The sequence below is a fragment of the Petromyzon marinus genome, chromosome 52, assembly GCF_048934315.1.
Source record: "Petromyzon marinus isolate PM22_M1 ecotype Great Lakes invasive population chromosome 52, UKy_Petmar_22M1.pri1.0, whole genome shotgun sequence".
Taxonomy (NCBI): Eukaryota; Metazoa; Chordata; class Hyperoartia; order Petromyzontiformes; family Petromyzontidae; genus Petromyzon; species Petromyzon marinus.
Window position 1 is genome coordinate 13,085,880 of NC_133718.1, and position 127,533 is coordinate 13,213,412.

At 45.6% G+C, this 127,533-nt stretch overlaps 1 protein-coding gene across 1 annotated transcript; it reads right to left on the bottom strand.

The window, feature by feature from the left end:
- Positions 1-9,717: 9,717 nt before the first annotated feature.
- On the bottom strand, positions 9,718-120,006 carry LOC103091702 (atrial natriuretic peptide receptor 1). Its single transcript, XM_032973985.2, has 22 exons — positions 118,626-120,006; positions 76,214-76,410; positions 72,392-72,505; positions 71,756-71,891; positions 68,995-69,089; positions 62,522-62,630; positions 60,897-60,978; positions 59,033-59,153; positions 57,372-57,446; positions 54,835-54,912; positions 50,988-51,092; positions 49,523-49,594; positions 47,809-47,968; positions 23,456-23,611; positions 20,034-20,202; positions 16,797-16,943; positions 15,825-15,948; positions 15,081-15,149; positions 13,977-14,151; positions 13,649-13,747; positions 12,913-13,004; positions 9,718-11,195 (listed from the first exon to the last, which is right to left on the bottom strand). The coding sequence occupies exons 1-22, from the start codon at positions 119,350-119,352 to the stop codon at positions 11,127-11,129; spliced, it is 3,171 nt and encodes a 1,056-aa protein (XP_032829876.2). The 5' UTR covers positions 119,353-120,006; the 3' UTR covers positions 9,718-11,126.
- Positions 120,007-127,533: the final 7,527 nt, after the last annotated feature.

Consider the following 127,533-nt stretch of genomic DNA (forward strand, 5'->3'; position numbering starts at 1 on the left):
TATTATGCTGTATGCGCATGTTTGTATGTATGTCACGGTTAGCACGCTGCGCTATGAACCCGGCGAACCGGATTCGATTCCCGTTCACAACCAACACCAGTGACGATTTTCTGAACCGGTCCTGGGCCTCCCCTAGGTCGTCTCAGCCTCAAATGAGCACCGGGTGCGATGTGTAAACATCGCCACGAGGGAGACAAAGGCGGCCGGGCGTGGTTGCTGGCCACCCACCCACCCCTCGTGTGCCGTGCTGGACTTCATAGGTGCTCGCTAACAGCACGTGCCCCTACAGTCTGTAAATGCTATATGGGGGATGTTTGTCTTGTATTGTGGGGGGAGTGGCAGTGCAGTGGTGAGCACACCGCTCGACAAACCATGCAACCTGAGTTCGATTCCTTTTGAGGGCCAACGTTGGTAATGTTTGAACTGTTCCTCGGACCTTCCCTACCTCGACTCAGCCTTAAACGTGAGCACTGAGGAGACACGGTTGGCCGAGTGTGGTGTTTGTCCTGGGTCTCCCCCATGGGTCAACTCAGCATGACATGGTGCCGTATGGTTAACAACAGCACGAGGCATGCATGCTTTGGCCACATAACCCCCTACCGTACCACTCTGGCCTCAAATAGATATTGGCTCACAGCACTTGGTCCAATGGTGACAATAAAATACGTGATGAAAGTCAGGAACTCTTTGCGAGCATCACAAGCAACAGAGACACTTCGAAATGACGTTTTACATAGTTTGCTATCCGGCACAGGGGCATCGATTCCATTGTCCTGCTGCTTCTGCATGTGCAACCTCTTCCTTTTGATTCCCCCCCCCCGCCATAGGAATATGGAATTTCCACCACTGGCTCTGTGGGACCGTAAATTCGCACCTCCAGTTAGCACAGTTGGCTACATATGGTGCGAAAGAAGTTCATACATAAATAGGACATGAGCATCGCCTCTAAGCTAACTCAAGCTGGAAATCTCTTAGACGAACTTGCTTAAACAACGCAACCCTATCTCACAATGTCGTGTTGCGAGATAGAGCCTGAATACACACTCGAATCTACATTACAAGTGGTATTTTCGTTTTTACTAAACAAAACAAAAATTACATTAACGATTTTGCACTCGAACCAAGAATGAAAGCCTGCGTCCTTTCAAAGCAGTGGCCCCAATGGGATTAGGCCTTGACGAGACGCAGCCTCAGTCGTGTGTCCCTGCTATAGCCAGCAGAGGCTTTGCCAAAATTATCTGGCCGGCTTGGCTTCACCGCCAAGAGATAATTTGATTGTGTGACCAGTCGAGGGGTTTGGGGGGAGGCGGAGACAGCACGAACCGCGGTGGGGGGCATCCCAACTCTCCGAGGCTATTGCAGCAAACGCCCACCCGCTACCGCCCCCCCCTCCACCGCCCATCTCACTTTTGGAGCCACGTCTGGCGCTGCTTGCGTGGATTTTATCGTCTTCCGGAGGTTCTGGAGGAGGGTGGGGGGGTTGGTGGATTGAATTACAGAGTTTCTGCAGAGAGGGCCTTGCTTGTGTGCTGGTGGCTGCAACTGCTGCGGCTGCTATTGCAGTGAAAGTTGGGAGCGGCGGCATCGTTTGGGTTATTTTACTTGGGTCGCAGGGCCATAAACGCTCGCCGTTTTTATACAAGATTTGTAAGACAGGGTATCTTTTTTAACCATCGTATGTACTATATGGGATGCTGCAATTGTATTATTAATTGATAGTACGCTGGAATTGTATGTAATCTAGGGGTTGCCGGTTTGGTTCAATCATCACCACCCTCTCATCCGAGACATCTTGGTCTGGTTACGATGGCCTCTTAATACGTCTTGGGGATTTCCGACCCGGCGTCACTTCCCTTTCCCGCCCCTTTCTCATTTCCCATTCATTACATCCTTGACTCTACTTCCATTCCCATGGTGTACCACGGGTACAATATTTTATCAATTCTTAAATAGAGGACTTTCATTTCGGCTTTCCACCTGTCATGGTTATACCGGGCTCGTTCTCTTTTAGAGGTACCTCGAAATAAGTATAAAAAAACAGGATTCATTTGTTTGAAGTGTTTTGCTCAAATGTTTTAACAGTTATTTTTAATAATTGAGACTGTACATCGTGTTTATCCGTTGTATTATCTTTTACACTATAATACAATATCTCACTTTTCTGCTGTGCAATTGCTTTTTTTACTTTTGTCTTCGTCTCTTGTAACAAATTTCTCTCTTGAAAATGAGACTTCAAATCTAAACTGGATTTTCACCCGGTTGTTAAGTAAATAAATGAACAAATAAATCGCAAATAACGGTGTCAAAATATCCATCCACACACCACTGCGGAGGCTTTTCGCAGTTGCCCTGTACACATCTCTCCGATGTGTTTCGGGTCATACCGCATGTTGTTCGGCGTGGTGTCTGACGTTTCGCTCAATGTGCTAGAAGCTTCTTCAGGACCGGAACTTAATTCCCACACAGCACGTGGAGTGGACCGTGACACAGCGTGCCGAACAATAATCGGTACAACTCGAAAAGCCTCGAAGCGGCTATTCATCCCAGAATTTGGACAGTGTGGGTGCATCGTGCTGTCTGTCACATATTCAAGCTTTTGTACAGGACAACCTCTGTTGACGCCACCAAGCAATCTTGGCTGTGTCTGCTGGTTGAGAGATCCCCTCACGTCTCGCCCGCAGCCCGCCACCGCCGATGTTTGTTTGTGATTACTGTGCCAGCCTGGTTAATAACGCCATTGGCCTGTGTAAACGTACGAGGAATTTATTTTCAAAAACAAATTACGATCGTTATGTTTCACACAGCCGATTTATCACAGCCATCAAGATAACTATCACTTTGAAAGATTGCGGCGTCATTTTTCCTCGCCCCCACCCCATGATAAACACAGAACTCGTTGAGTCCACGTTAAAAGGTCACTGAGCTTGTGAGATGTGAAATCTACATATCGGGTCGTGGGTCTGGAATCTAATGTATGTATGTATGTTGAACTTTCTCAACCTTACGTAGCCAACCATGCTAATCCGAGGTGCGGGGGAAGGACAACAAACTAAACATAAAACACAGTTCTAAAGTAATATCGGAACACCGTTCCAGACGACCGCAAAAACGCATATGAAAGTACACGATGTTGTGACCGTCTGTTCGATGGCTAGAACCGTAGGGCGTTTGCAACTTCTTTGACACCTTTGCTCAATGTGCCCATCCAAAGTTAACTTTTATTTACAAACTCCAGATCTTCTTCAGTTTGGGTACATTACCTCAACTGATATTTGCAGTTGAATTATCATTAGAACAAGGCCCTGGCTGCTTGGATCCTGTCCTGATGATGCTTGACGTAGTTTCAAGGGAAATGTCGCATATCTGAGCTAAATCCGCTCATGGGGATCGTTTCTTCTTCGACAGTGCTGATGCGTAAGCGTGTACACCACTTGACCATTCAATTGGTTAATTACCTCGCCTGGTATACAGAAAGTGACGGGTTCCATCGCGATCCTGACGCCCTGTATGTTTGCTTGTCTTTCTCTCCCCATGGTGGTGTGGATTTTTTTCAGGGTCCTTCGGTTTTTCCCTCGACATTTAGAAACACGCGTTTAGAGTATTTGGCTGCTATACATTTCCACGTGATAAGCCACTTTATTGAGTTATAATTTGTGACCAGGTCACTTCTGAAAAAGAGCTATATCGCTCAGTGGGTCTTACCTGGTAATAGTTTAGTTTTGCTGTTGGGTAGCAGAGGGTCTCGACAGCACAGATTTGGTTAATGTATTCACGAGCATGGCGGCTAACGAGATTGCCACAGTCACCCATTTACTTAACGTTTACGATTTACATTTCACGTCCAGACGTTTCTCGTCGTGAACCAAGAAAACCCGTGCACCGATAAATGTGTCTCCGTGCTCACTGACTCACACATATTGCGGGTGGGATTTATAGGCTTCGTCGAATAAAAATAATAAACACGACCATCGATCGCAGTGTCTCACCAACTCTGAAACACAGACGACATGTTTGTTTTCTTTGCCTTGTACTCGTAACGACAGTCTTGCAATGGCGTTCCTTGTTGTGGTTTTTTTCATGCCGTCTCAATGATTCGGCAATGAAGGAAACCAACACAACTTCAACCCTACATGCCACATGGGCTCAATGTTTACATTCATGTCAGACTGACCACGGATGTTGCTGCACCGAGTTACAGAGTTTTCTGCAGAGGGGGCTTTGTGTGGTGGTGCCGCTGTTGCTGTGAATCAGAATCTTTATTTAGACTGCAGGAAGAGGAATCCGATGAGCTACGAAGCTCTTTTTCACAGATGTCAAGTAGGAGCAGGTGGTCGGCAAGTTACAACAACAAACAATACAAAAACATTGTAAGAGTGCAAAATAGAGAAAAAGGTAATGAAGTCACTAAATATAAGTAAATATAAATAAAGTATTTAAAACAAAAATTTCAACACTAAATGCAAGCTTGGGCAAGGCAGCAAAACAACAGTCTCAGACTACACCAAGACAACACACAATCCCTCAATAAAATGGCACATTAAAATGTAACTATCAATACACGAGTAAGCATGAACGTTAAAAATCACATTTGGAAACGTGATTGTACGGTATGTTGCTGCTGCTATTGCTGCTACGAAAGCTGTATGTTTGACTTATTTTGCACCATACGTAGCCAACCGTGCTAATCGGAGGTGCTATTGCTGCAAATGCTGCTACTAATACTTGCTGTTGTCTTAAATGTTGCTGATACTCATGCTGGTGCTACTGCTGTTGCTGCTGCTTATTCTGTTGTTGCTGTTGCAAATGCTACTTCTGCTGTTGCCTGCTGCCGTTGATGCTGCCTGTGCAGTGAAAGTTGTTAGCCGTGTCGTGTTTTTCCCCTTAATTGTTGGGCCTTAAACAGTTACTTTTGGAGGTCTTGAAAAATATTGTGGAAAATGTACAGACATACAAGTCGTGTACTGCTATGTGGGATTCTGCCATGATGGTCAGCACATTTGACTAGCAATCTAAAGGTCGCTGGTTCTATCTACCAGGACGGAAGTTGAAATGAAGTTGCTGAAATCTCTCCGTCTCTGTCCTCCCAGCAATATAAATGGGAACACCGCGGTTCTATTATTGGTAGGTCAGAGTGGCAGGAGGGAAACGCGTGGGTGGTTCACCCTGGTGAGATGTTACCCCCTGGTGAGATGTTACCCCCTGGTGAGATGTTACCCCCCTGGCCTGGTATTCGGGAGGTCGTGGGTTCGATCCCCACCCTGACGCGTGGATTTTTCTCCCGGCCCTCCACATTTAGAATCAACATCACACGTTTAGAGTATTTGTCAGCTCTAAATTTGCACACGATAAGCCACTTAGTTGAGCTATCATTTGCGGCCAGGTTGCTTCTGAAAAAGAGCTGCATAGCTCATTGGTCCTTACATGGTAAATTAATAAAATAGTTATTCTCTGGCCAGCGTGGAAGAGTAGGCATAATATCCTTCAGAGGGGGCTCCCTAGAGCTTCCTCTCATGGGAGGCCCTTCCACCAGCAGTGGCATGAGCGAGCAATTGCAGGGCCGCAACTTTATTAAAGCAGCTAAGAATCAGAATATTTATACTGGAGGATCCGATTAGCTATGAAGCTCCTTTTACAGATGTCCATTAATGAATGAATACACCTTGTTAATCCGTCCACTAGACACTATCACACGAGAAATACGTGGGACACGTGGCCACGTGGATCACGAAACCCTCGCCCTCATCCATCCCTCCACTCCCCGCCACTCCCTCGTGTCCCGCGCCTACTCAGCCACGCCCTACGAACCTCCTCGTCAATGTGGCTGGGACCAAACCCGTGGGCAGACACACGTCGCTCACAAACGCGCGGCTGTTTTGCCCCAACGAACTATTTATTTGGTTAGCTTGTAACTGACAGGCGCTCAAACACCCAGCAGGGAAAGCTAACACACGCACGTGCTACATTACACGAGCGTGCATGTTTGCGCTCCATGTAACGTGGTTTAAAAAAAAACGGACATTACAAATGTGTTTCACTTGCAAGACACCTTGTTTTGTTAATCCAAGTGGTAGATCCTGGGGGCTGAGGGAAGGGGGGGGGGGGGTGTTGATTGGCGGGCAATTGCAACAGCAACAACAACTGCAGTTCACCACGAAGTGGCGGTGACGTCAACACGGCGCTTGTACCATGCTAGGTGCACTTTGAGGTCAAGTGAAGTGTCAAAAGCCCACTGGCAGGAGGTCACGGAACAGACCCAGGTGCCATGGGTTGACTGACCGAGATGGCTGGCAGATGCACCAACTGTGTCCCCTACTGTGCCAACTCTCTGCGCTTTAGCCACCCGGTGCTCCGCTCATTTTTGTGAGCGGCGCTCCTCTGCTCTCCGTTGTTGCTGGAGGGCGACTGCTTCCAAATCCCCAGCAGTGTCCTTCATGAACCTCTACAGGCAACTGCCATCACCCTTTCACACCCCTCTGCCCTCATGGAAACCCTGACAATGGCTATTTTGAGAGTTACCATAGAAAAATACTTGGAATGGTTTCGTATTTTAACGTAGGTCCCTATTTAATTAGATGGACATTTATGGTGTTCCCCGCCTTGAACCCAAGGAAGTTTTTAGATCTGGCTCTACTCAGTCAACTCGTGGTGGTGAGATGTTATCTTCCTTGCCTGGTATGCAGGAGGTCGTGGGTTCGATCCCGACCCTGACGCCTGCTGCTGTACAGTATATTTGGAGTTTGTGTTCTTCCTGTGGGCGCGTGAATTTTTCTCCGGGTACTCTGGTTTTTCCCTCGACATTTCGAATCAACATCACGCGTTTAGTGTATTTGGCTGCTGTACATTTCCACATAAGCCACTTCATTGAGCTATCATTTGTGGCCAGGTAGTTTTTGAAAAACAGCGATATTGCTCAGTTGGCCTTACCTCGTAAAATAAATATAGTTTAGTTGAACGTTTTTAGTTTAACTCTTGCACATTTCACCGAGGATTCTGCAGATGTTTATCAAAACACGGCCCTCTCGCTGTGCGTCAGTCGCAGCTTGGAGCTGCCGGCGTCTCGTTCGGCCTGCAGAGCCCAGGAATAAAATGCAAGGCATGTACTGTACGCTGAACTTCTTTCTCACCGTACGTACATCGAACTTTTCTCTCTCACTGTATGTACGTTGAACGTCTTTCTCACTGTACGTACGTTGAACTTCTCTCTCACCGTATGTAGCCGACCGCGCTAATCACGTAGGCGCGACTAAACCGGCGAGAGTTTTCGCAATTCTTTTAAACCAGGCCGCAATGATTCAAGGCCTTTGCATAAATCCACATCTGTGTAGCTACACAGGCGGTTGAGATGCACAAATAAACTCTAAAGCGAAGCCGGTGAGGTGCTGACATGAGTCCACCGCTTGTTGCACCTTGTTGTTTCTTTGGACATGTGTGGGTGGGAGTTGTCATACGCAACCTCTAGTCCCCCTGCTGTGATCTGTATTTCGCAGTGGCAGATGTAAAATTTATGATCACTTGGTTCCAAAATGTTCTTGCTGTGGCAATCTAACATTCCAGATGCGGGTGACTTGGTAAACATTGAGCACTGGCCCAAAGCTTGGGCAAACGTTGGTCAAACGGTTCCATAAACGGTTCCATCCACATGCCAACGTTGGACTAATGTTGGCATATTTACTCGGGAAGTGCAGGTATTATCGCTTGTGTGCATATTCGCTCCATGATCTTACCATATTTATGTCGTTTGGCACCTCTGAGCGCAATTCTTCTGTTTATTGATTCATCGTACTTTTTTGGGTTAGGCCACATGATTTGACCACTGTGGTGCCACCGAAGCGGAGCAGCTCGGCCGGCGCTACCCGCTCCTCGCACCCCCCCCTCCCCCCACGAACGCACGCACGCCCCACTAAACACTCGCATGCACCCCCGTAGGGTCTCGAGGAGGGATCACCTGGTACGATGGGTTTTCACCCGAGGATCTCACTAGCAGGGACGTTCCACGGTTTCCCCGGACCAGGAAATTGGCTGAGCCCCCCAGACCGGATCACATGGCGGCCCCCCCCAAAAAGGGGGCATAGAGCTTTACAGGCCAGCCGCGATGAAGCATACACAACACGGGGGGGGGGGGGGGACACACCTTCAGCCAGTATCCAGCGGCAGGGTAAACAGTGGGGTGGGAGGGAAAAGCTCCTAGGCCGGTAAGAGTTGACTTAAGTAGGAGGGGGCGAGGGGATTATCGATGAGTCAACGGCGAGGAACGCAGACAGAGACAATGGGAAGGGGGGGATGATGCGACCCCCCCCCCCCCCCAACGGCCAGAGCGCTCAAAACATCTAGAAAAGAGGATTCGATTGGATGAGCAGGGTGACGTTATATGACCCGGGGGTTAAGGGGTTTTGGGGACATAAGGGGAGGGAGGAGGAAAATTTGGATCAGAGTCTTTCTGGAGGGGGAGAGAACACCAGCCGCCCTCAGCGTCCGTGGGAAGCCTGCAGGGTGGAGCTGAAAACGATCGGTCATCAAAAGTCACCAAGGCGAGCATCTTCCCCAGCCCCATCGGGCAACTGAAGAGGTGAGTAGGTACGGGAAGGGCAATTCAGTCAGCTCGAGCTTGGGGGGTAGACGCACTCTGCGACGGCCAGCTGATAGGAGGTTAGGCGCTGTCCGAAAGGTGCTGGCTGGAGGGGGCCATAAACAGGGGTTCAACTATTCGCTCCGGGAATACAATCTTAGCACAGACTGACGTTGTGACGCGTGGTGCATGTGTGCGTGTGAAGAGCGGTGTGTGGATGACTATAAATCAGTGTGGGTGTGACGCGCGCATATGAATATACCAACGCTTGACCGCGCCGCGAGCGTTACGCACCGAGATTAATTAATTGATTCCGAGCGCCGTTGGCTTGCTGACACAACGGCTTCGTAGAAATAAATAATTAACTCTGAACAGCCGCGAGTGGGGGTTGAGGGGGCAGTCGTCGCACCCCGCCAGCTCGCGGGGAGTGGGGAGGGGTAGATCAGCCCCCACGTAATGGGGAGTGGGGAGGGGGGCATTAGCCCCCACACCACTCCTGTCATAAAACCGTCCATCACCCAACATAGCCAAACAAATTAAATTGTCACGTGCAACTTACTATTGTTTTAGTTTGGATTCTGGCAGAAGATGCTTTATGCAGTTTCAAGTGAAACATTATCTAATTACCAAATTTGTTAGAATCGCTCAACTCGCCAAAGAGACTCAAGACACAGGTCAGCAACAGTATCAAACACATATATAACAGGTGCCGTTTCTGTCAATGGCCCTTTATCATAGCACATAGAGGCCAGAGAGAGAGTGGATAATTAGTTGGAGATTCCAATTAATACCATGGGGCCTGATGAGAATTAATAAAAAAAATAGCTTAGCGGTGGGTGAGCTATAACATTAATAGTCGGCACGTTGCTGAACACTTTGTACACCACGTGAGTGTGACATTTGAGTTGGTTATCTCAGGTGGTGGGGGGGTTTCACAACAACAAAACATTTGGCCAAATCATTCCGTATGTGGCCTAACCAAATACAAATATAATTATGAATCCAAATATTGGCTGGGAAAACCGGCTGAGCGTTCAGCTTCTGTTGTTTTTGGTGAGTTTGGCAGCTGATTTAACATCACCTCTGAATGTGTTGCTTTGCACCATTCCAGTCTGAAAATGTCACAAATTTGAAAGAAACATTAACTCTGACAGAGTCGAAAAAGCATTTTAATAAATAAATGCAATCATAATCATAGAAACGCTGCATTATATTGTCAACAATAGCAAATACGGCAATTCTAATAACTAAACTTGGGAATATTCGTGAAGCTTGTAATATATACCGTATATTTGAAAATAATTATAGATTAGCTTCTATGTACATTATCTACAATAATATACCAACAAAATCACACGAGGCAGTCTTTACACTAAGTATTTAAAATTACAGTAGAAACCTCTTGAGAAGTACAAAAGGAAACAATATCGGCTTACGTCTCTTAAAGATAACAAGTCATAGCAGCTAGATGCCAATGTTGTACAAAAAGGTGCTGACTGAAAAAAACCGATGAAAACAAAAACACACAAAATGAAATAAACATCACATGACGTAATACCTCTTCTCCACCGGCATACCCGGGCCGCGCCAGCACAACATGGGTGGATTTTCCACTGGATACTTGCAATGCCAAGCCGTAGCAAAATCGTGATATGCTGGCCAAATAGGAAGGTATTCTTTGGGTCTTTCGGTAAAGTCAGTAGATGGTTCAAAGAAAATAACAAAAACCTACGACGTTTCGATTACAACACAAGCAATCATCAATATTTAATAGGAATATGTTTGAGTCTAGGTTGGGGCCAAGCAGGGCCAGAGGCGGAGCTAATGAAGCATTCATTTCATGTGACATCAGTCAGTGCGCTGTGAGGATGCGCAGTCACTGCGTCACCGACAGGAAACTCAACTACTGTAACTATTTTTTATTTTACCAGGTGTAAGGCCCACTGAGCTATATAGCACTGTTTCAGAAGCGACCTGGCCACAAATGATAGCTCAATTAAGTCACTTATCGTGTGACAATGTATTACAGCCAAACACTCGAAAGCGCACGTTGATTCTAAATATGGAGGGAATAACTAGAGAACCCAGAGAAAAATCCACGCGACAACAGGGAGAGAGCGACACGCAAACTCCAAATATACAGCAGGCATCAAGGTCGGGATTGAACCGACGACCTCCTGTATACCAGGTAAGGAAGTTAACGTTTCGCCATCTCGCATCCCAAATCATCCATTCCATGTGATGTCATTTGCACGGCTCGGCTTATGTAGTGGAAAAACAATGCTGGCGCCGCCTTGAACCGCGTAAGGCATGGCCCCGGCGCGATGCGGGTTGTGCCAGTGGTACATGGCATCAGTGTATAAATCTACTGGGTTGTTTTGCTCACACACATATATAGTTTTTTTTATGTTTCTTTACGTCACTACGAAATAATTGGATATGCGCTCGGAGGGTGGGGGGGGAGAGAAAACAGAACACGCGTTGTACGGGAGGACTGCACGGCAGCATCCCCTGGGGGCTCGGCTGGAGGAGCGGTAAACAGTTCGGACTCGAGCACTCGCTAGCAGAGCTCGTTCAACGTTTCCGGGTCCTCTCCAAGAAGCCAGTAGGTGGTCATCTTCCCCTTCCCCTGCAGACAAATCGAGACGCGAGGGTAGGCAATTTTCACGGCGTTTATAGCACGCGCCTAAAACGCGTCCATAGATGGCAATTGGGCGTGCTTATTTCATTAGGGAGAAATAGGCAGGCAGTTATCGGAAAACGAGTAAAATCTGGAGACTGGACTTACAACTGGAGCCTGGACTTACAGAGAGAGAGAGAGACCCAGAGACTCGCATACATGTACGTGATCGACACATAGACTTACACAAAGACTTGCATCTTATAGACGGAGAGACCGGTATCCTGCTTTTAAGCCAGTAGTCCCATCATTACATCTGGTTGACTGTTCCGATTTTTTTCTCCACGTACTTCTATTTATAAGTGCCGGATCTCTGGTCAAATAAATAAAAAACTAAACTATTTTTATTTTACCAGGTAAGGCCCACTGAGCTATATAGCTCTTTTTCAGAAGCGACCTGGCCACAAATGATCGCTCAACGAAGTGGCTTATACTGTGGACATTTATAGCAGCCAAATACTCTAAACCCGTGTTGAGGGAAAAAACAGAGGACCCGGAGAATAATCCATGTGACCACAGGGAGAATATGAAAATTCAAAATATACAGGCGTCAGGCTCGGGATCGAACCTACGACCTCCTGCATACCAGGTGAGGGAGTTAACATCTCACTACCGTGGCGCCCCCTGTCCCTCATCCGCGTATCTCGTTCTCGCCTCGTGTATAACTCAATCCTCCGATAGCTACCCTGCCACAGCGTGAAGTTGTAAAACGAGCGGCACGTGATAAGAAATGTTTGGAGCCCTTATCTAAGTGAGTGTGCACTCACGCCGTGCGCCATGGAATTGAAAGAAACATTTATTTTTTAAATCGCTCTGATTGCGCACGCGGACAGCAGGATTACTATCACGGGCGGCATCACGGACATGCTCGAGCGATTGCATCGCGAGTAATTTGACGACGCACTGCTAATGGCCCTGCTAATGCGGGTTACGGGATTATTTAACGTTAACCTCCTGCCACCTCATTCTGAAGCGTTGCTTCACAGCAGAATGAGATGCTATCAAATGTCAGCTGTTCCACTCGAGCGATGAAATCAATACCTACTGGGTAGTTTTCCACGAGAAGCCTGTTTGCTGTATGTGCCACAAGCTCGCTACGACTTTACCGGACTCAGCTACATTTCCTGCACTTTATTCAGGCTCAGATGTCTAGCGCCTCCGAGCTGGACAAACTGAGAAGCCAGGTAGCACTCCGTTAACGATTGAGGCCGTGCTTAAATCGGGTTTCGCAAGCTCAGCATGGTGAAGTATGGCCAAGTTTCAGACAAATGTAAAGTTGATTTTGTTTACCGAGCTGAGAACTCAGCAGCCAAGGATAGGAATCTCATTTGCACCATGACCCGAGTCACCATAACGACAAAAGCTTGAACATAACATAAAAGGACGGCAATGGCGTTAACAGGACACAGTTAAAATACTACACGGACATAAAGATATAGGAAGTAAACTAAATGTATCGAAAGGAAACTTGTCTCCAAAACAAAAATAACTTGAGTAAATAAATAAACAATTGCCCCACCACTGCACCCCCCCCTCCATTCCCCTCCCCCGGGCCCTGCACAGTGAGAGGACGTGCTTACCCAGCAGTCAGCAGTGAAGTGACAAAAGCAGTTTAGATCTGAACATCATGGGGCCATGTTGGTGACACGGTGATGGTTGACCTCACCTTCATTTCCACGTCGCCTCGTAATTCCAGCTGGAAGGACCCCAACTCATCGAGCACCTCTTTTGTTGCCAGTGACACGTGGATTTTCAGGGCTGAAATGGAAATCGAACAAAAAAACATAACAAATGGGCAAAGCAAGGCATGTGGTTACAATTGGTGGGTCCGGTCAGACACTGAAAAATCGTGTTTTATTGATAATTACCAGGAAAATATACACTGAGTGTTTCTTGTAAGAATAATGACACTGTGACTCCCCTCTTCCCATTCCTTCCCCTCCCCTGCAAATACATTACTTCCGATCGTCATCCCTACGATGGTAGGCTGTGAGCCCAAGTGCCTCCAGCAGGTCCCCTCTTTGAGGGCATGGGGTGAAGGTCATGGGGACGGGTGAGTAAGGGTCATGGGGACGGGTGAGTGAAGGTCATGGGGATGGGTGGGTAAAGGTTATGGGGATGGGTGGGTGAAGGTCATGGGCATGGCTGGGTGAAGTTCATGGGGACAGGTGGGTGAAGGTTATGGGCATGGGTGGGTGAAGGTCATGGGGATGGGTGGGTGAAGGTTATATATTTGGAAATTCTCCCTCACGTCCGGCACGGTGATGTTGACGGTGCGGACCCAGTGGGCGGGTGAGCAAGCGGGCGAGTGTGCGAGAGAGCGAGTGAGTGAGCAAGCGAGCATGCGAGCGAGCAGGCGAGCGTGAAAATGGATGGGTGAGGGAGGGCCTCGTCCTTCTCACCTTGGCTGTTGGACTCCATGCGTGAGGCCGTGTTGACGGTGTCGCCAAAGAGGCAGTACCTCGGCATCTTGAGGCCCACGACCCCAGCGCACACCGGCCCTGGAGCCACACGTGACGCAACACAGACGTCACGTGCTCGATAATGATGATGACTATACATTTTTATTACTAATAATTTTGTTCACCCTGGAAAACCTCACCGAGTCTCAAGACACTTTTTCAAGAGGTCCTGCCAAGTTTCCCGATTACGTATGTACGTATATTGAACTTCTTTCGCATCGTACGTAACCAACCGTGCTAATCGGAGGTGTGGATGTTGGCGTGGTACCCGTGTGGATGCCGATGCGGAGCTTGAGCTGGTCATCGGGGCAGTGGCGAATCCGGAACGAGCGCACGGCGTCGAGCAGCGTGAGCGACATGCGAGCGATCTCGCGCGCGTGCTGCTTGCCGTTCCGCACGGGCAGCCCTGACACCACCATGTACGCGTCGCCAATCGTCTCCACCTGCCACCACCATCAAAACACCACCGCGATCGTCACAACCACCATCACCACCGCCACCACTACCATCACATTAAAGCCACCACTACTATCACCGTAAACCACCACTACTATCACCGTCACCACGATCACCACCACCGTCACCACCACCACCATCACATCACAGCCACCACTACTATCACTGTCACCACCGCCACCATCACCTTCACCGCCACCACTACCATCAATCATGTGCTACCACTCTGTGCCTCGCACATTGGTTAATGATCTAATAGCGAGGCAGGTGATAGTGGGGTTTGAGTGCTGTTGAAAAACCCTGAACTTATAAAAAGGAAAGTAACGTACTGATGTGCAACCCTTAGTCTTCCCCCCTCCCCCTTCCTCTCTCACTCCCCCCCACCGCTCCCCCACTTTCACCGACCGATATCAAAGTGATGACTCGAAGGGGAGGGAGAAAGAAGATTGCGATGCTTTAATGATGGCCACAAAAAACTCTGAGCTTAACGGTGCAAAGGAACACGATGGTGCCGTAATAATTAAACCGACTGAACCACATCAGCAGGCAGTGGCATGAGAGTGCGATTCAAAACATGTTTACTGCCGTCGAAATCATCAGTGGCTGCATTGTAAAATGAAAAATACGTCTCCGTAGGAATCACACTGTATGGAGGTGGAGTGGTATTGCGGTGGTTGGCGCATTATGCTGCGAACCCAGTGACCTGAACTTGATTCCCGGCCACAGGTAATAAAAGCCTCCTGATGCCCCCCCACCCCACCCCCCACCTTCATCAGCTCACACTGACCATCGTGGTTAAGTATGGTTAAACCAACCCCAAGACCAACATGGCATGGGGGGAGGTATTCATCCAGCAGTGGATTGACAAATGACAGCAAATTCGAATATATTGTTAAAATTCAAAGGTATTCCTCACCTTATAGACGTCGAAATTGTCGATGATAGCGTCGAAGCAGGTGTATAGGTCGTTGAGTAATGTCACCACCTGCGGTCGCACACACCGGGGTGGATTGTTCACGCGATTAACACCGCCGCCCGGTGAGGGTTTGGAATTAAACTCCTTAGCGGGTGCCCGCTGTCGGTAACTCGCTATCGCCAGCCATCCATGCTGTCGACTTCCTGCTTCGGGTTCCCACCTCAGAGGTACGAAAGAAACCGCACTCGAGTGGCCGTTACTACATCAAAGTGGGATAGAGGGAGCAAAACAAAAAAAATGGAGGGAGGGAGGGGAGCTGCCAGCTCACTACCATGTGTCCCGGTTGAGCCTCCCAGGAATTTGGTATATTTAGGCAGCAAGTTCAACATCAGGTTCTATAATTACAGGTGGCACGAGCATGTGTTGAATTAAAATGCAGTCAGGGAGCGGAGGCGATGCTTAATGTACCGGTGAGTGTTGCTGGGCTGTCGCCAGACCTGTCCTCCAAGGGGGTTATACGTGGATTTCTGTTGGCGGTAAAATCTGAAGCGGTGCTCCCTGCCTGCCTGACTATGGGCCAACTACAATGTTCCTGGTGAAAGCAGCTGGAGGGTGGAGGCAGCAGGAGGGTGGAGGCAGCAGGAGGGTGGAGGCAGCAGGAGGGTGGAGGCAGGTGGAGGGTGGAGGCAGTTGGAGGGTGGAGGCAGCTGGAGGGTGGAGGCAGCAGGAGGGTGGAGGTCTCGCCTGCATGGGTGTGCTAGCGGCCGAGATGGCTGTGAAGCCCACGATGTCGCTGAAGTAGATGGTGACGCTGTCGAAGGCCTCGGCCGCAACCATCTCCCCGCGCTTCAGCTGCTCGGCGACAGGACTGGAAAAATGGAGATGAGAAATAAACCGGGTAGGCCCAGAACCCGTTAAAATATTTCGCCACTGATGTTAGCCATGGCTGGGAATTGAACTCAAGTCGCCAGGTTCGTAGCAGGGTACGATAAACTGTTGCACCATCTCTTTCCACATACAAATCGAAAGCAATATATTCCTACATGCAAGATTTCACGCAGTCTTCAATTTAAGTATGGGACAGACATGGTCAAGGCGTGAGTCAAAGCCTGAAAAATCTTTAGATTGAGGCCAGTGTCAAGGCCGAATCCTCTAGGCCATATGGTCTGCAAACCACCGGTGGTCTGCAAGGCTGTAGGAAGCAGTCTATGGAAACATTGCAGAAATTTAGTAGTTTTCATTTTGAGAAATTTGCTTTTTGGTGGATGGCAATTTCATGAAAACCATGTTGGTGGTTGACAGTGGTGTAGGGGTCCAGAAAGGTTAGAAACCACTGCTCAAGACTGAGGCCAGTGTCAAGTCCAGTCAAGGCCAGATCCTCTTGCCTGAGGCCACTGTGAAGACCAGTCAAGGCCAGATCCTCTGAGGTCAGTATAAATTCTGGTCAAGGTCAAATTCTCTACATTGAGGTCAGTGTGAAGACCAGTCAAGGCCAGATCCTATTCACTGAGGCGAGTGTGAAGACTAGTGCCTCTAAGACTAGTCATTGCATTGAGGTCACATACCTGAGGCCAAGGTCAAGAACGAGAGTCAGGAAAATGTCCCCGAGCTGGCCTCGAGGACTGGTCTCGAGAACCTGAGGTGGACTGGATGCCCTGTCGTGAGCGTAACGGTGGCTTAGACTGATTTTAATTGATGCATTGGAAGCACGCTCACTGGGGCAGGATCTGGTAGAGCAGTGCTTCGGCCTTGCGTTTTTCCTCCAGATAGGCCTGTGTGCGTTCCTCCACAAGCCCTTCCAAGTTGTTGGCGTACTGCTCCATCCTGGACAGCAGGTTGTCCAATATGTTGCTGCTGCGCTCTCTGTGGGCAAAGCACAACAGTTATATGTAGAAAAAATAATTGCCGTAATCTCTGGATTAGAAGACGCTCAGTACACTGTAAAACACACCCCAAAACTTGTGCCCGGGTAACATTAAAGTAAAACAAATCTGGTATCACACACATAGCTACCAGATTATAAGACGCACCCCAAAAATAGCTTTGAAATACAGAGAATACGGTAAAAGCAACGCAATTAAACAAGGAAAATATTTTATATTCATGCCTTTCTCATAGTGCAGGGCGGTCTCCACGAAAGAAGGCGTCGTGTTTCAGACATAGGCTGCTGCTGAGGTAGAGTCACGGTAAGGAGCGATGTCGCTGTGTGTGACCCCAAATTGAATAATAAGCAGTGTCTCTATTTTTAATCTGGCAAGTTGGGACCTTGACAATTTTCTATTTGCTTCGAATGACGTTGGAGGATCCCAGAGGATCTCTGATGGCCGCTTTGAATCAGATGGCATGTATTTTATGGTTGACACACACAGAGTAATAACCCCATGTTTGTTCATGTTATTCCTCGATCAGAGATCTGGCTGTGGCAAGATAGACTGTCCTATGCCAGGGGGCTCTTTCCTCGGTAGATCTTGAGAATTGTTCCACACTCAGGCCTGTCCAAGTAACAACAGTGTCGTCAATCGAGGTTCTGGCCTCACAACCTACAATTAGCGTTTATGGATAATCTAAAAGCAACCACATCTCAAGACACTATACAAATGAGAGGGAATATCTGCGACTGTTGAACTTTTTTTTCAACTAAACTAGTTTTATTTTACCAGTTAAGGCCCACTGAGCTATATAGCTCATTTTCAGAAGCGAACTGGTCACAAATGATAACTCAACGAAGTGGCTTATCATGTGGAAATTTAATGCAGCCAAATACTCAAAAGCATGTTTTTAAATGTGGAGGGAAAAACTGCAGAACCCGGAGAAAAAATCCACGTGACCACAGGAAAGCATGCAAACTCCAAATATACAGGCGTCAGGGTCAGGATCGAACCCATGACTTCCTGCATACCCCGGCGAGGTCGTTAACATCTCACCACCTTGGCAAGATGTTACAGGTAACAGAGGCCGGTGCAGTAACATCCATGTTTGTACTGTACTTGTGCTCCCAAACGTATGCTCTCCTTGAACTTCACCAACTTGGCACTGACCAGAGTGGTGAAGTACAGTCAAGCTAGATCACGAACACATTTGTTGGGAGGCTCTCATCCAGCAATGGATTGATTAAAAGCGCTGCACGTGTATGTCTAGAGAGTTTGAAGAAATATTTAATACCAGGGAATTATGGGTAGAATTCTACAGGCCCGAGAAGGAACTGAGGCAACACTCGTAGAAGGAGGCCTGTCGAGTCTCATTTGCCCTCCTCCACGGTACATTGATGTGGACACCCAAATCAATGTCCATCTTCCCTATCGCCATATTTAGCGTGTGTAAATTAGTATTGCTATTCACGATCCCTCATGTCAATTTGCTCTTTGTTCGTATCTGGCTTGTGTTCATCGGTTACATAAATGCATTTTTGTATAAATTTCAGGCAAAATTGATCCTCCTTAGCCCAGTGTCAGGGCCACTCAAGGCCAGATTTACACTCGGGGCCACATGGCGTTACTTACACCGACACTAGCTATATTTACTCTCCAGTTGATCGTGAAATTAAATAAAACATCTTACAATTGGTGCAGTTATACCAGTGGCGGGTGGATGCAAGGTGGGAGAGGGGGCGCTGGAGGGGATATAACCCCCCCTCCGCCACACCCCATCCCCTTTTATGAGATGCAAAAAAGTGCTGGTTTTATATTGATATTTACAAAACAAAATGCATTATTTTTTCCATTATAATTAGTTCTGCTACTCTCGACCGTTCCCCCCGACTGTTGTAGGGCAGTGAGCCCAAGTGCCTCCCAGATGCCGCCCCCCCCCCCCCCCCCCCCCCCACATTTAAGGGTGTATCGTTCTGGGTTTGTAACATGTTTGTGCTTTGTAGCTTCCTCTGTGATGTTTGGGTTCTTGAAAAAATATATATAATGAATCCAGGGCCCTATTTAAAAAGCTTCAAATTTCGGGATCCCCCCACCCCGCCGCTTCCCACTTTCTTTGGGAAGGTTCTAGATCTGCCGCTTGTGTGTGGTTGTACCTACTGTGCCCAGCCCCTTCCCTTCCCATCTTCTGAGTAAGAGGAGCACGTAGGGAGGAGACACTTGATGGATATACCGCTTATCTTGGGAACGCAGACCAAGCTGCTATGAGAGGTCCGAGGGACGTCCTCCCACCAACTGCTCAAGTCGCGCGCGGGCCTTGCACTTTTATTTTTTGTCTCTCTTACGGCCGAGCGAGACACTGCAGCTCTGAGCGGCAACTGTCGCTGAGGGATGGCGTTTTTTGTTTACAATTTTTATTTTACTTTATTATATTTAATGACTAACAATCGAAATATATTAAGAACATCATAGTTATTCTTGGTTCTTTCAGTAAAGTCACGTAGAAGGGAAACAATAATATAATAAAAATATTAAACAATAAAATTATCACGACGTTTCGACTGCAACACAAGCAGTCATCATCAGGTGTGAAAACCACAGCAAACTTAACTCCCTCGTCTGGTATGCAGCAGATCGTAGGTTCAATCCCGACCCTGACATTTGGAGTTTGCATGTTCTCCCCATGGTTCCGTGGATTTTTCTCTTGGTCCTCCGGTTTTCCCTCCCTATTTTAGAATCAATGTGCATTTAGATTTGGCTGCTATAAATATCCATGTGATAACTCCCACCTGATTAAGGATGCTTGCGTTGTGCCCGAAACGTCGTGATTTATTTTATTTTATACCTACGTGACTTTACTGAAAGAACCAAAGAGTATGGATTCCTGCAGTCACGAAAGCTTCAAATCAAGATAGTTGAGTTATTATTATAGACTCAACTCTGCACCAAAGACTAAGGACTGCCATAGATTCAGAACTGCCCATAGACTCAACACTGCCCATAGACTCAACACTGCTCATAGACTCAACACTACCCATAGACTCAACACTGCCCATAGAGTGTGGCGACGCTGAACTCGGGTACGCACTTGTTAAACTTCCTCAGCAGGATCTTGACGTAGCCAAAATCTGGCCTCTCGGAGGGCTCCTCGGCCCAGCAGCGCCGCATGAGCGTGCCCAGCTCCTCCACGTGGCGGCTCGTGTCCGTGCTCGGCCGGAAGAGGGGCCGCTGCCCGTTCTTCACCTTCTGAACGATCTCTGTGGTGGGTGCACGAGTGAGAGTGCATGAAGGGAGGCAGGGGAGCGGGCAGAATGTGTCTGGGGTCAGGGCTCATGGCACGCAGAAGAGGTTTATTCCGTTTAACACGTCGGCTTTCACGACCAATATCATCCATAATAATGGTTTTTGGGTTAGATCGTGTAAAAATATACAGTGAGGGAAAAAAGTATTTGATCCCCTGCTGATTTTGTACGTTTGCCCACTGACAAAGAAATGATCAGTCTATAATTTTAATGGTAGGTTATTTGAACAGTGAGAGACAGAATAACAACAACAAAATCCAGAAAAACGCATGTCAAAAATGTTATGAATTGATTTGCATTTTAATGAGGGAAATAAGTATTTGACCCCTCTGCAAAACATGACTTAGTACTTGGTGGCAAAACCCTTGTTGGCAATCACAGAGGTCAGACGTTTCTTGTAGTTGGCCACCAGGTTTGCACACATCTCAGGAGGGATTTTGTCCCAGTCCTCTTTGCAGATCTTCTCCAAGTCATTAAGGTTTCGAGGCTGACGCTTGGCAACTCGAACCTTCAGCTCCCTCCACAGATTTTCTATGGAATTAAGGTCTGGAGACTGGCTAGGCCACTCCAGGACCTTAATGTGCTTCTTCTTGAGCCACTCCTTTGTTGCCTTGGCCGTGTGTTTTGGGTCATTGTCATTCTGGAATACCCATCCATGACCCATTTTCAATGCCCTGGCTGATGGAAGGTTCTCACCCAACATTTGACGGTACATGGCCCCGTGCATCGTCCCTTTGATGCGGTGAAGTTGTCCTGTCCCCTTAGCAGAAAAACACCCCCAAAGCATAATGTTTCCACCTCCATGTTTGACGGTGGGGATGGTGTTCTTGGGGTCATAGGCAGCATTCCTCCTCCTCGAAACACGGCGAGTTGAGTTGATGCAAAAAGAGCTCCATTTTGGTCTCATCTGATCACAACACTTTCACCCAGATGTCCTCTGAATCATTCAGATGTTCATTGGCAAACTTCAGACGGGCATGTATATGTGCTTTCTTGAGCAGGGGGACCTTGCGGGCGCTGCAGGATTTCAGTCTTTCACGGCGTAGTGTGTTACCAATTGTTTTATTGGTGACTATGGTCCCAGCTGCCTTGAGATCATTGACAAGATCCTCCCATGTAGTTCTGGGCTGATTCCTCACCGTTCTCATGATCATTGCAACTCCACGAGGTGAGATCTTGTATGGAGCCTCAGGCCGAGGGAGATTGACAGTTCTTTTGTGTTTCTTCCATTTGCGAATAATCGCACCAACTGTTGTCACCTTCTCACCAAGCTGCTTGGCAATGGTCTTGTAGCCCATTCCAGCCTTGTGTACTTCTACAATCTTGTCCCTGACATCCTTGGAGAGCTCTTTGGACTTGGCAATGGTGGAGAGTTTGGAATCTGATTGATTGATTGCTTCTGTGGACAGGTGTCTTTTATACAGGTAACAAGCTGAGATTAGGAGCACTCCCTTTAAGAGTGTGCTCCTAATCTCAGCTCGTTATCTGTATAAAAGACACCTGGGAGCCAGAAATCTGATTGAGAGGGGGTCAAATACTTATTTCCCTCATTAAAATGCAAATCAATTTATAACATTTTTGACATGCATTTTTCTGGATTTTGTGGTTGTTATTCTGTCTCTCACTGTTCAAATAAACATACCATTAAAATTATAGACTGAACATTTCTTTGTCAGTGGGCAAACGTACAAAATCAGCAGGGGATCAAATACTTTTTTCCCTCACTGTAAATGTGTCGTTAAAACCCGCCACCACCCGACACAGCCAACTAGTAAGAAATCAAAATAACTTTAACCGTTCGGATAGCTACCGCCTTAGTGCTGCGTGGAAGCGAATCATCAAATAATACGTTATTTAAATGCATGCCTACAAAGGGAAGCGTACTTCAATAGTGATATCGGTTGGTAGGGTTATTTTAATAAACACAATAGACAGGAAGGATAAGTGCAAAGGGGTCACATAATGCACATGCATAATGTACGTTGCCTCAGTAATTCCCCCCCTACCACATTGTGCAAGAGCGCAGAAGCGTGGTCAACACATCTACGCCTCTATATAAGGAACGAAAGAGGTGGACTTCTCCACAAATCTGTCTGTCGCCTGATGAAGCTAGTTGTCATTACTGGCGAAACGTCGTACTCAGATTGTAAATGTTTTGGCTTGGCTCTCCAACACACCGGTGTGCTATACGAGTGACGAATTGGCATGTTCTGTTTACGTGACAAACCTTACTAGTTGGCTGTGTCGGGTGGTGGCGGGTTTTAATGACACATTTATATATTTATGCGATCTAACCCGAAAACCTCTATTATGGAGGTTTATTCCGTCTGTTGCCAACGTTGTATGTATGCTCAATTTTTGCAACCCTATGATTAGCACCGTTGGCTAAGTACGGTGCGAAAGAAGTTCAACATACGTACACATGTACAACGTTGACCGTGAGCATTGCACTCCGGCGGGTGGGCTGACACTATAATAATCGGTACGTTAAAGGGAAATTTGTGAATATGTGTCTGTTCGAAATGTTTAGCATACTTCCTGACATGCAACAAACTTGAAATTTGGCGTGTGGTAGCTTCCAGACTGTACACAATGCAAAAAGTATAAAAATAGACTTTTGTATTTTGGGGGCGGGGTGCAATAATGCATATAATATTTTTCACGCAAGTGAGCGGTGACGTCACATCCGTGATTTAACCCGCATGCGGCAGCATGATGCAGTGTGCCTGCTGACGTCATGCATCCCTCCCCCACCCTCCGCGTAGGCCGTGTATTAATCCAAGACAAGAATCCAAGTCCCGGGCAAATCCGGGTAGTTTATTGTTGTTGAATTATGCATAACCTTGACATTTTAGCCTAATCGAATGTTTAGGGGTCGCTATTGGAGAGAAGAACCTTCTAACATCTCAGACATGGTTCTGTGATATCTGCTTCCTCTGCTGGCTGCTCTAAACCAATTATAAGCGGCCACTTCAACACACGTGAAATAAGATCACGATAAATCGATTAAAGACATCCTCATATCTGGACGCTGGGTCGGCGATGTGCAAAATGTTTCCGCATGCCCAGAACACCACATCCATCATACCTCTTGCTGTGACTGTAGCGACGACAAGTCACGTCCCATCTACGCTGGCCTACCAGCATTGACCCTGAAGAGACTGAGTGGGGAGACGATTGAGTGCCCGGCGCAAGGTGCAAGCGGTGCCTTTAGGACTTAGGTCCATGTTTTCGATGTAGAAGGGGCCGCAGCGGAACGCGACCTCCTGCAGGATGATCCCGAAGCTGTAGACGTCACCCTTCTGGGAGCCCTGAGGAGGGACCACTTCCATCCTTAGTAGCTCAGGGGCAGTCCACAGGACCTCTGCAGCAACAACAAACAACAGCTGTCACGGATTCACTCCGGTCACTCGCACACTGTCCGTCATCAGTTGCCCGCTTATCGTGGTGATTTCTTTTCACTCAAGATGAGCCCAGTACAAACATTAACTGCAACTATGCACAGAGGGGACACAAAAACTCCGTGGACAAAAATCCCAGGGCTCGTTGCTCCTGGGTTTAAGGAAGGGGCGAGAAATTGGGGGAGGGAAGGATCAGGGGGTAGGATAACAAAAGCAACACAAGCAATCGTCTTCAGGTGAAAAAATACAGCAGGCGAACTGCTGAGGCAGGAAGAATTATAGCGGGGTACTCCGTTTGTCTGACTGCCTCTCACAAACGGAGAGGCAGTCAGACACATGCGTGAGCATTATGTGGACTGTGGAGCCGACGAGCGACATGGCTCCCTATTGGCTGAAAGAGCGCACCTACGAATAAGCTCACTTGCCGTTGGTGGAGTAAGATGAATGACATCAGACGTACCTTCTGACTCGGAAGGTGAGAGGTCAGAAGGTGCATGCAGTAAATGGGAGATGAAAAGAGGTATGACGAGGGACTGGAGAAGATAACTGATTGGATGGAGATAAACGGGAGAGAGTGGGAAAGAGAGAGGAGAAGAGAATTGGGGAAGGCTCGGGGCGCTTCTGATGGTGGAAGTTGACATGAACGCATGCTGCAGAAGATAATCAAATCTTCTCGCACCTTTTCTACAACCAACGTGTTGAAGTCATTACAGTGGTGGCAGTAGTGGAATCGACTACAAGATGTCTCACGTTGGTCGCAAAAGGAACCCCACTGAGACTCCAGGAGAAGAAGAGGATGGGGCAGCGACCACCCCAAGCGCCCCGGGCCCAAATGGCCCGGAAGGCCGACCATTAAGAAGCCCGTTAGTGGCCACATTCCACGAAGGGGCAGAGCTGAGGCAGCAAGCTGAAGAGAGAGATGCTGGATACAAAGGGCCACAGATGACCAGGGGATGGAGAGGGATGGAAGAGCGAATGGATCGCCTCAGATGCCGTCTTCCTGCTACTACAGCAAATTTCGGACAGACAGGAGATGCCACAACAAGAACCACCTCCAGCATTGTCAGAAAAACCACATCATCGGGCAGTCCTTGCAACAGTGATGGTGTCCACCATCACAGGCCCAGCCACAGAGGCTACCGCGCTACCCAGGGAGAATCCTCGATAGGAGGGAGAACTGGGAAATTGCTCTCTCTTCCTCAGGGAGAGTGAGTCACAACAGGTGAATATACCTGTGGAAGAAGAGAGAAAGTCACCACGACAGTCACAGAGGACAGGCAGACAAGAACGAAGAGAGGCAAGTAGGAGACAGCCATCTCCAAGTGAAGAACGTGGAGACTGTGGAAGGAGGGCCTGGAACCATAAGCTGGGTCCTGTGAAGGAGTTGATGGTGGTGAGAGGTGAATGGGGCGCTTTTGTATGGCGATTTTAAGTGTCCTACAAGAACCTGGACTGGTCAGAGGAGGAGGCGCTGAAAGCCCTACCCACAGTCCTCGATGGTGACGCCTTGACCATCGTCTTAACAATTTCAGAGGCAAGAAGGACCGAGGTCGTGGGGGTGGATACCCAGGGAGAGAGCAAAAACAACCTTCAACCAACCTGGGGTGCTCTCTGTGCAGGCTCTGGTCAGAGAGTCTGTCACTATTCTGCCGGCAGCACAGATGCTGGTCCCTCTTCGACATTGAAATCCCATTGTTATAACATGGCCAGGTTCCCCTATTTTGGTTACCCTGGTGGTCGGGGTGGCAAGTTGCCATTCATTGGCATTATACAGGTCCGAAACACGGCCGACGCACCAGTTGTCCTTCACAAAGGGATGGTGTTGGCGCATGTCACACAAATGCAAACGTTGGTACAACAAAAGGGCGCCAAACTGGTTTCTGGTGTGACAGACACGGGCGGACTACTAAATGACTCATGGGTGGAAGCCATCTCCATGCAGAACCTGGAATTATCCAAGATGTAGAAAGAAAAACTAACTTCCAGGACGTAATCAGTAAAGGACAATGTCCTTAGGCCATACAAACCTAAAGGAATATTACATTGATATGGGTGACGCATGGCCAATTCGCTTGAATTCTTATAGAATAGGGCCAGCGGAAAGAGCACATGTTAAGCAGGCAGTGGAAGAGATGTTGCAGGCAGACATATCTCCATTCGATCGGCCCCTGGGGAGCACCTATTGTGTTGGTTAAGAAACCAGACGGCTCATTACATTTTTGCGTTGACTTCCACCGCCTGAATAAGATGACGCTGGCCGATGCATATCACTTGCCGCGCATTGATGACTCTATGGATGCATTAGCATGGGCAAGATTCTTCTCAACATAGGATTTGTCATCAGGGTTTTGGCAAATGCCCTTGGATGATAGATAAATTAAAGACAGCGTTCAGAACACCCCAGGGATTTTACCAATTTAACAGATTACCCATGGAGTTACTTACAGCACCGGTGATGTTTCAAAGACTCATGGAATTGGTGCTTGCAGGACTACAATGGGAAAAATTTCTTATATATTTGGATGATGTCATTGTTTTTGGCTCCTCCTTCGAGGAGCACTTAGATAGACTGAGACAAGTGACCTAGTGCGTGCTGCCCAGCTTAAACTCAAACCATCCAGATGTCATTTAGTGCAGTCGTCCTTTTGTTATTTGGGACATGTCGTTAGGGCCATAGGAGTTGCCACACACCCAGAGAAAACACTTTGTGTCAGGGAATGGCCTACACCAACTTCATTTTCCGAGGCAAGGCTGAATTATGGACCGAGCCAGTGGGGCCAGTGCCCCGGGCCCTCGGACTTCCAGGGGGCCTCCAAGCCTCAAGCCATGCGCGGTGCGTGGCCCAAGACTTCCGAAGGAAGTTGAACGCCAGTGCCCTCAGTGTGCACAGCGCAAGCTGACCACGAGGCCCCTGGGTGTTTAAAACGTGAGCTAACCACTAGGGCCCCCCAGACCCCTCAGTGTTTACAATGTGAGGGCCCCTGGGCCCCTTGGTGTTTAAAATGTGAGCTCACCACTAGCGACCCCCAGACCCCTCTGCACTTACACTGTGAGGACTGCCAGACCCCTTGGTGTTTAAAACGTAAGCTGACCACTAGGGCCCCTGGGTCCCTTAGCACCTAGAGTGTGAGGGTCCCTGGGCCCCTCCGTGCTTAAAGCATGAGCTGACCACTACCCCGCCGCGCTTACAATGTGAGGCCCCTCGGTGCTTAAAGCGTGAGCTGACCACTACCCCGCAGCGCTACAATGTGAGGCCCCTCGGTGCTTAAAGCGTGAGCTGACCACTACCCCGCCACGCTTACAATGTGAGGCCCCTCGGTGTTTAAAGTGTGAGCTAATCACTAGGGCCCCCGGGCCCCTGGGTGCTTATAGTGTGAGTTGACCACTAGGGCCCCCAGGCCCCTTGGTGCATACATCGAGCGTAACACCTGGGCCCCTTGGTACATACAGTGTATGCTTAAAACGAGAGCTTCTCGGAGAGTGCAGTGCTTCTGTACAACTGAGCCACTGGTTGGCACGCTACAATATGCTGTGACATGATACAATATTCACCAACAAGTCGGTTCATTCTGCATAACAGGACAGTTTGAAGGGCGTAATATTATGGCAAGCCGTTCGTTATTTGTCTTACCGTAACTCGCTATCCCTTTATTTTAGCTATCTGCCCATTTTCCCTGGCTAGCTGCCCATATGATTCAGCTTGTTAGCAGAAATTTGTTAGCTAGCTGCTATTTTTACCAGCTAGCTGACCTTACAACTAAATTAGCTGCACTAAAAAGCCAGCTAGTGAGACCAAGGGTTCGTCATTTGTTGAGAGCTTAGTTAGCCATTGACAAATACATTTTAAAACTACACCGAGGTTTTATGAAACCTTAAAAAAAGATGCCAAAAGCTATATTTTTTCATACACTAACGCATACCGTATATGAGACCCAATCCGTACTAAAAGATTAAGGAAAACCCCATAAATTTTTCCAATAGACCATCTGTTTTTAGATCCACAGAAGTAGATAATGCTAATGTTGACAAGCAAATTGTCGACAGCTCTTACTTGCAATACCCTGGAGTCTACAAACTAAGTTGCATCTGTAGTGATTGTTACATTGGGGAAACTAAACGTCATGTCTCTGACCGGATCCGCGAGCATAAGTCAGATCTGAAACAGCCGTTGCTGATCATTGCTATAACGCTGTGGGCTCCCATGATATTGTTTTCTCCGAGACCAAGGTGCTCTGCAAGCCGTCTGGCTACCTTCAAAGATTTGTTCATGAAGCCATCCAGATATATAAACATAGACATAACTTCAACCGAGAGGACGGATATAAATTGAGCAATCATTGGAAAGATCTTCTTGGTTCTTTCGGTAAAGTCACGTAGAATGAGAATAAAACAATAAAACAAAATAAGACAATAAAATTCTCACGACGTTTCGGCCACAACACAAGTAGCCTTCTTCAGGTGAAGGAACAGAACTGTCGGGACGACAGCGCTTCAATGAACGCTGCTAAGATTCACAGCATCTTTTAAGCTAGGTGGGAGAAGTAAAGCGCCTTGACAAAGGAGTTTACATATTAAACAGGAGAATTTAGCATTGAAATAGCTGTGGTAAAGTGTTGGATCAGCAGGGTGTTAAAGTCAGAAATTAGCATGTAACTTGGAGATTAGCATAATAAAGGTTTTTGGGTTAGATCGCGTTTATTTATAGATGTGTCGTAACCCTCCACCACGGCCAATCAGCAAAAAAAAGTGTCACGTTGACAAAAGACAAATATTATGAGACCTCCTTTGCCAGAAACAAGATATAGGAATAGGTTTTACCCTTTTAACTGGCACAAAAACTGACACCTTTATTCAAAGCATCATGTTTGCAAAAACCACAACACAAGCAGTCAGAATGCAAACAAAAAAGACAACTCTGATAATATGCACTGTCCTTGAATTTGATTGGTCCACACCCGAGACAGCTTTTCTTAGAGCCTAGTCTCCATTGGTGTTGGACCAGAAGACGCCAAAAGGCGTACAACTCAAAAACAGCGCACCATCAGAGTATTGAGGGCTCGGGGTGAGCATTTACATTATGAGACCTCCTTTGCCAGAAACAAGATATAGGAATAGGTTTTACCCTTTTAACTGGCACAAAAACTGACACCTTTATTCAAGGCATCATGTTTGCAAAAAACACAACACAAGCAGTCAGAATGCAAACAAAAAAGACAACTCTGATAATATGCACTATCCTTGAATTTGATTGGTACACACCCGAGACAGCTTTTCTTAGAGCCTAGTCTCCATTGGTGTTGGACCAGAAGATGCCAAAAGGCGTACAACTCAAAAACAGCGCACCATCAGAGTATTGAGGGCTCGGGGTGAGCATTTACATTATGAGACCTCCTTTGCCAGAAACAAGATATAGGAATAGGTTTTACCCTTTTAACTGGCACAAAAACTGACACCTTTATTCAAGGCATCATGTTTGCAAAAAACACAACACAAGCAGTCAGAATGCAAACAAAAAAGACAACCCTAATAATATGCACTATCCTTGAATTTGATTGGTCCACACCCGAGACAGCTTTTCTTAGAGCCTAGTCTCCATTGGTGTTGGACCAGAAGATGCCAAAAGGCGCATTCTGACTGCTTGTGTTGTGGTTTTTGCAAACATGATACTTTAGCCCACCGGTGTGTTGAAGAGTGAATCCACATTTACAGTTTGAGTACGACGTTTCGCTGGTAAATACATCCAGCATCATCGGGCAATTCTCCAGAATGGTAAAGCCCTCGCTTGCTCCCGGTTTTATATAGAGCAGCAGGGTGACGTCATCACTTAACTCATATCAGGTGTAGTGATTAGAGGCGGAGGGGGGGTATTGTAATTATATAATCGATTAGTAATCAGTCATTGGTTATGATTAGTAATGAGTTGTAGATTAGTAATTCTTTAAATCAAAATGTAATGTGTATTATTTAATAATACGCTTCCAGGCCGCACTAAGCCGGTAGCTGTCAGAGCGATTAAAGTTATTCTTGTTCCTCTCAATTTCAATGGATTCTCTCATTAGTCTTTGCCAGTAATAATTAGTTTTACACACCACTGCAACATTGTCAAAATCAATTGAGTGTCCTTGTTGACAAGCATGTTCTGCCACTGCCGACAGTTGTGTTTGAGATAATTTAATATTTCTCTGATGTTCTTTTAGTCTTACGCTGATGTTACGTCCCGTCTGCCCAATGTAGCAGCTGCCACATGAACAATTAATCCGATATACACTTTCTGTTGATAGTTTAGGTAATGCATCTTTAGTGCAAGATACTAGTTTTTGAATTTTGTGTACTGCACCAAATCTTACTGTAATGTTTTGCTTTTGCAAAACACGGGCTAATTTGTCAGTTACTCCTGAGATATATGGAATTTTTATTGTTTTAACAATCTGGTCGCTTTCAGCAGTATTGCATTGCGATCGTGATTTCGCATTCAGTGCTCTGTTAATTTGAGCATTATTGTAGCCATTCTGTCGTAGTGCGTCTTTAACGTGTTTAATCTCTCTCACTAGACTCTCACCATCTGACACTGTTTTAGCCCGATGTATGAGCGTCTTGATAAGAAAGGATTTCTGAGCTGGATGATGATGTGATTCTGCATTCATATAGGCATCAGTGTGCGTTTGCTTTCTGTAAACGCTGTGTGTGGACGCCATTTCTCATTCAAAATGCAAAAAATGTACACGCAACGCTGAGGTAAATTCATCAAAGTGTCACGTCCTCTTCTCTCCCGCTCCACCCCAATGTGTGCACTTACTATTATAGTGTCAGTAGATACTAAAATGATAGCGATTAAATAGGATTATTGTAGCGCGGGGGGGGGGGGGTAGCGGCCCAGCCCCCACCCTCGGCCGGCCGGGCAATGTAGGCGAGGCCGGAGGCTCTGCACGGGACTAGGCCTCATCAAGGCACTCTGTCAGGTGAGTACTTTGTGCTATAGAGTCGATATATAATGCTACTAGCGGGAAAGTATATATTTTAAAACGTCTGAAAACTTAAAAACATAACATACAAATTAAAAAATAACTCATTCTTTTAAACCAGTGGTTCTTAACCTGGGTTCGATCGAACCCCAGGGGTTCGGTGAGTCGATCTCAGGGGTTCGGCAGAGCCCCCGCCACGGAGGTCCGGACACACTTGAATTATTGTGTAAATTTGTGATGACACACACGGCCCGCTTGGCCATCACTGGCTGCAGATGATCATGCTACACTGCTTGGCCAATCAGCGCTGCGGGGAATTTAGTGCGTACTCAGTAGTCAACGTGTGACTGTTGTTGTCGTACGTCGTGTGATTTCTTTAATATTTTATCCATACTAACTATGTCGGGCAAAAGAAGAAAGTGGTCAGACGAATATGTACAACATGGATTCCCATGTATCACGGAACGTGATGGGAGTGAGCGTCCTATCTGCATGATTTGCAACGCCAAGTTGAGCAACTCTAGTCTTGCACCGGCAAAACTAAAGGAACACTTCTTGAAGCTGCATGGAGACGGGGAATACAAGAACACAACACTTGCTGAATTCAGGGTGAAGAGAGCCAGATTCGATGAAAGGGCCACTCTGCCTGCTCTTGGATTTGTACCTGTTAACAAACCGATCCTGACAGCATCGTACGAAGTTGCTTACCTGATCGCAAAGCAGGGCAAGCCACACACCATTGGTGAAACACTTGTGAAACCAGCTGCATTAAAGATGGCGAATCTGATACTCAGAACAGCGGCCGAAGGTAAATTATCCCAAATTCCCCTTTCAAATGACACCGTCAGTGACAGAATAGAAGACATGAGTAAAGACATCTTGGCTCAAGTAGTCGCGGATCTGATTTCAAGCCCGGCAAAATTCAGCCTTCAACTCGACGAAACCACAGACGTTTCTGATCTAAGCCAGCTTGCTGTTTTTGTACGCTATGTGAAAGACGACATGATAAAAGAAGAGTTTTTATTTTGTAAGCCTCTTACAACAACAACGAAGGCAGCCAATGTGAAGAAGCTTGTGGATGACTTCTTCAGAGACAACAATCTTTCATGGGATATGGTTTCTGCAGTTTGTACGGACGGAGCTCCAGTCATGCTGGGAAGAAAGTCTGGTTTTGGTGCGCTAGTAAAGGCCGATGCACCACACATCATTGTGACGCATTGTATTCTGCACAGGCATGCGTTGGCAACAAAAACCTTACCTCCAAAAATGGCAGAAGTATTAAAAACTGTGGTGGAATGTGTGAACTATGTGCGAAAAAGTGCTCTGAGGCACCACATCTTCAGTGAGCTGTGTAAAGAAATGGGCTCTGAATTTGAGGTACTTCTGCTCCATTCTAATATTCGGTGGTTATCCCGGGGACAGGTGCTGAATCGTGTTTTTGCCATGCGTGTGGAATTAGCCCTGTTTTTGCAAGAGCACCAACACTGCCATGCAGATTGCTTCAAAAATCCTGAGTTCATTCTCATTTTAGCGTACATGGCTGATATATTCGCAGCTCTCAATCATCTCAATCAGCAGATGCAGGGTGGTGGAGTCAATATCATGGAAGCGGAAGAACACCTGAAGGCTTTTCAAAAAAAGCTACCGTTATGGAAACGACGAACAGAGAACAATAACTTCGCAAACTTCCCGCTTCTGGACGACTGTGCAAGTAAGATCGAAGATGTGTCTGGAATCGGAGATATTTCTGTATCCACGGAACTGAAGCAAACAATTGCCACGCACTTAGATGAGCTTGCAAAGTCTCTCGACGGATATTTCCCTACAAGAGAGTCATATCCAGCATGGGTGAGACAGCCGTTCACGTTTGCTGTTGAAACAGCAGATGTCAATGATGAATTCCTCGACGAAATCATTGAAATTCAGCAGAGCCAGGTTCAACAGCAACTCTTCAGAACAACAACGCTCTCAACGTTTTGGTGTCGACAAATGAACAAGTATCCAGTTATTGCTAAGAAAGCCCTGGATTTTTTTATACCATTTGTTACAACATATCTTTGTGAGCAATCCTTTTCGAGGATGCTGGACATAAAAACGAAGAAAAGGAACAGACTTTGCTGTGAAAATGACATGAGAGTGGCACTTGCCAAGGTGAAGCCACGCATATCTGAACTGATCTCTCAAAGGCAACAGCAGAAGTCACATTGATTTCCAGGTATGTAATTTATTGTGAGTTTATGCATTGTGTTGGTTTTATTCTTTGAACAAGGTAATGTTCATGCACGGCTCATTTTGTGTACCAGTAAAAAACATATCTACGTCTTGAATTTGAAAAAAATCACATTTTATTTTTCACTAAAGAGGGGTTCGGTGAATGCGCATATGAAACTGGTGGGGTTCGGTACCTCCAACAAGGTTAAGAACCACTGTTTTAAACTATAATAAAACCCGAGCGCGCCAAGAATCGATTCTTTAAATCGTGCAAAGGAATCAAAGGTTGTAGATTACTTTAGAATCGTCTTGAAGCGACGACGCGCAACAGAAATATCCAAGATAAACCAGCTAATCTTTAAAAAAACGTATTACAACGCTGTGTGCTCAAATCCCAGTGTGATGCAAGTCAAACAATACCAACCATAAGATAGATTAACCATATGTTTTCTAAATCACCAAAAAAAAGCTTCAAAAACAATGTAACAACAGTAATCATAGAAACTGTGATTCTCATTTAACAATAAACGATATAAATAACATGTACGACCAAACTTGCAGTCATAGCAGGCACCACGACACTCCCAGTGTATGATGTGTGAGTGAGTCAGTGGTAGTGTGAGTGAGTGTATGTGTGAATTAGTGTATGATGAGGGAATGGGTCAGGATGTACTACTGTAGTGAAAGCTGTAATAGCAGAAACCACCATAGTCGGTGTGCACTGCTGTAGTCATAGCAGGATACCACCATAGTCAGCATGCAATGCTGTAATCAAGTAGGTACCACAGTCATTATGCACTGCTGTCATTATAGCAGGTACCACCATGGTCAGTATGCACTGCTGTAGTGAAAGCAGGTGCCACCACAGTCAGTATGCACTGTTGTAATCATAGCAGGTACCACCGCAGTCAGTATCCACTGCTGTAATCATAGCAGGTACCACCACAGCAGTATGCACTGCTGTAATAGCAGGTACCACCACAGCAGTATGCACTGCTGTAATGATAGCAGGTACCACCACAGTATGCACTGCTGTAATCATAGCACGTACCACCACAGCATTTTCCACTGCTGTAATCATAGGTACCACCACAGTCAGCATGCAATGCTGTAGTGAGAGCTGGATACCATCACGGTCAGCATGCAATGCTGTAGACATAGCAAGATACCACCATTGTCAGCATGCAATGCTGTAGTGATAGCAGGATACCATCACGGTCAGCATGCACTGCTGTAGTGATAGCAAGATACCATCATGGTCAGCATGCACTGCTGTAGTGATAGCAGGATACCATCACGGTCAGCATGTACTGCTGTAGTGATAGCAAGATACCATCATGGTCAGCATGCACTGCTGTAGTGATAGCAGGATACCATCACGGTCAGCATGCACTGCTGTAGTCATAGCAGGATACCACCACGGTCAGCATGCACTGCTGTAGGCACAGCAGGATACCACCACAGTCAGTAGACTGCTGCTGTAATCATAGCAGGATACCACCACGGTCAGTATGCAATGCTGTAGGCATAGCAGGATACCACCACAGTCAGTAGGCACTGCTGTAGTCATAGCAGGATACCACCACAGTCAGTATGCACTGCTGTAGTCATAGCAGGATACCACTACAGACAGGATGCAATGCTGTAGTCATAGCAGGATACCACCACAGTCAGCATGCAATACTGTAGTGAAAGCAGGATACCACCATAGTCAGCATGTATTGCTGCTGTTAAAGCAGGTATCACCAAAGTATGTACTGCTGCAATCATAGCAGGTACCACCACACTCAGTATGGATTGCTGTTGTTAAAGCAGGTATCACCAAAGTATGTACTGCTGTAATCATAGTAGGTACCACCACAGTCATGATGCACTGCTGTCATCATAGCAGGTACCACCACAGTATGCACTGCTGTAGTCATAGCAGGTAGCAACATAGTCGGTATGCACTGCTGTCGTGAAAGCAGGTACCACCACAGTGGGTATGCGCTGCTGTAGTTAAAGCAAGTACCACCACAGTCGGTATGCACTGCTGTGGTGATAGCAGGAACCACCAGTCGGTATGCACTGCTATAGTGATAACAGGTACAACCACAGTATGCGCTGCTGTAATCATAGCAGGTACCACCACAGTATGCACTGCTGTTATCATAGCAGGTACCACCACAGTCAGTATGCACTGGTCGAGGGAAAGCAGGTCCCACCAAAAGTAGGCATGCGCTGCTGTAGTCATAGCAAGTACCTCCACAATATGCACTGCTGTAATCATAGCAGGTACCACCACAGCAGTATGCACTGCTGTAATAGCAGGTACTACCACAGCAGTATGTTCTGCTGTAATCATAGCAGGTACCACCACAGTCAGTATGCACTGCTGTAATCATAGCAGTTACCACCACAATATGCACTGCTGTAATCATAGCAGGTACCACCACGGCAGTATGCACTGCTGTAATAGCAGGTACCACCACAGTCAGTATGCACTGCTGTAGTGAAAGCAGGAACCACCACAGTATGCACTGCTGTAATAGCAGGTCCCACCGCAGTCAGCATGCACTGCTGTTATCATAGCAGGTTCCACCACAGTCACTATGCACTGCTGTAATCATAGGTACCACCACAGTCGGTATGCATTGCTGTAATCATAGCAAGTACCACCACAGTCAGTATGCACTGCTGTAATCATAGGTACCACCACAGTCGGTATGCACTGCTGTAATCATAGCAGGTACCACCACAGTCAGTATGCACTGCTGTAGTGATAGCAGGTACCACCACAATCAGTATGCACTGGTCTAGGGAAAGCAGGTCCCACCAAAAGTAGGTATGCACTGCTGTAGTCATAGCAGGTAACCACAGTCAGTATGCACTGCTGTAGTGAAAGCAGGAACCACCACAGTATGCATTGCTGTAATCATAGCAGGTCCCACCGCAGTCAGCATGCACTGCTGTTATCATAGCAGGTACCACCACAGCCAGCATGCACTGCTGCAATCATAGCAGGTCCCACCACAGTCAGTATGCACTCCTGTAATCATAGCAGGTACCAGCACAATATGTACTGCTGTAATCATAGCAGGTCCCACCACAGTCAGTATGCACTGCTGTAGTCATAGTAGATACTGCTATCCAGTTGGTAGATCATGCTATATAGAGTTATTAGATACTAACACAGTCAGTATATACCACTATGGTTAGTAAATACTGCTATAGAGTCAGTAGATACTACTATACAGTCAGTACATACTACTACGGTGAGTATCTACTGCTATAGAGTCAGTAGATACTATACTCTTTGGTTATATTCGGTATAGTCACGTAGGTAGAAAAATAAAACAACAAAAATCACGACGTTTCGGCCACAACACAAGCGGCCTTCATCAGGTGAAGGGGACCAGGCTGTCTCGACTGTCTTCATCAGGTGAAGGGGACCAGGTGAAGGGGACCAGGCTGTCTCGAGACAGTCGAGACAGCCTGGTCCCCTTCACCTGATGAAGGCCGCTTGTGTTGTGGCCGAAACATCGTGATTTTTTATTTTACCTACGTGACTTTACCGAATAGAATCAAAGAGTATGGATCCTTGCAGTCACGAAAGCTTCAAATCTAGAATCAGTAGATACTACTATATAGTGAGTAGATACTGCTATAGAGTTAGTAGTTACTACTATAGTCAGTGGATACTAGCATAGAGTCAGCATATATTACTATAGAGTTAGTTGTTACTACAATAGAGTCGGTACATACTACTGTAGGGTCAGTAGATACTACGGTCAGTCGTTACTACAGTCAGTAAATACTACTAAACAGTCAGTAGCTACTACTGGCTCAGTAGATACTACTGTACAGTCAGTAGATACAACTACAGAGGCAAGAGATACGACTTACTCTGTTGTATGGAGGGTGTGTAGGTATATATACCTACGCGGGGATAAAGATATCTTTGAGGGGGGGGTCGACAATTTTCGGAAACCTTTTACATCAACTATTTACCCCCCACTTTCTATAACTTTTTGGACTTGTGCAAGCCTCTTATAATTTTGTTGGTGGAGAAATGGACAAACGGCCTACCGGGCTTTCACAATACCTTAGTATCTGTGTATGTATATGTAAGGTTTTTAAGAGTAGTTATAAAATATTTTTTTGACCCGGGCAATGCCGGGTACTTACCGCTAGTTAGTTAATAAACGTGTTGCCTCCAAGATCAAGTGTACACCTCAATTGAACCCACTACATATATGCTGGGAGACTGATTAGGAGAGAGTTACAGTAGTCTAACCGAGGGAAGATGAGTGAGTGTATTAGTAGTTTGACAGTGGATTGAGTGATGAGACGGCATATTTTGTGAATGCTGACAAGGTGGAAACGACAGGTGCGGGTGATGGCGGAGATGTGAGAGGTGAGGGAAAGGGAGGAGTCAAAGAGGATATCAAGGTTGTGGGCAGAGAGGAAAGGGGTGAGTGAGAAGGGTGTGAAGGTGATGGTGTGGGTGGGTGGAGGAAAAAGAGCAGCGGGGAAAAATATAACCTGAGTTTTAGAGGGGCTGATGGCAAGGAAGTGAAGCGACATCCAATACTGAAGGGCAGTTGGCAGGCTGAAAAGCGAGAAGAGAGGTCCGGAGTTAAAGTGGAGAAAGAGAAGAACGTTTGGATGTCGTTGGTGAAGAAGTGGTGGGAGAAGTTAAAGGAGGAGATAAGTGTTTTGAGAGGGGAGATGTAGAGAGAGAATAGAAGGGAGCCCATGTTAGAGCCTTGGGGGACACCTGCTGTGATGGGTGAAGCAGCGGTGCAGACGTCAATGAAGGAGACCGAGGATGAGCGTGAAAAGCCAGGATAAAGCAGTGCCGGAATGCCCAGATTAGAGAGAGTAGAGTTGGATGATTGACAGTGTCAAAAGCTGAGAAGGAGGACTGAGGAGAGATGTGCGTGGGCCGAGCTGGTCAGGTGGTTCTGGATGGTAATGAGTGCAATTTCTGTGGAGTGGAGCGTGCGAAAACCAGACTGATGGAGTGGGTAGAGTGGGTAAAGATGAAGTTGTTGAGGTGGAAGTGGACAAGACGTTTGAGAACTTTGGAGAGGAAGGGAAGCAGGGAAATGGGATGGTACTTTAAGATGAAGTTGGCATTGAGGGAGGGTTTCTTAATGAGAGGTGTAATGATGACTGACTTTAAATTAGCAGGGAAAAGCACCGGAGGATAGAGAATAATTTAAAAGGGAGAGTAAGTAGGGAAGGATAGAGGGAAGAAGGGAAGTAGGGATAGGGTCAAGGGGTGAGGTAGTGAGATGGACTTTGGAGATGGTAACGGAGAGGTCCTCTAGAGTCACGGGGGGGAAATTGGTGAAGGCAGGTGGAGTCAGGTGTTGGTGCGCAGCTAAGGATGGAAGGGTCTGGATGGGATATGAGGAAGCTTAGAAAGAGGAGCGAATGGCATTCGTTTTGGAAGAGAAGAAAAGGGCAAAGTCAGTAGCAGAGATTCCAGTGGGAAGGCCGGGGAGGAGTTGGGGAGGTGAGTGGAAAGGTTATTAAGGGTAGAGAAGAGTAGGCGGACATGAGAGGAAAGAGAGGAAATTAGAGTGCGGATGTAACTGTTTGGCTACTTCCAGCGATGGTACAAAATGGCTGGAATAGGGAGAGGTAAGTGGAGAGAGAAGATGGGAACGGATGAGCTGTTCACGTACACTCAGATTTGCACAGAGAGCGATGGCTCGATTGGATGGCGAGGGTTAGCCAGGGCTGGGGGGGCTTCGGATGGTGGGAACGGAGGCACAGGGGAGCAAGGAGGTTGAGTAATGTGTTGATGGTGGAGTGTAAGATGGCAGAGGCAGCATCTGGGTGGAGGGAGGAAAAAGCGGGAAAGGAAGGGAGATAGGAGATCCGAGAGATTAGGGATGCGGAGTCTCTAGTGAGCGGAGATTGTGGGAAAAAAAGTAGTGGAGTAGGATGGGGCTGAGAAGGGGTGGACTGGGTAAGGTGATGGTGAGAGAGAGGAGGAAGTAGTCCGATGAAGGGTGGGGGTCAGTTACAATGGGGGAGCCTTACCATCTTAAATAAAGATGAGATCGAGGGTGCTGCCAGAGGAGTGAGTAGGGTGGCGAGGGAAGGAGATAGAGGTCGAAGGAGTTAGTGAGGGGAAGGGGGGTCGGGGCAATGGAGAGAAGACTAAGATCCAGATTTAAATCACCCAGAAGAATAAAAGGGTGCGGGAGAGGGAGGACAGTGGAAAGAAGACAGTCCAGGTGGTCGAGGATAGAGGGACCGGGGGGACATGATAAAAGGAGGGAAGGACAGGATAGAAGGGAGTGTAGGCGCAGGGATTCAGGATGGAGGATTGAGCAAGGATACGCCTCCACCTTTGCCCACCCAACAAGGGGTATGGGAAAAGGAGGAGGCAGAGGATGAAAGGGCGGCGGGGGTGGCGGTGTTTAATGGGGCGATCCAGGTTTCTATGATAGCGAACGCGGTGAATTTAAGGGAGAGAAAAGCATTCAAAGTGGAGGCAGATTAATTGCACACTGAATGAGAGTTCCAGAGGCCTAATTTGAGGGAAAAATCAGCAGATGGCGGGGTCGGAGGGAGTGCAGGTGTACAGTGAGGGAAAAAAATATTTGATCCCCTGCTGATTTTGTACGTTTGCCCACTGACAACGAAATGATCAGTCTATAATTTTAATGGTAGGTTTATTTGAACAGTGAGAGACAGAATAACAACAACAAAATCCAGAAAAACGCATGTCAAAAATGTTATAAATTGATTTGCATTTTAATTAGGGAAATAAGTATTTGACACCCTCTCAATCAGAACGATTTCTGGCTCCCAGGTGACTTTTATACAGGTAACGAGCTGAGCTTAGGAGCACACTCTTAAGGGGAGTGCTCCTAATCTCAGCTTGTTACCTGTATAAAAGGCACCTGTCTACAGAAGCAATCAATCAATCAATCAGATTCCAAACTCTCCACCATGGCCAAGACCAAAGAGCTCTCCAAGGATGTCAGGGACAAGATTGTAGACCTACACAAGGCTGAAATGGGCTACAAGACCATTGCCAAGCAGCTTGGTGAGAAGATGACAACAGTTGGTGCGATTATTCGCAAATGGAAGAAACACAAAAGAACTGTCAATCTCCCTCGGCCTGAGGCTCCATGCAAGATCTCACCTCGTGGAGTTGCAATGATCATGAGAACGGTGAGAAATCAGCCCAGAACTACATGGGAGGATCTTGTCAATGATCTCAAGGCAGCTGGGACCATAGTCACCAAGAAAAGGTAACACACTACGCCGTGAATGACTGAAATCCTGCAGCGCCCGCAAGGTCCCCCTGCTCAAGAAAGCACATAAACATGCCCGTCTGAAGTTTGCCAATGAACATATGAATGATTCAGAGGACATCTGGGTGAAAGTGTTGTGGTCAGATGAGACCAAAATGGAGCTCTTTTTGCATCAACTCAACTCGCCGTGTTTGGAGGAGGAGGAATGCTGTCTATGACCCCAAGAACACCATCCGCACCGTCAAACATGGAGGTGAAACATTATGCTTTGGGGGTGTTTTTCTGCTAAGGGGACAGGACAACTTCACCGCATCAAAGGGACGATGCACGGGGCCACGTACCGTCATATATTGGGTGAGAACCTCCTTCCCTCAGCCAGGGCATTGAAAATGGGTTGTGGATGGGTATTCCGCATGACAATGACCCAAAAGACACGGCCAAGGCAACAAAGGAGTGGCTCAAGAAGAAGCATATTAAGGTCCTGGAGTGGCCTAGCCAGTCTCCAGACCTTAATCCCATAAAAAATCTGTGGAAGGAGCTGAAGGTTCGAGTTGCCAAACGTCAGCAACCTTAATGAGTTGGAGAAGATCTGCAAAGAGGAGTGGGACAAATTCCCTCCTGAGATGTATGCAAACCTGGTGGCCAACTACAAGAAACGTCTGACATCTGTGATTGTCAACAACGGTTTTGCCACCAAGTAATAAGTCATGTTTTGCAGAGGGGTCAAATACTTATTTCCCTCATTAAAATGCAAGTCAATTTATAACATTTTTGACATGCGTTTTTCTGGATTTTGTTGTTATTCTGTCTCTCACTGTTCAAATAAACCTACCATTAAAATTATAGACTGATTATTTATTTGTCAGTGGGCAAACGTACTAAATCAAGCAGGGGATCAAATACTTTTTTTCTCTCCCTGTATGTTGAACTTCTTTTGCATCGTATGTAGCCAACCGTGCTAATTGGAGGTGCCGGGGAAGGACAATAAACTAAACACAAAAAGCATTTCCAAAGCAATTAGTTTTCAATTTAGCTTTGAAAGTCCAAAGCTCCAGTGGCTTCCTAATATCGGCAGGAAGAGCATTCCAGAATGCTGCAGAAGCACATCTGTAATCGTGCGATGTGGTGACCATATTTGTTTGATGGTACGCCAAAAGCTGCTGTGAGGATGGCCGGAGTTTGCGTGATGGTGTATGCTCCTTTAAGAGATTATCAAGTGTTATGAGCTGTTCTCCTGCACTTTACTCGTTGTTTCCTACAGGTTTAATGGCATTAGGATGCCAATTAATATAATTAATGGCATTAGGATGCCATGGCATTAGGATGCCAATTAATATGATTTTTCTGGACACATAGGCCTGATATTATAGGCCGAAACACCTCTGCGGTGTTCGGGATTGCTTACAAGTCTGAAATACATCCTTTGAACCTGGCTGGGAGGCACAGTTTTACTGACAAATTAAAAAAAAGATTCCCCACTCCCATTTGTGCATTATTATTTAAGCAAACAAGCGGTAGTCAAACATTACAAACTTACGAAAATAAATATTTCAACGGTGTCGTGCCTGTCTCGAGTTAAGCAATTATAGAAGATTTATGTTTTATTATTTTACGGTGGAAAAGCACATCGCGATTTACGATCGCGTATCCATTAACCACAAATATTTCGCTCACGGCCACCGGGTAGGGCGGGCAGTGCTGCTGCAGCTCAGCGATAATGCTCTCGCACGTCAACCATAAAACACTCCTGTATGCATCAGGCACTTGGAAATATAATGGATTTTCCATAAAGGTATCGTCCATTATAAGAATCAATATTGGGCCTTCCCTTCCCCATATGAAAAATCCACATTCCCGCTCGAAGTCCCAACATAAAACTAAACTAAACTTTTTTTTATTTAACCAGGTAAGGCTCACTGAGCTATATAACTATTTTTCAGAAGCGACCTGGCCACAAATAATAGCTCAATGAAGTGGCTTATCAAGTGGAAATTTATAGCAGACAAATACTCTAAATGCATGACCCTAAATTTGGAGGGAAAAACCAGAGGACCTGGAGAAAAATCCATGCGACCATGGGAAGAATATGCAAACTCCTCATATATTATCTTAAAATAATTGATACAGTGCCTTAACAAATATACAGGCGTCAAGGGTGCCTCGGGGGCGAGGTAGTTAACTACGTTGAAATATTGATTTCAGGATAGTTGAATATTTATTTCGTTAAATATCTCGCCACGGAGGCACTCGACATAAGTAGGGCAGTGAGCCCATTATCCCCCCTTTCCCCCAACCCGTAAGCTCTGTGCTCGGTCTTCTGCCCACAGAATTTCTGTACCCCCCTTCCTTATTCTTGCTCGCGTTCTGTTCCGGGCTGTTGTCTAATAAAATAAAATAACTGGATGGCAGTTTTGACCGTGTCGACGAAACATTGGCAACGTTTTCCTTACACACTTAAAGTTGTTTTTTAATGTTAATGTCAACACCCGAGCCATATTCAACAGCACGTAACAAACTTGTTTCCAAATAATCAGAGACGAGACACTAGCAAGCCAGGCTCTCTTGAATGTCGGTTCGATTCGTGTCACCAACACTGTGGAGGTGGTGGTGGGGGGCCACGGGTATCAGAATTCTCATTCTCAGTACCTGGATCTCGATCATTTTCCACACCGACTTTGAGCCATTTTGACCAGCGCTTCGAGCTTCTTGACTCAACGTTGAGGGTCTGTTCGCTGTCAAGCACAGCTGAATCAGCGGCTGTAACTGCCGACTGCCGATGGTCCTGGGCTGTGGTCTATTAGTTTATATGTAGCTCTATATTGGTCTCTATGTACCCGTTGGATCTCATGCAACTCTACAGTGAGGGAAACAAGTATTTGATCCCCTGCTGATTTTGTACGTTTGCCCACTGACAAAGAAATGATCAGTCTATAATTTTAATGGTATGTTTATTTTAACAGTAAGAGACAGAATAACAACAATAAAATCCAGAAAAACGCATGTCAAAAATGTTATGAATTGATGTGCATTTTAATGAGGGAAATACATGTTTGATCCCTCTGCAAAACATGACTTAGTACTTGGTGGCAAAACCCTTGTTGGCAATCACAGAGGTCAGACGTTTGTTGTAGTTGGCCACCAGGTTTGCACACATCTCAGGAGGGATTTGTCCCACTCCTCTTTGCAGATCTTCTCCAAGTCATTAAGGTTTCGAGGCTGACATTTGGCAACTCGAACCTTCAGCTCCCTCCACAGATTTTCTATGGGATTAAGGTCTGGAGACTGGCTAGGCCACTCCAGGACCTTAATGTGTGTTCTTCTTGAGCCACTCCTTTGTTGCCTTGGCCGTGTGTTTTGGGTCATTGTCATGCTGGAATACCCATCCATGACCCATTTTCAATGCCCTGTCTGACGGAAGGAGGTTCTCACCCAAGATTTGACAGTAATGGCCCCGTCCATCGTCCCTTTGATGCGGTGAAGTTGTCCTGTCCCCTTAGCAGAAAAACACCCCCAAAGCATAATGTTTCCACCTCCATGTTTGACGGTGGGGATGGTGTTCTTGGGGTCATAGGCAGCAATCCTCCTCCTCCAAACACGGCGAGTTGAGTTGATGCCAAAGAGCTCCATTTTGGTCTCATCTGACCACAACACTTTCAACCCAGTTTTCCTCTGACTCATTCAGATGTTCATTGGCAAACTTCAGACAGGCATGTATATGTGCTTTCTTGAGCAGGGGGACCTTGCGGGCACTGCAGGATTTCAGGCCTTCACGGCGTAGTGTGTTACCTTTTCTTGTTGACTATGGTCCCAGCTGCCTTGAGATCATTGACAAGATCCTCCCGTGTAGTTATGGGCTGATTCCTCACCGTTCTCATGATCATTGCAACTCCACGAGGTGAGATCTTGCATGGAGCCCCAGGCCGAGGGAGATTGACAGTTCTTTCGTGTTTCTTCCACTTGCAAATAATCACACCAACTGTTGTCACCTTAATCTTTGTTTTTTTTCGGTAATGTCACGTAGAAATAATAAAAATAAAATTACATAATATACGACGTTTCGATTGCAATACAAGCACTCATCATCAGGTAGAGGAAACACATAACCACAGATATATGTACAGACCTTAAGTAGGGGGAATTAACACAGATATACCAGGGGATACAGAGAGACGGAACATCACACTAAATTAAACAGGGTTTAGCTAAATAAATCAGCGTATTCAACCAAACCATGCGTTAATTGTGTTTTAACCGACCGTCTGTGTTGCTTTATATAGTTTCCAAATTTTGCTAAACCCTGTTTGATTTAGTGTGATGTTCCGTCTCTCTGTATCCCCTGGTATATCTGTGTTAATTCCCCCTACTTAAGGTCTGTATATATATCTGTGGTTATGTGTTTCCTCGACCTGATGATGATTGCTTGTGTTGCAATCGAAACGTCGTATATTATGTAATTTTATTTTTATTTTTCTTATTTCTACGTGACTTTACCGAAAAAAAACCAAAGATTAAGTCCTGCAGTCACGAAAGCATCAAATCTAGTTTGAACCACCTCTTCGGGGAGGTATGAAATCTATGTCTTTGTGTTCAAGAGGCCCCATCCCCCACCAATACTACAGAGACGACTATCTCCTTTCAGGAGGGAGAAGTTAATAGACTTTTCAAGAGGCAGAATCCACGAAAAGCAGCCGGGCCGGACTCTGTCTCTCCAGCCACCCTCAGGCACTGCGCTGACCAGCTGTCTCCGGTGTTCACCAACATCTTTAACACCTCCATAGAGACATGCCATGTACCAGCCTGTCTCAAGTCCTCCACCATCATCCCTGTGCCCAAAAAGCTAAGGCCAACAGGACTAAATGATTACAGACCGGTCGCCCTTACATCTGTGGTAATGAAGTCTTTTGAGCGCCTGGTCCTGGCACACCTCAAAGCCATCACAGACCCTCTCCTGGACCCCCTTCAGTTTGCCTACAGAGCCAACAGGTCTGTGGACGATGCAGTTAACATGGCCCTCCACTTCACCCTACAGCATCTGGACGCCCCAGCATCCTACGCCAGGATCCTGTTTGTGGACTTCAGCTCTGCCTTCAACACCATCATCCCTGCCCTGCTTCAGGACAAGCTCTTCCAGCTGAACGTGCCATACACCACCTGTAAATGGATCACAGACTTCCTGTCTGACAGGAAGCAGTGCGTTAAGCCGGGAACACAAGTCTCTGGCTCCAGGTCCATCAGCACCGGAACTCCTCAGGGCTGTGTCCTTTCCCCTCTGCTCTTCTCCCTGTATACCAACAGCTGCACCTCCAATCATCTGTCCGTCAAACTATTGAAGTTTGCGGATGACACCACCCTCATTGGGCTGATCTCTGGTGGGGATGAGTCTGACTATAGGTGGGAAGCTGACAATCTGGTGACCTGGTGTATCCAGAACAACTTAGAGCTAAATGCTCTAAAGACAGTTGAGATGGTTGTGGACTTCAGGAAGAATACAGCACCACTCACCCCCATCACCCTGTTAGACTCCCCAGTCAAAATTGTAGAGTCCTTCCGCTTCCTGGGCATTATTCTCTCCCGGGACCTCAAGTGGGAATTGAACATCAGCTCCCTCACCAAGAAAGCTCAACAGAGGATGTACTTTCTACGGCAGCTGAAGAAATTCAACCTGCCAAAGACAATGTTGGTGCAATTCTATACAGCGATCATTGAATCCATCCTCACCTCCTCCATAACCGTCTGGTACGCTGCTGCCACTGCCAAGGACAAGAGCAGACTGCAGCGTATCATCCACACTGCTGAGAAGGTAATTGCCTGCAATCTACCGACCCTCGAGGACCTGCACACGAAAAGGTCTATGAGGCGAGCGAGGAAGATTATGGCCGATTTCTCCCACCCTGGACACTCTCTGTTTCAGCTACTCCCCTCCGGCAGAAGGCTTCGGTCCATCAGGACCAAAACCTCACGCCATAAAAACAGTTTCTTCCCATCTGCTGCTGGCCTGTTAAACAAGGCCAAGGGCTAACACTGTTTTTAACATTTGATCTACATAACGACACGTTGCTGATATTAACTATGTTTCCCTATTTGTATTTTTAAATTATATCTTAAAGCTATTTTATATTCGATATTTATTTAATTTTATATACTTCAGCCCCTTAGTGTTAGACTTTTAACCCTTATTATAGTAAGACTTGTTTAAAACTTATTTAAGATTTTAGATTCCTATATGTTGAATGTATGCACCATCCTGCCAAAGTAAATTCCGTGTCGGTGTGAACTTACATGGCGAATAAAACCCTTTCTGATTCTGATTCTGATTGTGTCTTGAATTATATTTCTGTTGCTGTGTTGTCTCTACCTATGGTTGTGTACCCGGGTGCCTCTAAGTGTGCGCTGCTGCGCCCCCCTCTCTGTGTGTGCCTGACAACTGTGTGCCTGACAACTTATATCATGCAAATTTGTGTCCCATTGTCTATGAGCCCTAGCCCTCCTCCATCTCTGGCCTTCTTAAAGCCTCGGGACAGAGTTAATTTACTCCTTAACTGTGCGCGTGTCTCTCCCCCATAGGTCTCTCTACGGTAAGTATTCTATCACTATCTTAAATTTCACACTTAACTTACAATTTAATAATCTTTGAAACAGCGTATTCAACCAAACCATGCGTTAATTGTGTTTTAACCGACCGTCTGTGTTGCTTTATATAGTTTCCAAATTTTGCTAAACCCTGTTTGATTTAGTGTGATGTTCCATCTCTCTGTATCCCCTGGTATATCTGTGTTAATTCCCCCTACTTAAGGTCTGTATAAATATGTGGTTATGTGTTTCCTCTACCTGATGATTGCTTGTGTTGCAATCGAAACATCATATATTATGTAATTTTATTTTTATTATTTCTACGTGACTTTACCGAAAAAAACAAAGATTAATTCCTGCAGTCACGAAAGCATCAAATCTAGTTTGTTGTCACCTTCTCACCAAGCTGCTTGGCAATGGTCTTGTAGCCCATTCCAGCCTTGTGTAGGTCTACAATCTTGTCCCTGACATCCTTGGAGAGCTCTTTGGTCTTGGCCATGGTGGAGAGTTTGGAATCTGATTGATTGATTGCTTCTGTAGACAGGTGCCTTTTATACAGGTAACAAGCTGAGATTAGGAGCACTCCCCTTAAAAGTGTGCTCCTAATCTCAGCTCATTACCTGTATAAAAGACACCTGGGAGCCAGAAATCTTTCTGATTGAAAGCAATTTATAACATTTTTGAAATGCGTTTTTCTGGATTTTTTTGTTGTTATTCTGTCTCTCACTGTTCAAATAAACCTAACATTAAATTATAGACTGATCATTTCTTTGTCAGTGGGCAAACGTACAAAATCAGCAGGGGATCAAATACTTTTTTCCCTCACTGTATGTAACTGCAGTGTCCTGTAACTAACCACCGCAGTCAGCTGTCTTGGGCTGTGATCTATGACTCTCTATGTAACTCTGTGGATCTATATGCAACTCTATGGATATCTGTGTAAGTCTATGGCTCTCTATGCAACTCTGTGTAACTGCAGTGGCCTGTAACTGCCACCACTGCTAACGGTCCTCGTCTGTAGTTGTCCTTGCAACAGAGCTACTGAGCTCATTGGGGCCTCACCAGCTGAAGTAATAAAGCCTGAGTGTGAGGAGGCTTAGCCACCGTCAGCCAGAGCCACACACCATCCTCCCACCTGTGGTTACCGCCACTTACTTGCGAAGAGCATGGTGCCCTCCGCCGCCTCTGGGTCAGAGCGGAGGGTGGCCAGGCCATAGTCGGTGATCTTGAGGACAAAGCGACTGTCCACCACGCAGTTGGATGACTTGAGCGCACCGTGCGAACCAATGACGCTGGTGTGGAGGTAGGCCATGCCCTGCCGGGATGGAAAAAAGACACAACACACACCGCTATTGGAGACACGACTTGTGGCGACGCTTGCAAGCACGCTAGTCGCTACACCACTGCTCTCTCCAAAACTCGTCCATGGTTTTGTAATGTTCAGGCCAAAGAGCTTCCCAGTGGCTCAGGAGACAGACAGCTGAGCTGGCACCACAGGGATCCTGATTTGAAATCAGACAAAAGCCACCGATGATGAAACCAGGGTCATCTACAGCAGCGAGCGATTTGAAACTTTTGGCCCAGTTGCCAGTGACTGGCTACACAATATAAAGTTACATTTGCATTTCCACTTAACTTCGGATAAAGTCTAGCTATGAGAATTTAAAGCATCACTGTGTGACTGTCACGCGATGAACATTTCTGCACCTCCAATAAGCACGGTTGGCTACGTATGGTGCAAAAGAAGTTCAACATATGGTACATTCTTTCTGAGCCCAGCGACCCGAGACCGATTCCCAGCCATGGCCGGTCGTCAGTGACGGGTGAAATCTCAGGCAACCCTGGGCTCCCCCACTTCACCAAACGGACAATGACCAACGTGGTGAAGTATGGCCAAACAACCCCCAACCACCGACACAGCATGGAGAGGCTGAAAATGTGGGTTGATAAAGGGTTGAAATTATTAACATTAATTTATTACATCGTTTTACCCCCACCTCTCTAAAATAAATAAAAATTTCTGATTCTGTTAAATGTTTTGGCATTTAATTTTTACTGATCGATATCATGGTCAGCCATGATCAATACACTGCTGGATGAAGGCCTCCCCCAAGCCGGCCACGACCTCTCGCGATCCCATGATGCAACAACCCACCCAGGACCTACCCGACAAGAGAGCCTATTTCAATGCTCCATCTCCTCGGAGCATGTCCTCTCGTGGCTCGTTTTATCCCTTGGCTGCCGCTCCACTATTATTCTTGACCGTCAGCCGTCATCCCCTTCTAGCCCACAACGTGCATTGCCCAAGCCCCACTCACTTTCCTTAACGGTCTGAATGATGTCATTAACCTGTGCGTATCCTCCAATCCACGCGTTCCTCTCCCTGGCTCTTTGTGTAAGGGGACACCACGGTTGCAAGATATTAACTACCTTCCCTGGTATCCAGGAGGTCGTGGGCTCGATCCCAACCCTGACGCCTGTATATTTGGAGTTTGTGTGTCTCTCTCCCCGTGGTCATATGGATTTTTTTCCAGGTCCCCTCTGGATTTTCCCTCCACATTTAGAAACAACATGTCTTTAAAGTATTTGGCTACTATAAATTTCCACACTATGAGCCACTTCGTTGAGCGATTATTTGTGACCAGGTCGCTTCTGAAAAAGAGCTATCTTTATAGTTTATTGGGCCTTACTCGGTAGAATAAAAATAGTTTGCTGGAGTTTAGGAATTCCACACGTATCTCTCCCAATCGATCCACTGCTGCGCCCGTCGCAGACAAAAGTCGGAAGCTGTCATTAAATTTAAATCCATTTTACTGGGGGTCGATGGGCCTTAAGCAGTCAATAGCGTGCCCCTGCAAGTGGTATTCACCTTGACGATGTCGTTGATGAGTGAGAAACGAAACATCCAATCCAGGTTTATGCTTTCGTTTTCCAAAATATCCTGAAAAGTGGAAAAAAAACAATACACAAAGGTTAAGTGCATTATGAGCTCACGAGTTTAAAACAAATATGTATAAATAAATAAAATACAGGTACATGCTTTAATTTTCCAAAATATCCTGGAAAAGTTTTTTTTTTTTTATAATTTACAAGAAGCTTAAAATGCATTCCAAATTGTCAATGGAATTTTCTACATCCATGTATATATATAATGGAGATTAATGCACAATGCTTTATTAATTATGATCATATTTACTGCCAAATCCAAGCCAGTCTGCGTTAAGCCACCACCACCACTATGAGGAAGCAATTATATTGTTAAGTGCTCCCATCATGGACAAATTATATACTGATTCAGGCTGTGCAATTTCATCCCATCATTATGCGACGATCCAGTGTACTGTTACGACTTATGCAATTACTTCCAAACCAGAAGCAGCCCATCATTTGAGACCTCCAGAAAAATGGAGCGTGTCACGTCGTGAACAAATGTGCCCGCCGTTCGAAGGATGCTCACACCAACATTTAATCATTAACTATTTAAAATCGTGCTGTGCAATGTTGCATGCAACGTCTCAATCGTGCCAGCTTTAGTTTGTTTTGTTCCTGAAAAAGCCAAAATAAAAATGTAAACATAATGCAAAACAATCAGGTATGTCTATGATATGTCAACAATGTAATCGCTCATGGCATCTGGAGAGAATACTTAGTGGCACTAATTTCATCATTCAATGCAGGCAGCCCATTTTAGTTTGTTTTCACTGCTAAAATGGGCGATGTAGCAATTGTGTTATTCAAGCAGCCAAAATAGAACATGAGTCACATTTTTTTAAGACCACACATTAACAGAGCTCTTTTTCTTCGGAGCCCATGTTAATCAATAAAATGCATTACGGAGGAAAACAATTAAATATAAGTATCCATATATTTATATAGAGTACGCACAAAAGACAAATATTCCCTATGTAAACTCCACAGGCCATGAGGGAAAGTGCTGTTAGCGAGCACTCATTAAGACGCAAGATGAGGTGGGGTGGCCAGGATGATGCCAGGCCACCTTTGTCTCCACAGTGCTGAAGTTTACACACCACTATGTACTCATTTAATCGAACATGGATTGCTGTATTTGCAGCGCAGTACCGATCCCCGCACAAAATTTTCACACAAAATTACACACACATTTTATTAGACACATATACTGAAGCTACGCGACATCGGACAAAAACAAAGCAGTCAGCATTGCAGCAAATTAGACTCCAGAGTTTTACCCTGATGCATGTGGCATCGAATGCAGCCACTTGATTCATAGCTGTTTATATCGGAGGGAGGGAGCGAAGTGGAGGGAGAGGGAGGCCTCTTTCCGGCACGGATGCTCACAGCTTGACACGACTGACCTTCAGGCTGCCTCGGGGACAGTACTCGGTGACGATGCAGATGTTGGGTGGATCGATGCAGGCTCCCACGAACCTGGTCAGGTGGTCGTTTTGCACATCCCTCATCTGCACAGACAAGGGGCAGTTTCCACAAATTAAGCAACCTCCCAGGCCAAAATGTCAATAGCCAAACGATACGACGAATACTCAGCACGAAAATGTATTTTCGGTTATGTATCATCAGTTCATAATGTTGCGTCGAACTAGAACCCATGACGTAAATAGAAGGTCCTTGCCTTTTAGATCGGCAATTCGCCAGTATTGATTCAAACCAGCGTGACTCTGCTAATGATTGAAAACTTTTAGTGTTAGTTTGTTGTCCTCCCACACCTCCGATTATCATGGTTGGATATGCACGGTGTGAAAGAAGTTCAACATATGTCGAAATCAGCCAAGAGTTGTGTTTATTTGAATGAACGCTGCTGAAATGATTTACTCCCACAAGGCAATGCCGGCAAGTGCGTTGTGGCAGAATCTATGGAGGAGACATGGTCTGCTTATTTATGTTGTAATTTATTTTCTCCACAACAGCGCTATTTATATTTTTTTGTTACTAATATTCATAATGATTTCTTGCTCAGATGAGCGGCCCTGAGCCAGTAATGGGAATTCCACATCTCTCTGGCGGAGACGAGTCTATCCATAGGACACCCTAAAAGTGGTGCATCGAGAAACTTCCCATTAAATACAGCCCTTACAATGACAAAATAGTATTCAATCTACTTTCTCTGGTAAATATAAACTAAATACCATTTTTTTAAGTCTCAATTGTTCACTTCGATCTGTTGATCCAAATTAATGATATGGGGCTGACTCGATGCGTTTCATCAGGCCACTCATCTGTACCTCCTGCGAGTTCTGTTTGTGCGATTTCGTGTACATGTGGCTAACCTATATCTACCCAAAATTAGCGATGCTCTGTACACTTTGAATTCACTCATACGCATATATGTGTTTGGACGTGGGACAACATTGTGTGCATTGCATTACTTTCCCAAATTTTACTAAGTTTGTTTTATTAAGTTTATTTTCTCTGTGTCTCTGTAGTTTATCCTGCAGTCACGAAAGCTCCAAATCTCTCATTGACATGCTAATTTCTCTATCCCCCCCCTCTCTCTGCCCCCCTCTCTATGTAAGGCCTCGGCATAGAGGCGTTGTTTCTTTGTGTGCCTATGTGTGTGTCTCTCTATGTGTGTCTCTATGTTGTTTCTCTCTGCTTATGTGTCTGTCTATGTATCTCATTGTCTGTGCTTTGTCTCTCTCTCAAATTCAGCACTCTTTGGAAGAACGTAATCAACCAGGTAGGGTGTTGACTGTTATGTTAGCCGACTCTCTTTGTTGTATTGCATTATATTTCTAAGTTTACAAGGTGTTTTTCCTCATTCATTCGTACCTGATGATGATTGCTTGTGTTGCAATCGAAATGTATTCTATTATTTAATTTATTTTCTTTCTACATGACTTTACCGAAAGAACCAAAAAGTAATTCCTGCAGTCACGAAAGCTCCAAATCAACATTGTGTTTGTATTGTGTGCGTACTATGTGCACCACTCGGCAGGCAGCTGTGTCGCGCGGTTTTTCTTCGTTTGCCCTCTTCTTTGGAATGCATCTGCTACCGCATGAAGCGAGGGAAACCTGTACGAACATTTATCTCAGCATAATTGAATTTATTTTCGCCGTGGTGGCGATATGTTAACGACCTCGTCTGGTATACTGAAGGTCGTGGGTTTGATCCCGATCTTGATGCCTGTGTATTTGGAGTTTGCATGCTTTCCCTGTGATCACGTGGATTTTTCTCCAGGTCCTCCGGTTTTCCCTCCACGTTTAGAATCAACACACTTTTAGAGTATTTGGCTGCTATAACTTTCGACGTGATAAGCCACTTCATTAAGCTTGCTAAATATAGCTCTTTCTGAAAATGAGCTAGATAGCTCAGTGAGTCTTACCTGGTAAAAATTATATAGTTTAGTTAAATAAATAAATAATTCTGGCCACTCGCCAAGTGTGTAAGCATCGTTTGTGCCAGACGTGAACTCCCCAGGACGTTTCCCAATGCCGTGTGAATGTCGGCTCGCTCTGAAATCCCTGGGCCCTCTGCTTGCACACATTGCTTCTTTCTGTTCCTTCCCTGGCACCGCTCAACTTTGGGATTCCCAGCCTTCGTCCCTTTCCCCCCCACGTTCTTACTATGTAAGTACGTATGTTCTTTCACACTGTCCGTAGTCAACTGCACTAATCGGAGATGCGAGTGAAGGACAACAAACTAAACACTAAAACAGTTCTAAAGAAATTTGTTTTCAATTTATAAATTGATATATAACCTTGCTCAATTCGAGAAGTGCATTAACTCTTAGCCATTGCTCCTTCAATTTTCCTCCCATATGTAAGTACTCGTTAATTGGCCCATAACACCTTATATAGGGGACGCAGAGCTTGGGCAATTGTTGACGTCGGCTCGCTACCTGCTGCTGCCTTCCTTGCTCGTCTGAGGTTCCCCCTCTGAGTCGTCCTCTCTTTGAAAGCCAGCGAATGCCGTGCAGCGGCGGTGGCGTTACAGTTCGATATTACTATGATTAATGGTGCTGTTTGTCGCTGGCCGCTATGCTCAGTAGTCGTGACAAAATAAGAAAAGGGAGCACGCCGGCTGAGTGCCCATTCCGCTCGTGCCACCAACACTGGAAATGGGCACTGGCCATGGCGTGGCGATGAAGTGTGCAGGCAGTGCAACTGCACTGGGCCTACGCACAAAGGCACTGGTGAGATTTACCCAAAATGCTTTAGGTACGGCTCAGAAACACCGACACATTTTTCAACAAAATGATTTTTATCCCTTCACCCCATGTACAAATAAAGTGGTTTGTTAAACACATCCCATCAGCCGCCATGGCCTTCCGAGAGTGCACAATTTCAGCAACCACCGACCCTACGAAAGCAAACCTCTCGACCGGCCTCGACAGTCAGTGCCTCGCCAGCAGTGGCAGGAGAGGCAGGGTTGTTTGCCTATAATCCCTACGAAGACGCCGATGATTGTTTTGTGTTCTACTTTAAATACACAGTGGGTGTACGGATACTGGGCTAGGCACTGGGTCAGCAGCCAGTAGTTGCATTAATTCAACACTTATCCACGGCCATATAACCCGCGATACCTATTATACTGTGGCACCGTGATCTAGCCACTGGGAACCATCGTCAGTAGGACACGGCCCAACATCCAGTGTGGTTGCACCCCTGGGCTATGAAATGGGGAGCTGTAGTGTAGCGGTTAGCGCGCTGCGCTACGAACCCCGCGACCCGAGTTCGATTCCAGCTCATGGCCAACACCAGTGACGATTATCTGAACCGGTCCTGGGTCTCCCTTAGGTCCACTCAGCCGCAAATTAGTACCTGGTGTGGTGTGTAAACATCGCCACTGGGGAGACAAAGGCGGTCGGGCGTGGTGCTGGCCACCCACCCCCTCGTGTACCTTACCGGCCTTGATAGGTGCTCACTAACAACACTTGCCCCTACAGTCTGTTAAGGCTATACGGGGGATCTTTGTCTTTGTTGGGATCACCAGGTGGCTAAACACAGCAAATTGGCACAGTAGGTGGCACAGGTGGTGCATCTGCCGGTCATCTCAGTCAGTCCACCCATGGCACCTGGGTCTGTCCTGTGACCTCCTGTCAGTGGGAGTTCGACACTTCACATGGCCTTAAAGTGCACATAGCCTGGCACAAGCGCCGTGGCGACGCCACCGCCATTTACGAGGGGGGGGTAGCTTTGAGCTGTGTGTGCGCACGCTATTCCGTCGTATCGTCTGTTACTTACGTGCTTCATCTCAAACAGAACCTGGCGGGTCAGCTCGATGCGTTTCTTTGGCACCCGCTTAATTGCCACAATATTGCCCTGTAAGCAATTCATACACACAGACACAGTCATTTTAAACTTCATAAAATATATACATAACCGTGTGTGTATGTCTGTGTATGCCATATATGATAATAGTAATCATTTCTTTCCCTTTGTCAATTACACTACGCCGCTATTCGGGACAACATTACTCAACCCTAGTGGTCCTGTGCTGTCAGGAGGCATGCAGAGTCACGGCCCACCGGGCCTTCGGGGATGGCTGGAGGGGGGGGGGCGCCTGCACCACCACATGTCCATTGAGCTCCCCACCCAAGTTGATATCTCGTAGTGGTGAATCAGTTTTCATTTCATTTCAGTTTCATTTATTTCATTTCAGTGGTGAATCACTGTTGCGGTGCCCCCCCCCCCCACATGACAGGTCCACTGGCCCCCTCCCCATCCGAGAGGAGCTGGAGCCGGGCTGAGCCATTCCCACTTTCGTTAATTCTGGGCAAGGTGCTTCATGTCGATATTAACCCTATCCTATTCCGAGACAACTGCAAGTTTCAGGGCAAGTTTCGTTCACCGCTGAATCTCAGAACACGCCAGCAGTTGGCGTTAATTTTATTTAGAGAGGCGTAGCGCAGCTGTTTTTAAAGACTTTCTACTGTACCCACCACAGAGAACTGTAGCGACACGACTGCACTCTACGATAGCTGGCTCCAAACTGTGGCACATGGCCTTGTGGGAGCCTAGGTACTGATAAAGGTATTTTATTTTAGTTTTTCTTCTAGTTCCGTTCTGTATGTGTACGTACACGTACACATACGGAATTGGTGTCTGATGCTCGGAAAAGAAAGTGCCCCTTTAGATCATCCCCCTCCAACATTAACCGCTTGGCCACTCGGTTTTCAGTAGAAAGCCTTAACACGTCGGTTTTCACAGCCAAAACTCCAGGAATTCCCGATGATGCTTGCCGTCTTTTCAAGGAAAACGGCACGTAACTAATCAAGAAGAATCCAACTGTGAGAATGGCTCTTAAGCTCACCGGTGGGTGAGCTGAAACGGTAACAACTAACCCATGATAGTAGTAGCCTAGTGGATGTTTCCCTTAAACTTGATATTCAAGTTTCCATTTTAATTTCGTTTAGCCAGGAGATCCAGGTAACCAAAGTTACAAAAGAAATAACGAACAAAATAGAATTCAGAGAAAAAAAAACAACATTGCACAATAAATCAAAACCTTCGCGCTAACATAAGTAAATATTATATTAAATACATTTTCTGAAACGAAAATTGACTTGGACAAAAGACCTTTAAAAACCATTAATAGTAAAATTAAGTAACTGAAACATCAACATGGATGTGAATGTTAAAATCACTAGTATGGAAACAGGCAAGGATATACATTAAACATTTAGTTAATCTATTGATAAACATCTGATCGTTTGATCTTTGTACAGTAAAGTAATACCCCGTGTTGCGTTGGGAATTTATTCCTGAAAGGTGTGATGCCGAATATCGAAACGACGTAAATCAAAGCGATTCACAGGGTTAGGTGGAGGTGAAGGCCAAAAGGCGACGGATACGAGAAAGGACAGGGGATGCTGTCAGCTACGAGAATGTGGGTTGAGGCAATGCTAATCTGGTAGTGGTGTTAATAAAGTGACGACACATTTGTGAAACGACATAAAAGGGGGAGATGTAATCAAATGTATTACTTTATTATAATGACACAGGATGTTCGTGAAGCTATAGAAACAAATTGCTTGACAAATATTTTATTTAGATGTTTAACCATGATTTCTCAATTGGGAAACAGGCAACAATCATCATTCCCTCCTGCGAAAACCTAGCAGGACCTTCCTGAAAACATTGATCCTTGAAATCACACAGTGGCGATGGAACGTAGTTTAAGGTATTTACTGACGGAATTTGACTTCTAGCTGTTGTCCAGCTATTAAAACGTTACTCTGACCTCTGACCTTTTCTACTCTGGCCTTCATATCAGAGGTGACATCTCTGTTGTGGAAAAATATACTTCAAGGTCAAGAGACTGTTTCCGGTCTACTCCGCAGCTGTTCCCGATCCAACAAAATACTTTTCTTGGAGATTCGTGTTTTACAGTCATAATTTAGTTATATATTTAGTTATATATTTACATCAACAGCACAATCCATTTAAACAAAAAATCTGAACTATTTTTTTTATTTTACTAGGTAAGGCCCACTGAGCTATATAGCTCAATTTCACAAACGATAGCTCAACGAGGTGGCTTATCATGTGGAAAAATATGTCAGCCAAATATTCTAAACACATGCTGATTCTAAATGTGAAGGCAAAAACCCGAGGACCTGGACAAAAAGCTGCACGGCCACGGGGAGAACACGCAAACTCCAACTATACAGCAGGTGTCAGGAGCGAGGTCGAACCCATGACCTCCTGTATACCAGGCGAGGGAGTTAACATCTCGCTACCGCAGCGCCAAACGTAAAAGTTAATCATTTGACCGGCACCTTGTAATATGCTGTCTGTACAAAGAATTGCTTCTTTCCCTGCAGGGTCATGAAGGAGTTGTAGCTGGAGCCATGCTGGAGAGGAGAGAGAGGGAGACAAACCACAGCACGAGGTCACATCGTACACGTCAGTACATTGGGGCAATAACTGACGACAAGAGCCAAGTTATGTAAAACGACAAAGCACTATCTGGCACGTGACGACTTTTTGCTACAACGGAGAGATATGCAGCCAGGAAAGCGGGCCCTGCAGCGGAATCCGATGCGCTATAATGCTCTTTATCACAGATGTCCAGTATATATGTACGTTGAACTTCTTTCGTGCCATACGTAGCCAATCGTGCTAATCAGAGGTGCGGGGGAAGGACAACAAAAATCGCTTAAGGTGATTTCGCAAGTAGTTCTGTGACATCTGCTTTCACGGGTCATTCACCAACGCGGGGGGGGGGGGGGGTGATGATGCACGCTTTGTCTTGAGTCGTGATGCAGACGGCCCTTCAGAATGAGAGCGTGCAGGAGAGGAGAAGAGCCTCGGTGTGCGTTGCTTTAAGGCTCTCACTATCTGCGATCCGACAGTGGCGCTGTCAGCAAGGCAACAATGCACAGATCAGAATCTAAATCTTGATTTAGACTGGAGCAGGAATCTGATGAGCTATTAAGCTCTTTTTCACAGATGTCCAGTTTGGACAGGTCAAAGCATAACAACAAACAATAAAAAAACACGATCAGAGTGCAAAGTATAGGAAAGGTAAGCAAATCACTTTACAAAATATATATACAAATAAAACTAAACTATTTTTTTACTTATCAGGTAAAGCCCACTGAGCTATTAGATTTTTTTTTCAGAAGTGACAAATGAAAGCTCAACGAAGTGGCTTATCATGTACGAAGTGGCTTTTCACGTGTGTAAATATCACCATGAGGGCGGGTGAGCAAGTTACAACAGCAATCAATACAAAAAACAACACATCACACTGCCCGAAGAGGAATTAGGTTGTAATGGATGACGTGTTGGGCTTCCTCTTCGTAGCAGAGAGAGATCACTCCGTCCCTGGCTACCGAAAGTGTTAACGTGCCCTCCCATTATGGATGGACAGGGCTGATGTGTAGACACTTTCAACACTTTGTTAGAAAATTGTCATTAAAATTTAAATATTTGGAAAAAGGACGATAATAATCGTTAATCTTTGCATTTATATGGCATTGCTTAAAATGCCTCAGCAAACTCAAAAGCACATCTCATCTCAAACGTTCTAAGGGCACCCCTAGTGGCAGCTGCCCCTGTGCGGCACATGGTGACTTGGCAATTGCCCTGCGAGCGGGTGTGAGTCGGCCATTGGAGGGCGATGATTGCAGCTATCACCCACACGTAATTTTTGTGAATTTGTGCAACATTTTGGACTGTGACGCGGCACACAATGGCCTCCTACCCGCTTTAAACGTCATGGAATCTTTAACGTTCCACTGAGAGCGAAGCGGATGGCGCGTAGTTTCCCCACTTAATACACACGACCGCAGTATTAACCAGGGCAGCCTGCCGAATCAGAACTGCAAACCTCTGCAGAAAGCAGCAAACGTGCTAAGGTCAGGCCGCGTCACCACCCCCCGTTGATGGCGGTGGCGGTTGCGGTGGTGATGGTGGCAGTGACGGTGGTGCTCACCATGGAGAGCGTGAGTCGACTGCCGGCCGTGCGCCTGCTTTTCTCCAGCTTGCTGAAGTGGATGTCCTCCCACTGAAGCCGCCACAGCATGCTCGCCAGCTCCTTCTCCACCTTCAGCTTCCTGGTAAAAGGACGTGGCAAGGCGCAATTGACATTCAGCTCCTGCAGAGGCTCTCGAAAAAGAATTGAGTCTCGACAGATGCTTCGCTTCCAACTGAATCTAAAATGATGGGCGGTTCCCGCTTTTTACGACGTGACAATGCGTTCACGGAAACTCAGTAGTAGTAAATCAGACCCCATTTCCCCATAGACAAAGAAACAGTAGAGACATCACTTGCCGATGTTTTCCCTTTTATCGGCCATATTTAACAAGGCTCAATAGAAGAATTCCCTCATCAAAACTCGACACTATAGAGCTCATTGTATTTCCGACCATCACCACCTAGCCAGTGAACTGGATCACATACACCAAGCCCTCAAGATGAATAGATATTCGAACTACACAATCCGTAAAGCTATCACCCCAACTGTTGGGAAAGAACCATCTGAGGACCCAATCAAAAGCATCACCTTGCCATTCATAGCAGGGCTTACCAAAATATTTCCAAAATCATGAGCAAACAAGATCCAGGTTCGATTCAACACAGTACATAAAATTCGTGATCTGATCCCATCTGTGAAGGATGTGATCCCTGACATGCATTACCCCGGTGTCTACAAACTAAGCTGTGTCTGTGGCAGTAGTTACATTGGGGAAACTAAGCGACATGTCTCGGACCGTGTTCGTGAACATAAGTCAGATCTGAAACACGGTAGGACCAATACCTCGGCCGTGGCTGATTATTGTTTTAACGCCGTGGGCACACACGAAATAGATTTTTCCAAGACGAAGGTGCTCTGCAAACCTACTGGCTATCAACAAAGATTCGTTCATAAAGCCATCCAGATATATAAACACAGACACAATATCAACCGAGAGGATGGGTACAAACTGAGCAATCATTGGAAGGATGATATTAACCAGTTTAAGTCATAACTGCCTGTGATGTTTCCATCCTTCCTGCTGCTGTTAGCAGTTAATTTCTGACTCTCTGAGTTACATTACCAGGTTAAATGCCTTCACATTAACAGGCTAAATGTCTCATTAACACAGCCACCATTGCAGTGGTTTTCTTACATTGACATGCTAATCTCTCACAATACAATGACCACCTCTACAGCTTTGTAGTCGTAGAGGTATATCAGCTCTCTGATCTTACATTTACACGCAAATTCCATCTCTAGCCCCGCCCACTTACCCTTGGGCTACACCCATCTCAAACCTATATAACATCCTGCTTTAGCAGCTCTCCCACTATATGTTTTCACCTGATGACGATTGCTTGTGTTGCAATCGAAACGGCATGATATTAATTTTTTTAATTATTATTTTTCTATCTACGTGGCTTTACCAAAAGACCCAAATAATATGAATTCCTGTAGTCATGAAAGCTATAAGTCAAGATTTAAGGCTCAATAGGTATAAATCATCCAAAAAACACTCGAGAATGACAAAGCTCCATGTCAAGTCACGTCATAAACCACACCGACTGTTCAAACGCGTTCGGAGTCATGTTGAAAGGTGCGTCGTAAATCAAGTTTCTGCGATTATAATTGACCCAAGGTGGCAATTATATAAATGTCGTAAATGTGGATGGTCGTAAGTCAAACTGTTCTAAACCTGAGACCGCGTGTAGTTGTTTTTAAGGGGCCAAACAAATGTAAGAAGAAGATGATTCAGAATTTTTACATATGTAATAAATTTTAATAACCAAGCTCAACTCTGCTCCGCTTGCCAGGATGTTATAAGATCTGCAGCACTCACCTGTAAATCAGGAAGAATGTCGCAAGCACCACCAGCACCAGGAGGCTCACCACAATCAGCAGCTGCTGCACCATGGTTATGACTGCAAGTGAGGGAGATGGGCCACCTCAATATAACGCAGCACACACATAATACTCCAATGGCTCAATCCCCACCAAGTGAGGGTATTCTTCTCATTGTTGACTTACTATGGGAGGGCACTAAACTAGCGGCAGAATAGGATTAATTTGTGTCAGCGCTGTAAGATTCGTAAACGAACCCTACACTTCAGTCCTTGGGAAAAGTGTGAAGGTCTTTGTGACTCCACTTCTGAGCGAAAGCCTCCCCCGCAAGCCACGTCAGTCACTGGGGGGCTGTGTGACTATACTTCACCATGCTGGTCATTACAGGTTAGTGAAAGTGGTGTGTGTGTGAGGGGGCAAGGCCATCTCTTCAGGAACGCTGTCGACAGAGAGCTGAGCTCGCTCATTAATCCGTTTGAGTTACAACAACAAAAAAAAGAAACAAAAAATGTTGACCAGGTGAGCCCCACTGAGCTTCATAGCTATTTTTCAGACGTGACCTGGACACTTTTGATAGCCCAACGAAGTGACTCATTAGGTTGAAATTTTATTGCAGCCAAATACTCTGAAACACATGTTTCTAAATGTGGAGGGAAAAACCGGAGGACCTGGAGAAAAATCCAAGCGACCACGGGGAGAACATGCAAACTCCAAATATACAGACATCAGGGTCGGGATCGGATGCACGACCTCCTGTATACCAAGCGAGATAGTTAACATCTCACCAACGTGGCGCCCAATCTGATGGCTGGCATTGTCAAGGCTACCACCCTTCCGACTGTAGACCAAACCTGGACGTCATATTTCTCAGTCGACACTGGGCTGATGAAAACTGTCCAGTGTCCTGTAATGATGTTCGACACTAAACCGGTCCCGGATCTCAGTGCAAATCAATTCTTGCCACCCAGACACAGACGCCAATTCCCAAACTGTCGAGATTACAACGGGCATCGAGCAAACAGGTCACACTTTTAAGATTAAAACTTTGCACAAAAACGGGAAAAAGCACAGTGTCTGCTCATAGGCCATCATCTGGAGGACCACCATGCAGTTCTCCAGGAGGTACTGATGGTTTTCTGCATAATGCACAAAGGCCGAGTGATTCGTGTGCACATTTCTTCCGTGCTGTTTGATTATAATCAGAATCAAAATATGTATACTGGAGGAATCCGATGAGCTATAAAGCTCTTTTCCACAGATGTCCAGTAGGGACAGGTCAGAACGTTACAACAACAATACAAAAACACGATAGGAGTTCAAAGTATAGGAAAGGTAAAAAAAATGTTTTAATATACAAATAAAACTAAACAATTTTTGTTATCTTACCAAGTAAAGCCACTGAGCAATTAGCTTATTTTTTAAGACACGACCTGGCCACAAACGATAGCTCAACGAAGTGGCTTATCATGTGGAAATTTATAGCAGTAAAATTATAGTCACGGTTTAGCGGCCTGCACCATTACTCCATTACAACGGGGTATGGAGGAGGCGGGGGTTATTCTTCATTGTCTACTTATCTGACTTGATCCCTTTGCAGTACAGAGTCTGGGAGAAAGGTGCTACCTTTGTTGTCGGGCAGCAGGTCAGAGGGGACGTAGCCTCCGGGCCAGTGGATGAGGACGCCAGGCGTGGGCACCATCTCCTGCCTGCTGCCGTCGTAGTTGTAGACAATCTGCCCATGATCGCGACAACAGCAGCAGCAGCAGGGAGCAGCAGGCATCAGCAGCAGCATTGAGACACAATCGCCAAACAACCCAAAGAGAGCTCCTGCTTAAATGAGCACTGAGACAATAATAGTGCTAATTTCCTGTTCACAGTCCCTGAGCTGGAGATGGAAATTCCACGGTGCTATGGCAAGGGTGAGTCGGGAAAAAAACAGCCGCTGTTGACTACCCCCCCCCCCAAAAAAAAAATAGAAGTTTATTTCCACAGCAAAGCTCTTTCAAGGGCCACTCGGTAAGCAGTCAATCGCGGGTGGTGGGATTAATTTTATCGACCATAGAGAGAGTGGATGAGGAGCTGAGTCAACTTTCAAACCAGGAGTTGAACTCACAACGTTTCGATCGCAAGCTGCCCACTCTGCCACTGAGCCACCCGGTTAGATGGTCATGAGGAGTGAGGTTTTTTTGAGGAGGGGATCACGTCCAAGCGGATTGTTGGATTGCGGTACCATAAGGTACTGCAGTGACGAGATGGTCAGGTCTTCATCTAGCAGTGGATTGATCATGACTGATGACGATGGGGTTTTTTGACTTGACCTTTTTTGCTTGGTTGATGTTTTTTACTAGTTATTTGTGTGCATGTGAGTGTATCGAACCCAGTCACCCGAGTTAGATTCCCGCTCATGGCTACCAACACCAGTGACGATTATCTGAACCGGTCCTGGGCCTCCCCAAAGTCGACTCAGCTTCCAATGAGTCCTTGGAGCAATGTGTCATAAACATCATCATGAGGGAGACGAAGGCGGCTGGGCGTGGTGCAGGCAACTGACCCCCTCCTGTGCTATGCCGGCCTTCGTAGGTGCTACTGGCAAACAGCACTTGCCCCAAACGTTGTGAAAGGCTACATGGGGGGTCTTTGTCTTTGTATCATCCGTTAAATTCTAAATGTCCTGCACATGCCGTTAGAAGGCATCCGATCGGAGCACTGATATGCGATGTTGTGAGAGATAGCAGAGAGGAACTAGATCTTATGGGGTGCAGAATGAAGCTAGAATCAGGGACTTGCCCTTGGATTGAAAACTATGTGCTTCTAAGAAACGCCAACTGTTTCACATTAGGAACAGAGGCAGTTTGTAAATATTACTCTTGTACAGACATTGTTAAATGTTGTGCCAATAGTAATAATAATTCACGGCCAAGTGAGGGCACCAAGATGAAAAGCACCTTGTTTTGATATCAATCTCCTGCCATATTTGTTTTTTATTTAAATATGTTTTCAGCAAATTAACAATGAGCATTTATTATACACATGGGAGTAAACCGGAGCACCCGGAGAAAACCCACGCGTACGAGAGAGCAACGCTTCATCCCTGTACAGATTGAAACAGATGGCGACTAGTTCACTTTGCTCTATTGCCTTCTCTTGGCGAGCCAGGATATGGATCCTCCTTGATGCCAGCAGGAAGGGAGTTTCACGACATCTGTGTGTGATCCACCAATCCCGGCCTCCACAGGCATGTACCACCACATTATTTATCGCACACAAACTACGATGGGGTTCAAAGACGAAGGAGTAGATGGCAATGAAATTCTGGCAAACAAAACAACGAGCAAACATTTACCGGAGCAGTAAGTTCATAATTCTTCTTCAATTGTGATTATTTAAACCACTGAGGAATTGGTAAAAAAACAGAGACTCATTCCTGCTGCAGTGAAAAAAGCGAGTGCATTTCCGGTAAGTGCCGCTTAATGCATTTCTAAATGGCACACACGCCGTTTCCGAGATCCCTGTGGTCCTGTCCCATGAGGCATTCACATTTCTCGTAGCTTCGACTCCCGTGCGTGGCGACGTTCATGGCATTCGCGTTCTGCGTGTGCGGTACAGTGTCCCCCATGTCGTCCGGCATAGCGGTGAGCGTGCTGTGCTATGACGGACCCGGTAGAGACCAGGGTTCATAATAGCGCGATTCCCACTTACGGCCACCAATATCAGTGACAATTATCAGACCCTACCCTAGGTTGATTCAGTCTAAAATGAGTTCTTGTAAACATCGTCACCGGGGAGGCAAAGGTGGCCAGGAATGGTGCTGACCATCCACTCATTTGTGTGCTGTGTCGGCCTTCACAGGTTCTACTTGCTAGCAGCACTTTCCCCAACAGTCTGTTTAGGCGATGCGGGCGGTATGTCTTTGGACATAGAATGGTGACAGAGCTCGGTGTGTGAGCAGTGTTCAAAATAAGGCGATGCCTGTCGTCTAACGAGCTGATCAGGCGAAATTAAAAGTTTTAAACGGACGCAGTACATTATTCGTGATTTATACACACGAGTTTACATTTCGAGTTTACATTTGTGCGCTCCAAGCTCTCACTGTTATGTATGTTTCATTGTTGAAAATTCTTAATCTATTTAATTATATCGTGATACCGTTACTGCTTCTGCGTTTACAGCCGTGTGCAAGCACGATTAACAAACTCAACGTGTTCGTCGATATCACTGTGAGGCCTTAAAAGGAAAAAAAAACCTATAACAGGCAACGTTGAGGCAATTTCCCTTCATAGCGCATGCATACAGGGGGCAGAGAGAGACAGTGGACAATATGAGTTGGAGACTGCACTTTACACTATGGAGGCCTGTTGAGAATTAGATTTACAAATGTAAGTATTTAATGTTATTCATATTCTTCACAATGACGCAAATTATTGAGTTGTGTATTGTAAAATATTTTTTCAGATGTAAGGGATGTCAGGGGAAGGATTCCCACCAAAAGGAGGTGGAGTGGGATGGTGACAGGGGAAGGGGGAGGAGCAAGCGAGGAGATATAAGAGAGAACGGGCAGGAAGAGGGGATCTTGGCGGGAACGAGATTGAGACGGCTGGGGGACAGGTGTGGACTTTAGAAAGGAATAAAAGACGAACCCCCTGCAACCTTGTGTCGGCTCTCCTTTACATATTGAACCCAGACCCCACATCATAAGGGGAGGGGTCCTTGACTGTAAGACCGGCAGTTCGCCACCATTGATTAGAGCGAGCCTGACTCTGCTGATGAGACACTGAATGTCGAAACTGGTCCAGCGCTTGCTTGCATTAAATCGATGCTACTGAAATAACACGACTCCCACGGAAGACCGTGCGGATGGCAGCTTTTGCGTGAGAGACAGATATGTGAAGGGGAGTTTATCGCCCGCTTATTTACAGCGGCAGCCTGGCTCGGTGCATGTGAAGCCAGCCAGGTTCTGCCGTGAAGAGAAGAGGCACCCAGGGAGACACCAGGGCATTTACATTCTTTGATGACCACTTTTTCTGAGCATTGCACGTAGACAAAATGTTTTTAAGTAAACAGAGACAACTGGGATATAATGCCATGCATTGCCAATTGGCGTGACTTAAATCGTATGTCGAGGGTACGAGCCTGACAACTGTATGTAGTATGTATCTATGTTGAACTTCTTTCACACCATACTTAGCAAACCGTGCTAATCAGAGGTGCGGGGGAGAACATACTAAAGACAAAAAGCAGTTCGAAACATTATTATATGTACGTATGTATGTTGAATTTCTATGTTGAACTGACAAGGGCTGGATATCTTTTTTTTCTCTCTTGTACTTTACTTGTTATCCTCTTTATCCCCACAGTCATCGCCCTTCCCCAACCCCCATCCCCCACTCTCATAACACTAATTCTTTCTTTGATCCGGCTCTGGCCTAAATAAACACATAGCATCACCCTGAAAATTAAACCTCTACTCGGCCAATATTTATTAACGAAATATCGGTAGTTGTTTTTGTTAACGTGAAGAATTTTCATTTGTACATTTGATAAATGTTTTGTTTAACAAGTGCCCGTACATTTGCCATGAATGCACAATGAATGCAACAAAAAGAGCCTTTCATATTTGTTTAACAATTTAAAGCCATAATAATGAGAATTATAATAATTTTGTGTTCAGTATTATGGTCGTCTATTAAGGAAAGCCTAGCTGAGTCTCAAGACACATTTTTGGGAGGCGCACTGGCAAGTTTTCTCAGTTGGAAGGGGCAATTCATTATGTCAGCATGTGCGTGGCTGTATGTAATTCCCATGGAGTTCCCCTGAATTCAGTGGACAATGATTAACAACACGCGGCACTGTTTGTACAGAGCCACAGCTGCAGTTTGGGTTATCATGAAGATCCCAACTCACCCACTCACTCACCCACTTACCTACCCACCCACTTCTTCGCACGCTCACTCACAAACTCAATCACCCAACCACTCACTCACACACTCATTCATACAGCATGTGCGTGATCGCCGAGCCATGCAGTTGCGTCCTTGGTGGCTATGTATAGTTCTCGTAGCCCTCCGCTGAACTGAGTTCGTGAGCAGTCATCAACAATACGCCTACCCCTATTGGACATCTGTGAAAAAAAGCTTCATAGAGCATCGGATTTCTCTAAGATAAATAAAAATACTGATTCTGAATACTCGGCATTGTTTGTATCGAGCCACAGCTGCAGTGTGGATTGTCATGAAGACTACAATGGTGGAGGCTGGCTGCAATTAGACCTTGCTCTGTGTCCAGAAAGGCCCACTACCGACGTGGCAGGGGTGAAGCCAGGTGGACAAACTGCAGGATCTGGGGGTGCGATGATTGCTATGTATAATTCCAATTGCGTTATCTTTCGTCAAATTTGGACCGCGGTGCCAGCGTACAATGGCCTGCTCTTACGAATGACGTCACAGGACATTTGCCGTCCACAATGCTAATTGAAGCAGATGGTGCGTGGTTATTATTTTTAAGGTCAACGCACACACTGCCACAACAATAACCAGGGCGACCACTGGAGTCGAACCGCAAACCTCTGAAACATCAACAAGCGGCTAACGTCCCACCGCTGGGCCACGTTGCCGTCGTAAACGATGAACTTTTTTTTATTTTACCAGGTAAAGCTCACTGAGCTATATAGCTCTTTTTCAGAAATGACCTGGCCGCAAATGATAGCTCAACGAAGTGGCTTATCATTTGGAACTGTATAGCAGCCAAATACTCTAAACAAATGTTGATTCTAAATGTGTAGAGAAAAACCGGATGATCCTGAGAAAAATCCACACGACCACGGGAGAACATTCAAACTTCAAATATACAGGCGCCAGGGTCAGAATCAAACCCACAGCCTCCTTTATACCAGGTGAGGTAGTTAACATCTCGCCACTGAGGCAAATCTGATGAAATCGGGCGCATTCAAGGCGATTTGGTCACGGTCCATTTGTATGTATGTTGAACTTGTTTTGCACCGTACGTAGCCAACCATGCTAAATAGAGGTGCAGGGGAAGGACAACGAACTAAACGCAAAAAGCAGTTTGAAAAAAAATACATTTAAAAGTGCATAGCTCCAGCGGCTTTCTAATATCAGAGGGAATAGCGTTCCAGATGTCTGCAGAAGGGCATCTGAAAGTGCCGATGCAGTGACCGTCTAACAGTATTTCAATGAAAGTATTTAGATATAGGTTATTTTGTACGTTGTCATACTTGTACTGAGTTTTGTCAATCCCTTGCTAGATGAAGGCCTCCCCACACCGTGTCAATCATTGGGGTTGTTAGAGCATATTTTGCCGTGCTGGTCTAGTGTGGGTGGGTGAAAGCGTGGAGGCTTAAGTTGTGGCCACGAATCAAACTCGGGTTTTTAGGTTTGTAGTGCAACACGCTAACCACCGCATCGTCGCCCCATGAAAATGAAGTGTCGTGCGTCGTGAACAAAAATATATGAAATGACGTGTAATGAGCTAATTGGTGTCTGTTTTATAAAATACCAGCTACACACATGCTCTAGTTTTCTGTGTGCCAAATGTGTATATGGGTCAAGTCTCTCACTGACTGAACCCAAATGAAAAACATATTTGGTTATGCTGCTGCATTGGCAGGAGTGGACAAGCATAATTAACAAAAGGAAATTCATCATATTCGTCAATCACAACATTGTGCGACCTTATAAGGAGAATATATAATATGCAACGTTTCGGGCTGTGGTCATAGCATGTGATTTATGGCCCTTCAGCATGACCCTTCTACACAGCACTTGATTTATGTGCTATAAAGAAGGGCAATTTCCCGAAACGTCACCTATTATATATTGTTTCCTTATAAGGCCACACAATGTCATCAAGTGAAGCAGCAAGACAACTCCAAGTTAATTTGACCATTTGAAAAAAATATCAAAAAAGTCCAAAAGCAAAAGATTTCTCCGACTCAAGCGAGATTTCAGGCATTGTTGCTCATCTTCCCTTTACACCCTTAAGCCAGTGTTGAGAATGTCACGTTTCTATGGCAGGTGGGGGGTGCGTGAGTCTCTCCTTAGATCTGTATAGAATTTTGATTTTAAATTGGCCTCTCTTACCTTGAACTGGCCCGCCTCTGGGTCCGTCATGTCCCAGATGGAGAAATCAACTTCCCTGTCTCCATTGGCATCGATTGTGACTCTTCCTATGACACCTGAGCACGGGTACACCACGTACAAAGTACACCACTCGCTGCGCTTAGCACCACTGCAGGTGCAACACACAGGGCACACGCTGTTGAGCTGATCGTACTGACTAAAAGATACAGGCAAAGGTGCGACCCTGCAATTGCCATCGTATAACTAAAGCAGTTTAACACGTCGGCTTTTGCAGCCAATATCATCCATAATATAGTTTTTTTTTTCGGTTGGATCCCATAAATATAAATGTGTCGTTAAACTCGCCACCACCTGACACAGCCAATTAGTAAGGTTTGTCACGTAAACAGAACATGCCAATCCATTACTAGTACAGCACACCGGTGTGTTGGAGAGCAAATCCACAACATTTACAATCTGAGTACGACGTTTCACCACTAATTACAACTAGCATCAAGCGTACAGACATATTTGTGGAGAAATCCTGTTTCGTTCCTTAATTAGAGGGATGACATCACTTGTGAGCTCTTCACGTGTGAAGGGGGGGCATTAATTAATGCATATACATTACAATGGGTATCTATTGCCGGTTGGGTTATTCATGGTAATCAACGTAATTGTGCATGTAAATTGTTCTTGTACCTCCTGTCGTTGTGAGCAATAAGACGGCAGTACCTGTTATTGCCTGCGTACGAGTAATCCCCATTGACGTATGGTGACCTGTATAGGCATTCATTTAACAATGTATTATTTGATTATTCGCTTCCAAGCAGCACTAAGCCTGTATATTTCTCTCAATTTCGATAGATTCTCTAATTAGTCTTGGTCAGTAGTAACTATTTTTGCACAGAACTTCAACATTATCAAAATCAATTGAGTGTCCTTGTTGGCACGTGTGTTCTGTCACTACCGACAGTTGTATTTGGGGGTATTTAATATTCCTTTGGTGTTATTTTAGTCTCATGCCCGTAATTCGTCCTGTCTGCCCAAAATAGCATTTGCCACAAGTGCAATTAATCCGGTACACACCTTCTGTTTATAGTTTCGGCAATACATATTAAGTACCAGATATTAGTTTCTGTATTTTATGCACCGTACCAAATCTGACTCGGATGTTTTATTTTTCCAAAAATCTGGCTAGTTTATCAGTTAATCCCACAATGTACAGTATTTTAATAGTTTAAATTACTTGGTCAGTTTCAGCTCTCATGTTATTTGATATGGTTTTGGCATTCAGTGCCCTGTTGATTTGTGCATCATTGTAACCGTTCAATTGCAGCCATGCTTTAACATGTTTAATTTCACTTCAGAACTAAAGCAGCTTGCACTTATATTCTTGGTTCTTTCGGTAAAGTCACGTTGAAGGGAAACAATAAAATAATAAAATATATATTATTGTTTCCCTTCAACGTGACTTTACCGAAAGAACCAAGAATATGAATCACTGCAGTCACGAAAGCTTTAAATCAAAATTCAGCTTGCACTTGTGAAATGAGGCCACCAGACACAAGGTCAAAATGCCACTACGTACGCAAAGGAGCCGAGCGGAACTCAGCGTGTGCACAGGAAGCCTACCAAATAAAAGTATTCATCAGTGTAGATTTTGCATCATGAATTGTAATTCAACACCGGCATTGGCCAAAATCACAACATAGCTCAAATCCCATTTGTCACCGTAAACCCAAATTACAGCTGTGAAAATGTATACTGCTGGCTGGATTGAGGCGGTGTAATTAATGGTCAGCAGCACGACGGCCTCGAGATCCAGAGGTTACCAGCTTGATTCCATTTCCTCGCGGCATGGCAGTTGACCCAATAGGAGTGATTTTCTTAAACTGCCCTCTTCCCCCACCGCCTCAATCTACCCAGCAGTCATTCGGTAGGTCGCACGGGGTGCGGTAAAGTGTGGGTGCTCTCACCTCTTCCGATATGTCTGACCAGCGTGGAGCTCCATCTAGGCCTGCACCTTTAGCTTTATACAGCAAGAGCTCTGTTATCTAGCACTTTACCATCCGGAATGCTCTATTAACCCGCATCTATCATAGACAGAAACTTTCAGATGACCGGCATATTCCCAATGGATGCCTGATAAGGTCGCACTCATTACACGCAGAGTGCTTGCCACAAATGAACCTCAATACCTTACCGATTTCGTCAAGGAGCATAAACCAACATGCAAACTCCCGTCATTCTCGCAACGTTTTTTTGGCTAACCATCGAATAAAGATGGTCACTGCATTGTGTGCTTTCAGATGCGCTTCTGCGGCCGTCTAAAACGTTCTTCCATCCAATATTAGGAAGCCACTGGAGCTATGCACTTTTAAATATAAGTTGAAAACTAATTTATTTAGAACTGATTTTTGAGTTTAGTTTGTTGTCGTTCCCCCTGTACCTCTAATTAGCTCGCTTAGCTATGTACGGTGCAAAATAAGTTTAATATACATACATATGTTGAACTCCTTTCAAACCGTCCATAGCCAACCATGCTAATTTGAAGTGCCGGCAGAAGGACAACAAACTAAATGCAAGCAAAGACATTCATACATAGCAGAGCGTTAGCTTTGAACGTAAAACGCAAAACTGCCATCCCTTTAATGCTCCCAACCTGAGCCTCATCACTCACCTATTTTTTGCCATACGATTGCCACGAAAATGGAGGTGGCGAATCGCTCGGCACTCTGGTCATGCGCCCCGCACACTGCACACACCGCACACACCGCACCTTGAAATGTTCGGTTCCACATGTTGCGCTTGAGCACCACTCCGTCTTTGACCAGCCTTCCTGCGGTGAGGGTGTCATTAAGAGCCAACGCGTAGAGCAGAATCCCATCGTAAAAGCCAGCAGGAATGATGTTTTTCTGAAACGGTAAATATAGAAATCAAAGGAGTGTTCGCTTTGGCAGAAATGAGCGGAGACCCGAAATAGAGGCATAGTTGATTTAATAACAGACGGGTTTATTTTTTTTGCATAATTGCACAAAAATACACGCATATAAAAGATACCTGAAATAAACATTGGTTTCCTAGGATGAATATGTACAATGTTACTTTGCCATTTATGAAACAGTCAGTGAGTTTCATGAGTTTATAATGGCTGGCGATATTAGTCTTCACGTTGGATTAAGCAATCGAGTCGATTTGCAGTGTTTACGCCCCGTGAGCTTGTATTAACCGAGGCACTTGAGTAAAATAGGCTGTCGAGTCCTCTAAACTCGGAGCGAGAAAAGGCATGCGCTGTCTCTCCTTGAAAACTATTTTTTTTAAACTGCTTTTTGTGTTTAGTTTGTTGTCCTTGTCAAAATGGCGAGAGAACTCGTAAAAAGACAGCTGCCATCACTGGCCAGAGAGCCACGCTTACCAGCGAGTCGCTAGCTGTGAAGTTATACTGCTCCGGTGCTCGCCTCTTCAGCTCCTCTATGAATGTCCTGTACTCAGCACCCTCTGGTTGCTTGTAGGTGATGATCAGAACAGACTGCGGATGCACGACAGAGAGAGACATGCAAATTCCAAATATACAGGCATCAGTGTCAGGATGGAACCCACGACCTCCTGGATACCAGGCAAGGTAGTTAACATCTCACCACCGTGGCACCCCTAATGTTAGTGGTTGTGCTTGGAGTACAGGACGGTTGTGGGAAGAGCATGACCAATGACAGCTGTCTCTTAGCTTTTGTTGCAGAGCCATGGGTTCTCTATAAGTACAGTATACATATACAAGAAACGAAGCGACCTGGCCACAAATGATAGCTCAACAAAGTGGCTTATCACATTGCAGCTAAATACTCAAATTGCATGTTGATTCTAAATGTGGAGGGAAAAACCGGAGGAGCCAGAGAAAAATCCACGCGATCACTGGGATTGAGACATGCAAACTCAAAACATGCAGGTGTTAGGGTCGGGATCGAACCCACAACTTCCTGAATACCAGGCGAGGGAGTGAACATTTCGCCACCGCGGCGACAACTGACGGAGGTGGGAGACCCACACTTGACCCCACCATGACCACACGTGACCTGCCGACTGGGATTCTCGCACGGAGAATTTGGGAGCCCTCATCTCTGGCCACGATGACGGTCGCACTATCCTAAGCTCGGCCAGACTTGCAACAGCGTCTAACCTCTCTGGCAGCCTTGCTGCAAGTTTATATTTATAGATTTATATTCCACCCGATTATTAATATTTTTTCCACGATCAAAGTGCAAAGTGAGCACTCATGGCCAAGCCCTCTCTCAGGCCGAGATGAAAGGTTTTCATATTGTATGATTACATAATGAGCTTATTTCACAGATTCGCGGATACTGTTTTTTTCTTGTAACATTGCACTTATTCTATGGGGTCGCAACACAAAAACGGCCTAAATATTTGGAGTGGCCACTGTGCCCCCCCATTGAACTGTATCCACCCAGCAGCAGTCAAAATGGGTTCTCCACAGTTCTTCGGTAGGACGTCTGGTGGGGTAAAGCGTGGGTATTTCCTCCTCTTCCAAGACGTCTGACCAACGTGGTATAGGCCAAAAACAATTAAAAAAAACCTTCGGATGGGCCTCTATAGCACTACCTCTCGTTGAGGCCCTTCCGTCAACAATTAAAACTGAAACTAAACAATTTTTATTTTTCCAGTTAAGGTCCATTGCGCTACATAGCTTTTTCAGAAGCGACCAGGCCACAAATAATAGCTCAACGAAATGGCTTATCATCATGAGGAAAATTATATCAGCCAAATACTCTATACGCATGTTGAATCTAAATGTGGAGGGAAAAAACGCAGGACCCGTAGAAAAAAATCCATGCTACCATGGGGAGAACATGCAAACTCCAAATATACACGCGTCAGGGTTGGGATCAGACCCACGACCTCCTGTATACCAGGCGATGTAGTTAACATCTCGCCACCATGGTGCCCTTGGAGTGAGAAGGCCATAGCAGAGCTGATTTCTCAAACCTTCAATGCGCCCCTCGGTTGAAAGGAGATGGGAAATTCCTGCTCGTAATCCAAAAAGCGGTTCATCCCTTCTGATTCCTTGCTGATAATGGACTCTCTGAGCAGAAAGCGCGACCACCCGGCAATTTTAATCCCCAGCAGCTGCAAAATTCCTCGCTGAGTCCAGAATAAGCAATACATACTCTATTACGGTATTATTATTACCGTATTATTAATACACAACCGCGGAGATGTTCGCGGTTGTGCTGCAGAGCGTTCCGATGCATTTTCGGGTTGTACCGCGTGTTATTCGGCATGATGTCCACCGTTTCACTCCACGTGGTTGTAAATTCTTCTTCAGCAACTAAATCGAGCAGTTCCACTCTCTTCCTCGTAGGACTAATGATTTGGCGACGGTCCTACTGCTGCTGCTGTGTAGGCATTGCTACACAAGCACACTTAACAACACTCAACACATTCGGTCAATCTTGAGTTAAAGCTTTCGTGACTGCTTGTGTTGTAATCGAAACGTCGTAGTTTTTTGTTATTTTGTTATTTTCAATGAACCTATCTACGTGACTTTACCGAAAGACCCAAAGAATATGACATTCGTCAATAACAACCCTGTGGCCTGAAAATAGAAACATAATTTGGCGACATGTTGGGCTATGGCCCTTATTCATGGCACATAAACAGAGAGGCCAGAGAGATGGAGTGAATAATAAGTGTTTGAACACCGCACTTAACACCTTGTGGCCTAATGAGAATTTGTTTTGTTTTCCGACGACCCGTTTTTAAATGGGCATACAGACGCTCTATGGATCTTCCTTGATCGTATAGCGGTCAATTCAGGTGGGGGCCCCAGGACCAGGTTCAGATACCATTGTAGTGGATTCAACTGTATCAAAGATGTACTCTTTGGAGGCAACACATTTATTAACACCAACACATTAACACAAGGGGGTTACTGCCCCTTTTCCAGATAACCTATGGTGGTGGACCACCAGGCTAACTACGCTAGTTCCTGGGAGTAGCTACGACAGGACCCTGACTTGGGTCCTCGTCCATGTGTTGGTGACTTCTTGGATGTAGAACGTAGATCTTCAGATGACAACAGCAACGCAGAACCCAGGTCCCTTTGGCCACGACCACCTTCGAGAAACCTCTTGTCGTTTCTCGACCCTTCCCGTAGGATCTCACCCTGGCACGTGTCCACCCCCTAGCCCCTACCTGGGGCCCCTGTGTAGATCTTGTCACGTGCCTTCCAGGATCAACCAGAGTACCATGGCCTAGGGCAACCTCATCCCATGGCTGACACTCTCACACTCCCTCCTGTAGGAGTCAACACTGCACGCCACGCGTGGTGCCACTGTGCGATCCCAGCGCTCACCGAGCCCCCTCTAGGGCTGGTACTACAACCACCTACGGGGTGTCCACGATGACAATGCATCGCATGCCGTGCCTCGCTAGAGCTGGAATTACTCAGTGACATTCACGATGTCGCTACATACGTGATGTCCGCGATGTGAGTACATCGCACGCCGTGCCTCTCTAGGGCCAGCACCACATAGTGACATCCGCAATGTCACTACACCACCACTACACTGATGTTACCCATGGCTGGGAATCCAACTCTGGTCACCGGGTTCACAGTGCAGTGTGCCAGGATAGCTGCGTCACCACACTCTCAAGAGTTGAATCACTCGAATAACGTTGGTATCAAAATGTGTTTAGTTCTTTGTGTGCATAAACAATCGGTTTTCCGGAAAACAAATTCCAAAGAATAGCAATGGTCACCCCCTACTGGCAGTCTGATAGCCGCTTGCAGATCACGTGCTAAGTCACATTGTGTTCACAGGGGCAGCTGCTACTAGGGGTTCCCTCGGCTAGATCACATTGCAATCATCGTCCCCTACTGGCAGACTGATCCCAGCTTGCAGGCCAGGTGCTACCAAGTCACCTTGCGCCACACAGGGACAGCTGCTACTGGGGGTGCCGATTCAAATGTTTGAGATTGTGATGTACAACGCTTTGGGTTGCTGCAGAACCGAAGCAAATGCCATGTAAATGTAAATTTATTTTTTGTAAAAGTGATCTATCACCTCATACGAGGCCCACAGGGGAAGTTTTTTTTCACATCTCTGTGTGATCTACACGAAACCCTCCACATCGCTGGAATGAGGGTGCATTTCAGGAGGCAAAGAGGGCGCTGCGGAGGGCCCAGAGGGTCCCCGCCACAGAGAGAAGCGATGGCGTGCACCTGGTAGGCCTTTTTGGCGGCGGGGTCGTTGGCGTCGCCGCGGTGCCAGGGGGGCCGTGGCATGCCCTGGGCCCCCACCAGGCTCTCGCCATAGAGGTCCACATAGATGAAGGCGTAGTCGTCGAGGGAGAGGCCCACATAGAGCGCATGGATCATCAGGCGCCGGAAGTCGTCCGCCCTGCAGGAGAAGTAGATCACTGCAACGACACGACGGGGGGCCCGCGTGAAACAACTGTCCGTAGCAGCAGCTGGCACGGAATAACGTTGAGAATTGAGCTCACTTTGGTATTCGCGCCATTCCTATTGCTGTCGCAAAAGTAGGACCTGCCTTTCACACATGCAGTCTTTGGCAATTTCGCAGGAAAGTGCCATTGTTGATTTTTTTAGCTTGGTGATGGTGGCTATGCATGTGGCCTTTAATCCGGCACTGTGAGGGTGAAGATTTATGTTGATTGTACACAGATATTGTGAAACTCCCTGCCAGTGGGCGTCGAGGTGCCATACCCTTGCTCGCCAGCAGAAGGCAGTACACAAAATGTCGACTCGATCTGTTCCATCTGCATGGGATCGAGTATTTCCCCCATGTACGTGGGTTGTTTTTATTTGAGAAATTGTCGGTACCTGCTCCTCCCTGCATAGTCATTACACCTTCAATTTTCCTCCCGTAGGTAAACACTCATTAATTGGCTGATAACACCGAAATAAATAGAGGACCGCAGAGCTTGGGAATGTATTGGCTTCAGCTGAACGCGTGCCTGCTCTTTTCCCTGCTGGTCTGTAGTTCATCCTCTCGCCTCTTAGTCATCCTCTCTATTGATGAGTGAGCGAAAACTGGGAGGTGGCAGAGGCCTCATATTACAAGTTGAAATTATTTTGTTTCTATGGAAATTTACAATTCAGCAATCTTTCAAATTTTGCAAGTTTGGACCGAGACGCCAGCACACAATAGCCTACTTATTTCGAATGACACCACGGGATCTTTAACGTGAAGCAGACGGCATTTAGATTCACGGTTCATACACCCACAGTAATAACTAGGGTAGCCAGCTGGATTTGAAACGCCCTTTAACGATGAATAATACAATTTAAACATTATCTGTAATATGCACTGAGTGTGTGCAGACACATCTACAGTAGATGCATACATTATAAACTCTACTGTTGCCATACAAGAATACCGTTGTGTATGCTCATACCATACACAGCGTTCTCATTACAAATACAAAGATCCCCCATAAAGTATGAACAGACTGCAGGAGGAAGTGTTGTTACTGAGCACCCTATGAAGGCATGGCACACGAGGGGGTGGGTGGCCAGCACCACACCTGGCCGCCTTTGTCGCCCGAGTGGCGATGTTCAAACACTGCACCGGGTACTCAGTCGACCTTGGGGAGGCCCAGGACCGGTGCAGACAATCTTCACTCATGTTGCCTGTGAGCGAGAATCGAATCCGGGTCGCTGGGTTCGTAGCGCAGCGCAGTAACCGTTACACTACCGTGGCCGTTCTCATTACACACATACAGACTTCTGATTTCCTTTGTTGTGCATATTTCTCTACGGGGCATTAAGGAGATGTAAGCAGCCAATGTGCCCCCCCCCCCCACCCATGAACAATAGATGTATGCGTCGTAAGTGGAGCTCTTAGCGAGTGCTTTGTGTACGCGCATAACAGTTTGTCCAGAGTGTTTTAGCATCTGTAGAGCTCTCACGGCTCATAGGGTGCCAGTGAGTACCGTATGTGCAATACATACCGTGTAAGAGTACAGGCACATCCCTTCTCCCAGTCTGTATCCGGCTGAATGATCAGGGCTTCCCTCAATGCCACGTGGGTCATGGGGGTCATTTTAACATATTTCACTGTGCTGGTCAGTGCGAGTTGGAGACGGGCATTGAGCATATAAACGTGGTGCCATCGAAGCACACTACAACAACGGAATTCATACTCTTTGTTTCTTTCGGTAAAGTCACGTAGAAAATGAATAATAGATCACGACGTTTCAATCGACACACAAGCAATCGTCCTCAGGAGGAAGAACCAAAGAGAATGAATTCCGTTGTTATAGTGTGCTTCTATGGCACCACGTTTATACGCTCAATGCCCGTCTCCTCAGGAGGACGATCGCTTGTGTGGCGATCAAAACGTCGTGATCTATTATTATTTTTCTACGTGACTTTACCGAACAAACCAAAGAGTATGGATTCCTGCAGTCACGAAAGCCCAATGCTGCCCATCGCTTAGCCCAATTGCCTATGACCAAATCCTTTGGAATGAATCTAGATTTGAAGGCGCAGCTAATCGAGTCGCTAACCTTCCTCAAGAGATGCCACGATAACAAGGTAATACCTATCGCATTTACACTCACATCTGCTGCTGTCACTTCTCCTAATGCTAAACGGATCTTGTTTAAAGCCAGCCTATCACTAATCTCAGAGAAAATAAGATTGCTCCGATTTGAAATTGATAGTTTAGACAAGACTCTCTTACAATCACACCTAAAATTAACAGATAAAATGTCCACTTCTGATTGGGACCATGTAGATAACATGACAGTCTCCTCTGCTAATTCAATATCAATCAAATGTAAAGTTAACTTGATCGCTAAATGCAACCTCCTGTCAAAAAAGAAGCCTGATTCACACGTTAAAAAGTTAGATGTTAACAAGATTGTCATCAATCAGAGTAACATCCCAATCTCCGACAGCCTAAAATCGGTACTAGCTAAAAGGATGAATTTCGCAGTCACCCCTAAACATATCCCAGTGGATGATATAATCTCCCAGGTCGACGTAGCCCTCAAAGGCTTGGGACACATCCCGACAGACATTGCTAGAGGTGAAATTGCCACCATCCTTAAAAATGCTAAAAAAAAACATTAGTAACATTAGCACGCTCTGAACTCGCAATATTGAAAAAGAGGGATGACATAGTCATCCTCTCGGCCGACAAGGGCAATGCCACTGTCATCATGGATAAAACCACATACAACAACAAAATCCAGGACCTTCTTAATGATGGCAGCTACACCAAAATCAACAAAGATCCTACTAACAGCCTGACGACAAAAACCAGTTCGACTTCGCTTATCGAACCAGTCAAACGGCTCTCCCTAAAACATTCTAATTCTAGACCACCCAGATTCTATGGTTTTCCTAAGATCCATTAAGAAGCCACTCCACTTCAGCCCATCGTTTCCACTATCAACTCACCTACCTACAAGCTAGCCCGTTTTCTGTCTGACACCTTGCTTCCATTCACTGGCAAGACTACCTCAGCAGTACATAATTCAGCTCACTTGGTCTCTCTAATCAAGGGCATTTCATTGTCCCCAGATGATCTTCTCGTCAGCTTTGATGTGGTTTTTCTGTTCACCAAGGTTCCAGTGCCTGACACCTTAGCAATAATTGAAGATTTAGTCCAACAGGGACTGAATCCTGATGTTCTTACTCTGGTTAGGCACTGCCTTACCAACACTTACTTCACCTGGAATGGGACTTTCTACAAACAAAATGAAGGTACCCCCATGGTTTCCCCCTTATCACCAGTGATAGCGAATGTTTTCATGGAGAAATTTGAAACAGATGCCATCCAGACGTCCACTCTACGTCCTTTCTTGTGGACGATATACAATATGTGGATGATACTTTCGTCAATTGGCCACATGGCCTGCCAGCATTGAACCAATTTCTCAACCACATTAATTCCATACACCCATCCATCAATTTCACCATTCCTGGATGTTTTGTTTGAGAAGAAACCTAATGGCTCTTTGGGACACTTGTATACAGGAAAGCCATCCACACAGATTCCTATCTGAAACCTGATTCCCACCACCATCCAGCACAGACGAATTCCTTCATCAAAAACCATAGGGCCCGCTGCATTTCTGACCAACACCACCTAGCCAGTGAACTGGAACACGTACACCAGACCCTTAAGATGAATGGATATTCGGACCGCATTATCCGCAAAGCTGTTTCTCCAACCATGGAGAAACAACCCCCTGAGACGCCGATCAAAACTATCACGTTACCATACATAGCAGGCGTTACCAAACAGATTGCTAAAATCTTAAACAAACACAAGATCCAGGTCCGATTCAGTACAGTACACAAAATCCGTGATCTAATCCCATCTGTGAAGGATGTCATTCCTGACATGCAATATCCAGGAGTCTACAAACTAAGTTGCACCTGTGGTGATTGTTACATTGGGGAAACGAAACGTCATGTCTCGGACCGTGTTCGCGAACACAAGGCAGATCTGAAACACGGCAAAACTAATACCTCCGCCATGGCTGACCATTGCTATAACGCTGTGGGCTCTCATGTAGCCTTCTTCAGGTGAGGAAACAGGTCTGTCCAGAAGACTGCAGTCACGAAAGCAGTTGTCTCTTGCTGTGGTTCCAACTGATGACGGACGCTTGTGTTGTGCCCAAAATGCCGTGATTTAATATATTTTATACCTATGCGACTTTACCGAAAGAACCAAAGAGTATGGATCCTTTGGAATGAATTTGTCACAGGCAATTGGGCTGGGTTCATATTGCAGATTTAGATATAGGGAGCTCAGCATGGATGACTAAAATTCCCGGGCAACAGGTTGTTTTAGGCAGCAGCTCTACATGGACATACACATACTGTGTTAGTTCTTATGAAAATAATAAATTGATGATTCAAGGCAGAGTGATTTCCCTGCTGCTCAAATATGCATTGAAGCATTGGTGCTCATCTCCCATTTACAGCCCTGCAGAGGCCGGTGGTGGAAATTTCACATTCATATGACTGGGGTGAGTCTCCCCATAGTTTATTTATGAAGATGTATACTTTATAGGGCGGGGAGTATCAGACTGATATGATTAAATAAAGAGGAAACAAAGAACAGGAAGGACTGCTTTTGAAAAAGTTACTTTTATCACGAAATAGAATTTTAACTGAAGAACACGTTTTCAACCAGTGCGCATTGCCAGCCGTGCAGTACGGTTCAGAAACGCTCGCAAAGAAGTGAAACACAATTAGAAAATTATGCAAACACCCGCGGAGAGATGCACGCTTGTAATTTGACTGACAGAAGTTCAAGTTTACTTTGTTTAACCAGGTGAAAACATTGGAGACCAGGATAGTCTCATTTGCCAGAATAACCTGGGACATTAATCTGGCAGTAGGGGATAATGATTGCTGCTATGTGTGCATTATCCCAATTGAGTGATTTTAGAATTTGACTTCGGCAGACCAGGGCCTACTCTTGCGAATATTTTATCTTACACTGTGAAGCAGATGGCGTGTAGTATTATTTCGGTTACCACACACCGAAGTATATAAACTAAAACTGTAAAAAAAGATCGTTTTTATTTGATCAGGCAAGGTCTACTGAGCTATGTAGCTCTTTTTCAGAAGCAACCTGGCCACAGACGATATCTCAATGAAGTGGCTTATAGTGTGGAAATGTATAGCAGCCAAATACTTTAAACGTGTGATGTTTATTCTAAATGTTAATAAGGGCGGCTGCTGGATTCGAACCGTGAACCTCAGAATCAGATTATGTGTAGTGATGGTAGCATCACTACTGTGTACACACGCACAAGCGTGATGTAACTACGCGGGGGAGCGTCATGACCACGCGGGTCTACACACGCATGACGTCATCCCGGCTGGAGGCGGGAATGACGTCAGGGCCGGTTCTGGGCTCGGGAGGCCACGAGGGTGGTGTGAGGCCGTGGCACTCGCTGTGACCCCGGCTGGACACGTGACTGGACCCCAGTGGGGGCCGGGGGCCTAGGGGGCACCTCGGAGGGCACGTGGACAGCAGGGGGGCTTCGAGAGGGTTCTCGAAGGGAGGCGTGGCCGGGGCGGGGCCCGGGCACGCCGAGGCCCATATAAGCAGCCTCCTCACGAGGTTCGAGGCTGCCCGTATCAAGAACGAAGATGCATCGTGAAGACGCCAAGAAGAGTCAAGCCTCCAGTCAGCGGACCTGGCAGTAGCCCACCTGGCTGGGTCACGCTAGAGTATTTGAGAAGTGTGTGTTAGCTAGAGTAGGTCGGTGGTCACCACCTTATGTGCAGTGTTATATTACTTACCGTTCTAATAAATCAGCGTTGCCTCCCAAGGAGTCGTGTGTGTGCACCTAATTCGAACCCACTACATATGTATTGATATTCGATAAATCCGCAGAGCTATAAAGCCCTTTTCAAAGATGTACAGTAGGGGCCAGTCAGAAAGTTACAACAACAAACAATACAAAAAGAAGATAGCAGTGCAAAGTATAGTGAAGGTAAGAAAATCACCAAAAAATTACCTGAACAATTTTTTTCACACTGACTTTCACGACCAATATGAAAATATTCAAAAACCTTATTTATAAATAAACTTTTTTTTATTTTACCAGGTGAAGCCCACTGAGCGATTAGTTTATTTTTCGGAAGCGACCTGGCCACAAATGATAGCTGAACGAAGTGGCTTATGATCATGTGGAAATTTATGGATTGTGGAATCACAACACTGTAGTTTTAGTGTCGGCCTTCAACATTCAGCAGTGGATAGACAATGGCTGCCAATGACGCTTGATGCGATGACGGTGTCTACTGAAAGGCCTGCATGCATTGCGGACAATGACGTACTGTGAGGGTGTGATCAACATCGTGATGAAACGAGCGGAACGCATCACTTTGGCGACTAGCCCCCGGTGGCAATGGAGTCATAGGCACGACTTTGCCAACAATCTGATTAAAAGGAGATGCTCGCTAATGCGGGAGTTGGCACCAACCTCAACAAATTTCAAATGGACTAATCATCGCGTCACGGAGCAAAGGATGAAACAGCTGCTGCATTTAAAGGCCAAGTTGCAAGTCCCCGTTGACCAAACATTGACAGGTAAAGGAGCATTCCTGCAATTTATTGCTCTTGCCACTGCTGGCAGAAGAGGCCTTCCACTAGACAGCGCCTCTCGAGTGGACATTTTTTCACTGCTTATCCACGCTGCCAGACGTCTTTAAAGAGGTGAGAATCCTTACCGTTTACTCCACCACACGCGACTTCGTGATTGACTAACTGTGGTGAACCCATCAATACCGCTGAGGCGGACAGAAGTCAGCGGGAAGAGTTTCAGGTACAGAAATACCCCGATTTACGTCTCCTTTTACGTCGTTTCTTAAATACGTCATCACTTTATTAACACCACGACCTGATTAGCGTCGCCTCAACCCCACACTTACGTCGCTGACGGTACCGTCCGTCCTTTCTCGTATCCGCTGCCTCTCAGCCTTCGCCTCCACCTCCCCTGTACACGAACTACTCAACTAGTTTTGATTTAAAGCTTTCGTGACTGCAGTAATTCATATTCTTAGTTTTTTCGGTAAAGTCACGTTGAAGAGAAACAACAAAATAACAAAATATATATAAAACAATAAAAAAATTGTTATTTTGTTGTTTCTCTTCAACGTGACTTTACCGAAAAAACTAAGAATACTCAACTAGTGTTGAGTACAGTATTTTTAGTAATTGTATTAATGTTTGTATGTATGTTGAACTTCTTTCGCGGGACAAGGACAACAAACTGAACATTAAAAGCAGTTCTAAAGAAACGAGTTTTCAATCTAGATTTAAATTAGCTTAATATCACGTGGGTACATCTAGGATGAAGATGCGCGCATTCACATAGCTTTCACCCTATCCTCCGTTGTGTTTGTTTAGCTCTTGTGGAAACATCGCTTTGATTTACGTCGTTTCGATATTCGTCATCGCACCTTTCAGGAACGCATCCCCGACCTAAACCGGGGTATTACCATTCCAGAAAACCAATCACCACCCCCCATTGTTTAGAATGCCGTGCGGGGAGATGGAATGGGATTGCAAGCCAGTGCCAGCGTGCCTACCATTGCGACAAGCAGCACTGGAAACATTCATGCACGGCGTTAAATGAGGCATACAAGGAACAATCCTGCGTGCGCTCTCCAAAAATGTGCCATCGTCTCCATACCGAGTGGGCGAATGAGACTAAACAGCGAGCATGGTTGAGCGTTGCCGTTCATCGCCTTCACCAACGAACACAACTGGACTGGTACACTAAAGTTAAAACGGAAACAAAACACATCGGGCCAAGAGTTTTTCTTTGCACTTATTCGGGTAAAAAAACACGGCCAGAAATGCGCATTTGCGGACCTCAGCGATCCAGCTGGTGACTTGCACGCGTTTATTTTCTCGACGGTCTATTTATTTATTAAATTAAAACCCATCACTCATCATTGGGGTTGTGTTGGGTTATGAAAACCATGACGTCGTTGATTGCAACACCGCCGCGTAACCCCAGCCCTACCCCCACCCAAAAACAAACATCCGATTAATGCCTGTATTTGGTAATGCATTCAATAATCCAAGACCATACATAATTAGATGGAATCACAAAGGTATAATAGGGAATCCCAAAGGTATAATAGTAATTTATCGCACCCTTTCTCGATCCACTGCTGGATGAAGGCCTCCCCGTGGCCGCATGTTCATCTTGAGAGTGGTTTGGCGAGACTTCACCGTGCAGCTAGTCGGTGGGGGTAGGCGAAGTCGTAGTGGTGCACCAGCACCGTGTCAGATATCGCTAACTGCCAATTTTCTATATATGTATGTTGAACTTATTTCGCAACGTATGTAAGCAACAGTACTAATTGGTCATGTTTGCCATGGCCGGTAATTAAACTTAGGTTACCTGGTTCGCTGCCCGACAGAGAAATAATAAATAATGAGTTAAACCCAATTAAAGTATCTCACGTTTGTTTCTAAATCGGAGGAGCATTCACTCATTCCAGCTGAATCTAGACATGCTACCTTTAAAAGTTACTTTAAAATAATGTACTAGGAAATAAATCAGCAGTAAATATGCCTCCTTCACATAACTGTCCTGCCACACAAAGCAAATAAACTTATTTATTTCACACATCCCGTCGGCCACGCAAAATTCATTTTGGGACTGCCTCATTTCAGAAGCATTTGTTCAAAACAAGCAAATCTCTGGACCGGTTTCAACATTCAACGTCTCATCAGCAGAGTCCGGCTTGCTTAAGCTAATACAAACGGGTCCTAGATGGCTTTAAAATTCGATCAAGCACAACACTTCCTCTCGCTGTCTGTTTCATGGCCCTGTTGATGACATAAAAAACAAAACGTGTAATTGCTATCTCGTGTTCTGCCAGCTGTGTCGCAGTCAGTAGAGAAAGAGTCAACTTATTGTGACTTCTTTACCTTTTTGTTGTAAAAGCCGTCACTCAGTGCTCACACTGATCATTATTCCACCAAACAATTTAATTTTGCGTGTGAGGCCGAATGCTGCTGAATTGCAAATCATTGTGCTATTAAAAAGCCAATGGAGCTATGCACTTTAAATCTCGATTGAAAACAAATTTATTTTCAACTGCTTTTTTGTGTTTAGGTTGTTGTCATTCTCCCGCACCTCCAATTAGCACGGTTGGCTACATACGGTGCAAAAAAGTTCTACATACATACATGCACGCACTCGAATACACTGGGGTTTTTTTGTGTCTCCGTTGTTGAGCAAAAACCGCAACACACCAAGCGGCCAGCAACAAACAGCACAATGGAAGGTGCAAGAGATATTAATTAATCTGTTCATTGAATTGACAAAGACCATATAAACATTTGGGAAAGGAGATGATGGCAGGAAGTTCCAAAGTGGAGCGGTGCGAGAGAAGAAGCAGAAAGAGAAGTGAGGTGACCTGTAGTGTGGTGAGTGGGTGAATGAGTGAGTGACTGCATGTGTGCAGCAGTTGAACACAGTGTGATGCATGAGACGAAACAGTTTGGTAGACCAATAAGTCCTCAACCCGGGTGGAGGAATCAACGAGTGACGTTCACGGGAACAGCAACCATGGTAGCAGCGATAGAAGAGTGATAAGAGGGCGATTGGCCGCCCAGTGAGTGAGCGATTGACCGGAGTGAATCAGTGAGTGCTGGATCATCAATCAACTTGACTGCTCTCTGCTTATAATTGTATCATGCAGAGTGAGATGAGTAACTAGGAGCTGTGCGCACCACCCCAGATGTAACCACACACGGCACAGACTATGGAGCGACTTATTCAATGCCACTGCACTGCATTCCTGTGAACCCTCGTGCGTAATCTTTGGGGGAGTTTTAAACTGTATTCAGCTTGGACGCTGGCTTTATTAAAGACATATTGCCGTTAACACAGTCCACGCTCGCCAAAATACTAAGCGGTGGAAATGTCTTTTGCTTTTGTTTCTGATTGGGTCCAGTGAGCGGGGCTGTTGGCTTTTCGCTTGGGATCTCACTCTGCAAACCACGGTCCTCCAGGGAGGAGCGGGCAAGTGGTAACCCAAGCACAATGTAAACACAAACACACACGCTAGCTTGGAAGGATGCAGCGCTTCAAAAAACAAACATTTACCGCATCCTCCGCATTATAAGACGCACGTCTCCCACCCCACCACCGAACTCCCTGTATTTTAGGGCGAAAGACACGGGGTGAGTCTTATGATCCCAGTCACAAATGTATTGTTAGCGTCATTTTGGAGCAAAGAACAAAACAATAAGTAAACAATAATAATGGTATTATTAAGCAGACAATACGCCGCCTTCCCATAGCTGTCTCTACACGTAAACAAATCTACGTTTCTTGTATATGTATACTGTACTTATAGAGAACCCATGGCTCTGAAACAAAAGCTAACAGACAGCTGTCATTGGTCATGCTCTTACCACAACCGTCCTGTACTCCAAACACAACCACTAACATTAGGGGTGCCACGGTGGCGAGATGTTAACTACCTTGCCTGGTTTTCAGGAGGTCGTGGGTTCCATCCTAACCCTGATGCCTGTATATTTGGAGTTTGCATGTCTCTCTCCCCGTGGTCACGTAGATTTTTCTCTGGGTCCTCCGGTTTTTCCCTCCACACTTAGAAACATGCGTTTACAGTATTTGGATATTATACATTTCCACGTGATTAGCCACTTCCTTGAGCTATCATTTGAGGCCAGGTCGTTTCTGAAAAAGAGCTATATAGCTCAGTGGGCCTTATTTGGTGAAATAAAATATAGTTCGTTTGATCTGCTTTTTTATGTACGAGTAAAACGCCGAGATAATATGTATTGTGATTGTTATATGATCTATGATTTAATATTCTGGCGAAAGAATTACATTAATAGGAGCACAAATTGAAAAGTTAGACTTCTGTATTCATTAATCCCACATCTTCGATTACATATTTGGTGCTCAGTTTGATTCTTTGTATGTGTTTTATGTTTGACAACATTACAAAACCGTGTTAATGTACCAATTAGCGACAGCATATTCAATAATTTATAGACGTAAAATGTGTTTTACTTTGTTGCATATATTCAAGTAACTTATGAATCATAAGTTTGATTCTTGGCAATATAAAATAATGTATACGCTGATTGTTTGCAATATACATTAATCATGTGCTTATTGGCAATAAAAAGTAAGTTTTCTTTGATAATCACGGACATATTGTGCATTCTTGGAGGTCCGTGTGTGGGTGATGGGATATGGAAAAACTAATTTTATTTTCTTTTGTGCAGAGGGCCGGATATGTGACGAGAGATGTGTTTTGTTTGTTTATTTTACACATTTGTGAATGATTTGCAAGTTTAAAAATGCATCCTTTATTGGTGTTTTCGTATTTACATTAAGGGGGCGGATAGATATCAACAGTGCGTAGTCATCAAGTATGAAAGGGGTGAGGGGCCTCAAAACAAACGAGACGAAACCAAATCCCAGATTCACACACACGCACCCTAAAGCACTGCCTTTGGCGCTATTCTAAATTGTTGATTTCCGGTCTGACCAACAGCTTCCTCGATTAAAATGTTTTCCGATGGACAGATGGCTCCTCTTCAGCGGCACATCCCGGTGTATTGTGTTACTGCGGGAGTAATTTGCCCACTTTGAAAGAAACCTGCAAGCCATTATGATGCATTAGCCACATGAGGGCACTTATCTTAGAGGCTCAGGCGGCAGAGTAGAATTGTGTTTACACCAAAGACAAAAAAATCCTGTATAGCCTTTAACAGACTGTTGGCGAAAGTGCTGTTGGTGAGTAGCACCTATGAAGGTCAGCACGGCAAACGAGGGGTGGGTGGCCAGCACCATGCCCGGGCGCCTTTGCCTCCCTAGTGGCGACATTTACACATTGCACCACTTACTTATTTGTGGTGAAGTCGACCTCGATGATGCCCAGGACCGGTTCAGATTATCGTCACCGATGTTGGCCATGAGCGGGAATCAAACCGGGATCATAGCACAGCGAGCTTACTACTGCACAACCGCTCTCCAAGCCTTAACCGACTGTTGGGGAAAGTGCTGTTAGCGAGCGCCTATGAAGATCGGCACAACACATGTGGGGATGTACTATTCTGTACAACACAATGTACACATTTGTAAGGGACTGTACAAAGAAAGTGCTAGAAGGCACACGTTGAGATAATTGGAAACAGGTGGCCAGAAGGCACTGTACTAGAGTGGGGGGGCCACTGTTCGATAGGGGCGTGGCCGAGCGAGTGTATAAGGGGGAGCTAGGCCCGCGATTGGGGCGCTTGCTCAGGGACTAATCGACGACCAAGGTGGACGACATCGGAGCTGACGGTTAAGTCAGAAATAAAGCTCCACTTCTACAAACATGGATGTCTCCAAAGAGTTTTTTTTTTTTTACACTGATGGCAGTAGTGGGATGCAGTCTACTGTATCCCGAAAGAAGACCTGCAGAGGAGATCTCTTAGAAGAAGAAACATCGTCCCTAAGCGCCCCAGGTCCCTGAGACACGGAACCCAGCGGGAGCCGGACCCCGTCGCCAATTACATTCCCAAAGGAGGTGGAGGGCCTGCCACAGATCAGGGATCCAGAGTCGCCCAGACAGGAGAGTTGGGAACAGATAGCAAAGAGACTGGACCATCTTATCTCGGTGATAATCAAAAAGAGAGAGGAAAAAAGAGCCAATGCTGCGCGTCCTGAGTAGCCGCCACCTACACCTGCCATGTGGTGAGCTGAAGCTCCGGGGATGCAGCCACCGCCTCCCTTTGCAGTGCAGCGGATGGAGACGCAAGAGCCAGAGCCACCGCTGCCATTCAATACGTGGTGAGCTAGGGCTCTGGGGAGGCAGATGCCGCCGCTCCCCCTCGCAGCACAGCAGGTGGGAATGATCAACTGTCCGGCCACTGTTACAAGCTGCATCGCGGACCTCGACCAACTTGTCCACGCAGGAGCTACGGCCAGCAAGGATCTCGGATGAAGATGTGCCACACGAGATACCACCGCGGACCTTCACTGAATCAGCCTGAGGTCCGGCGGAGCGCACACGAAGGCTGGGTCCCATGAAGGAATTTACGGTGACTGGAGGCGACTGTTAAGAGATTCAAAGGCACCATCAAAGTCAGCAGATGGAGCGAGGATGAGTCCCTTCTAATGCTGCCCACGGTGCTCGATGACGGAGGACTGACCGCTTTATACACGATTCCAGAGAATCAATGTGCCACACTAGGACAGGCCTACGAGAGGATGGCAGATATTTTCTGCCCTCCGTCTAGAGCAAGGCAGCGATTTTTATGCCAGCGGAGAGGAAATAACGAGTCGCTGAAGGAATACCATAGCGCCTTGTTGGCGCTCATAATTGTGGCCTTCCCATGGATGGATGAGGTGGCCCGGGACGCTCTGGTGGTGGTGGAGCGGATATGAGGCCTCATTCAAGGGAGCGGCCTTGTACTACTGATTATGCTGGAGAGCGACCAGACTTAGATGTGGTTCTTAAAGTGCCTCTCAGCCCACGAAGAAGCAAGTGCGCCATTTCAGATAGTGGCACAGGTATCAGAAATGATGGAGAGCAAAGAAGCCAGAGGACCAGCGGAGCCGACAGGAGCAGCAACAATGGCGGCCGCCGGGCCCAGCATGGGTAATGATCTTCAGGCGACCTTAGAGGAGATGGCAGCGGCCATCCGGGAATTCAAAAGCCCAAAGCGTGATCAACATCAACAGCGACCATGGCAGACCTGTGGAGGGACCCGGAATTGCGTGGAGATCTACTGCTACCACTGCAGGAGGCCATACCACATGCTTTGAAGGTTTGGCTCTCAGAATAACTCTCCCAAATAATCAACAGATATTGGTAGTGTGCTGCTATAGACCGCCTTGTGGGAAGGATGTTGAAGCTGCATCAGCACTGAGAGAGCTTTTTGGGGGGCTCCCTAAAGGTAAATAGTTTTAGTGGGTGATCTAAATTGGAATTGGCTAAACCCGCCGACCGTGGCCACACATTTTACAGATTAATTTAACCTGTTTAAATTAATAAATGTCCCCACAAGACCCAACCTAAACAATCTGGGACAGTCAACTCTGCTTGACGTCCTATTGACAAATGCCCCTCACAATTTCGCACTGGGTAATAACCTTAGTGATCACTCCTTCATTTTGGGGGTGAGATCATCAGCCAGACCCAAAGCCCCCCCTAAAATTGTTGCTAAGCACTCTTTGAGGCACTTCAGCACTCAGGCATTTACAAATGATGTGCATCACTCGGATATTGATAAGGTCTGTGATATCCCCAACCTGACTACGGCTTGGGAGACTTTCAGGTACACGTTTCTCCAAATTCTTAACAAACATGCTCCGTTGGTTAGATTTAAAACTAAAGGCAACCGCCCACCATGGTATGATCCTTTGATTACAAAGCTCATGAAAACTAGGGACAAGGCTTGGGCATGTGCTCAGAAAAGTAATTTGGTAAATGACTGGCTAGAATACAGGATTTTAAGGAATAGATAAGTAAAAAAAATACGGCATGCAAAAAATGCCTACTTTTCCTCCACTCTCCTGGAATCACATGGAAATGCCAGGATTTTTTGGAAAACAATCAAATCTATCGAAAAGGCATCCAAAACAGACAATCTACCCGTTGAGCTTAACCGAAATGAGGAATATTTTTCAGATCCCAAAAAAATAGTTGACAATTTTAACCTTCATTTTCTGAAGCTGGTAATCTTTTTGATAATGTATTGAGAGTCACCCCTGCTCCTGCAAATTCATACACCCCTGTCCAAACATTAAAATAATTTAGTTTCCAGCCAATCCACGAAAGTAATGTTCTGAAACAGCTGTCCTACCTCAAAGGGTCCTCCTCTACCGGAGCAGATAGTTTTCCCGTCTTTGCTCTACTAACTGTTGGTTACCTAATATACAAACCTATAGCCCATATTTTCAACCTGTCCATCAAAGAAGCATCAGTTCCTCTAGAATGGAAACATTCCTATGTCCGTCCATTTCACAAAGGGGGCCCTAAAGATGATCCCAATAACTACCGAGCTATCTCAATTTTGTCCCCATTGATGAAATTTTTTGAAAAATTATTGAACTACTAAATTAGCAGTTTCCTGTCCACCAACAATCTACTACATCTAAAACAATCTGGGTTCAGAAAAAAATACAGCACCACATCTGCTGCATTAGACTCTTTGAATCAAATTTACAATAGCCTTGATAATAAGCAGTACTGTGCCTGTCTTTTTCTTGACCTGTCCAAAGCTTTTGATACAGTAGACCACAATACCCTGCTTAGTAAACTATGTTGCCTTGGTTTTTCCGAAAACACAGTACAATGGTTAAAAAATTACCTCTTTTCTCGCACCCAAACTGTATTCACAGATGGTTGGAGGTCAAACAATGTTAAGATAACAAAAGGGGTTCCACAGGGTTCCATCCCCGGCCCCCTCTTATTCTCTCTTTATGTCAATGACTTGGGCACTGACCTGGATCATTCCAGGGTAAATCTTTTTGCAGATGACACGATACTGATTACTGCTGGCCGCTCTCCAGATGACGTGATTGCTAAGCTCCAGGGTGATTTCAACAAACTACAACATCAGCTAGTTTCTCTTAAACTAGTCCTGAATACCTCCAAAACCAAGGTGCTATGCTTCTCACCGGGACTAAAGCAGGAAGTTATTTTTCCCCAATTACATTCCTTGAATAATTATCAAATAGAGCAAGTCAAGATCTATAAGTATCTTGGGGTCATCCTGGATTCAAAACCTTAATTTTGAAGATCACATTGATTATATTGGTAAAAAGACAAAAATAAAAATTGGTTTTCTGTATCGACACAAGCACTGCTTCCCCCCAATGTTCCGTTTGGAATTGATAAAAGCTACCATACTGCCTCTACTTGACTACTGTGACATCGTGTATAAATCAGCCCCAAGTACTGGACTGAAGAAGCTTGATTCCATCTATCACTCGGCCTTAAGATTTCCATTGAACTGCCCATATAGGACTCACCACTGTGATCTCTACATTGGGTCAAAGTTAACATATCTTAATGTTCGACGGCTTGTGCACCAGATCTTATTTATTCACGATGTACTTACAAAAAAATCCGCAGACTACCTACTGGATCTCCTCTCTGTTTCAAAGAACAAATTTGACCTCAGGTCTTCGCTCATTTACCAGCTTCACATTCCCTATTGCCGTACAAAAAACGGAGGAAGGGCCTTTGCTATTGATGCCCCAAGGGTCTGGAATGCTATTGCCAATAAACTGCAACTTGATTCACTACCTATGCGATCTTCACTCAAAACTGCTCTAGAGGAGTTGTACACCCCTAGCTGCCACTGCTATTCAGTGGCCTAAAATATGGCTCTAGATTTTGGTGTTATAATTTATTTATGTAGTTTATTGTTAAAAATTCGGTCACAGTCCCTATGATCACTGTTACATTGCATTTATGGCTTTTATTTTGGTGATTTCGAAAACGTTTTTTTTTTTTTGGCCATGTTTTGTTTATTGTAGTACGGAATTAGACTGATGGCCTTAATCTTAGTTGTCTTGTGGTTGTTGTTCTTGTTGTTTGACTTGCATACCACTGGGATTTTTGCACACAGCGTTGATGTACGGTGCTATTTCAGGAATATTTTGATGTTTTTTTCCTGGATTTTCTGTTTGCACAGTCACATAATCACTTTAAGATGTTTTCTTGTTCATGTTTTTGTTTGTTGCGGTTGCACCCGATTCAAGAGCCGAATGGCTCACAGGGCTATACCAAATAAATGAACTATGGAACTATGGAACTAAGAGGATACCAGGGTGAAGTCGACCCGAGACAAGCCAGCTCCGGGCAACATCGCGGGACTTCCCAAGAAAGAATCCAGGCCAGTTGCGACACCCCGGACACCCAGCCAGACCATACACACACCTCATTATCAAAACCCTCATCGATTGTGGCAACCCAAGGCGACAAGACAGGGCAAATTTGGCCAAGATCTAAATCAAAATGAAAAAACTTGCAAGACGGGTTGTCGCAGGAGCCACGGGGACATCGGTTCTATCAGGAGCAATAGGGGGAAATCCTGTTAGGGTGTTGGTGGACACGGGAGTCACCATCATTTCCACACTCGTGCTCGATATGTTACCTACAGCTAAACGTTGCCTAGAACCGGTTTACAGTAAATTTGTCGCGGCAAACGGCAGTAGCTTGGGAAATATCGGTAAAGTAAAAACGGAATCTGCATAGGAGAAATGTGTTTATCGGGCCCTGTATTGGTCTCTTCGTCCCTAGCAGTGCCATGCTTATTGGCAGGGGCGGAGCCAGGGGGGGTGACAGGGGTGACATTCTGCATATAAGTGTACGACACTCGGTCTGGCGGACTCCGTGCAACTGCATTGTGAGAGTGTGTCGCCAACCGATGACGTCTAGTTCAACAGCCTGACTCTCTTATCATTCTTAAAATTAAAATTTGTTGAATGTCACCCCAGCCTGAAATCCTGGCTCCGCCCCTGCTTATTGGGAACCGATTATTTAAGTTAGCTAACCTTTAAAATACAAATGGACCAGCGCTGTATAGAGGCGCCATCGAGAGGACGGATCTATTTTGTGCAGCCTGACACAGAGACAGGTAAGGCCGCCAGAGTACACGCCCTGGTGGGGGAGTCTATGATAATTCCACCGCTAGCACAGGTGTTGGTCCCCTTGTGATATCGATGGCCATTAATTACCTCATGCATGGACGCGATGAGTTGGCATTCATTAGCAGCGGTGGACACCATTTTAACACCGAACCAACGATTGGATATACAAGTTTTAAACAAATCAGAGCGGGCAATTGCACTGCAAGATGGGCCGGTAATAGCCCAGATTTCCCCAGAAAGTGTAATACAGGAGGCTGAAGTAGTTGCGACTAAATAAAGTTACGATAGCGGACATGTATCCCCTGCTGCATATTAATGACTACGTTGGATTTGTCATCAGGTTTTTGGCAGCTCCCCCTGGATGACGAATACAAATTAAAGACGTCTTTTCAGACACCGCAGGGATTGTTCCAATTTATTTGCCTCCCAATGGGATTGCTAACTGCACTGGCAACATTCCAACACGTCATGAAGCTAGTACTATCGGGCCTACAATGAGAGATATGTTTGATCTATTTAGATTATGTCATTGCATTTAGTAGGTCGTTTGAGAACACCCGGTGAGATTACGAAAAGTTTTCTTAAAGGAGCCAGCTGCTAGACTGAAACTGAAACCATCAAAATTGTAATTTTGTAGAATTCCATTAAGTATTTGACATGTGGTCAGCGGTAAGGGTGTAGCAACAGACCTTCAGAAAATGTCCGCCATAAAGAATTGGTTGACACCCACTTCGGAATAGGAAGTATGATGATTCCTAGGATTTGTCTGGTAGTATCGCAGATTTGTACCCCGGTTCGTTATCGTAGCGAACCCTTGGACGTCCTCACACCAAAAGAGGTGTGATTCCAGTGGGGAAGGAAGAAGAATTGGCCTTCCAAGCACTTCGTTCAAGGTTGACTAATGCAATATCCGAATGTTTCACTACCGTTCGTTATAGATACTGATGCTAGTGATGTCCATATAGGTGCTGTGTTGTCACAAATACAAGGAAACATAGAAGTGGTAATTGCGTACGGGAGTCGCGTCCTTTCGACTGCAAACAACGCTATTGTGTGACTCATAGAGAACTCCTGGCAGTGGTAAGATGTGTCACGTTGTTTTGGCCCTACCTATACGGCCGCCAGTTTACTATGCAGACTGATCATGCAGCATTTAAATTCTCGCTAAGAATGGATCAACCTTCAGGACAGATGGAGAGGTGGATTGAAAAACTCCAGGAATACTTTTACGATGTCACACACAGGAAGGGTGCCTGTCATTGTAATGCCGACGCATTATCAAAATTACCATGCAAACACTCGTGTGCATGTACAATGGGAGCTGCCCGGTGTAAACCGACCATCCCTGACTCACCAGGACAGGCAATGTCAATAAATGCAGGAACATATTAAAATAATGTACCACCTGTAGATCATGATCTCGGGCTGTTAAGGACTGAATGGATCCGACTACAGGAAGCTGATGACTCACTGGAGTCTGCTGCACAAGCAGCTAAAAATTGTCAAGCAGGGGCGCCATTTGTAAAATGGCGAGGCCTCCTGATGAGGTGGGACACTAGAATGCAGTGTCGTTGCCTGGTGGTATCCACCCCCTACAACATCAGTTTTTATTCTAAGTGCATGCTGAACAACTTATGCACTTGGGCCATCGTAAAACATTGCTCACGCTGCAATCTCGATGTTTTTGCCCCGGGATGTTGAAGGATGTGCGAGAGTTGGTAAATCGTTGCCAAGATTGTACAAAAAGGAAACCTTCTTCCCAACCCATACAGCCTCCCCTGCAGTCGTTCGCAGTATCAAGGGTGAATGAGCTGGTGGAATTGGATATCCTGGGTCCATTCCCTATAACTTCAAGAAGAAATAAATATTTGCTTGTTGGGATGGAGTATTGCACTCGTTGGCCCGTCGCATGGCCACTACCGGACCAGATGGTTGTGACTATAGTAGAGGCCTTTCTCCACGGGTATGTATTGGACAAAGCCTCCCCCCAGAGAAACTTCTCAAAGACCAGTATCAACATTGTTCTGCTAAACTGTTGCACGATATCTGTGACATCATGGGCACTAAGAAAATTGAAACTTCACCGTACCACCCTCAGTGTGAATGACAAGTGGAAAGGCTTAACCGCACATTGTCCGCAATGTTGTGCCATGTTGTCACGGATGATCAGACAGACTGGGACCTACACATCGCAGGGGTCCTAGGGGCATACCGTAGAATGCCACACGCATCGACCAGGCGCTCCCCCTTGTTTTTGATGTACGGGAGGGACCCAGAGCCGCCTATTGAAGATCAACTGGTGGCTCTCCCTGCAATATCGGTTTCGTGGCCAGTCTCCGTCGGGCTACCACTCGAAAGGCTGCTAAAGCTCGTTAAGTCGCTATAGCAGATTCTGTCAGATGGCAATCAGCGAATGAACGCATGTAAAAAAAAAACAGCGGCATTGCCTTTCGATCAGGGGGATCGGGCCTGGTTAAACTGTCCTCAGGTCCGGATGGCCATGTCAGCTAAGCTGGACAGTCCCTGGCAGGGTCCTATAGACATTGTCCAAGTTATCTGCCCGCAAAGTGTACGCATCCAGATGGGACGCTGGCGATGGGTGATTCATCTGAGCCACTTAAAACCCTATAAGGAACCGCCGACACAAGGTGTAATTCAGGTTCAGAAAGGCCGGATCCGGGGGTGTCATGACGAAAGCCGGGGAAAAAGGCAACCTCCTCCAAAACATACTGCTCCCGTACTGTCTTCCGCTCTTCTCAGGAACGACCACAATGAAGATCAGCAGGATGGGGGAGGTCGATGGAGTCGCTGGGATGGACATGTCATTCCACCACACACACACATTGATGAATGGCAGTGGATGTCAGAGTACTTATTGGGTTGTGTATTGCCTTGTGTTAACAGGGTAGTTATTGTAAAGGTTAGTTTAGTTGACCGTACCTGTGGTAAGCAGCAGTATTTTTTGGTCATTACGCCTTCCCCCCTTGCTTTCCATGTCCCCAGGGAAGATTCTCTTGTGAGATCCCATGGTCCAATTGTGTTCAGTCCCTGATTGTCAAAATTAGAGTTACAGTGAGGGAAAAAAGTATTTGATCCCCTGCTGATTTTGTACGTTTGCCCACTGACGAAGAAATGATCAGTCTATAATTTGAATGGTAGGTTTATTTGAACAGTGAGAGGCAGAATAACAACAAAAAATCCAGCAAAACGCATGTCAAAAATGTTACAATTAAATTTGCATTTTAATGAGGGAAATAAGTATTTGACCCCCTCTCAATCAGAAAGATTTCTGGCTCCCAGGTGTCTTTTATACAGGTAACGAGCTGAGATTAGGAGCACACTCTTAAAGGGAGTGCTCCTAATCTCAGCTTGTTAACTGTATAAAAGACACCTGTCCACAGAAGCAATCAATCAATCAGATTCCAAACTCTCCACCATGGCCAAGACCAAAGAGCTCTCCAAGGATGTCAGGGACAAGATTGTAGAAGTACACAAGGCTGGAATGGGCTACACGACCATTGCCAAGCAGCTTGGTGAGAAGGTGACAACAGTTGGTGCGATTATTCGCAAATGGAAGAAACACAAAAGAACTGTCAAATCTCCCTCGGCCTGGGGCTCCATGCAAGATCTCACCTCGTGGAGATGCAATGATCATGAGAATGGTGAGGAATCAGCCCAGAACTACACGGGAGGATCTTGTCAATGATCTCAAGGCAGCTGGGACCATAGTCACCAAGAAAACAATTGGTAACACACTACGCCGTGAAGGACTGAAATCCTGCAGCGCCCGCAAGGTCCCCCTGCTCAAGAAAGCACATATACATGCCCGTCTGAAGTTTGCCCATGAACATCTGAATGATTCAGAGGACAACTGGGTGAAAGTGTTGTGGTCAGATGAGACCAAAATGGAGCTCCTTGGCATCAACTCTACTCGCCGTGTTTGGAGGAGGAGGAATGCTGCCTATGACCCCAAGAACACCATCCCCACCGTCAAACATGGAGGTGGAAACATTATGCTTTTGGGGTGTTTTTCTAAGAAGACAGGACAACTTCACTGCATCAAAGGGACGATGGACGTGGCCATGTACCGTCAAATCTTGGGTGAGAACTTCCTTCCCTCAGCCAAGGCATTGAAAATGGGTCGTGGATGGGTATTCCAGCATGACAATGACCCAAAACACACGGCCAAGGCAACAAAGGAGTAGCTCAAGAAGAAGCACATTAAGGTCCTGGAGTGGCCTAGCCAGTCTCCAGACCTTAATCCCATAGAAAATCTGTGGAGGGAGCTGAAGGTTCGAGTTGCCAAATGTCAGCCTCGAAACCTTAATGACTTGGAGAAGATCTGCAAAGATGAGTGGGACAAAATCCCTCCTGAGATGTGTGCAAACCTGGTGGCCAACTACAAGAAACGTCTGACCTCTGTGATTGCGAACAAGGGTTTTACCACCAAGTACTAAGTCATGTTTTGCAGAGGGGTCAAATACTTATTTCCCTCATTAAAATGCAAATCAATTTATAAGATTCTCACATGCGTTTTTCTGAAATTTTTCGTTGCTATTCTGTCTCTCACTGTTCAAATAAACCTACCATTAAAATTATAGACTGATCATTTCTTTGTCAGTGGGCAAACGTACAAAATCAGCTGGGGATCAAATACTTTTTTTCCTCACTGTATAGCCGGGACGGCTATGTTTTGTCAGGGAGGGTGTAGGGGACTGTACAGAGAAAGTGCTAGAAGGCACAGTTGGGATATTTGGAAGCAGGTGGTCAGAAGGTACTGTAATTATTATTCAATAAAGAATACACTGTTGTAGTAGAGTGGTGGGACCAAGCAAGTATATGAGGGGTAGCGAGGCCTGTGATCGAGGCACTTGCTCAGGGACTAATCGACAACCAAGGTGGACGACATCGAGGCTGACTCTTCGAGAAACAACTTGGTGGAAACTATCTGAACTGACTGTTCGAGAACCAACTTGGTGGAAACCATTGGGGATAAAGATAGCCATAGTAATTACGAGTGTGGCGGTTGTTACACTCGGAACTGTAAATACGTTAAGTCAGAAATAAAGCTCTACTTCTATAAAAATGGATGTTACCAAGGAGCTTCTTGACACATGTATAGCCAACCAGCTGTGCCCGGCGTAATATACGCTGATCTAGCAGATCTTAAATGGTCACGTATTTTTTTACTTATATTTTCTAATCAAATATTTCTATAAAGATAGATGGAAGATAGTTAAACATGGCAAGAAGATATAGCTAGAAGATAGATGTAAAAGTTAACAATAATTTTAACGATTAAACAAATACATCATGATTATTGCCTTCATAGTGTCTTGCTGAGGTACATAAGTTGTAAAATTAAATCTTTCGTAAAAATTTAATCTGAAAAGAATCAAACCTAATTGGGGTTTTCCCCTTTTTTTCTGGCAACAAAACTGACACCTTTTGCAAGGAATCATGTTAACATTAACCACAATACTTGCAGTCAAATGCAAACAAAAAACAAAACTCTGATAATTCTAGATTTGAAGCTTTTGTGACTGCAAGGATTCATACTCTTTGTTTTTTTTCGGTAAAGTCATGTAGGTAAAAAGAACAAAATACAAATAAATGAAAACTAAATTAAATCATGACGTTTCGGAGGCAACACAAGCTTCCTTCGTTAGGTGTAAAAAAGGCACAGCAAAATAACTGTAGAGAGAGCTATTTGTGATGATAGACTTATATAGGGTAAAAGGATGGGGAGGAGCCAGGGAGGACGGGCGCAGCAGGGGAGGGGTGTGGGTGGAACCAGGAAGGTGAAACTCGTACTAGAAAACATCGGGGGGGGGGGGGGTCGTGGAGCGAGGGAGAAGATGGATTCAAATTGAGCAATCATTGGAAAGATGTGATTAACCATGTTAAACCTCAACCGCTACTCTCCCCCGCTCCGCGTTCCCCCCCTCCCCCATCCGTGGCAGCGATGTTTTCTAGTACGAGCTTCACCTTCCTGGCTCCACCCACACCCCCCCCCCCCCATGCTGCGCCCGTCCTCCCTGGCTCCTCCCCTCCTCTTACCCTATATAAGTCTATCATCACAAATAGCTATCTCTACAGTTATTTTGCTGTGCCTTTTTTACACCTGATGAAGGAAGCTTGTGTTGCCTCCGAAACGACGTGATTTAATTTAGTTCCTTTCATTTTTGTATTTTTATTTTTTTACCTACGTGACTTTTCCGAAAAAAACAAAGCATATAATACTCTGATAATTTATGCATTGTCCTTGAAACTGATTGGACCACACCAGAGACAGCTTTTCTTAGAGCCTAGTCTCTTATGGTGTTTGACCAGATGATGCCAAAAGGTGCACCGTTTATCAGAGTATTGTTTTTTGTTTGCATTTGATTGCAAGTATTATGGTTAATCTTCTGTGGTTCTTTCGGTAAAGTCACGTAGAATGATAATAAAATAATAAATTGATAAAATAAAATAACACTATAATATTCTCACGACGTTTTGGCCACAACACAAGCGGCCTTCATCAGGTGAAGGGGGCGAGACTGTCTGGTAGGACAGCGCTGGAGTGAAAGAGCCACGTTCAGATACGGCCTTTAAGCCTCAAATTTGAGGCTTAAAGGCCGTATCTTTAAGGCCGTATCTGAACGTGGCTCTTTCACTCCAGCGCTGTCCTACCAGACAGTCTCGCCCCCTTCACCTGATGAAGGCCGCTTGTGTTGTGGCCGAAACGTCGTGAGAATATTATTGTGTTATTTTATTTTATCAATTTATTATTTTATTATCATTCTACGTGACTTTACCGAAAGAACCAAAGAAGATGAATCATTGCAGTCACGAAAGCTTTAAATCGAAATTTATTATGGTTAATGTTAACATGATTCCTTGCAAAAGGTGTCAGTTTTGTTGCCTGAAAAAAGGGGAAAACCCCTATTAGTATATTTTGGTACTGGCAAAGGAGGCCTCATGAAGAATCAAACCGTTGAAAATGTCACTGAAGATTTCTATGCGAACAGTAGATCATCGATTATAATTATGCAGCGGCTTCAGAGGGGTCGCCGGATAAAAAAAAAAAAAACATCAGATAATCATGAATCGTTATTTTAAATAGCTTATTTTTGCACATTCTTGCATTGCATGTTTTTAGGTGTTGTGTATGTTTTTTTCTTGTTACTTGTTCTATTATATGAAATGTGCATTAATAAACTTACAAATATACACAAATAAATGTTCTACTTGAAAAAGGAACTGTATTTACTGTATCGTACTTTGCACTGCAATCTCGAAGACTCTATATGGGGTGATGAATGTACTGCAATGCTCTTGTTTAAACTACTTGTGTTTGGTGATCTCTAGACTGATGCGAATGCCGAATTACCACCACTTTTTGCCGGATCGCACTGCATATTTTCTATACTCTTTGGTTCTTTCGGTAAAGTCACGTAGGTAGAAAAATAATAAATCACGACGTTTCGATCGCAACACAAGCAATCGCCATCAGGTGGGACAAGCACAGCAAGAAAAACTGCTGAAGTAGGCGAGAGAACTGCCATGGGACGAGGTTATATAGGACTTGGCAGTAGGGGGGGAGAAAGAAGTGGGGGGGGAAGGAGGCGGGCAGAAAGTGGACCCCGCATCAGCACCCGGGTCACTGGAGTAAAGTGGACCACCGCAGCAGCACTGGAGGAACTGCTTCAGCAGTTTTTTTCTTGCTGTGGTTATCCCACCTGATGAAGATTGCATGTGTTGCGATCGAAATGTCGTGATCTATTATTTTTCTACCTACGTGACTTTACATAAAGAACCAAAGAGTATGGATTCCTGCAGTCACGACAGCTTCAAATCAAGATTGTATATTTTCTGTTTGTATTACTGTAGTTATTCGTCATGAAACATTTATATACGTACAGTATTTAGATGTTCAAACACCAAATAGAAACATTTTGCAAAGAAACAAGTCTGCAATTCAATCTTGACTTAAAGCTTTCGACAAAGATTAGTTCATGAAGCCATCCGTATATATAGACACAGACAAAATTTCAACCGAGAAGATGGGTACAAACTGAGCAATTATTGGAAGGACATTATTATCCAGTTTAAGTCATCACTGGCTGTGATGTTCCCATCCTATCACCTTCCGATGTTAGTTGTTTTCCGCTCTGATTTTTACATGAACAGATTAAATCTCTCACACTAACACAGCTACCTCGCACGCCATCCTCGAGGTTGCTGCTCAGCGATCTGCCATTAACATGCTAATATCTTACATTAACATAGCTACCTTGGCACGCTCGCCCTGGAGGATGCTTGGCAATCTTCCATTAACATGCTAATCTCTCAAATTAACATAGCCACCTTGGTGCGCTCGCCATGGAGGATGCTCGGCGATTTTACCTGGCAGCCCCAATCGCCGCTAGTTGCTGTGAATTCCTTGACGAATGGTAGCCTCTTCTTGAGTCCACGGTCCTGGGGTAGCGCTGTCGGCGGAACTTGAAATTGGGCGGGAAGCGTTTCCCACCCGCTGTCCAAACTGGCAGGCACTTGCGCTGCTTGCGTCCCTCAGGTTTCCCATGCGGGGGAACGGTGGCGGTGGAAGTCCCGGGGCATTGGACGGGCATCCTCTTGTCGTCCTCCTGCTGCATAATGGCAGCTAAGGCAGTGACGGCGACCAGGAGGTCTCCCATAATGTATTTCTTGGTCTGGTGCTCACTCCTTGGAGGTGGCGGTGTGATGAGATTTCGGTTTTCTCCCCATGTCGATGGCATAACAGCGTTCCACCATTATGCAGCACTCGGGGTCGATTGTGGGGGAGCCCCGTCGTCGTTGGAAGTTGCTTCCTCCTTGTTAACATGAGTGAACTACGCTATTACCAACTATTATAACTCCTGACACCAGTTGTAGTGCTCTTAAATGTAGACATACACTACGTGGTTGGAGGCAATCCGTTTATTAACACTTCCTTTAATCAGGACATTTACGGAGCTGGTTCTATAATTGGTGTAAACGTCCTTGTCACTACGTAACCCCCTATACACGAGGTTATTGCAGCTCCACGACCCGATGACATGATCCGACCCACCGAACGTTACTCACTCAATCGACCCTCGATCATCTCCATGCTCCTCTTTTATCCTGTTGCATGCTCTATCCTCCTAGTGGAAGATTTACCGTCATTACACTCGACCCTCGATCATCTCCGTGCCTTTCCTTCACCCTGTTCAGCGCTCTATCCCCCTAGTGGTGGATATACCGTCACCCCACTTACATTAACATGGCTGCTGACATTTGGGCTATGACCATTTCAAACGTTTATAAACAGTTGTCTTTAGAAGCTAACCCCCATTTTCATGATGACGACCGCTTGTGTTGCGATTGAAACCTCGTAGTTTTTTGTTATTTTTGTTATATCCTTTAACCTATCTACATGACTTTACCGAAAGACCCATAGAATAAGTCTGCAATTACTACACGTACTTGTGGTGAACATGCAAAACATGTTTTATTTCCAGAAAGGGTAAAACCTATTTTAATTTTTTAATACTTTTGTAGTGGCGTAAAGTGCGCAGGGTTTGCAAATAGCAGTTGCATTCATGTACGGGGTTGCAAACAGTGAGGTCAGGTCAGGACGAGCAGGTGCGAGTGTGTGGCCTGGGAGACAGCAGACAGAGAGATGCCAGCAATTAGGGAAAGAGGCAGTGATTGGCTGGCTGCAAATGCAAACACGGGGTAGGTGCCAAAGAGGCGAGAGATAGAGGTGATAAGAAGGGTAGCACGTGCAAGAGACACCGGAAGGACGCCGGCTTAACGAGGGCTGCTTGAGGACACTTAATGAGGAGGGGGATATAAGGGGAATGTGTGAAGCAATGGGGTTGAGTTGGTTGGAGATAAAGAACTGAAGAGTCAATACAAGAGAAGTCCGGGACCTCGCCCTCCACACCTCGTCCTCCCCAGTGGTGTTGGCTGAACCCCCGCTGGGGGCACGGGCGAGGTTGGAGGTGTGGGTGTAGTAACAGGCTAGCGGGGGAGAAGCTAGTGGAATCCTTAGTGTGAGTGTGTTAGGCTAGCGGAGAATAGGCTAGCAGGAGATTCAGTGAGAGGTTAGTGGGGTGAGAAGCTAGCAGAGTATACAGTAAGAGGCTAGTGGAGGACAAGCTAGTGGAGCCAGGGAGAGAGAGCGTCCGTGACAGGCTAGCAGAGTGCGGAGTAACAGGCTAGCGGAGCAAGAGAGAGTGAGCTTGGAGTAGCAGGCTAGCGGAGCAAGAGAGGGGGAGTTCGCGAATAGAGTATGTGTGGTGGAACGTGAGGAGCATCCGTGTGGGATGCTGCGAATAAAGTGACACAGAAGAAAAAGAAGAAGTTGTCCGCGTGAATAACCTCCACTACACTTTGATACTGGTAAAAAGGTCCCATTTTGTAGCTGCTCACCCTGAGCTATAAATGCTCTCGTAGTGCATTGTCTTTGTACTGTTCACCTTTTGGTGTTCTGACACTGGTGAGACTAGGCCCTAAAAGAAGGCTGTCTCTAGTGTAGGCCAATCAGTTTCAAAGACAATTAATATATTATACCACTCTTCGATTTCACATTAACATGCTAATCTCTCACATTAACATAGCCACTTCCATGCCCTCATCGAGGAGGCCGCTGTCTTACAGTTACATGTTAATTTCTCACATTAACATCACTAGCCCCGGCCACTTCTTTATGAGCCTTGGGCTATACCAATTTAAAACCTTTTAAAACAGTCTGCCTCAGCAGCAAACCATGCTTTCCCACCTGATGACGGACGCTTGTGTTGCACCTGAAACGTCGTGATTTATTTTATTTTATACCTACGTGACTTTACCGAAAGAACCAAAGAGTATGGATTCCTGCCGTCATGAAAGCTTTAAATCAAGATATATTATATTATCAGAGCATGTTTTTTTTGCATTTTCACAAATACGTGTGGTTATTGCAAACTTGATTCCTTTTGGTGTTAGAACATCTAAACACCTGTTTTATTGCCAGAAGGGGTAAAACCTATTCTCATTTTTTCATACATTGACACTGGCAAAAAGGTCCAATATTGGTTAGAGCCTGTGAAGTGGTTTTGCTGGTTTGGCCAGATCGGCCCAGGACTGCTGGTTAATGTGCACCAGATAATAGATTATCAATTGTATCGCTTAAATGTAACGATAAAAAAATACATTATGGATATTTCCTCCATCATGTTTCGTCTTCAGTGGCAAAGCAGACAATCCAGAAATACCATCCTGAAATCGAAGTAGACAATCCAGGAACCGGAAGCCAGCTGAATTGTTGCAGACATCCTTAGCCTTTTATATATGTTTAGTGACATAAATAGAGTCACAATGGTGTTTAGCGCCAGCTACTGTCATGAGTGGAACTGTACGTCTTGAGCCTCTCTCTGGCACCAGAGTAGGTATGGCATGCAAGCGGGCCCTAGGGGGCATAGTTCTGGTGACGGTCTGAGAGAGGGCAAGTAAGGACGTGACAGTCTTGGTGAACCCGAGAGGGCACGTGACCGGGACAGGGTAGCGAGGTGGCCCAAAAGGGGGCTCGAGAGACACGTGATGATTGGTCGAGAACCTTCTGGTAAGAGCCAGAAGGGGGCATGGCCGAAGGCGGAGGGAGGCCATGCTCGGGAGCATAAAAGGGAACTCCCATGCGATCGCGGCTGTTTGCTGGAATGGAACCTTCGGTGCTATGTCTCTTCGGTCTTAGGTCGTCGGTCTTCAGTCGTTACTGGAGGAAGGGACTTTGCTATTGATGCCCCCAGGGTCTCGAATGCTATCGCCTATAAACTGCAACTTGGATCACTACCTGTGAGATCTTCACTCAAAACTGTTCTAGAGGAGTTGTACACCCCTAGCTGCCACTGCTATTCATTGGCCTGAAATCAAATGCATCGCTCCAGATGACCGTTGCAAAATATGATCTTGTGTTTTTATTATAGTGTGCTGATCTTTAAAGGTGCATTGAAAATTGTTGATACTCCTACTGATACTCCTGCTGTTATGGAGTGACTCATGCAGCCAGTTATGGCTGCAAAGTTTGGTAGTACATGTTATGTTTGGTAGTACATGTTATGTATATCGTTTATTGTAAAATTTTAATCACAGTTCCTATGATCACTGTTACATTGTTTGTATAACTTTATTTTGGTGATTTTGAAAACGTTTTGGTTTAGCCATGTTTGTTGTAGTACAGAGTTAGACTGGTAACTTTAATCTAAATTGTCTCATGGTTGTTATTGTTTGACTTGCATCCCACTGGGATTTTTGCACACAGCATTGATATTCGGTGCTTTTTCTGGAAGACTTTGCTGTTTTTTCCTGGATTTTTTTCTGTTGCGCGTAGTCACTTTAAGATGTTTCTTGTTCATGTTTTTGTTTGTTGCAGTTGCACCCGATTTAAGAGCCGAATGGCTAACAGGGCTATACCAAATAAATGAAAAAAATGTTACGCTCGGCATCGTGGGTCAGGCAGCGCAGTGCTGACCTGACCCGTTAAGTAGTTACCCTGTTGGGGTCTAGTGAAACCAGTGTACGTTTATGTAGAAGCCATATTTGGGTGTTATAATAAACGTGTTGCCTCCAAGTTCAAGTGTGTGCTTCCATACAATCCACTACATATGTATTGATTTTGAGTTGAAGAACCTTTAAATAGCATTTACACTTATCAAATACTTCATTGAAAACCATTTTCATGAGCATATCGAAGCAGCCCTGTATATTTTAAAAGTTTTCCTTTTTGAATAACAAACCTATTTATGACATTTTTAAGCAATGACTCAAACATTGCTTAAAAATTAGTGTAAAAAAGCACAATCTTAAGCAGCATTTTTAATATTTTTGATTCAAAGCTTTCGTGACTGCAGTGATTCATATTCTTGGTTATTTCGGTAAAGTCACGTAGAAGGGAAACAATGAAATAATAAAAATATAAAACAATAAAATTCTCACGACGTTTCGACTGCAACACAAGCAGTCATCACCAGGTGTGAAAACCAATGGCCAGAACATTTGAAAGAAGTGGCAGTTTGTATTTTATTTATTTATTTTTAAACGTTAGCGCCACGGATAGCGATTTGACAGTTTGTTTAGATGGACGAGTCCATCTATGTTCGGAAAAGAGGAGGGGGGAAATGAAAAAATGAATATATGCTGTCTGAAAGCCACCGAAAGCGTGAACAATCAATTTAAACCCGAAATGGTTTATCAAATCCTTCCAATGATTGCTAAGCCAGAATCCATCTTCTCGGTTGAAATTGTCTCTGTGTTTGTATATGTGGATAGCCTCATTAACGAATCTCTCATGGTAGCCAGATGGCTTGCAAAGAACCTCTGTCTTGGAGAAGTCAAAGTCATGTGAGCCTACTGAATTATAACAGTGATCTGCCACGGCCGAGGTGTTGGTCCTACCGTGTTTAAGGTCTGCTTTGTGTTCACGAATGCGGTCCGAGACATGTCGTTTGGTTTCTCCAATGTAACTACTACCACAGAGGCAACTTAGTTTGTAGACACCAGGGTACTGTATGTCTGGAATCACATATTTTACAGACAGAACCAGATCACGGATTTTATGTAATGTGTTGAAACGGACCTGGATCTTGTGTTTATTCAAGATTTTGGAGATATTTTTTGTGATCCCCGCAACGTAGGGTAAAGTGATGGTTTTGAAAGGCTCCTCAAGAGGGTCCTTATTCATGGTTTGAGTGATAACTTTGCGGATTGTGTAGTCGGAGAAACCATTAGCCTTAAGACCTTGGTGTACATGCTTGAGTTCACTGCCAATGTGTTCCTGGTCGGATATGCGTTGGGCTCTATGGTGCAGAGTCTTGATGAGAGAATTCTTTTGTGATGGATGGTGGTGGGAATCCGGTTTCAGATAAGCATCCATATGGGTAGCTTTCCTGTAGACAGAGTGGCTCATTGAACCATCAGGTCTTTTTTTTATTAGGACATCCAAAAAAGGTAGCTTGCCATTTTTTCGACTTCCATGGTAAATCTGATGGCTGGGTGTATGGAATTGATGTGGTTGAAGAATTGGTCTAGAGCAGGCCGGCCATGTGGCCAGATGACAAAAGTGTCATCCACGTACCTCTTCCATAAGGTTGGGCGCAGAGTGGCAGTCTGGATGGCGTCAGTCTCAAATTTCTCCATGAAAATGTTAGCTATAACCGGAGATAGGGGGGAGCCCATTGGGGTGCCCTCATTTTGTTTGTATAAAGTTCCATTCCAAGTGAAGTATGTATTGGTTAAGCAGTGTCTCACCAGGGGGGTACCTCAGTGTTTAGTCCTTGATGAACCAAGTCTTCAATGATTGCGATGGTGTCAGGTACAGGAGCTTTGGTGTAACGAGGCAGTCTGCTCTCGCGCCGTGAAACGGCCAGTCCATAGTTTCTCCCAGAACCGCCCGGAATCGCAGTTCCAGGAATGATTTTGGCAACGCCACAACCATTTTGCCCTGTTTTGTCCTTCCAATTTTTATGAATCAAACTAATCAGCGATGCTGCTGCGGTGTTGGCAGTGGTGCACAAGCACAAAAATAGCAAAGACAAAAAAAACTCAACACATTCGTCAATAACAAAGCACTTGCATGCTAAAGTACTTTTTACTCTTGTACCCTGGTGGTAATACCTCGTGCATTATGCCGATAATCCTGACTCCAGAGTCAGCTTCGCAACGTTCTAGAAAAATATTGAGCGAGAAAATTAAGCTCCAGAACTGTGTCTGTGCCACAGGGTTCCTTAAAAATAATAACGATTTGTAACTATTATTGCTGATACATGTCGACGCTGTTGTTGAAGCAAAGGAAAAATAAAAGAATGGGCAGGACACATCACGGGAACAAATAACAAGGTGCATAAACCATCATACAAACTCCGGTCATCCTCGCAGAAGCTTTTAGCTAATCATCGAACAACGACGGTCACTGCATCGCACGCTTTTGGATGCGCTTCTATGGCCATCTGGAATGCTCTTCATTCCGATATTAGGAAGCCACAGGAGCTATGCACTTTTATATCTCAATTGAAAACTCATTTCTTTCTAACTGCTTTTTTGTGTTTCGTTTTTCGTCCTTACCTCCGATTAGCGTGGTTGGCTACATATTCAGCATACGTACATACAAATAAACTCTGGAATGCAGACCAAAGGATTTGGGGAGAGACGCAGAGGAAAACATTGGAAGAGATGACATCTCACAGTTCAAAGGTCATGTCTAGATAGGTGTGACTGGGGAAAGGAGGGAATGGGAGGAAAACAGGGACAGGCCTTTGCCCTCAGGTGGGAAGTTGTTAGCAGGCTGACATTGTTCACTGCTGGATGACAGCATCCCCATTAACCTGCGTGTATTATGGGGGGGGGGGGGGGGGGGGGTTACGCAACGGTGTTTCACCAAACCGATCAGTGTGGGTTGGTGAAGGTGGGGGAGCATGGATGTTGGGAGCATCGGAATACGGTTCAACAATTGATTTTGCTGTACCACTTTCTGCTGCTCACAATGAAGCCCCCTGCAGCCTATATGATGCCTATTGTGCATGGTCATCAACCATACAAGCACTGTCCGGGACTGATCTGATAGGGTTCTGAGATCTGGCGCGTTCAAGATGATTCGGTCATGTGCTTGTTATCAAAAAGGATCAGCTGTAAACAACCGGCTCATGCTCATTGTCCATTAAAAATACATTTCCTGCTGAAATAGTCATCAAGGCATGGGGGTCATTTCCCGTTTACAGCCTTGCCGAGCCAGTGGCTAGAAATTCCTATGCAAGGGGGCGAGTCTATCCATAGAACAACCACTTTCACATTCCCCACACCGTTGTACTGATTTTATCGACCCCAGAGGGACGATGATGAATGTACGTATGTTGACCTTTCACACCGTACCTAGAAAACCGTGTTAATTGGAGGTGCAGGGGAAGGATGATGATGAGCTGTCAACCCCCGCCATCCAAACCAGGATTTCAACCAGCTGCCATCCGATTGCGAGCCGCTCACTCGAAGTCAGCAATAAACTCACCAATACACTCCGCTACTGCTGACGTAATCATCTGACTCAGCCAGCTCAATGTGTAGTGACATTGGGGATGTCACTGTATGGTGCCGGCCCGGGAGGGTCGTGGCGTGCGATGTTTCTACGTCGCGGACAGCACTGGGTGGGTTGCTGTGTGATGCCGGCTTTACTATAGCACGGCGTGCGATGCAACCATCATCGCATACACGCCGTAGATGGGTGCAGTACCAGCCCTATCAGGGCTTGGTGAGCGCTGGGATAGCGTGGGCACCACACATAGCGTGCAGTGCAGGCTCCCACAATGGGGAGTGGGAGAGTTTCAGCCCAGGGACAGGGTTGCCCCGGGCCATTGCACTCTGGTTGACCCCGTAGACACGTGATCCGGAGTGTCCACAGAGAGGCCCCCAGGTGGGGGGGCTAGGGGGTGATCACACGTCCAGGGAGAGCTTTCGAGAGGGATTGAGAGGGAGCTAGAACGCTCGAGAAGGCGGGCGGGGCCTGGGCGGAGCCAGCCCTGACCCAGGAGCATATAAGGTGGGTTCCTGAGAGGGACTGGTTCGCTTCGTTCTACAAGCTGGAAGCTCTACGTCCTACAAGGCATCAACACGTGGCCGGGACCCGAGTGAGGGTCCGACCCTTTGTAGCTGTAACTCCTCCGTATAGTGTAGTTAGCTGGGTGGTCACCACCCTAGGCTGTATCTGGTAAAGGGGCAGTTACCCCTTTGTGTATTATTGTTGATATAATAAATGTGTTGCCTCTAAAGAATAATGTCTGCGACTCAGTTGGACTCACTACAAATGTAATAAGCAGCTGTTGCTCAACATCAACAATATCAGCTGTATGAAGAAGGAAGATCTCTTGTCTATATCTTTTCCCCATTTAACCTCAAATACCAGGGTTCTTCAAATGTAATTCCTGCTGGGCAATACGGCACGTGGACGCCACATGCACAAACGTCTTTACATTGCGTAAGACTATTTATGCCACAGTGGCGAGATGTTAACTCTCTCGCCTGGTATACAGGTCATGGGTTTGATCCTGATCCCGACGTCTGTATATTTTAAGTTTGCATGTTCTGCCCGTGGTCGCATGGATTTTTTTCTAGATCCTCCGGTTTCTTCCTCCATATTTATAAACATACGTTTAGAGTATTTGGCTGCTATACATTTCCATGTGATAAACCACTTCGCTGAGCTATCATTTGTGGCCAGATTGCTTCTGAAAAGAACTATAAAGCTCAGTGGGTCTTACCTGATAAAACAAATATAGCTTAAATAGTTTAGTTTTAGTTTCTGTCCACACCCTCACCGACAAGTCCTGGTGGTCATCCATCAAAGTGCTAACCAGGTACTGTCCTCCTTAGCTTGCAGGAGCCAACCAGACCGGGTTGCATATATAATGTGGTTATTAGGCAGGGGTGAAAGTGGGAACATCCTTCTCTGGGGAAGGCAGCACCCATTAATCCTATAAACACATTGCTCAATTAGATCCGGATATATCAACTGCAGCTTCCTAAGAGCTTAATTAAGAGGAGGAAGACGTGAGGACCACGTGGTACGCTTAATGCTTCCATGGATTATTATCAAGCAGCTGTTGCTACTGCTGCTGAAACAGAGATAGAGAGAGTTTATACCGCACACAACGTGGATTATGACGAACGCCACCCTGGCACGCGCCTGATCTTGCCAGATCTCGGAAAGCAAAGCGGCTTTGAGCCTGGGCACCATTCGCGTTGAGTGACCATCCTCCACGTACAGCAGGTTTCATTGATTGGATTGATTTTGTTTGTTCATGCGGCTGAGAAACATTCAGCCTTAAGCTCTTTAACAAGAATGACCTACGGATGACCTTGATGAGTAGGTGTTATAGGCTTAAAACTGGACACCTTTAAAAAAGAGCTTCATAGCTCATCGGATTCCTCCAGTATAAATATTCTGATTCTGATACTGCGAGGCTATGTTCTGGGCAGAGCATAAAAGTCATCATTTTACCGTACTTACGTGCTCCCTCATCTATTCCCGTTATCACCAAGCCACAATTACCAGCATGATGAAGTATGGTCAAACGACCTCCAATGATCGTCACGGTGTTGGGAGGTCGTAATCCAGCAGTGGATTACAGCTGCTGATGATGTAAAACTATGAAATAGGTCACGTAACATGACATTCAAGAACTGTCTCTGAAGAGATTAATTGGGCTTTAAATTAATCGTATATAAGGTATGTATAAATGTAGCTTCAAGAGAAAAACATGAATATCAACATGCTTTGTTTGTTTGGATGACATCGCCATTCTCTCCTATATTACACTACTTATGTACAGTCTGGTATGTTAATCCAAGCTGGATGAAGGCCTTTCCACGCCTTGTGGGCCCGGAGGTGATATGTTGTTTTACCATACCTCACTACGATGGTCAATGCGGGTTGGTAAAGATATGGGGGAGTACATATCCGTGGATATTACTACATTGTCCGCGAAGTGCCCACAATGTCGATTAACGCCTGTCTTCTGTGGACTGTGGTCCATCCAAGCAGGCACTGTCCATGCTCAACCCCTGCTTAGCTTGCCGATATATGACGCGGTGGGACGAGTTCTCCCGGGTAATGTGGATTACAATTCACGTACTATAACCAGCTGCAGGGCTTAATTCGAATCTCATGAATTGGGATAGAGCAGTGGTTGGCAACCTTTCAAAGAATGAGAGCCATTTTTGTTGTATTTGACCAAAATAGTTCGAGAGCTGCATCACACGCAGTTACTTGTACACAAACAGAGCAGCAGGTATACAGCAAATGGCATACATTCTGACATAAACGAAATAGGTGAGGAATAAACTGCGTCTCTTGAGTTATTTCTCCCCCTTCGTTGTTCTTTAACAATACAGTTTGACTGTACATTTTATCGTCATCAAGACATTCCTAATTGACCCATCCCTTGCCATATTTCATAAATTATCTTTACGTAAAATTATGCTTAAGATTTACGGTTTTTTATTAAACCGCTGCCTGCAAAAGGGATGCCAAAGAGCCGCCGCATGCGGCTCCGGAGCCGCAGGTTGCCCACCCCTGGGATAGAGACATGTGACTTGGTGAGGCTTTTCTGCGTAAACAAACTTAATAAACAATTAAATATATTCCACACAGAGAGACCAGCGGCCTTGCAAACCACCACCGAGATTAATATTGAGATGGAATGTTTCATGAGAATATTTCTGCTCCGGGGAAATATTTGTTGTTTTTCTGGAGCTCAGCCTCACTGGACCTTTGGATATACTTGTGACTTAAAACTTTCGCGACTGCAGGAATTCATATTATATTGTTCTTTCGGTAAAGTCACGTAGATAGCAAAAATAACAATCAAATAATACAAATAAAGTGAATAAAAATATCACGATGTTTCTATCGCAACATAAGAGCTCGTCATCAGGAACAGAATGATGACGACCGCTTGTGCTGCGATCGAAACATCAGGAACTGAATGATGACGACCGCTACGTGACTTTACCGAAAGAACCATAGAATATTGTATATACTTGAAAAAGAGCATAGCTCATCGGTTTTCTCCAGGATAAATTAAGATTCTGATTCTGAACTCCAGACTGAAATGAAGCCCTGGCTATTGGGAAAATGGAATTGTACAAACGGAAGGTAACGGATAGCAGAAACAATTAAGAGCGCGCCAGTGACCTCGAGCCGATAATGAAAACATTGTGACGGAGCCAGTTTAAACATCGCGACAGCTGCAACAGCATGCCAGCCCGGGCGAGTGATCAAAATAGCCACGCGCGAACGGAGCAAGTATTCTTAAAGATGCTGTCACACAAGCACACGCACGAACACTCTCTCGCGACAATCTACAATGCATCACTTGCCGCGAGTTATTCTGAGCAACCTCCTGTGCGGTTGTCACCCTTTATAATTTGAACAAGAATAACAATCATAATTTTCAGGCCTTTGTCAATCCACTTCTGGATGAAGGACTCCCTTCCCTCTTGGTCGTGTCGGTCTTATCTCGGTGCTTGTTTGATTATATTTCAACACGCTGAGTAATGAGTGGCTCCACTGTTCTGAGTCATATTCTTTACGAAACTGGCATATGGTTGTTCTATCGCTGCCCTCTGCTGCCCATCACAAAGCCCCGCAGCTGCCTATAACAACCTGACATGCATCGTGGTCAGAATCTGAATATGTATTTATACTGGAGGAATCCGATGAGCTATAGAGCTCTTTTTCACAGATGTCTGTTGGGGCGGGTCAGAATGTTACAATGATGGCCACCCATCCCTACACTTTGCAGGTTCACACCTGCTCAGCTTCCGGCGAGATTGCCCATTGCCTTTTATAACTAGGAAAATAATAATGTACTGCCCTCTTGACGATCCACTGCTGGATTAAGACCTACCCATGGCCGTGTCACGATCGGTCTTCAGAGGAGTTTGACAATATTTAAACATGTGCTGGAGGTCGACGCTTGTTGCTGAGGGATGGAATATGGTAGAACAGTTTAGAGATTACACTACCCTACTTGCCAGGTCACTTTTGCAAATGAGACTCGTCTTGGCCTTTCGCGCTTGAACTATCTCACGTGGTTAAACAAAATTAACGTGGCTTGATGTTAGCCGAGCCCGTAGCGCAGAACCAATCACTGCGCCAGCGCTCCCCCGTCACGTCCTTTATAAACGGTGATATCAATTGTTTTTTTTTTTTCACATTAGCCGTGTGTGACTAAACTGGCATACACAAAAATAAACGACCTCCGGTTCAAGTATCTTCACATAACTAATATAAATATTTTCTTCAGTCTATGCCTCTTAAATTTTTAGTCCACACATCATACATGTTAACTAACAGCAGTGTCAGCATGTGTTCAAACTCGCAGACAGTGGACCCCTTTCGCCAATTTTAAGGCACATCAGTGGAGTCTTACTTTTTATATTTTAATAACAAATACAACTGGTTCACAAGTTTTGCATTTTGTGAGAGCACCCTTTCCAAATCACGGGCGACCCGTCGGTATAGAACTCTTATTATCGGTGAAATGGCAGTCCAATATTGAGGATGATCCTATTATCCGTGGGGTTATCCGCGATTTTACTCATCTTATCCACAGGGGGAATATTCGATCACAGACGAACCCGCGGATAATCGGAAGAAAGTGCCGTTCTACTTCTCTTAACCGTGAGAAAAATCGCGAGTATTAGGAAGAAGCTTTTGCCACGCATGGCTAAAATCGCGGATATGCTGAAATACATCCATTGGTTATAGGAGTGTTTTGTGAATGATAAGATTAGTTCTTCCGTACTAAGAAAACAACTCGCGCGCTGCAGAGGGGGCAAGTGTGGAGCTATACGAGTTGGACTCCCCATGCAGTGTCGCTACTATCGCGACTAACAGCCGCAATTCCATTGACAAACCAATTATTTTTCCTCTCCTTTTTACTGCCTCGTTCGTATTGATTCTCGTGACTGTTTTATCTGCGCCTCTTTTGAATCTGTTCTCTATTAGCCTTTGAAAATTATATGATTAGTCCGTATAGAATAACTCACTTGGCCAAACAGTCTCATATTGCAGCTGATTCACCCCATGTTATTGTGATGTGATAATGGGATTATTATGTAATTACATGGATTACTTTGAATAGATATATATGCAAAAGGTATTATACACTAATTACGCTATATTGATATCCAGAATGTTGTTTTTCATTGTTAATTTCAGTTTCCCAAAAGCACACCATCGAACCTGCTCTTATGCACAAGTAGAACCGATTCGGGGCCTCCTGTAGGTTGACTCAGGCCTAAATTGATATACTACCTGGTCCCATGTGTAAATATTGACAGTGGCTAGACAAAGGCGGTCCGGCATTGTCCTCGCTACCCCATCATGCAATGTATAGGCCTTCATAGGTGCGAGCTAATTCCAGCCTGTATGTCTACAAACGAATGTGTATGTTGAACTTCTAGCGCACTGTACGTAGCCAACCGGGATAACTTGGTGCGGGGGAAGGTCAACAAACTAAACACGAAAATAAGTTCAAAAGAAATGAGTTTTCAATCTTGGTTTGAAAGTGCAATAACTCTAGTGGCTTCCTATCATTTCATTCTTGATTACCACTCATGAGTATGTCTTGCATGAGCGCAAATATAATTTTAATGTTTTTTAAGATACCTATTTAAGATGAATACTAACTCTTCAAAATATCTAAATATTCAATTGATCGCAAGTGTAAAGATAAAATAATCGGCGTTAGGAGGGGCGTAAAACCTAAATGCCATGGCAAACGCATTACTTGTAAACTCAACTGCTAGTTTGCTAAAGATAAACATGCATTGGAATACCAGCAACACGTCACTAAAGACTCACTTAAATACTGATTATATACAAGTGACTGGGCTACGTCATTTCTGATGATGTTCTAGAATAAAAACAAAATACATCCGTCAATAACGTTGCGTGTACTTAAAAGTAAAATATTTACTGTACAGTATAAGCGACGTTTCGGGTAATGGCCCTTCTTCATAGCAGATGCATTTATTCATATGAGGAAAGGTCATTGCCCAAAGCATCGTCCATTATATACAGTATATTGTTTTCTCGTTAAGGTCACACTTTTATTGACGAATGTGTTGAGTTTTTTTTTATTAATCGTGCACCACTGCCAACGCACCAGCAGCATCAAAACGAAAGCTGAAATATTGAAGGAAAAGAGTATAGCCTATGTCCATAAATTAAAAAAATATCTGAAAACTAATATATTTTTGGGGCCCCTAAAATTACGACCGGCACAGATGTTATTAATCAGTTGCACTCGGAGAGCAAGGTTCATCTTCTAAGTTCTACTTAGCTCATTGTCTCGTGTGAAATCCACACGAGAACTAAGTCAATTGCTTTCTGTGGAGTGTGACGCTAGAGCCGATAGAGCGCGGGTAAAGCCCATATAGGGGACATCCATTTAGTAGGTACGCAAAAATCTATCAAAACTTGACCCCCCCTCCCTGTACGCACGCGTACTTTTACCCCTACCCCCCACCTGCGTACGTACGCTTGACCCCCCCCCCTCCGAATCCTAGAGAACGGCCGATATTTAATCCACGCAGAAATGATCAAGGATTAATAATATTAACGTGTTTAAGCAAACAGATAGGCCACCGCCGGACGATCTAACTCATTTGAAGGCCAATGTAGACAAATTATTATCGAGGCTTCACCCATCCCCCCAATGATTCCTATGCGTGCATTGTGAGTAGACCCCCCCATACGCAAGCGTACGCATTTGGGTTAACCCCTCCTCCCCCCTCCATGCGTACGTACTAAATGGATGGTCCCATACCAGTCACTTATGAGTTAAAACAAATATTTATCTTGAAATAAAGTTAAAAAAGTCATTTAAATTGTAAAAACTGCGTTCTGTATATCCACTTGAAATATAAATCAATCATGAAACAGAGGCATGCTGATGTGCCTGGCGAAGAAAATATTTCTGAATAGATCCATGTCATTACAGGTTAATAATATACACTGATTAAACACGTTCTTGTTTTGGTACATCGATTAATACATCGCTTTTCATTAAGTTGAGTTTTCCAAAATCACGCCATCCAACGTGCTCTCATCCACAGGACACGTAACGATAAATGGCACGTCATTAATATTTATCTAGAAAAGTCCAATGAATAATTTTCAGGAGGATCCTGCTATTTACATTAATGTATTTCTTTTAAGATGTTTTCAGCCAATTTATGAAGTTGTTGATATACAGGTGGGAGGAAACCCGGAGCAAACGGAGAAAGCCCTACACATGCAAAGTGGACAACATCGAATCCCTGGTACACACGGACACAAGACGGGAGATTCGTCCACTTGCTGTCCTGCCAAGCCAGGGTATGGCAAACCCGTCGACGCTCACGGGGGAAGGGAGTTTCACAATCTTTGTGTGAACCACCAACCCTCGCTGCGTTTATAGTGTTGGATTAACACGCTGCGTGCTAAACCACCACCTGCTCGGCTCATGGATAAAAAAATGGACAATGACAAAGCAAATGAAGCAAGAACTAAAACGTGTTGGGAAAGAATTGGGCTTGAACATCGAACATTAGCTCTCAGCACGGCGGGTTACATCCCGTAACCACGACGGCGGAGTATAACAAAGACAAGACAAAGATCCCCGTGTAGCCTTAACAGACATTTGGGGCAAGTGCTGTTATAGAGTAGCACGAATGAAGGTCGGCATATTACACAAGGGGGTGGGGTGGCCAGCACCACGCACAACCGTTTTTGTTTCCCAGTGGCGATGTTTTTTTACACACCGCAACCAGATACTCACCTAGAGGAGGTCCAGGGACCGGTACAGATAATCGTCACTGGTATTTAGGAATCGAACTTTGGTGGCCAGGTTTTGTAGTGCAGGGCGTTACACTACTGCGGCAGAGAAGAGATACCAACCAAACATAGGAGGAGACCTCACCGCGGCCAGCGTTCTTGATGAACGCGATGATGGTCTCGATGTCCTCGGCAGGCAGGATGCGGTCGGTGAAGAGCTCGTGTTCCATGAACGGCAAGTGCTTCTTGAGCTCCGTGTAGATGCCCTCGGTGATGAAGTAGTTGGGCCGGTCGTCCACATTCTCGTCTTCGTAGATCAACACGGCGCGGTGCGTCCAGTTGAAGTGCCTGTGCATGTGCATCGCGAACTCCCCCAGCTTGTTGTAAGAAGGTCCCGTGCGGGTGACCAGCGCGTACTCCTCGTCCTTCTGAAAGCCCATCGCTGGCGCTCCTCCTGTGATCATGGGCATCTTCCAGTGCGTGCTGAAGCGAGCCACGGGCGCCGACGTGTAGACACAACCGGGTCCCACGAACGCGTCTGGCGGGTTGGAGCTCAGCTTAAAGTCCACCGCGGTCAGCTGAGCCACGGACACCGAACAAAGGCCGCTCACCGGGTCCTCGGAGTTGCCCCTGTCATACCTCAGCCGGTAGCCGGGTAAGAGGTGGACGTCTTGGTTGATTCTCTCCATGGCCAGATCTATGGCAGGACCGGTCCATGGCCACGCGAAGTCGTAGGCGTCGTTGGAGTCGGGTAAGATGATGCCCATGTTGATGTCCTGGAGGGCCGCGTCGTTGTCCGAGTTTGGAGAAGAGGCCACGAGGCAGCAGGCGCATAAAGAAGCAAGGAGGCACAGGCGTGCTGGCGCCGGCATGCTAACGACGATGTCACGCTCGGCGCGTTAAAACAAAAAAAACCGCGTGGACAGCAACTCTCCAAACAACTTGGGCGGCAGGTCAAGACCGGCTCACAGACCTCAAGAGTTCAACGGTTTGTGTTGCTTTTGCTTGCCTTCCCTTTTATACCTTATCATATGAGCCTTTTCCCTTACTTACAATTGATTGCGTCTGTTAAAAATGTACTAACCACATTAAACAAAAAAACAATTACACTAATGTTATAACAATGGTTAGTTGCCCACTTAAACAAAGAAACAACAATACGCGAGATGATTTCGCGTGAAGTCAAATTGAAATAACCGCTGTGGTATATTGTCCACTCGCTCTGGAACTCTTCGTGCTGCTCGTCTGAGCCACCTCTAGAGGCCCGGGAATGACGAGGACGAAGATGGTGCTGATGACCCGAGGGCACAGTGAGCAGACTCCGCGGCGCTTGGGAAGTGCCCGCAGCATGGTTGATGTTGCTCCTTCGCTCGTGCCCTGCAGACTTGATGCGCGTGCCTTGTGGGAGGGAAATCTTTCCTCCCGCCGGCTTCGGGGTCGAGTAGTTTTGCCTGCTTACCAGCTTAGCGCTTGTGGGGGAGAGATGTAGAGGAGTGAGTGAGGTTGAGGGGCGTTGGAAGTGGAGGGTGGTGGGGAGGGGTGGAACTTGGTGGAGAGGTGGTGGGGTGGGCGCATGTCTGATGGGCTTCGGGTGAGTACACAGCTCACGGGACGAGAGTAAATGCCTAACCACAGATGAGAACACAGCTTGTAGACATACGACATCTAACGCCTTTATATTGCAACTGCAATTGCTCCCATCCGCCAGTCGCATTTTGGACAGACCACCAAGTGTATATACCACACAGCAGTGTTCTTCACACCTGATTCGAAGCTTTCGTGACTGCAGGAATAACTCTTTGGTTTTTGAAAAAAACCAAAGAACTCTTCACACCAATTTAGAGGGGGTCCACTTTCACCTATAAGACATCACTGTTGATAGCTGCCGTACATTTGAAACCATCGGGTTTGACAGCACGATGTTGGGGTGTTTTTACGTTTGTGAGGCCGCACATCACGGACCGCACTAAAGGCCACCAGGGGTCGCCAGTGGCCCGCGGGCGTTACAATTAAGAACACTGCTGGACATGGTGGTCCAAATGTCTTCTGACCCGCAATTAATTGACTAAATGGGGGTCACAATACATCTGGACCACCCTTTAGTTTGCTACAGGACAGTAAAAGTATTCTAGACTAAATCTAGATGTGAAGTTTTCGTGACTGCAGGGATCCATACTCTTTGGTTCCTTCGGTAAAGTAACGTAGGTATAAAACTAAATAAATTAAATCACGACGTTTCTGGCGCAACACAAGTGCCCGTCATCAGGTGGAAACAACCACAGCAATAAACAATTACTGAAGTGGGCAAAGGGAGGCTGCTTGTGACACTTGTGTCACAAGCAGCCTCTATATTAATCATTAGACCTCCTTTGCCAGTACCAAAGTATAATGATAGGGGTTTTCCCCTTTTTTCAATGCATATATTATCAGAAAGTGTTTATTGTTTGCATTTTGACCACAAGTATTGTGGTTAATGCACACATGATTCTTTGTAAAAAGGTTTCAGTTTTCTTGCCAGAAAAAAGGGGAAAAAACCCTATTATTATATTTTGGTACTGGCAAAGGAGGTCAAATGATGTAGATGGCTACCCCAAGCCCTCATTACTTTGATAGTGCATTGTCTTTGAGCTGTACGCCTTTTGGCGTCCTCTGGTCTAGCACCAATTGAGATGAGGCTCAAAAGAAAGCCATTTCTAGTGTGGACCAATCAGTTTCAAGGATAATGCACATATTATCTGAGTGTGTTTATTGTTTGCATTTTGACCACAAGTATTGTGGTCATAATGCACACATGATTCCTTGTTAAAGGTTTCAGTTTTGTTGCGAAAAAAGGGGAAAAACCCTATTATTGCTCTATATTAAGTCAAAAGACTATCCCACCAATCTCAGAAGACTTCAGTACATATTTTAAGGCGCTCCTCTAAGATCACGTTAACCAAAATATTCAATCACAATTTGAGAAAATTGTCAATGGATATCAGTCGGGTATTTATAAATGCATCACCCTTTAAATAAAATTGTACACATATAGTCAGTCCTTTTGTCAACTCACTTATGGACAAGCGATATCCGACGCCGTGACGGTTTATAGTCGTTTGACTATACTTCCCCCACACTGGGGAGTGCGGTTTAGTGAAGTAGTTTTCCGATAATCAATTCTGATATCACCCCAGCCGTGGCCGGGAGTCAAACTCGACTGAAGTTCAATCGCCGGTTTCATTGCGCACTGCGATATTACTACCACTCCACCGTCAGTCAACCTTCAATATTGTCCATTGTTTGGATTCGTCGCACCACCTGCTGGCAGACGATAGTGTTCATATTTAATGTGCGCACAATTGTTGTGGCGTTAACCCACCACCACCACAATCTAACTCAAAAACCTTTTATATGAAGAATATTGGTCACGAAAGCCTTAGTGTAAAATTGTTAAGTGAGGTTAAGCTCAATGACATTTAACAAAAAAATACACTCGTTAATAAATAACATTGTTGTGGCCTTAAAATAAACATAATTTGCAAGGTTTCTGGCAATTACCCTCCATAGGACATCACAGGGTCATTGCCTGAACGTCGCCTACATTTTATTTATTTTAAAACCACAGGGTTATTGACGAATTTGTTGAGGTTTTCTTTACATTGCACCATTGCCAACGCAGCAGCATCGCCAAATAATTAGTGTCATTGACAACTGTACTGATCTTGATTTGAAGCTTTCGTGACTGCAGGAATTCCATACTCTTTGGTTCTTTCGGTAAAATCACGTAGGTAGAAAATAAAATAAATAAAATAATATATCACGACGTTTCGACCGCAACACAAGCGGTCGTCCTCAAGCGAAAAAATAGCAGTTTCCACTGCTGTATTATTTTTTTCTGCCTGAGGACGACCGCTTGTGTTGCGAACGAAACGTCGTGATATATTGTTTTATTTATTTTATTTACCATCTACGTAACTTTACCGAAATAACCAAAGAGTATAATTGCACTGATATAATTAAAAGAATATCGTTTGTTTTATTATTACACAGTTAACTCTTGACTTAAAGCTTTCGTGACTGTAGGAATTCATATTCTTTGGGTCTTTCGGTAAAGTTACGTAGATAGGTACAAATAAAAAAAATATATAAAATAAACAAAAACTAAGACGTTTCCATCACAACACAAGCGATCGTCATGAGGAGGAAAGAGGGGGTAAGCTGCTGAATGCAGACTGTTTTATAGGGTGTAGTCCTAGGGTAAAGATCTTATAGTTACGTGTTAACCCTCCCCGTAGAGGCGGTTAAATATTGACTTAAAAGCGTCCGTGACTGCAGGAATTCATATTCTTTTGGCTTAAAAATAGCCGAACCAACGGTAATCCCGATTGAAGTATGCTGCCCTTTATAGGCATGCATTTAAATAACGTATTATTTGATGATTCGCTTGCACGCAGGACAAAGGCGGTAGCTATCCGAGCGGTTAAAATTATTTTTCTTTCAATTTCGATAAATTATCTAATTAGTCTTTACCAGTAGTAGCTAGTTTTGCACAGAACTTCAACATTATCAAAATCAATTGATAATGTTGAAATCGATTACCATTGGTACGGCTATTTTAATACACACAATAGACAGGAAGGACAAGGTCAAAGGGCTCACATAATGCACGTACATAATGTACGTTGACTCAGTAATCCCGCCCCTCACTTTGCGCAAGAGCGCAGAAGCGTGGTCACCACAGCTACAACTCTATATAAGGAACGAAACAGACTTCTCCACAAATCTGGCTGTCGCCTGATGAAGCGAGTTGTAATTACTGGCGAAACGTCGTTCTCAGATTGTAAAGTTGTGGCTTGGCTCTCCAACACACCGGTGTGCTGCACTAGTGACGAATTGGCATGTTCTGTTTACGTTACAACTCTTACTAGTTGGATGTGTCGGGTGGTGGCGGATTTTAACGATATTCATATATTTCCGCGATCTTACCCAAAAAAAACTCAATTATGGACTACACTCTCGTGTAGTACTGACCTAACGGCTTACTTTCAAGGGTTTGTTTGCACGGAAAATAAAGGTCTTATCAAGACTGTATATGGCGTGGTGTCCCCGATTTATGTGTAAGTTGTGGATTGAGGGTGTGTGTGCAAAAATAGCTGGGATGGGGCGGCACAGCATAACGTCCAGAGTTCGCAGATTGGCGTTCGTGCCGAGTTTTTGTGTTGGTGGTCGCGCGTCCCGTGCTGAGTGTTAGCGTTGTCTGTCGCACGTTCATGCTGAGCCTTTGTGCTGGTGGTCGCGTGTCTCGCACTGTATATAGAAAATATGTGTCAAGCTTTCCACGTCCAGTGGGTGTGATATCTGTTGTTGCGCATTGGTGTGTGGGTGCACCGACGAGCTGCGCGAAGGGTGACGGAAGAGCAATATCCTGCCCTAGCGAGTGGAGTGCCACGATGCCCATTATCTGCGCATCGCACACACACTCGGATCCTGCTTGACACGGGAGAAGTGGCCTCGCTCGTCAGCGCGGCGCACTGCGGCATGGTTGGGGTCGACTTGAGCTGCCTCCAAGCCTCGGACCACGCATTGCACACTGCAAGCAGAGCCGGAATGGTCCTACTTGGGCGAATTACGCTCGAGGTCCGCCTCACGCGCCAGGTGTGTAACCAGGAATGTTATGTAACCAGCATGTTACGCCATGAGTGCATTGCAGGCACCGACCTCGTGACGAAGTTGGGGCTCAACGTGCAGTCCCGCTATCGATGCGCCACCATGGAGGGCAGCGGGGAGAAGATCCTGTTCTTGGGATGGGAGCTAGATCACCCTCGCTTCGAGCCCATGGCTGCCACCTTGGTGTCAGCTGTCACCATCAGCTCGCTTGCTGAGATGCTATTGCTAGTGGGGACGGCCCCCACCGACCCCTCTCACTGACCATCAGGTGACGTAATGCAGACCACTCACCCAGAGTTGGCAGCATATTACGGAATTGTCGAGTCGGACATGGTAAATGCTGATAGGGGCCAGCTGGTTCTGCGAGCTTTTAACCTCCACAGCACCCCATTAGCAGAAGTGCACCCCCTGTACACGCGCCACACATACGACTCAGTGTCCGCCATTTGGGCTGACGACCCCGGACAACCCGAGGACACTCAGGACCTGGCATGGCGCGTTGACCCAACCCCCCCGCCGAGGTTGTCCCCCTCCTTGACATACTCCAGGTGCCATTGGCAGAGCTACCCGAGAAGGAGGCCAACCAACTGCGGGGGCTGCTCCATGAGTTTGCCGACGTGCTCACCACGCATGACTCGGATATCGGGCGGACAGGACCTTATCAAACATCAGATTGACACTGGTACAGCCTGACCCACCAAGCTCCCTCACTACTGAGTGGGTGCCCCTGAGCGGGCCCAGATCACAGACATGCTCCTCGACAATATCATCCAGCCCTTGTCGAGCTCCTGGTCTGCCATGGTCGTGCTGGTGACAAAAAAGGACGGGTCGACGCGGTTCTGTGTTGATTATCGGAAACTGAACGCGGTGACCCTCGGCGATGCATTCTCTACCCCCCGCATCGATGACACCTTTGACAGCCTCTCGGGGGTGCGGTAATTCTCCACTCTAGATCTGGCGTCTGGGTACTGGTAGGTGGAGATGGCAGAGGAGGATCGGCTAAAGACTGCCTTCATCACCCCGATGGGACTGTTCGAGTTCTAAGTGCTCCCGTTCGGACTCACTAACGCATCTACGACATTCCAGTGGTTGATAAAGTTAGTGATGCAGGGCTTGCATGGGAACAGTGTTTGATTTATCTGGATGATGTGATAGTGTTCACTTAATCCCTGCCCGAACACTTATCCAGATCGCGGGAGGTGTTCCAATGACTGTGGGCGGCCCATCTCAAACTCACGCCGCATAAGTGCTGTATTGAGCAGCGCGAGGTGGGATATCTCGGGCACTGTGTCAGCGAGACAAGGGTGTGAATTGACCCGGAAAAGGTCTCCTCCATGGTGGAGTGGCCGAGGCTAAGGAACATGGCAGAAATCAGGTCGCTCCTGGAACTAGCCACTTATTGTCGTCGGTTTGTGAAGGGATTCATTGAGATTGCAAGCACACTGACACAACTCAGCTGTGTGGGAGGAAACAGAACGCTTTGACAAAGGAATTAGCATAAAATGCTCATAGAGCACCTAAACGGGGGGAGGGGGAGGGGAGTTTACAAATGTACAAATGATGGTGTGAGAGGAAATGACCGTACAGCAACGTAACGGACTGGCACGGGGGTGGGGGGGGAGTTTACAAACGTTGTTTTGAAGGGAAATAAGCTGCTGTGAAAGTTTGGGATATCAATACTTGGATAAATATACTGTACCATTGAAAATTAGTTTAATGTTTTTGTATGATTTAGAACATATTTCCAATGATTGCTTAATTTGAAACTATCTTCTCGGTTGAAATTGTGTCTGTGTTTGTAAATCTTAATTGCCTCGTGGACAAATCTCTGATGATAACCTATGGGTTTGCAAAGGACCTTGGTATCGGAGAACACTATATCGTAATCACCCACAGCGTTGTAACAGTGGTCAGGTACGGCAGAAGAATTCGTTCTGCTGTGTTTCAAATCTGATTTGTGCTCGCGAATTCGGTCAGAGACAAGTCGCTTCGTTTCCCCGATATAGCAATCACCACAAGTGCAGCTCAATTTGTAAACCCCGGGGTACTGTAAGTCAGGAATGATATCCTTCACGGATGGGATCAGGTCACGGATTTTGTGTACTGTATTGAACCGGACCAGGATCTTGTGTTTGTTTAGAATTTTGGAGATCTTTTTAGTAACGCCAACACAAGTGGCCTTGATGAAGGCCACTTGTGTTGTGGCCAAAACGTCGTGATTTTTGTTTTATTTTTACCTACGTGACTTTACCGAATAGAACCAAAGAGTATGGATCCTTGCAGTCACGAAAGCTTCAAATCTAGAAAATTATTAACTATCCTCGCACAGCAGTGAGTCGACCGCAGTTAGGACACGCGAGTGGGTGAAGGCACGCCCCTATTCAATCTGCGCGGCCAGCCGCTCGCTATGTCAGTCCGAGAGGACCCTGGTATGAGGGAGGGGGAGGTCAGCCCCCGTGTAACGGGGAGTTGGGAGGGGGGCACTAGCCCCCACATTTGCACATCGGGGGGCTATGTGATGCTACAGCATCGAAGCCACTCCGCCGGCACCGCGCCCCCCCATCTCACGAAAACAGCAGTCTGGCCCCCACACACACCCCACCTCAACCTCTGCTCCCCCCCCCTCCCCCCCCTTTCCCCTCCCCCATGATTGAATACACTCACACACGTAGTGTTCTGATTGGAATCGCCTGGTCTAACAGTCGGGTTTTACTCCGAGGAATGTTTAACGGTTTCCCGATGCCAGAAATTTGTCTCGACCAATCAGGACAACCTGCATCTCAGTGCTCCAGAATTGGCTTAATAGTGTATGGGTGCAAAAAGATAACCGTGTCAACTACGATGAGTTATACATTCCTGTGGGAAAAGCAGACAATGGGTCGGGGGAGAACAAAGTCAACTGCAGTCCATGTGAGAGTAAATTCCCCAGATGTGGACACAGGTAGGCGCATGATAGGCCTTGCTTTATCACGTGTCCCAGGTCCTTTAAAGTTGTAAATAAACGGGGATACCTGGAAATCTCAGTCAGCCATCGTCTTTTCACCGCTCACAGAATCAGTGCAACACCAGTGACTGCAGCTACGAGACTCGATGAAGGACGCTTTGTCGACAGGGTGCATAGGCAGCGTTAGACAAGGCTTTTCCCGGAATACACTCTCGGGTAATACCGACTAGACAACTAACTTTCAAGAGGTTGTTTGTGCCAAAAAAAAAGGTATTAGCAAGACAGTATATGGCATGGTGTCCCCAGTTTCTGTGCAAGCCGTGGATTGAGGGTGTGTGTGCGAGAATGTTTGTTTTGAAAAAAACTGTTATTTTGTTATTTTCTTTGAACATGACTTTACCGAAAGACCTAAAAAATAGGGTTAGGTTAGTTAGGATTAGGGGTTGGGGTTAGGGTTAGGGGT

What these genes read in the sequence shown, in the direction of transcription:
- LOC103091702 (XM_032973985.2), bottom strand. Translation starts at nt 119,352, where the DNA reads ATGCCGGCGCCAGCACGCCTGTGCCTCCTTGCTTCTTTATGCGCCTGC. An exon ending in TCATCAACGACATCGTCAAG is followed by an intron (nt 47,969 to 49,522) that starts GTGAATACCACT and finishes CCATCCCGGCAG; the next exon opens with GGCATGGCCTACCTCCACAC. An exon ending in CATGGACCTAAGTCCTAAAG is followed by an intron (nt 20,203 to 23,455) that starts GCACCGCTTGCA and finishes CACCCACCACAG; the next exon opens with AGATCGTTCAGAAGGTGAAG.